The 141,188-nt window shown below is 31.9% G+C and overlaps 18 protein-coding genes across 27 annotated transcripts; 10 read left to right on the top strand and 8 right to left on the bottom strand.

The window, feature by feature from the left end:
- Nucleotide 1: 1 nt before the first annotated feature.
- On the top strand, nt 2-790 carry LOC111241384 (sulfated surface glycoprotein 185-like). Its single transcript, XM_022778985.1, has one exon. The coding sequence runs from the start codon at nt 175-177 to the stop codon at nt 649-651; it is 477 nt and encodes a 158-aa protein (XP_022634706.1). The 5' UTR covers nt 2-174; the 3' UTR covers nt 652-790.
- Nucleotides 791-8,380: 7,590 nt separating this feature from the next.
- Nucleotides 8,381-9,605, top strand: LOC106757472. The gene is made up of 2 exons (XM_014640145.2): nt 8,381-8,907; nt 9,254-9,605. The coding sequence occupies exons 1-2, from the start codon at nt 8,485-8,487 to the stop codon at nt 9,323-9,325; spliced, it is 495 nt and encodes a 164-aa protein (XP_014495631.1). The 5' UTR covers nt 8,381-8,484; the 3' UTR covers nt 9,326-9,605.
- Nucleotides 9,606-11,928: 2,323 nt separating this feature from the next.
- On the top strand, nt 11,929-13,613 carry LOC106756803 (probable galacturonosyltransferase-like 7). Its single transcript, XM_014639393.2, has one exon. It carries the CDS (start codon nt 12,247-12,249, stop codon nt 13,282-13,284), a length of 1,038 nt encoding a protein of 345 aa, XP_014494879.1. The 5' UTR covers nt 11,929-12,246; the 3' UTR covers nt 13,285-13,613.
- A 5,148-nt stretch (nt 13,614-18,761) lies between these two features.
- LOC106757692 (cellulose synthase-like protein D5) lies at nt 18,762-23,437 on the bottom strand. The gene is made up of 3 exons (XM_014640441.2): nt 22,282-23,437; nt 21,085-21,889; nt 18,762-20,808 (listed from the first exon to the last, which is right to left on the bottom strand). The coding sequence occupies exons 1-3, from the start codon at nt 23,151-23,153 to the stop codon at nt 19,033-19,035; spliced, it is 3,453 nt and encodes a 1,150-aa protein (XP_014495927.1). The 5' UTR covers nt 23,154-23,437; the 3' UTR covers nt 18,762-19,032.
- Nucleotides 23,438-24,831: 1,394 nt separating this feature from the next.
- Nucleotides 24,832-29,420, bottom strand: LOC106757075 (syntaxin-43). Its single transcript, XM_014639660.2, has 9 exons — nt 29,369-29,420; nt 29,033-29,263; nt 28,589-28,865; nt 27,452-27,541; nt 27,082-27,159; nt 25,834-25,911; nt 25,689-25,754; nt 25,536-25,616; nt 24,832-25,391 (listed from the first exon to the last, which is right to left on the bottom strand). Exons 2-9 carry the CDS (start codon nt 29,218-29,220, stop codon nt 25,284-25,286), a joined length of 966 nt encoding a protein of 321 aa, XP_014495146.1. The 5' UTR covers nt 29,221-29,263; nt 29,369-29,420; the 3' UTR covers nt 24,832-25,283.
- Nucleotides 29,421-32,713: 3,293 nt separating this feature from the next.
- Nucleotides 32,714-36,266, top strand: LOC106757876 (protein DEHYDRATION-INDUCED 19 homolog 3). Its single transcript, XM_014640712.2, has 5 exons — nt 32,714-33,076; nt 33,205-33,347; nt 34,677-34,754; nt 34,889-35,133; nt 35,876-36,266. The coding sequence occupies exons 1-5, from the start codon at nt 33,001-33,003 to the stop codon at nt 35,979-35,981; spliced, it is 648 nt and encodes a 215-aa protein (XP_014496198.1). The 5' UTR covers nt 32,714-33,000; the 3' UTR covers nt 35,982-36,266.
- A 928-nt stretch (nt 36,267-37,194) lies between these two features.
- On the bottom strand, nt 37,195-40,611 carry LOC106757306. 2 transcript variants are annotated; one of them, XM_014639945.2, is made up of 5 exons: nt 40,509-40,611; nt 39,804-40,111; nt 39,606-39,699; nt 39,013-39,512; nt 37,195-37,924 (listed from the first exon to the last, which is right to left on the bottom strand). In XM_014639945.2, the coding sequence occupies exons 2-5, from the start codon at nt 40,107-40,109 to the stop codon at nt 37,376-37,378; spliced, it is 1,449 nt and encodes a 482-aa protein (XP_014495431.1). In that variant the 5' UTR covers nt 40,110-40,111; nt 40,509-40,611; the 3' UTR covers nt 37,195-37,375. The 2 variants fall into 2 exon arrangements, with proteins under 2 accessions (XP_014495431.1, XP_022635059.1); XM_022779338.1 differs by lacking the exon at nt 40,509-40,611 and adding an exon at nt 40,348-40,490.
- Nucleotides 40,612-41,755: 1,144 nt separating this feature from the next.
- Nucleotides 41,756-46,152, top strand: LOC106757935 (nicotinamide adenine dinucleotide transporter 1, chloroplastic). 2 transcript variants are annotated; one of them, XM_014640793.2, is made up of 10 exons: nt 41,756-42,127; nt 42,233-42,328; nt 42,565-42,671; nt 43,632-43,680; nt 43,861-43,970; nt 44,511-44,605; nt 44,700-44,788; nt 44,867-44,961; nt 45,320-45,571; nt 45,650-46,152. In XM_014640793.2, the coding sequence occupies exons 1-9, from the start codon at nt 42,037-42,039 to the stop codon at nt 45,554-45,556; spliced, it is 969 nt and encodes a 322-aa protein (XP_014496279.1). In that variant the 5' UTR covers nt 41,756-42,036; the 3' UTR covers nt 45,557-45,571; nt 45,650-46,152. The 2 variants fall into 2 exon arrangements, with proteins under 2 accessions (XP_014496279.1, XP_014496278.1); XM_014640792.2 differs by having other exon boundaries at nt 41,757-42,127; nt 45,320-46,152.
- Nucleotides 46,153-55,333: 9,181 nt separating this feature from the next.
- Nucleotides 55,334-61,325, top strand: LOC106757813 (kinesin-like protein KIN-14I). Its single transcript, XM_014640623.2, has 20 exons — nt 55,334-55,487; nt 55,684-55,920; nt 56,169-56,335; nt 56,411-56,554; nt 56,660-56,896; nt 56,991-57,062; nt 57,320-57,388; nt 57,533-57,595; nt 57,683-57,862; nt 57,951-58,032; nt 58,158-58,253; nt 58,344-58,517; nt 58,599-58,705; nt 58,790-58,968; nt 59,188-59,349; nt 59,434-59,687; nt 59,789-59,952; nt 60,054-60,227; nt 60,370-60,863; nt 60,957-61,325. Exons 2-20 carry the CDS (start codon nt 55,803-55,805, stop codon nt 61,084-61,086), a joined length of 3,066 nt encoding a protein of 1,021 aa, XP_014496109.1. The 5' UTR covers nt 55,334-55,487; nt 55,684-55,802; the 3' UTR covers nt 61,087-61,325.
- A 539-nt stretch (nt 61,326-61,864) lies between these two features.
- On the top strand, nt 61,865-63,095 carry LOC106757492 (chaperone protein DnaJ). The gene is made up of 5 exons (XM_014640164.2): nt 61,865-62,245; nt 62,388-62,475; nt 62,568-62,641; nt 62,739-62,795; nt 62,911-63,095. The coding sequence occupies exons 1-5, from the start codon at nt 62,150-62,152 to the stop codon at nt 63,043-63,045; spliced, it is 450 nt and encodes a 149-aa protein (XP_014495650.1). The 5' UTR covers nt 61,865-62,149; the 3' UTR covers nt 63,046-63,095.
- A 364-nt stretch (nt 63,096-63,459) lies between these two features.
- On the bottom strand, nt 63,460-67,683 carry LOC106757410 (probable polygalacturonase). Of its 5 annotated transcripts, none has more exons than XM_014640080.2 (6): nt 67,374-67,683; nt 66,468-66,782; nt 66,069-66,177; nt 65,788-65,962; nt 65,626-65,696; nt 63,460-65,412 (listed from the first exon to the last, which is right to left on the bottom strand). In XM_014640080.2, the coding sequence occupies exons 1-6, from the start codon at nt 67,569-67,571 to the stop codon at nt 64,721-64,723; spliced, it is 1,560 nt and encodes a 519-aa protein (XP_014495566.2). In that variant the 5' UTR covers nt 67,572-67,683; the 3' UTR covers nt 63,460-64,720. The 5 variants fall into 5 exon arrangements, with proteins under 5 accessions (XP_014495566.2, XP_022635058.1, XP_022635055.1 ...); XM_022779337.1 differs by having other exon boundaries at nt 67,370-67,454; XM_022779334.1 differs by lacking the exon at nt 67,374-67,683 and adding an exon at nt 66,900-67,348.
- Nucleotides 67,684-76,319: 8,636 nt separating this feature from the next.
- Nucleotides 76,320-80,813, top strand: LOC106757732 (ethylene response sensor 1). Of its 3 annotated transcripts, none has more exon segments than NM_001317284.1 (6): nt 76,320-76,450; nt 76,812-77,740; nt 78,888-79,256; nt 79,371-79,637; nt 79,934-80,061; nt 80,204-80,813. In NM_001317284.1, coding segments are annotated over 5 exon segments (1,911 nt in total). In that variant the 5' UTR covers nt 76,320-76,450; nt 76,812-76,831; the 3' UTR covers nt 80,442-80,813.
- A 1,718-nt stretch (nt 80,814-82,531) lies between these two features.
- On the bottom strand, nt 82,532-84,583 carry LOC106756677 (60S ribosomal protein L19-1). Its single transcript, XM_014639192.2, has 5 exons — nt 84,424-84,583; nt 84,026-84,148; nt 82,960-83,273; nt 82,769-82,827; nt 82,532-82,686 (listed from the first exon to the last, which is right to left on the bottom strand). The coding sequence occupies exons 1-5, from the start codon at nt 84,533-84,535 to the stop codon at nt 82,662-82,664; spliced, it is 633 nt and encodes a 210-aa protein (XP_014494678.1). The 5' UTR covers nt 84,536-84,583; the 3' UTR covers nt 82,532-82,661.
- Nucleotides 84,584-90,325: 5,742 nt separating this feature from the next.
- On the top strand, nt 90,326-91,573 carry LOC111241393. Its single transcript, XM_022779024.1, has 3 exons — nt 90,326-90,678; nt 90,810-90,840; nt 90,917-91,573. Exons 1-3 carry the CDS (start codon nt 90,371-90,373, stop codon nt 91,571-91,573), a joined length of 996 nt encoding a protein of 331 aa, XP_022634745.1. The 5' UTR covers nt 90,326-90,370.
- Nucleotides 91,574-92,428: 855 nt separating this feature from the next.
- LOC106757769 (putative GTP diphosphokinase RSH1, chloroplastic) lies at nt 92,429-100,431 on the bottom strand. 2 transcript variants are annotated; one of them, XM_014640558.2, is made up of 24 exons: nt 100,165-100,431; nt 99,764-99,957; nt 99,378-99,557; nt 99,200-99,265; nt 98,989-99,081; nt 98,764-98,895; nt 98,534-98,635; nt 98,376-98,453; nt 97,278-97,349; nt 96,990-97,097; nt 96,736-96,833; nt 96,480-96,540; nt 96,319-96,381; nt 96,177-96,233; nt 95,969-96,070; nt 95,661-95,819; nt 95,342-95,473; nt 95,122-95,208; nt 94,956-95,027; nt 94,128-94,214; nt 93,604-94,057; nt 93,141-93,202; nt 92,953-93,021; nt 92,429-92,846 (listed from the first exon to the last, which is right to left on the bottom strand). In XM_014640558.2, exons 1-24 carry the CDS (start codon nt 100,187-100,189, stop codon nt 92,742-92,744), a joined length of 2,658 nt encoding a protein of 885 aa, XP_014496044.1. In that variant the 5' UTR covers nt 100,190-100,431; the 3' UTR covers nt 92,429-92,741. The 2 variants fall into 2 exon arrangements, with proteins under 2 accessions (XP_014496044.1, XP_022635054.1); XM_022779333.1 differs by lacking the exon at nt 100,165-100,431 and having other exon boundaries at nt 99,774-99,871.
- Nucleotides 100,432-119,302: 18,871 nt separating this feature from the next.
- Nucleotides 119,303-124,620, top strand: LOC106757631 (sucrose synthase 2). Its single transcript, XM_014640349.2, has 14 exons — nt 119,303-119,535; nt 119,663-119,795; nt 120,451-120,602; nt 120,696-120,888; nt 121,106-121,224; nt 121,335-121,551; nt 121,663-121,758; nt 121,860-122,033; nt 122,148-122,264; nt 122,375-122,541; nt 122,709-122,933; nt 123,236-123,557; nt 123,639-124,022; nt 124,271-124,620. The coding sequence occupies exons 1-14, from the start codon at nt 119,429-119,431 to the stop codon at nt 124,307-124,309; spliced, it is 2,445 nt and encodes an 814-aa protein (XP_014495835.1). The 5' UTR covers nt 119,303-119,428; the 3' UTR covers nt 124,310-124,620.
- Nucleotides 124,621-129,374: 4,754 nt separating this feature from the next.
- On the bottom strand, nt 129,375-131,750 carry LOC106757053 (endoglucanase 1). The gene is made up of 8 exons (XM_014639634.2): nt 131,438-131,750; nt 131,125-131,331; nt 130,794-130,994; nt 130,603-130,695; nt 130,359-130,520; nt 130,159-130,264; nt 129,917-130,080; nt 129,375-129,832 (listed from the first exon to the last, which is right to left on the bottom strand). Exons 1-8 carry the CDS (start codon nt 131,747-131,749, stop codon nt 129,500-129,502), a joined length of 1,578 nt encoding a protein of 525 aa, XP_014495120.2. The 5' UTR covers nt 131,750; the 3' UTR covers nt 129,375-129,499.
- Nucleotides 131,751-134,866: 3,116 nt separating this feature from the next.
- On the bottom strand, nt 134,867-138,430 carry LOC106757978 (pectinesterase). The gene is made up of 3 exons (XM_014640849.2): nt 137,462-138,430; nt 136,951-137,111; nt 134,867-135,920 (listed from the first exon to the last, which is right to left on the bottom strand). Exons 1-3 carry the CDS (start codon nt 138,319-138,321, stop codon nt 135,226-135,228), a joined length of 1,716 nt encoding a protein of 571 aa, XP_014496335.1. The 5' UTR covers nt 138,322-138,430; the 3' UTR covers nt 134,867-135,225.
- Between the last annotated feature and the right edge of the window lie 2,758 nt (nt 138,431-141,188).

Below are 141,188 nucleotides of genomic sequence, written 5' to 3'. Positions count from 1 at the left end.
TTTATATGCTTTTGTTGCTAGATTTGATGATGAGAGGATGGCGTAGAAGATAAAGCACCGACAACAAGTGCTGTCATATACAATATAAACATTTTCATCATATCATCACTTTCGACAAATCAAACCCACATTTTACTCTTTAGAGCTCTTCAACCTTTCCTATATCTCAAAATCATGTCTATTTCATTGCCTTTACTCATATACATTCTCTTTGCATCCACTGTTAATGTTCTAGCTCTCACCCAACAACCAAAAGACTTAGTCCCATGCACAATGTGCGCAGAGTGCGACAACCCCTGTCAACCCCTGCCACCTTCACCTCCACCTCCATCGCCACCGCCACCGGTGGTAGAGTGCCCTCCACCACCGTCACCGTCACCACCTCCACCGTCACCTCCGCTTCCACCGGCGATAGTTGAATGTCCACCACCACCAAAGATGGCATGTGGAGATAATTGTGAAATACCAGAAGGACCACCCGCAGGTTACTTTCCATCAGGAACACCGTATGAATACTATGTTCCAGGTAATGTGAAGAATAGCGGTGGAAAGATGAAGCCATATCAGGGGATACTCTTCTCCAATTATCTGACTTCTTACTCTCTCTATTTCACCAACTCCTTCATTTATGTTTACTTGTTTGATGTTTAGCTTAATCATCGTGGTAGGTAGCAGAAGAAAAGAATGAAAAATAAAACTCAGTGCTGGCTCGGTTCCGCTATTCATATATTCAGTCTCAATGGCTGCCACACTCTAATTTCTTTCAAATTATTTAATAGAGTTTAATTCATAAATCAATTGTAATTATAAATTTCTATTTAAATTAACTACTGTGATGATTGATTATTTTTACTTTTAAAATTGACTGTTATTTAAGATTTTTTTGTAATGATTATTATTTAAAATATTATATAAATATATTAATTTATTTGAATTTCAGCATATGTATGGTTAAAATTATGGAGTTAAAAGAGTATTGATTATAAAAGTGTACTTATAATAAATTTAAAAGAAAATCATTTGTTGAAATTTGCTGACGTTAATGTACAATATAGTTAAAATGAATTACAAAAATAAAAACGAGTATATAAGAGGTTAGAATCATTCAAATTTGTTATTAAAAAAGGAGTTAGTCCAGTATGTTTTTTAATTTAAAACTAGCTTTATATTTGGACCATCATGTTAAAGTTCGATTTGTCGTAGATTTTTTAACTTTTATTTTCATCTGTAAATATTAATTTTTAATTTTTTTTTTAATAAAAAAGTTAATTAAGCTCACAACCAGTTAAACCCACAATTTTTTATTCCTTTTTAAAATTTTATTATTATGCTAACTTTATAACGGTTCCTTTAACTTCTAAACTCTTTGTGACAAATTACTTAAGTAGAGTTATGTTTATTTATCATAATCGTTACCCTGACTTCAAGACTTTTCAAAACAAGTTACTTGAAAATGTGAGATAATTTCTTTATTAACAAAAGAAAACTATATAAATAGAACACTTTTGGTACGTATCCCAATCTTATAAAAAAAATATATTGTATAACCGATGCATATCATTGAACTAAAGATGTGATTTTTCTCAAGCTACACACTTATATTTTAAAAAAAAAATTGTAAACAACTTACATCACATCCACCCACGTACATTCCAATAGTTCTTGTTTTGTCTTATATATTTGTTAAGAAACTTTCAATTCATATTTTGAATCCGTAAACAAAATAAATCTGACACTCTGATTAGAATTTATTCATGATAAAGATTGATTTTATGTGTTTTTGTGTATATATTCTGTGAATAAATCAACTTTTTCATAGTTTTTATCTAGTTTTATACTCAAGTTTAATGTGTTTTCTAATTTTTTTGTGTTTTATTTAGTATATATTTGTTTTTATCTTTAATCTCTTTATTTGAGTATGTGAAATAAATGAATAGGAAGCAATTCAAGTGGAGAAAACAAGCAAGAACTCAAGAGAACATGTTTTGGAACAAGAAAAGATCAATTTGAACCAAATACTCATGTTGGACGCGTTTGGAGCAAGCAGATCTGCGGCAGAAAAAGCGAAAAAGATGAAGTGTAGAAAAATCAGGGTTGGGCCCCCAAAAGGGGGCTGGGCGTCCTTTGCTTCGCTGACTTTGTGCAACTCTCGTGCCCGGGCACCCTTTAAGGGGGACTGAGCGCGAACGGTGCTGATGTGTCAAAAAGGGTTATTTAAACATGGGTCTCGCGATTTTTTTGGGCATTCTTCCTCTCCTACACTTCGTTCTTCACCTATAGAGATTGGGAGAGGCCCTTGAAGGCTGTTTGGGGTGTTGGGAAACTCTCTCATTCCTTCTTGGGTGTTAAAGTTTCATCAATGGTGATTTTGTCTCTTTAGGGTTGAGGAAGAAGATGGGTCACAAATTGGAGATGAAATTGGGAAGGGGAGGCGCAAATGGAGCATGGAGCAGCTACCAAGAACCTTGGTAAAGGCTTTGCATCTTCAATTTTGTAGAACCCTTAATTCTCCACCATGGAGGGTTTTTCCTAATTGTTGAGATTAGTTGTAAAACATGAAATTCTTATGTATTTTGTGATGTTAATAATATATGCTTTTCTAATTCATGTTAGTATTCAATTTCTATGCTTAATGTTTGCTTTGGATTGATCATCCATGCATGAATTTTGGTTCTTGATGTATTGAGAAATATGATTGAACCTAAAATTGACATTGAATACCTATTGGATGGAATTGAGATGTTTGTGAATGCATGAGAATGAAAATGATGAATTCTAGTTTTGATAAATTGTAAATACACTATGTTAAATTTCATGCACACCAACTGTTTGATAAAATATCAAAAAGTGTTTCTTGTGTTTTTTGTGTATTTTTATGTCTAATTGATTTATAAAAGGAAGAATTGTCATATGTTGCACAGGTCTCTTAGGAGATTGAGAATGATATTTATCACTTGTTACGCTGCAATCAGTACACTTACCATTCGTTTTGCAGCCAACAATTGATAAAAAACTACAGTTGGAATTTTTTGTTGAAATTATATGAGATATGAGTTGCTTATATAAAAATTTAATATCACATTCAATATAACATTTTTAAGTTTTGATGTTTGTAAATCTTGATTTTCTTATATATTATTCAATTTTATCATTGTGAAACTTTAAAATCATATTGAAAATTTTCATGATAATGTATATTTTTTTATAGTTATGCAAAAGTCATTTAAATCAATAGTTTCTTAAGTATAAACTGAGATTTAAAATGTCCATTCTAGTTCTAATGTTTCAATTTACTGGTAGAAGAACTTGTTTTTCAAATAAAAAATCTTCCTGTATAAGCTCTAAGTTTTAGATGTCTTTATTTAAGAGAGATAATTCAAGAGAGCAATTGAATAAATTTAAAAAGATTTAAAAGTAAATTATGTATTTTTTTTTTCAAAAAATATTTGAAAGTGATTGAAAATAAATTTGAAAATAGAATTTATAAAAATTTATGTAAGATCTGATATATGTGATAAATAAAAAATATTATAATAAATAGAAAATAAAAATTAACTAATTCCTTTTGGTGATAATAGTAATATAAAATAATATTTATGAAAATAAAAGTATATTTATTGGTAAAAAATATTTTAAGTAATAGAAAAAAATAATATATCCCGCAATTAAGCGCATTTCATTCATTTCAAATCATTTGCAAACAAACATGGTTTGAATCTATAATTTGTTTACATCATTCTTCTAGTAAATTATGTTCAAGCGAACATATATTCTTAATTTATTGACTTTATGATTGACGTTACTATGTTTGATATGTACCTCGTTATTTCCAAAAATTTGTTTATATGTATATATATATACACATATATATTTCAATGTTATTAAATATTTTTAAATTGATATTTTAAAAATATTTTTCGATCACTATTAGATATAAAATTGAAACATGAGACTTAAACTTATTTAAAATGTATTTTTACTATTTATTATTATTATTATTTTAATTTCTTCTTTTCTTCTTTTAGTTTCTCCAGAATGTATTTCTAGGGAGTGATGTTAAACAAAATATTCGTATGTAAGACCAAATTTAACATAACCAAATAGTCTATGTTTCTGAGGGTAATTTTAAAATTACACACTAGGACTGGCTTTTCTATTTAGTTGAAGAATTTCCCAATTGCTAGTTTTATTGTAGATAAAATGTTTTAAGGGACAAGAGTTCAGGCATACTACCAAATTATAAATGATTTGGTAACTTTTTGTGACCAAATCATGTTGAAAGTATATCGTTGTCCTAAATCCTGTCCAAATTAAAAATATGTTTGAACCAATTTTTCACGTGTATTTAAAAAAGAAATCACTTTTTGTATAAGCTAAAGTCACCTTATACGCATAATAAAAAAGAAAAATCTAGAAGGATTTATAAGAAAGAATTTCTATAAATTAATTACCAGTAACTTCTGAAAAAAAGAAATTAATTGTAAAAAAATAACCTTAATTTCTTTTCAATTTTTATTTTAAAAATGATTATGAAAATACTCGTTCCTCTAACTAGAAAAATAAATTTATATAAGGAGGATTTTGACTTCATCTAACTGTCGGTATCATTTAGCTACGTTTGTTATAATAAAACTATAATTCTAAGAATTTATTTTTTTGGGAATAGAGTACATACTGACAAGAATATCTAACCATAATACTAGTATATAAAACATTTTAGTTAACTTTTAGTGGTGTTTTGCTATTAATTAGCACGACCACTTAAACACGAGTCAACGTCAATTTCAACTCATTTAATCACCGCAAGTGCTGGAAGTACATGTAATAAATACAACAGAAAACACGATACTTTCTTTAATCTTTAATAGAAAAATAGAATTTAAAAAAAAATATATAATCTTTATAGATAGTTTATAATTTTAGGAAACGTTCTTTTTTATTTTTATCTCTAGTAAATGTTGTAATATATGTATTTTGTTAATAAATAGCGACAGTATCATTTTAAAAATCATTTTAACAAATTTATGCATTTATAATATTTTAAAATATTAGGGAATCGAAATGAATTAATTATTTTATTAGTTTATATAATTATGCTATTTTTTTAATAAAGATAAAGTAAACTATTTTTGAAATTTTTGTCCTAAATAATAATCATAATTACAAATTAATGCTTAGTACTTTAGGAAGTACAACTAAATTACACTTTTTTTTTTCTAAAATATGCATACAACGACTTTTACATGTATTAATTTCTAAAACTAGTAAATCTTTTGACAAGTAATATACTAAAAGAAATTTGAAATTATTGATGGAATTTTATTGATGAAAATAAATTTAACAATAAATTTAAATTATTAACATAGATTACGCGATAGAGAGATCACTATTAGAAGAAGTTTCCACTGTCACCTCTAATGATTGGATTGACATGAACCCTTTTTAAAAAAAAAAATTATGACAGACGATAATCGGTAAATTTAACGTTTTTCTTTTAACTTTTTTAGTGCATTTCATTCCAATTGTGTAAAATTTTCTACTACGCATTCTAATTAAGATCCCCCAATCCAATTTTTATCTTTCTTGTGTATTTTCTTTTCGGATGAAAGTTGAGTTCTGGTTAAGATTCGATTAGAATGAAGAGGGATTGAATTTTTTATTTTTAATGTGTTGATTTTTCTAGATTAGAAAAACTAAGAGAAAAAAACGAGAGAAAAGAAGATAAAATAAATGGGAATAGTTATTAACAAAATTTACCAACAGATTTTTTTTTTTTAATAAATATCATTGATTGTATTTTTATTGGCGAATTTCGATCTATTTGTCGGAAAAAATTATTATCCACAAATTTTTAAAATTATTGACAAATTTTGATCATTAATAATACTTGTTTTCTTGTAATGATAGTTATAATTATTGAAATAAATAATAAATGGAAATACATTTTGTTGATTAAAAAATGACAAAGTTTATATGTCCATTAACAACTAATATGGAAGGTGTATTTTTTACATTGCATCCAGAATTTTTTTACATTTTGTTGATTATAAATTGACAAAGGTTATTTTATCCTTCATTTCCAATCATTTCTTCTTGCAACTCCAATTTTCAAATATAATATAAAAAGTTGCATTTTTCTTCATAAAATTTCAAAATTCTATGAAATACAAAAAATGGAATATGGGATTTTTTAAATTGTTGAAGATAGTTTTGAAATTTAAAAAAATAAAATTGGAAATACAAAATGAAATGATTTGAGTTACAGGATAAAAGAACCATACCAAAATTTATCATTCTTAGTTAATATTGTATTCCTTCTTACAAGAACAATTTTTTTTTCTGAAATTTAAATGTTTAAATTATAAAAAAGAAAATTAATTAAAATTATTAGAATGATAAAAAAAATTTAACCTAGTGAAGAAGAGTAGTATGCAAAGTAACAGTGGTGTGATGAGAGAGGAGGATTGATAAGGTTGTTGGAAAAGCCTTCATAAGGTGGTGGTGGTGGGATAACCCAACGGGAATAGCTTTTTGCTGTCACAAAACCAGTTTCCAGGAAAGAAAGCATTAAGAAGAACATGGAAGAAGAAAACAAAGTTTTCACAAAGAAGAATGAAATGTATATGTGACAAATTGTTGGAAGTTCCATATCGATTAAAGATAAGACCAAATTATAATATATAAATGAGATACAAATCTTATTTTACAAGCCAATTTTACGAAATTAAGTTAAGTATAAAATTCACTTCTAAATGTAAATGCTGTGTTGATGTTTACTCACAAACAGTACTGCTGCTAGTAAAAAGAAAAATTTGGAGAAAAGCATTTATTGGAAACTGGTTAATCTGGTTTGCAGATACGATGTAATTAATAAAGGCAAAGTAACTAGTTACCCCATACGAAACGCAACTCGCTGCAAATTAATTGATACTTCCACATGCATGCCGACCGCATTTATACACTTATACCTACATTATACGCCTAACATTAATTCATTTTGAGCTGCCTTCTCACTTTTCTTCTCAACCTCTATTTAATTACAATAATCAACGTATTTTTAATAAACAATCAAGGATTTTTAAAACAATGTTGCAATATATTTTAAATTCTTTATTCCAAATGCAAATTCTCACTAAAAAAATGGGAGAAAATATGGGAATGCCGTCTCCTCAACCACCAGCCGAAAGACGTAGAAGCATATTAAGGAAGATCACCCTTCAAAAGTCAACTTTAAGCTACCCCACACTCTATCTCATTTTTACTCTTTCTCAAAAATCAATGCATCGATATCTTCATCCAAGAATCTGCAAAACCAACGCGTTTTACAACATTAAATAAGAAATACATATCATGTCATCAATATGCAATATTATTTACTATTTCTAATAATTATTATGGTGCATTCTCTAATTAAATGCTGATTATATACTGTCCATCGTCACATTAAGAATTATACATTCTTGATATAATAAAAAAAAAATAAAGAAAAAGATAAATGGGCAGTTAAGTTACACTAAAACTTCTAGGTCTAATTATACTTATTTTCAAAACTTATGCATAATTCGATATAAAAGTTTGTAGGGGCTTTAGATTAATTATGATCAAAATTTATAATTTAAAAATTATTTACAATGTCATGATTATATTATTTTTCTCTTTAATATTAGCTAGTCACTTTATTCAATCAATTACCTTCTTCAACTTTCCAAAAGAAAGAAAGAAAAGAACATGGGATGCATACTGAAATTATATCTTCCCTAGGCAGACAACTGCAAGTAGGTATACTTGATTTAATATTCACTACGCAAAAAGAACCACTCTTTCTCTATACTTATTATTTATAATCCTCCTTATTCATGGAATGTGTTGTGACATTGATACACAGTCTTTTTAGAACACTAAGAAATTCTTCTAAGTTGAAACCATCATAAGTATGCATTAACTTCCAGTATATGGCTAGGAACTATATATAATAATAATAATAATAATAGCACAATCATCATTATTATTAAATGTTACGTGACGTAAACATTATACTAAATAGCTTTTGTCACGAAACTACTGATATTAGTAGAATGAAGGCATGCATTGTGTGAAGATCATATGATCCTAGTATTGAGAAAAGAAACATACCAATCTAATACGAATACGTAAAAAAATTGGAACATCTTATGGACTTTTTTCTTTCTGATAGTACTGTTTTAAGGCGAACAGCCACAAAAAATAAAAAGCAGAATCATTTTTGGGTTTTAAAAAGTGCTAAATAATGAAAGGGTAAATGTTGGTTTACTTATCCATGTTACATGATTTATTTCTTATTCAAGTACAGTGTATTTATTTATAATTTTTCTTCGCTCCTTTCATTCTATATTTGTAGCGAATATATAAAGAGCATCAACGTGTGGCGAACTTCATTGCATCCCCTTCTTACTTAACTGGTAGCTCTTTCCCTTCAGGTTTTGGTTGGGTTGATTTCGTATAACAATGGAAGGTATCTCAGGGGGGTTGAAGAAGTATTGGAGTAGAAGCATAAGGGGATACCAAAGGCTGCATGGGTGGGAAGGGCGTAAGAGAGAAACGGTTCAGCTTGGAGAGAACCGAAGAAGAAGGAGATGGCGCATAAAGATCAGTCCCAAGATGAAAATCCGCAAAATCTCTTCCCCGAAGAAGTTGGTGCTGTGGGTCAGAGACGCCTACATGAGGATGATGCTGGGTCTCGCTAGCTCCACCGCTGCCTCTGCCGTCGGCTACGGCGCCGACTCCACCTCCACCAACGGTGGCTTCGGGAGGGGCCCACCGCCGAAGGAGTACGACCAGAAGATGATCGTTCATATGTACAAGTCCTTGATTATGGCACAGGGACAGTTGCTGCCCCGAGATCCAACATCCAACCCTGTCACCACAATGGTTACCACTATCTTATGATTTCTTTTTTATTACAAGAACATGTTTTTATCTCTATTTGATTCTTAAGGATTTGTATGGAAATAGTATAAATGAAAAAAAAACCCTACTTTTACAGAAATAGTATATTTTTATAATTTAGATAAAAATTTATCAAAATTAAAAAAGAAAAATCTCTTAAAAGCTAAGCTGGCCTTGTTTTCAGATTCCAATCCTTGTTTTGTTTTTGTTGGGTTTTAGGTTGTAATATTTTAATAAAGTTGCATGAATTACCTATGTTGTTCCATTAGATCTGGCTTGGTTGCTTTCTCCAAAACATAATTAAAAATTCCGGAAATTTTTTTTTCAGAAACCAATCATCCCCTTCTTTTACGGAAAACATTTTCCGGAATGTTTTGCTGGGATGGGAGTTGAAACATGATGATGGTGCATGAAGATTTACTTAACATTTGGTGTCTTGGCCCAAACGAGGATCTACGGGGGAATGTGCGGCCTAGGCCCAGGCCCAGGCCCAATAAACAGTAATGAGAAATGATAAATCATTTGAAAAGAAAAACAAAATGGCGACTTAGAAGTCATCAGATGCAGATTGATACCCATGTCCGTCCATGAAAAATGACAATATAATTTTAAACAAGTTATTTATTATTTTATGTGAATTTCCTTATTTTAATGTCTTATTACATTTTTTTTTTATCATAACTAAAGTTTCTTTCACTGTATTATTTACGCTAAAAGTATGCTTCGAAAAAAGTTATTTTATTTTGAAATTAAAAAAAAAAGTAAATAAAGAGGAAAAAAATTATTAAAAAACTCACCAATAAAAGAGGAGGAAGTAATATATATTAACCTGTTGATACGTCTTAAATATATAGTGAAGAGTTTGACTGTCTGCACATAAGAAAACGTATACTTAGAGCTGGTTCTCAATGCTGCACGACATCGGTATCTTTATTTATATATATATATAGACTGTATGAAATTAATTACATATTTTATCCTTCAGTTATCGTTATTTTAAAAGCACAATTACTACTTCATTCTTTTCTTGTAGATTTTACATCATTTCTTTTAAGATAATGATATTTAGACAATATTTTTTTGACAATATTTGAATATTGATTACGTGTCAATATGTGATTGGTCAAAAATTATTCCACAATCAATAATAATAATCATAAACATTATTGTGGAATAATTTTTGACCAATCACAAATTGACACGTAATCAATGTTCGAATATTGTCAAAAAAAATGTTTCTAAATATCATTATCCTTATTTTTAATATTCTCAAGTGTTATTATGACCATTTTTTATATAATAAAATGTTTAGTATTCTTGAAGTATAACGTTAGTATATCATATTTTTTTTTATAAAGCAAACAATTTGTTATTATTATGTACAGTGGCTAAAACACAATGAAAAATGTTTGAAAAACAAGGTAAAAATATATAAAGATTAAAGTTTAATGTCAAAATGTGCGTAAATGTCGATTGAAAGAAAAAGTGTTAATGAATAAAAGTGTTGGGTGGCAAAATCTATAACTAAACAAATAAGTTAAGAAAGAAACTAATTTGTGTCAAAAGTGTGATGTGAAAAGTAAATAAATAAAATAGGAGATTCATAGAAATACAATATGAATTTATTTACAACAATAAAAAATTACATTATTATTGAGATTCATGATTAGTTTATATTGTAGTTATGTAATAAATCTTTTACCCCTAAGTCAAACTAAAGGATTTATTACATCTTTTTCCTTTTTCATTTCCCTCCCTCCATTCTTTCTTCTATGAACCACCATCTTTACCTTTTCGTATAATGCTCTATTTTCTCCCTCTTCCACCTTCACATATTCTACCATTTTCTAAAAACAGTTATAAAAAAACAAAACAAGAAGATAAAAAGTCTAAGTTGTAACACCTTTTTCTGGGAAAATTTTTCAAAAGTTCACCCATCTTTAAATTATTCAATGCTTAACCATGAAGTTCTTACATGTTAAGCTACCAAAAAGCAAATACATTTGTCTAAATTATTCAACGCTTAACCATGGAGTTCTTACGGGTTAAGCTACCAAAAAGCAAATGCATTTGTTGATATGAGTAATTCCTTTAAGCTATCATTCAACTGTATAGTCTCATACCTATACAGTCTCTAAATCTCTCTCATTCCGATGTATGTTTGATCTGTCCATGTGTCCCTTCCACTAAAAGTCTACCAGGAACTGCTCACAGTCTGTGCCTCTTGCACTCCATGCCTTTTACACCAGCGATCACTCCCCACACTATCGAGTGTCACATAAGTCATAAGTCATGTGTATAAAAAATCTTTTGGTAAGAGATACATTATGGAACACTTAATTCGGAAGATTATTTTTATATTTCAAAAGTTCTGAAAGGTATTTTTATATTTCATAAGGTGTTTTTGGATTTAAAAATATATTTCAAACTCTTGAATATGTAAAATAACTTTCAAAATAAATGTTTTGAAAATTATTTTGAATTCGAAAATACATTTCAAAATATGTTTTAAAATTTTTTTTATTATTCCTACTTGAGTGTTTCGAAATGTATTTTGGGACCAGGAATACCTTATAGAATTTGAATAAGCAAAGAATTTTGGACCAGTTGTTTCAAAATATATTTCGAAATTCTAGGTCCACACTAAAATTCTACAACCCGTGAGGATTACAAAGTAAACCCAAATCCAATGTTGAGAAATTGAACATATGAAAACAGTATATTCCAAAAATAAGTCTGTTTTTGGATCCAATAAAAAAATGTTTGAATGAGAAAAAAAAAAGATAAAAGAAAATTTAAGAAATCGACTTTGATAGTCTCGTGTAATTTCTGTAAATGTTTTATTTTAAAATTTTAGAAAAGGGTTGAGATTAAATTATATGTATTTTACTAATTTACTTAAGTGAAGATGATTTTTGAGCATAAATAAATAATTTGTATTTAGTAGTGTGTTTGAATTTTGGCATAAGAGAGGAAAAGAGGGATTTGAAAAAAGTGTAGGCGGGGAGAATATAAAAAGAGTGTTGTTTGTGGAAAGGGTGGAGTAGCGAAGTGCAGTGCATTTGAGTGGTGGAAAGTGGAAAGTGGAAAGTGGAAACCGCAATCGCCAAGCTGGAAAAAAAACACACTTTTTCCCTCTCCCTCTCTTATCGTCTCCTTTCCCTTCCATTACCACTCACATATGGCCAAAACAACAACAGAACCACACCGATATTAGAAAGCGCCACCGTGCGCACGTTACCACTGTTTCACATGGATTATTCATCTACACTCTAAACGCAACCTCAACCCTAGCGGAGGAGGGACCAAAAAAAAAAAAACATGTTTGGGATTACGAGACTCTCGGGGTTTTTCTCCGCCGCAATGTTCGTCATTGTTCTTATCATTCTCTCCCCCTCTTTCCAATCCGAAGCAATTCGATCCTCCCACCGATTTTCCTTCCGGAAGGCTCTCCCCTTCCGTAATGCACACGAATGCGCCTGGGTTTCCGCCCAAACCAAAGTGTGCGACCCTTCTTTAGTCCACGTCGCCATAACTCTCGACGTCGAATATCTCCGCGGTTCGATCGCCGCCGTGCACTCCATCCTCCGCCACGCCCTCTGTCCGGAGAACGTCTTCTTCCATTTTCTCGTCTCCGACACTAATCTTCAAGCCCTGGTGGAGTCCACCTTCCCCCACTTGAAGTTCAACGTCTATTACTTCGATCCTAACACCGTCTCCCACTTGATCTCCTCCTCCGTGCGCCAAGCGCTGGAGCAGCCGCTCAATTACGCCAGGAACTACCTCGCGGACCTTCTCGAGAGTTGCGTGGAGCGAGTTATCTACCTGGACTCCGATCTGGTGGTGGTGGACGACGTGGCCAAGCTTTGGAGCGCGAGTCTGGGCTCACGCGCCATCGGCGCGCCGGAGTACTGCCACGCTAACTTCACGAAGTACTTCACGGCGGGGTTCTGGTCGGAGCCGAGTTTGGCGGGGACGTTCGCGCAGCGGAGGGCGTGTTACTTCAACACGGGGGTGATGGTGATGGATCTGGTGAAGTGGAGGAAGGAGGGGTACACGAGAAAAATCGAGAGATGGATGGAGATTCAGAAGAGTGATCGGATCTACGAGCTGGGTTCGTTGCCGCCGTTTTTGCTGGTGTTCGCTGGACATGTGGCGCCCATCGAGCACCGATGGAACCAGCACGGTTTGGGCGGGGATAACGTGAAGGGTAGTTGTCGTGGGTTGCACCCTGGTCCGGTTAGCTTGTTGCATTGGTCCGGTAGTGGAAAACCCTGGCTCCGTTTACATTCCAAACGTCCTTGCCCTCTCGACTCTCTGTGGGCTCCCTTTGACTTGTACGCACACTCTCCATTTTAACTAAATTGTTACTGCCTGGTACATACATATTACACTCAATTTCTTGCTCCTCTGCCATCATTTGCCTAGTTAGATGTTATTATTATTCCTGTATTTCTTCTGTAGATGCATTTTATGTCATTTGTATTCTATTATTTTTCTGCCATTCCTCACTTGAAAATAAAAAGTAAATGAAAGAAAGAAAAGGTAGATCTTTCGATTTCTTCTTGTATATAAAGTGGTGTATTGTTAATTTATTAGTAATTGGTGACAATTAGGTCCCAAGTGTGAACTGAAAATTGTTGTGAGGATTATTTATTCTTGAATCTATACCAATGGAGTTGAGTTCATAGAGCTGGTAGCCATAAGAATTTTTATTCTGTATTGTATTCAGTATTTGACTGTCAGAATTTGAACAAGATGGTCTCGCAAAGAAAATGCATTCAAGAGTAAAAACAAGAAAAACTTCGAATCCATTAATAGTTATGATATATGAGCTTGAGTTAGTCTTAGTAGGCTACACATACTTAATAGGTTTTATCGTAGTATATCATTTTTAAGATCTTCTTCCAATATTTTTATAATTTTTTATTCAACTTTAGTATAAATATAACCCTTTTAAGAAAAATATTTTTGTATTCTTATTATTTAACATCTTATTCAAGATGCACCTTCATAAACCTAAGATCTTTTCATATTATATCATCATATTCTACGACTCTACGTTAGATACGTTTAATATTGGTGTAAGATATAAGTAGATTATCGAATTAAAGAAGTATAAAACTAAAATTAAGGTATATCTTAAATAAAAATATCAACACTTCAATGTAAAAAAATAATATGAAGTTGTGTAAAATAGTATCTATTATGAAGTTAACTGTTCTTATTTTAAATAGATGATTGTTAGAAGAAAAAAATGAATTCTAAAGAGCACTATGTTTATAAGTGTAAGTTTATAAAAGCTGAAGTCTAATTTGTAAATGTTATTAGTACACTACTGTTCTGGCTGGGGGTCGCCCAGGATGTTGAATGGGTAGTTGGTTGTGGACATTCAATTTATTGTGGGTCTGAATGACCTTTCCTGGATTCGCGAATCTAAGGATAGAGTGGTTTGCATTTTATTCGGTTAACTTTTATATGTGATGGGGGAGAGGGAGAGGGAGAGTTTGCTGCTGCTGGTGCTTAATGGCTAAAATAGAAGTTGATGGCCAAATGTGGCATCCAATATGGCCGGCAGCGGTGCTAAATTAGGCAGTAGAACAATCCAAGGAGAGGCTCTGCCTTTGGATTGTGTTGGCAGCTAGTCTAAGGGAACCATGCTTCGGTGGCAGTGGCGGAACATTTTTAGCTATCTTTCAACCTTTGCGTTCTTTTCTCATTGCGTGTCACTCTCGCTTTGTCCTTTGCACCGTATGCATAGCTGGCAATTCTCTGTCTTCTGTGTTCTTTTCCATCATTGGATTTATGCTTCCCACATTTTTCTATCCTACAACTAATGAAACAAAAACTGGGTCCTACTCCTATTCCTCAATCCAGACATTGTTCGATGCTTTCATTTATTAATAAAAAAATATATAAAAGATTGTATTATGATAGCTAGGAATGGAACAAATTAAGTTCTATTGTTACATATGCTACTATTGGATGAGGGGTCCAGGTATCATTGTTGCTGTTAAGTGTTTCCTCACTGTCACTGAGATGTTTGGGGTCCAATCCCATTAATCTTAATGTCTGTGCCCCTTTATTTTTACAGTTTTTGTTGTGAAAACTGGAAAGTAAGGGGCCATTTGCCAGAGTACCTGCAGTCGCCAAGAATTGATTGCCTTTTTTTCCCCCTTGGACGAGAATAAAGTTTTTAAGAATTTAGCATTTAGAAATTCTCTGTTGCAAATTTTTCTTGCCGTAAGAATTTAAGCTTTAAAAGTTAAAACTTTTGAAGGTTTTTATTGGTCCGTTTTATGATAAATTAAAAAAAAAATGTGAGCTACGTGGTTGGCTTTCAGCACTGCTAGCTGTTGCTATATATAATTGGGTATTAAACTACAGTGGGGAATAAAGTCTTTAGTTCTGCGTTGAGGTTGGGATAATGTACATTGTAATAAAGGGTTAGGACATGTCTACTGATGGAGCTAAAGCTACAGGCGAAAGGTGAAAGATCAGTTTTCTTTTTAATTGACATTATTATATTTACAAATTGCAAACACGACTTTTTGGTTTCATATCTACGTTTTTTGGCGGATATGAGATTGTGGAGATAAACATAGGATGAGGCCAAACACAGGTTACTTAATAGCACTGACCAGTCTGGTTGTAATAGTTTATTCTCTCGACTCGACAGACCATCTACCGAATATGGATTTCTTATGACTTTTTCTGATTTTCGATTTCATTCACGCTTCTTGACTCTTGGCACTTTGGAATGGTTTTACATTTTCTTAACAAATTTTCAGAGGGTAAAGCTACTTCCATTCAGATGAATTTTATCAATGCAGATATTTTTATTGATATTAAATGGAAAAGGGTTGGTGCTGGGGAAACTGGAAGAGGTAGGTATAAATTTTATCTTATAAATTTTGTAGGGTTGAATGGTTTTGTTTTGTAGTCATATCTTAGTGCGATATTCGTGTGGCAAAATGACAAGGAAGTTTGTCACTGAAGATGAACATTGTGGTTTTGGCCAATGAAGTAGGTCTTTTGTCCTAATTAGGTGTCAAAAAGACTACATCAATCATTGCTCACTAAGCACGAAATGAAATTGTTTACTTATACAAATTCTCATATGGTAAGCTGTCGGTGTAACATCTTTCTTATAGGAGCTAGCTTTCTTGGGTAAATTTCCTAACTCGTTGAATTTGTTTTAAAATTTATCAAAATGAATAATTTTTAAAAAATTAATAATGTGACACGACCTTGTGTTAAAATAACAAAAAATTCAGTATGATTGAAAAAGTCGTGTAACTTACACATAATTTAATTTATTTTTATTTTACTTTTTTATTTACAATGAAATCATGATACGATTTTAGTTCTTCGCTTCGACACGGTTTTCTTACAAGTGAAATCATGGAAACACATAATCACTTCATAAAACATTGATACATGGAAGAGTTGGAATCCGACTACATTAACAACACCAAATAATACAAATTTTGTAATGTATGTATAAAGATTGTTATATGTATAAACAAACTTTAATTATTAATTATGGTTTTTATTGCAGTAACATTTTTAAACTTAAAAGTTGGATAATTTTGGAAAAGAACATACTTAAAACACATTCTTGAAAATGCCTTATTAAAAATGCGTTATTTCAAAATTAATATTAATAAAATATGTTGCTGAAATCAATAAGTAATATTTAAGCATTATATAATACATATAAAAATTTAAAATTTTACAAAAATAATTATATAAACAAATGTGTTAGATTGATTTTGAGGAATTCAATTTCTTTTTATATGTTGCTTTTATTATATTTCTTTCTTTTATATTTGTTTTTTTAATTATTTTTTCTTTATTTTGCTTTAAATTGTAAAAGAAAAAAAAATAAAAATTAAACGATTAAATGTTTGAAGAAAACAAATTAAGGTTGTAAATAGAGTCAATTCCAGAACTACACTACACAGTTTCATATATTCAAATAATTAAATACATATTTACTCATCAGATTTCAAAAAATTTAAATTAAATGGGAAAATGATATAACCTGAAATAGGATGAGAAATTTGCTTCCTGAATGAGATGAAGTTGAAACCTATGATTTCTAAATTCACAAACTGAACTTCACTATATATTAATAAATAAATGAAATAAAAATGTATTACAGTAATCAAAGTCGTCGTCTTCATCATACGACCTTTTCAGTTATATTGCAGGTCTAGTACAATTTCACTTCTGCAGTTAGAGTTCTAGATTTATTTACAGGCTCATGCAGATAAAGTAGGTAAAACATTTGTTTTAAGTTTAAAAAAAATAATATTAATATTTTTTTATTAAATCAATTATAAAATTATGTTTAAGAAAAAAAAAACTTAAAATTTTATTTAGTATTTATATATCTCTGTTAAATTAATTATAATTTTATGTTTGAAAATAAAGTTAAGTTATTATCTATGTTAATTAATTTTTATCGGTATTAAAAATGATATTTAATAAGTTAATATTTTTCAATAAATTGTAATTTTATTTGGGTAAAAAATAATAATTAGTTACTTTTACTCTTTTTATAATCGATTTAGATTTTTTTTTTATTTATTTTTATGTAACTTTTTAAATTTACTGATTTCGTTTTCTGTCTCTCGTTTTTTTTTTATTCTAGGGTTATTTTTTTTAGTGTTTTTGCATATTTTATTTTTTATCTTATGTGTGTGTATAATCTTTTTATCTCTAATTATTATTTTTTTATTTGTAATCATGTTGTTTTTATTTTATTTGTTGAATTTTTATTAGGATTAAAAATTTGTCTTTTTTGGTGAATTTTGTTTTTTTTTTCAGCTTTTCGAGTTTAAAGAATTTTACTATATAATATATTTTGATGAGAAAATGGAATTTTTGTTTGGAAGAATTGTAGAATTATTAACTAAGTTAAGATTTAGCTTTTTTTAGTGAGTAATGAAAAGAAACTCTAATGAATAAGTGATGAAAATTCTTGTATTAGCTATGATGAGTTCTTGAAAACTAAAAATGATAAAAACTTATTTAAAATCAGCTGTGTCACAATAAAATTAAATCAATTAGTCTTATTATATATTAAAAAATGTTAAATAAAATTAATTATAATAATTTAATAAATAAATTTGGATAAAAAAACCTCAAAAAGTAAATTTTAAATAAATAAAAAAAACCTCATTCATTACTTTAAAGCCTTTTAGACCCTTGAGTCGTCCTAAAATTTCTTCATCTTTGAAATGGTATAATAAAAGTATGATTTTTTTACATTTATAATTTTTCAATAATTATTCATTTTGATAAATTTCAAAATAAATTACACTAGTTTAGCAAATTGACAGAAAAAAAATTTGACAAAAATTTTAAAACCATATATCTTCTCCCTCAAATTTCTTGATTAAAATTTTCACTTTAAAGGGTTTATCTTCTTTAAAGACAGATTGCACCTTAAACGATAAATGTGGTTAATTTTTAAATTTTATTATATTTATTTATATTTTATCACAATCTTAATTGTCAATCTTAGAATTTGATAGTGTTAGTACTAATATTCAGTGGTATTAAAAAGTATTAAAATAACTTATCTTTAAAAGATATAATTAATTACAAATAAATTATACATATAAACAAATCCCGAAAATTTAAAAAGTTTAATTATGAGATTTTATAACTTAAGTTTCGATAATTAAATAAATTTTAAACTGCCATCTGTTTTGCAAGTTAGAAGATATTCTATCTTTGACACTGTTTAATTCTTAAAAACATGATGTACAGAAGTGATTGCATTAATTATATATGCAGTAGGAAATTGTAGTTATCTCGATTAGTTGACACGCAACAACAAAATCAAATTTATAAGTACAGTTATTGAAATAATGAGAAGTACATTTAGATGAGGAGGGGAGAGACCATCTCAATCATTTGAGATGTTTAACAGTAAAATTTAAGGCTACAACATATGAAGTTAGTAACTTCATTTCTCATCTGACCTACAGAATATTGAGACACACATAATCAGAAGAAACTAAAACTCAAATGAATTTAATCTACTACATACATCATCTACCTCTCAAGTAAACTTCGTCGTCTGCTAAAAACTCAAGGAAATTTGAAGTTCATATAATCTTCTGTTATCCCTGAAGGAGGGTTTATGTATACCCAGAGCAAAGAAATAATAATGGAGAGTAATCCAGACCAAACATAAATGATGGTAGGAATCTTTCCTCTTCTTCCCATGAGACCCTTTGCAAAAGGATAAAGATGGCACAAGACCCATAAACTGAAAAACACCCCTCCTACTAGCCTGCTCCATTGTGGAAAGGGACTGTACATGGTCCTAGCCACCCCTACTGCAATAGCAATAGCGTTCACCATCATAATAGTAATGGGAGGGATCATTAGAAAGCTCCACTTCACCTCATAGAGGTCAGCAAACTCATCATCTTCATTTTCTGGAGTGGCTGATTTTGAAGTTAAAGTGAATGATATTTCCACTCCAGCTATTACCTTCAATAACCCTTGTAAAACAGCAGCAGCGTGTGCACTTGTTCCACCAATTAGCCAGAATTGCTCATTTCTCCACCAATCATGTAGAGTGATTCCTGACCATTTGATTTCCAGCAGTGCAAGCAAACACAGTGTGATTGTGATACCCAGCAAGAATACTAGAAAAGTTACACTGAGAGATTGGACTATAAATTGACCCGAAAATAGAGACATTGCGGGTAGAAAGCAATACACTATCAAAAACATTGAGGTGAAAGGGTACATTCCTACATTTAAATATGCCACCCTCTGCAGGAACTTCATTCTTGGACTTGCTAATAATGCATTGTTAGCTGAAAAGAAGATTTCAACGGAACCTGTAGCCCATCGAAGCACTTGATGAAGCCTGTCTGTTAAATTGATTGGAGCCGATCCTCTAAAAGCATCTCTTTTGGTTACACAGTACACTGATCTCCACCCTCTATTGTGCATTCTGTAACCAGTTACCACATCTTCTGTAACTGAACCATATATCCACCCCACTCGTTTGCCCCATTCAGTTTTATCTTCATAGAAACAAGATATCACAGTTATTGCCTCAGCAACAGTGGCCGCATCCAATGGCTCACGAGGCACAGCTAGAGAACCTACTGGCCTTCCATGTGTTCCCTTTCCTTGCAAATCTTGAAGCAGCCTTCCCTGGTATTCTGCCACAGGAATGGATGCAGCAAGAGAAGTAGAATTACCAAATCTTTTGGGAAGAAGCAAGGACTCTATATCTGCATCATCATCATTGTGATCACTATTTATTGGCACAGAAACTTCATCCTCTTCCTTTTTTGAGACCTTTGGCCTTCTCAGAAATAGCTTAATTTTCCTCTTGCCAAACCACCCACGATGTTCTGTGGCTCTAGGAGGACTAAATCCATACAGAGCTGTTCTTCTGAATATGCAGCCTGTTCCCACGTACATGGGGCCTTGTAAGCCATCAAGAGCTCTCATGCTCACATCAAAGAACACAGTGTTGTGATTTGCATATCTGTCACTGGGGTCAATGCCCTCAAACCTTTGAGGAAACTGAACGTAACATATCCTATCACCTCCCCTGTCAAGCATAAAGCACATACCTTCTCTTAGAGCCAACGAGTTGTAGATGTAATGATCACAATCAAGATTCAGAATGAATGGACCATTGGACATGATGGCGCTGGTGCGAACAAGGGCATTCATTGCCCCTGCTTTCTTGTTGTGGTCATATGCTGGCCTCTTTTCACGAGACACGTAAACAAGCATGGGCAACCTAATATCAACATCTGTTGTATCAATCAAGTTATCTCCATCAGTTCCTGCACCAAATTCCGGTTCTGCGTTTGGTGGAGCTAACATTGCCTACACAAATACCACGAAAGATTCAGTGTTAGGATACAAGGTTAATTATGATTTTGCACACAAAAATGTCAAAATTACAAGTTCTCGATTAAAAACTTTAAAAGGATCTAAAATCCTGATACAGGGTAAATTAAGTTCTGGTGCATAAGAATGTTAAAAGGTTTTACTATAAATATCTAAGAAATTTTATTCATTTGGTTATGTGTAACTAAAAACTTGAATAATGATTTTAATAAACACATGAGCTAAAAAAATGTCGTATTTTAGTCTAAAAACCTGAATTATGCCAGCATGGTCCCCCCTTGAATGGTCTTGTTCCGCTGATGCCCAAGTTCCCGGCCAATGAGAACCATCGGACATCCACGTAGCTTTAGGAACCTTGACGGGTTCGGAGACACTGGCATCTGTTTCCATCTGTTTCTTCTTGACTCGTAGCTCCTCATGAGCATTGTAAGCGTTGGATCTTCTCCTAATGGACTCTGGCAAGGAGTTTATCCTCACTTTGAATTCATCATACTCCCTCTTCACCCTTTTCCTCTCTCTCACAAAGTCCAACCGGACCTTATTCTTGAGAAAATCACGTTTCTGCCCAAAATAAGCTTCAGGATTTCGGGGTTCTATATTGTGCTTCCGACAGAAAGGAACCCAAATTCTTGCAAAACTAGCAGTCTCAGCAAGAGCTTCAAATGTCAACAATGCTCCACCATCATCAGACAAGTAACAGGCAACCTTCTCCACCGGATAATCAACTGCAAGGATGGAGAGAATGGTGTTGGCAGTAACAAGAGGAGGCTCCTTTTCAGGGTCTGCCGTGGAAACAAACACATCAATTCCTGGTAGATCAGATCTTCCCTTTGGATTCCTCAGGTTTGGAGACTCAAACTGTTCTTTCAGAACAGATAGATCAGTGACTCTATTCACAGGACAGAGCTTAGGAAGCTGATCAAGAATCCAAGAAAATGCAAACCATAGCTCACAAGTTATAGACATTGCCCACAGCCACATCGCTTCATGGTTTGGGTGTCTTATCCTCCATGTAAGAAATAAACCCAAAGCAACAAGACGCAGAAGAATAAGCATCCTGAAGTCATTAGAAACTAATTTACTCATCAACCAGAATAGGCAAGTACAAAAATCGTTACAAGTTGGTATAATTTAAAAACTGATGCAATCACAAGTGTCCTATGCGAGTTAATGTTTTAACATAAGATAGTAGATATACAAAACAATGACTTTTCCCTTTTATTGTTAATACAGAAAAGAACAACCAAAACACGGAAACATGGTATGCTATGGTCATCATATAAATAAACTATGTCTCTTGAACATGTTTTCAGAATCTGATTCCTGAGCCCACGTGTATGTGAAAAATCAAGATTTAAAAGAAAAAAGGTACAACCACTAAGTAGCATGTTGTGAAGAAAGAATGCAGAAAAGAACTGTGAAAAAAGGTTTAGAATTGAAGTGACTGACCTATAAGGACTGAGAATAGCAGCTGAAACTCCAACCTTGCGGGTCAAGGGTCTTTTCGATTTCTTTCCAAAATCCGGAGGGGGTTCAAACCCGTTAGCACCGTAACCATCTTTAGGCCACACAGCGTTTCCATAGCCATATGTCCCCTTCGTCTCAAACAGCCATCGCGTGTGGTCAAATTCCGGAGGATGATTCTGCGCTTTGAAAGACTTCACAAGAGAAAACCTCTTGTCCAACTTGACCTCCGCCATGGAAGGCAGAGGCAGAGGCTGATCCTCACCCTCAGACCCCTCTCCCTCTTCATCATCTTCATCATCACTCGCATACTTATAAGGCAATTTGCACCCAGGACACTTTCCTCCAACATTGTTCCCTCCACACTCTAAGTAACACTCCCTGCAGAGCTTGAACCCGCACTCGCATGGATCACACAAGCCTCCTTTCATTGGTTCCTCGTTGCAGCCCTTCATTCCGCAAACCGACGCGGATTTCGGCAGCGCTTCAATTTCCACGGAGGAATGGCCGCGCGTCACGGAGTTGTAGCCTCCGGTGAAGATCGTTCCGGAGATGAAACTCGTGCTTCCTTTTCCGTCTTGCGAGACTGTAAGGGGCTTGCGATCCGGCGTCGGGGGAATGTGAACGGTGTATGTCACGTACTCGGAGTTCATTTCTTCGATGCCACCGCTTTGGGAAGTGCCGGTGCCGGAGAGTCTCCTACCTCCGCCGGAAGCTCGAAGAGGAGAAGTGGGGTTGTTGGTGGAGACTGAGGCGCGAGGAACGGGACTGGTTAGTCCCATGCTTCTGCGCCTACCTCCTGACGACACCGTTATGGTGACCGGAGAGGAAGAAGGAGACGACGCCGTTTTGACCATGTTGCTAAAATGAGAAGGCGTGAAGGATTAAAGAAAGAATAGTGAGAGAACGGAAATCCTCAATGGCCTCAACATAAGCGTGTTAAGAGTGTGGAATTTGAAGTTGGAGGAAAAAGCAGGAGTAGAAGTAGCGAACAAAGGTGCAACGGTCGATTTGGGACACTTAAATGCAACGGTCGATAGATCGTGACCGCTGAATTACTTCATGCTGGAGTAGATAGATCTGGACCACTAATTTACTAAAGTTTTAAGTTGCTTCCGTTTTATAGTTTCTTACAGAGATCTGGTCCGTTTGAGGTGTTACACGGAGCCAAAAAAATTTAAATTTTTAATACAACGTTTTTATCAAATAAATAAAAGAATATCATTGTAATTAAAAGACTGGAAACGCGTTACATGTATACTTTAGTGATTAAATATTACAACGATTAAAATAAAATATTTTTCCCGATGCAATTTTTTTTTGTATTTTTTAATTCTACATATGGCTTTTTAAACAATCTCAAATTCTACTTAACTTTGTATTCTCATTTCTATTGCATCTTTTCTTTCATTTTCTTACATCTATGTTTCATTACGGTTAAACATAACCAATTTGTAATTCGTAATATGAATATTTAAAACAATACAACACACACAAAACTATTTAAAATATAATAAATAGAATTGTTTGTTTTAAGAAATTTGAAGATAAAAGTAAAAAAAATTAAAAATAACAAAAATTTAAAAGGTAAAGTAATAATAAGATTACATATTTATTCTTATGGTTAAAATTAATAGAAAACGAAATACAATTAATTAAAATTAATTTAAAATAAAACATAGGTGATTTATTTTATAAAAATTAATAGGTGTAATTAATTTTAACTAAAATGTCAATGATTGAAAATGATTTTAATTAAATATTGAATTATAAAAAAATAATAATATTATTAATCAATTATTTTATTATTATAACTATTATTAATATCTTATTTAGATGTTGCATTACTTTTTGCATTAATATTATTTTTAAATATTTTATATTTCATTATTATTATTAAAACTATTATTATTATTATTATTAGTTATTATAAATAAAGGACTGTAAATTTCAGAAAAAAATCAAAAGTCATCTTGATAATTATATTTTTCATCCTAGATAGAGAGAAGTTCACCTCCCTCAAATGTTCTCGTTTATCCAAAGATCCCTCGAAGGAGAGAGACATGTCATTCTCACTCATTCTTTTACAAACAAAAAACCTATTAAAAGGAATACAACCGAAATGTCATTTGAATGTTATGTTACTTAGTATTTGAGGTGTTGATCTATACTTTTTTTAGTTATTTTTAGAGAACGAATTAACAAAATATAGTAGAAATATTTACGTTCTAAATAATAAAAAGCTCAATAATACAGTAATAATAATATTCTAATTAAACACACTTGAATGAATTACATTTAAGTTCTAAATATTTTAATAAAGATGATTTTACTAAAGAAAACTATTTTCCACAGTAATAAATGTAAAGCATAAAAGAAAATTAATATTAGCATAAACCCAAAGTTACTATCTCCCCCATTGTCATTTGATTTCTAGTTGAAATATTTGAATTTCACTGACAAAAATGATTTGAATTTAGCTAACATTTCATAAAATCTGAGTGTCGACTTTTAACCCATAAAATATTCAACTCCTGTGAATAAAAATAATAATATTTACTCATAAGGCCGAGTCACTATACAATTTTGAATTTATCTCCCTCGCGGAGTATAGACAGTGGCAGAAAGCTTGTAAAGAGATGAACAGAAAAAGAAAAAGAAAAGTTGACTAATATATATGATGACTTCTGGATGTATACAAGTTGGATTGTGTCTATCTAGCAGTACTTTCTTTTTATTTCTAAAGGAAAATTGGCCACTGGGAGATGAACTACTATCTTGTTTACACGATGTACTGCGATGCGATGTTAATTATGCTCTACAATGTCATACCAGCTTTGCCTCTAAATAAGGAACCGAAATTGTAAGCTCAACAAATTCTCATACCTGAAGCGCATTTCCGTAGTTATCTTTAAACAATGCAATTTGATTCACATCGAAGTGAAGAATTAACATGCTGCTGGCTGCTAAAGTGATCTGTTATATGACTAGAAGAGGATCTCTTTGAGTATCAAGAGAACTAGCATGATAAAGCACATTATAACAAGTGATGTTGCACACATAATCATCCCTCCTTTTTTCTGTGTTCTCTCTGCCTGCAATACACAAGTATATGTTTGAAATGACGATAACAGACTAAACAACAGCAGAAGATTCCGAAAGAAAGGCACTCCAATTTGCAATAAAAAAGACTGAGTAAAGTCTACTCAAGTAACCAATAGCATGAGAGAAAACAGAACCTTTTGCAACTGCTTGAGGCCCTCTTCAACGGACGTAGAAACACTCTGAATGTTATAGTCAATTCTATCCACAATTGTTCCCTGCACGAATACCAGCTTCATGAGTCACATTTTATTCTATAAATCCATTTTATACAATGGTGGAGCATTCACCTGGTCTATCACTAGGACAGAGAGATCCTTCATGATTTGAGCAAGTTCATGGACTGATTTAACAACCTACAGTAAATTTTGCTTAGTAAGACAAGGTACGCATAGTGATTAATCTTCAAGCAACAACCGAATGCATTCAAATTACTTGTTCAATCTCTCTCTCCCTTTCCACTGAGAACTGCTCACTTTTCTTTAGCTTTGTCATCTGCTCTTCACTAAAACCCTGAAATTAATCAGATAACAAATATCATTGTCTTACTTTGGATATAACTTCATCCAGGATGAAGAATGTAAGTAAACATTTCATAACTTCATTGCAAGGACAGAAAGTTGTCCGGAGAGACAAACTTCATCATGAGTAAAATGAGCCTAATGGATCACGCTATTCCTTTCAAGTGAAGCATCATTTCACATTCAAATAAATGGTAAATATATCCTCATATCATATGTTCATAAATTCAAGAAATGATGAAGTTCTTCTCCACACACCTACACCCCTTTTCAAAACTGACATTTGAAAGCTAAAAGGCATAGAACAAAATACTAGCCAGTAAATCATGTGTTGTACACATCCATAGACACTGCATAAACACATTGAATATTATTGTTTTCATCTTTACAGGTTTTAATTCTATTTTTAAAATCCTTTTTTTTTTTGCCAATACAAATTAGACAATTCAATAATTGGATAGATTTAGCTTATTATTATGCATACAATGAATGATGCTCCTTTTTAAAACATGAGATCTCTCGCGATCAAGGAGATTCAATATGTGTTAATTTTATATTAAACTTTATACCTTATATTATAGCCATGTCGTGTCTTACGAATTTTAAAATTTGAGGTATATCCATGTCAATTGCATATAGTATTCATGTTACTTGTCCTGTTCAGAATTCATGCTTTCTAAATTGAAAGAGGAGAAGAGGTCACTGCATATTGACAGAAATCTTGCAGTTTCATAATTATAATTTTGCCATCAATAATTTCTAGAAAAGAAAATAAATCACCAACAATCACTTGGTAAGTAAAAATAAATGCATCCTACAGTGTTAGAATATATGAAATATATCAATAATACCTTTCTTTAATATTAAGAGTAAGTATCTGACAGTTAATTTGATATTTGCTTATCATCTTAATGATTGGTTTTATATCTCTTTTACTATCTCATATTTTCTTTTTTTATTAACTAGGGTTCAGGATTTGGTACAAATACAAGTGGTTCATCCTTCGTAACATAACCATTACATTAATACACACTGCAAATAGTTTTTATTTTCTCCTCCTCCATAAGTACCTCCATCTCCTATAATTGTTTACTCACAGCATAAGGTATCTTAAAAATATGGCCCTGTAAGAGAAATTAGTTGCCAAAAGGAACACACATACCACATCACTGAATTCATCATCACGTGATCCAAATTTACTCCCGTTAAAGTTCATCTCCAAGTCAACCCCGTCAAAACCCTGCATGATTACACACAAATATAGACATCAGTGAAGCAACAGAAACACTAATACAAAAAATAACACCGCAGTCCCACTGATGCAGACACAGCAGAATCAAGATAGTGTGACCATAAGTTCAAGCATTTGAATGTCGATAGAACTAACAATAGATGGAAAATAAAAAAAAATAAAAAAAACAAGAAGTCTAGAAAAGTAGATTGGTGAGTTATCAAATAGAGAATTAGACCAACCAAAATGGCGGCATATAAAGATTTTGGGAGAAAATAAGCTACACGTAAAAATTTGCAACCTCTTTTTGCTGTTGCAGACGTTTCAAGTATGCTGACTGCTTTCGCCGAAGATCCATTGATAGGTTCTGAAGGTCTATAGCAAGGGAACGCTGCCAAAAGTAGATACAAAAATGCCAGTCATACAAATCTCAAGATCAAAACAAAACTGGCATATTATAAATTCCTAAAATTTTTGTAGCAACCAAGATCGAAGTAAATTTTCGCCCATTTACAAACCACTTCTCACCAAAGAACCATTTTCAAAATAAACAGTGTAAAATTATTGTGATGAAACTAATAGTATATTTGGATGAGGGATTATAAGAGGAAAAGAGAAGGAAGGGAAACGCTTGATTAGCCATTCTCTTGCGGGGATAACCTACAAGGAGGGAGGGAAATGAAGATTTTTCACAAACCCTTCCTTACTTTTCTGAGGTGAAAAAATATATTAAGTCAAAGGAAAATTTTACATGGACACTCTTAAGTTTTCCTACACCTATGAAAGACCTAGTAAGAAAAAATATTTTTAATTTTGTAGTTGATGCTTCACAAATTCTCTTATATTTAAAATAAAAGCATTATATCATATCATTGGTATTGTATGGATGTTCACTAAAAGATGGGGTGTTTGTCTATCATCACCCCAATACTTGTATTTTAAGTATCACCCTGTTTCCTTTACCTGGTGAATTGATGACATTAAAACATGAATAGGGTTTCACCCTACATTTTCCCTTCTTTTAACTCTCTTACACACCCAACAACAACATTCAAATGAGGATAGGCCATAACTTCATATACAGTACTACGTCAAAAGCAAGGAGAAACGAGAAAAATATCCGAGTAGACTTTCAAATGGGAGGAGACTAAGGCAAAATAAGGCCTCGTAATCATAGTCAAATAGAAGACAAACTCTACGCAATAGCTTATATATCTTTGGGAAAGTCACCAGAGTCCTGAACTGACTGAGACCAAGCAGAGCTTAGGTTATCTACTTATCCACTAACTAACTTTATTTATTCCAACCACAACAAATAATTGCAAGAACCTATATCGACCTTAAGAACAGTAAGTCAAAACGGTCAACCTCCAGTGAAGAAAAAGCTAAAGTCTGAACAAATTAGTTTGCAAGGCATATTAAACCAAAATTACCCTACCTGTACATTTTTTCTAACACTAGAATCCTCAGAAGATCCACTAGCAGCAGAAAGTCTTTTCAGCCTCACTTCCGACTTTCTAAGAAGAGATGTAATTTCCTGGGTGAGAGTCTCAATAAGACGCTGATCCTCTTTGCCATCCCCAAAGGAAGGCAACAAAGCCTTCGAATGAGCTTTAGTTAACTCAGAAATTTTAACCCGAGCACGTTGTATAGCCGCAGCTATTTCTTCAGAATCATCCACCCAAGACGGCGGCAACCCCACAGTAACCGCATCCCTAACATTTTAAAGGTGTTATTAACTACAAAGTCCAACAACATTCAACACCTACTTTAAGGCACTTACCCATAGGGTATCGCTATTATGCATGTGAATATATGAATTAAAGAGCGGAAAGACTCTTGCAGAAACGAAATGGAGTGTGAATTGGTGAAAAAGTCAAACCTAGAGGTGGATGGGTCCTCGGTGCTTAAAGGAGCATAGGATGATCGATTGGAAGGAAGAAGCGAAACCATTTCAACGACGGGACCGGTGGAAGAAGCAGATGCAGCGGAGGAAGAGAGAGGAGCACGCACGCTCTTCACGGCGTCTCTGTGCTTCCTAAACTCCACCGTTCGATTTCTCGTCGCCATTGAATCAAATTTCAAGTAACCACTCTCTCTCTCCCGGCTTTCCCTGGAAAACACAACCAGCAACAAAAATCGTACCAGTTTTTTTTTTTTTTTTATTAGGAATCAAAAACAAGGGTCATATTTGTAAATTACTCAAGTCCGTACATACCTTACTCCAAAAGAAATGAGCTTCCAAGCTCTAATACTCGACCATGTTTGATGTCGGAAGAACGCTGGTTAGGATTTTTAATAATTTTTTTTTTACATTGTTTGTTTTTATTTTAAATTATAGTTTTTTCCTAATAAAACTCTAAATTTTAATTGGTCTAAATACGTTTGAGAAGATTAACTCTTTCTCTATCCCTTAAAATGTTTTGTTTTTCCTTTGTATATTCAAACATTTCAAATAATTAATTTTGAAATGTGCTTTTACCTTTCTTCTTCTTTTAAACCAAAAAATCTTTACAACCATTGATAATAGTTACGTTGTCTATGAATAAAACCTGTAAAATGATTTTTCTTATAAAAATCAGAATCATAAGAAGTCAGAATAAAATAGTCGTATTCAAATCATTTTAATCTTCAGCTAGATTTTTGTGGTGATTTATTACCACCCAAAAAGATTCTAACAATTTTTTATCTTTACTTATTTTCCTTCTAATGTTAATAATAGAAATCAAAGCTTAACTTTTCTTGTATAGAGAATACAAATTAAATTGAGAAAAGCCTAGAGGATATAATTTAGGATAATGATACATAGACAATATTTTTTTGACAATATTTGAACATCATCATATTTGTCATTGTGTAATTGGTCCAAATGACACAATGACACCACTATAGACCAATAACAATAACAGTATGATGATGTTCAAACGTTGTCAAGAAAATATTATCTAAGTATCTTTATCCTATAATTTAACCTACCTCCAAAACACAGAGAGGCTATAAATTTAAATTTATGTTACAAGAATAAATTACTATTGGAATTTAGTATACTTTTATGTCTAAAAACTTATTTTAAGGATGAATAGTCGTATTTATTATTAATTACATTAAGTGTGTAAATTTATAATGATGTGTGTATTTATTTAATACTTTTTATTGAATTCAATTTTTAATAAATCTTTTACTTTTTAAAATATTTTTATATAAAAATAAAAATATATTTATTCATTATTTAAATTTAAGGAAGTAAGATTGAAATACGGTTAATGTTTATTATTTTATTAGTAAATTACAGAATTATCTGTATAACACATTTTTTATATATTTAAACCTTCAAAATCCGAACTGGTTTTCAGTGGATGAGTATTTTTAAGAATTTTTATTAAAATATCTATATATTTTAATAAGTTATTTATAAGTTGAAATTAGTCTATGTCATTCACACAAAAAATTATAATTTTTTTTTTCACAAAAATCCTTATAAATAAAATCGTACAAATATATCTATTTTACACACAGTAATATTTTTTTGTCAGTTTCAAAAGTTGAAAACTCCTTTTTTTTTGTCACGTGTATTTGAGAATAACATTAATATTTATACCTAAAGAATTTTTATTTTTTCGTATCCACGTTTATTTTTTTAATTTATTCTTTAAATTATTTCTTTTAAGATAAAAATAATTATTACATTAGAAAATTTAAGGGTTAAATATGCTTTTAATCCCTGAAGTTTCACTGAATTTTGGTTTTAGTCCCCGTATGAAACTTTGATAGCATTTCATCCTCCAAGTTTGGTAATTCTTACTTTTAGTCCCTACAAACAAACTCCGTTAGTGTGAACAGTGATGTGGCTAACGGCTGAACCACGTAGTCTTCCACTAACTCACCATTGCTTGCCACGTTGACATTGGGATTTAAAAAATTATCTTTGCACGTGAATCTGAGATGCATTAGGGAAAAATTAGGGTTAATTTAGGGGAAAATTGATTTTACGAATTGGGGAAAAGTTAGTTCTTTGAAAGAGTATTCGAACTCCACACACGATCTCGAAGTAGGTTCTCAGATTCCTTCGACAACGTTGCTTGCTGATGGCGTGGGAGAAGCCGCGCAAATCTATTGTGAACTGGTTCGGTTAGGGGCGAACATGCGGGTCATCGATATTGGAGGTGGACTGGGCATTGATTACGACGGTTCCAAGTCGTGTGACTCTGATATTTCAGTCGGGTACAGTCTGGATGAGTATACTGTCGCGGTTGTTCGCGCGGTTCAGTGTGTGTGCGATCGAAGGTCCGTCAAGAACCCTGTTATCTGCAGCGAGAGTGGAAGGGCCATCGTGTCTCATCAGTCGGTCTTGGTTTTTGAGGCTGTTGGCACTAGCAGCACCGTGGGCGGAGCCTCCTCCTTGGCTTTTTCCTCACCATATTTGGCGGGGGATCTGTCGGAGGACTACCGTTTTCTGTCGGAGGCGGCTTTTGGAGGGGATTATGAACGTTGTTTGGTGTAAATTAACCTGCCCTAAATTAACCCTAAATTAACCTGTCTTAAATTAACCCTAATTTTTCCCTAATGCATCTCAGATTCACGTGCAAAGATAATTTTTTAAATCCCAATGTCAACGTGGCAATCAATGGTGAGTTAGTGGAAGACTACGTGGTTCAGCCGTTAGCCACATCACTGTTCACACTAACGGAGTTTGTTTGTAGGGACTAAAAGTAAGAATTACCAAACTTGGAGGATGAAATGCTATCAAAGTTTCATGCGGGGACTAAAACCAAAATTCAGTAAAATTTCAAGGACTAAAAGCATATTTAACCCAAAATTTAATTGTTTTTTTCAATTTAACCATTTTTTAAAATTTAATAATCTTTCTATTATAAAAATATATATATAATACATAAAAATTTTCCTATCAGAAATATTCCTACAAATGTGATGTGATATGTGAAAATGCAAAAAAAACATTCTTCCTCATCCCATTGATGCCTCTTATGGGGTACTCGTAATAAATTTGAGGTTTAATAGGTTTGAAGGTTCCTATATTTGGAGGTTTGTTTCAATTGGGTCCTCCAATTTTTGAAGTGATCAATTAGGTCCCTAATTTTGTCAATTTGAATCAATAAAAGCCTTTCTGTTAAATGCAGTTAACGCCGTGAAGTTTTTGAATATGTGGCACGCTGACGCTTCCAGGTAACATGTTTCAAGTACATGGGTGGATTATAAAATGGTGAAATCCCTAAATTAAAAGGGTGTATTTAAAGGTGAAATCCCTAAATTAAAAGGGATTTCACCCTTTTATAATCCACCTATGCACTTGAAACGGTGCCACTTGGAAGCGTTAGTGTGCCACATGTTTAAAAACTTCACGGCGTTAACTGCATTTGATGGAAAGACTTTTATTGATTCAAATTGACAAAATTAGAAACCTAATCGATCACTTTCAAAATTGGAGGATTCAATTGAAACAAACCCCGACCTCCAAACCTATTAAACCTAAATTTGAATGGGTTTTTGGCCTATAAGGGAGGCTGCATTAAGATGTGGAGGTGGTGCAGAGGGCCATGGAGGGCGTTTGGGTAAATTTGAAATAACCAGAATTCGTGTGGGCTAAGGATCCCAACGCAACAACCACGCACAATCCTAAACCGAAAGTCCCTAGTATTTTCCTCGTCCCATTTCCCTTGACAGTAACATCATATATATATATATATATATAAACATACTACACACCACTCCCATCCTACACCGGCACCCACAAGAAAATACAACAACGATTCCTCAGACAACTTTACCGTGTAGCGGAAATACCCTTTTATTTTTTCCTCCGTGCCTGTACTTACTACTTAGCGCAAGTCAATGGAAGACGAGAATTTCAGTTTTGGCCGCTCTACTGCCTCCAGAAGCTACCAATCCAGGCTCAAGTCACACTTCGGTAATTTCTTATTTCAAACCTCGTTTTGTTCAATCCAGTCTTGTGGATACTGTTTTTGTTGGTTTTGGTTTTGTGGGGCGTCTTGTTCTGGCTAAATGTTTAACCTTTTTGTTTGGTCGTTGAAACAGAGCTTTTCATCGATTTTGATGAGGTCAATGGGGATGAGGATTTTAGGACGGCTTATCCATGCCCTTTTTGCGCAGATGATTTTGATCTTCTTGAGCTATGTTGCCATATTGACTTGGACCATCCAGCAGAAGCCAAGTCTGCGGTATTTTATTTATCTTTCACCTTAATTTATTCCCCTTTTTTTAGCTTTGCATAGGAACTTTTTCCATTCCCTTTACGCTGTTGTTGATCCTTCTTTATTGCTGCTTGGCTATGGTTCGTTTATCGTAGTTGGTATGTTTTTATAGAGATATATCGCAGTTCATTGTTAGCCTTATAGTTTTGAAACAATCTCATTCAGACTGGGTGCTTTGCAAGAAACTTCCTTCGTAGTTATTAACTCTGTAATTGATTTATTGAACAACAAATTCACAAAGTACTAAAGAAGCTAGTGCTGGTAGTTTCATTTGAAATATGCTAATTGTATCGGACAAATTGCATGTATTTTTATTAAAAAAATTACCTTGTGATTATCATCGGCCATGTTTATGATGCTTGTAATTTAAGTCAATAGCTTCCTTGTCATCATTGCGGACAACGGACCTGAAATTTTTCTTTGACAAATCGATACAGCTTTTCAAATTGACCTTTGCATTTCTGCATTCTATTGCCTCTGAAAATATCCATTATTACTTCTAGTTCACGATTAATAGCATGTTTTGGAGCTATCCATTGATGTGATTTTGCAAAGTGAAACCTTTTTATGATGTTCTTATTGGCTTTTTATATATCTTGCATCTATGCAGAAGCCCATAAAGATGTGGTTCCTGACAAGATCATAGCTTGTAGAACCTGAAGTGGTTACTGCACATGATTTCGATTTAGATCTTTGCCACATCTAGAATGAGCTCCCATGTAAAGTTGATGATGTTACTTTATTGTCGGTTGATTTAAGAATGACTAGGCAAACACACACACCCCAGATGGACTTTAGGGAGATTGCAAGTAACCACTGTGAACTTTTAAATCCATCAATTGTGCAACTCCTCTTCACCCTCAAACTATGATAAATAAACAAGATCTGTCAAACAATTCCTAGTAATCATTAGATCGCTAATGTGCTTTTCATTGAATGATAGTTTCTATAATATAAAAACGTTTAATTTATTTATAATGTTTTTATTTCAAGTGGCTATGAGGGATGCTACAAGTATGTTAGACGGACCATGCATGATTGTCACATAATTTACAAATCTTGTAAGAAAGGGATATAAAATTATCTGTTGCAGTATTCATCCTAATTTTAGGTTCAGTTGGCGGATTTAGAAGTTTATACTGGCTACTTGCAATAGGCTTAAAATTCAGATGTGTGTATATACTATTTTCTTAGACAATTGATTTATTTCTCAATTTGCTTGCAATTTTCATTACTATCTATGTTAGTGCTTGTTGAATTGCACTCAGCTATCTCTATCTCTGTTTGCTCATGCAGATTTGTCCCGTGTGTACCGTGTGGATTGGGTCAAATGTCGTTGATCATATAGCAGCACAACATGGAAACTTGTTTAAGATATCCTTTCTGATCTGATTGATAGGAATGGTTTTATTTATTGATAAATAGTATTAGTTTCTTGCCCTTTTTTCTCATTGTTACCAAAGTCTTTGTCCTTTATTCAACTATGTACTTCCTTTACTGGAGATTACAGTCAGCTGAAATCAAAATGGTACAAAGATGAATCCTACCCAGATCTTTCCTTTTCAAGAAAGGGTAAACCGGATTTTTCTGCTGGGTTATCTCCCGGGATGTCTACCTCCAACACATCAAGTGATGCATGGCTGTCATTTTTGTATGGTGCATCTGCTGTTGATGAATGTGAAAATGTGCTGCCAGATTCTTCAAGTGAAATAAGCGTTGAAGAAGTGCAATCAAATGATAAAGTGTTAGAAAGGTATGAAGTATCACTCTATCTACTATTTGTCATTTCGCATTTTTCATGCACTGTCAAACATCAACTATGAAATCACAAATTTATTTTTGATCCATCATTATAGAGTTTGTGAATGAAAAAAGTCAAGTTTTGAGACCAAAAAAAGGTAAAGTCCTATTTTTAGATGGTCAACAGTACCAAAAAGCTTGATTTTCCAAGACCATGTTTCATCCGTTGATGCAATAATCTTTCGCAGACCACCTTTCACTTTGTGAAGAATCTATAAATATTGAAAACTGGCAGACCACCTGAAATCATTGGAAGCATCCCCTAACACAGTTGGATATGATTGTTCTTTTCAAGTAACTTTTAGATTAATGCAATTAAAGCTGTAGCTCCGCGGTAGTGGTGATAATACACCAATCAGGGGGCCATTTAAGTGTTCTTTGTTCGGATCACATCCTTCTACATCTAGTATAGGTAGGTACATTGAGGCAAATGATGGTTGGAACCGAAAACTTAGCTGCATATGCAAGTTCCCAAAAAAACGCTAGTCTTTTTTTAGTTTCTTTCTACACTTTGTTGAGGTTAGGGCCTCAGGGAAAATGGTTACTTTTGTTACTTGTACCTTTTAATAAGACATTAATTATATTCTTGTTGACTTGCTCTTGTTTGACGTTGTACCTATTAATGAGATGTTTAATTTTGCTTAACTACTTTCATCTTTCGCTTAAATATGTACCTAATATTTGAATTATTGCAGGGATGTTCAGCCATATTTATCTGACAAAGACCAAATAGAGAAAGCACAGCGCAGTAAATTTGTACAGGGACTTTTGGTGTCTACTATCCTTGATTCTGACTTCTGATTGAGACAGTTAAGGACATCAATTGCTAGTTTCAATTCAATGGGTAAAAAAAGGAAATATATAGTATTGTCCATCTTGAAAATTGTTCTTAGCCATAGGACCAATGTTTTTTTCTGCTGTATGACACTGAGATAGACCTAGTATAGAGAAGCAAGCTATATGTAGGAATTAAATGTCATGTATATTCGAGACAATGCCATTATTGGTTTATAACAATTGTGTACGAACACGTAGTTTCTCAGAATTTTGTGTTTCGTAATACCTTACTCTTACTATTTGCTATAACTACTATTTGCTATAACTAAATTATGTGATAAAAGTGTGCCAATAATGATGAGTTGTTCTGGTACCTATCTGACCAACTGATGTTTTCAAATATGCAATTTGCTTAATCTGTTGACAAGGCCTTTCGAGTTAAATAGCAATAGCGGCTATTATACTCCAATAATGCTGAACGCTAGTTGGATTTTTTTAGTGGAAAATGAGAAAGATAGAAAATAATATTATACCGTCTTCCCGTATTTTTCTAGTTTGTAAAACAGGGGTAAATTTATTAGAGTACTCTTTTCCAATTCCACCACACACAAAAGGAATTATATACAACAAATATGTAAAAAAAAACATTTCCAAAGATATAAAATGACGGGTGCATGTCTGTAGTATGGGGTAGCGAGTAACGTTATAAGGACCAGTGTTCAAAGGGGCATCAATCTAAAATGAGACCTTAGTCAAAACTAGAACTGTCATTATGCTACCCCTGATAAACTAGAATAACATTTGTGACGATAAACTTTCACGGAAGGGATTATGTTAGGGATCATATGCCAGAATGTGGGAAATGTCAGTAAAGGGCATAGGAGAGATTTGGGTTGATAAACCTTGTTTATGTAGCAAGGAGGGTAGAAACTAGGAAGGAAAAGAAAAGAGTGAGCAAGGCAAAGAAAAACAGAAGAGAAAGGTAGCGACGAGGGGGATAACCATTGAATGAGTTAAACAGCAGTAGGTGCAGACCTCAAAGCTCTGCATTTGTCCACCCTTCTTATCCTACTTTCCTTGTTTTGTGAGTTGTTGCCGTCGGGTTTTATCCTATCTCACTACACTAAATATCTAGTTCCTATCAGGTTATCAATCAATTGCAGGATGCATGTTTTTGAAACACTTTCCTTTCACATAACCTGAGTATGGGTAGATATAAATGCATTTTGTGCAGTCATTAACTATACATGATGAATATACAAATTAATTTGCGTTCCAAAATACTATTCCATCATCAAAATTATTAGTAGCACTAATTTGCTTAGAATCCTCCCAAAAAAAATATAATCAGCTATAACTTAAAGAATATGGACCAAAATCAATAACAAACGAAATATGAAGGGGGGCGTAGGATACACCTATGTGCGAAGTTTCCTAATCAACCATTTCTTTCTAAGCTTGGCATCCAATGCAAGAAATGTTTTAGCTTTTCTTTCATCCTCCAAGAAATCACAAGCATCCAAAACCAGGTCATCATCCATATCAGGCAATGCTTGCACTGCTTCTATGACGTTCTCTATTGATATTGAGGTATCATTCTTTTTTGCAGACACCGTTGAAACTACAGCTGCCATCTCATGGAGTGCAGCAGCCATGCCTTGTTCATCATTCCTTAATCTTTTAGGACTTGTAGAATTAGAAAATTTCTCTAATTGGTGCTTCTGTTTCTGACCTATATGATGTAACTCAATGACACCACTAAATTGGTCCTCATTAGAATTGGGTGTAATTGGAGGCTGAACAGTGTTAGACGTTGAAGGGCACTCAATCTTAACATCAATTGCATTTTGATGCCTATCTGGAGGCAAAGGATATTCTTTTTCATCAAAACTTGGATCATATATGACACGCAAATCTTTATAGTATGGCAAAGGTCGAGTCATATATTGTCGAGCATCCGGATGAACCTGCATAGACACGTCAAAAGTTTTAAAACCTTGTAAAATTAGATGATTAATATATCACAAGTATTGAAATTTCCTAAGGCATGCTAGGTAAGAATGAGAATGGGAAGGCTGATATATATGAAATACAACCATTGCATGGCTTTAAGTACATGGAATAAAGGAAAACGAAGTGAGTAGCATTTGTTTTTACTTTGAATCTAGAAAAATAAAATGAACCTAGGAGTCCTCAGTTCAGAAAAGAGATTCTACCCTTCTTGATAGCTCATCTCAAGACAGTCCACATTCTAGAATGAACAAATTTATTTAGCTTGTATTAGCTCATAAGTTTTGCCAATGAGGATAGTATATTATTGTAAAACCTTTTATGATTTAAAAAATCTCTTGTAAGTTTGCAAGAAAGAAATAAACATCTATTAAAAAATGTGGGACCAAAAACAGTTTGATCCCCTACATGGTATATTCTGTCTATTCTTTTTTTTATAAAATAGGTTTTAAGTTTAATTTAACCTCACGAACGGATAAACACGAACGATAAGTGTCAGGTTTGCATCAAGTTATATAACTTGATCATAGTCGAAGTAGGATCTTTAATATATACTTTCACATAATTTAAGGGTTAAAAATGCACCTTAATTGCAATCATCTTAGCCTGCTTTAACTCTAACCTGTCAAGTTTCTGACCCATAGTTCAAAAAGGACTACCTACAAAGGGGCAGACCAAAATGGCTGAGTAAAGCATCACAAAGTGCAGTCAACAAGGCGTTGGTCTCAATGAATTGAAATCTCACATTAATTAATGATAATGACCAATTTAGTCCTTGTAAAACTTAGACACCTCTTTCCTTACATGTTGGTTTTATGGAATTGAATTCGATACCTAAACCAAATGTTAGGAGTAATCAAGAGATGATCAAACTTAGACTTCACTCAAAACCATTTTCCAGAAGCATTCACCCCAAACTCCTTAAATCATCGTAAAAGGGAACTCGGGTGAAGACAGGCAACTCTCATTGGCAATATAACAAATTATACTTCTAAGTGTATGTCCAAAGAGGTTCGATTTTCCAGCAGATTCAATTAATACGCACCTTAATATAATCTTGCCAGACACAATCATCCGCAATAACCATCTGGCGCGTTTCATCCCAGGCAAAGCCATCCAACTGAAGGAGGCTTTTAATTAAATTATATTGCCTTCTAAGAGTTTTGTACCTATTCTTAAGAATCTCCAAACTATACTCAAAACCAAATTTTTCATTGAATGATGAAATTATCTCCATCCATGCTTGTTTGCTGAAAACCCCATGATTCCCTTTTTGCACATGAGCAAGCATCAAGTTAATGAAGTAACGATCCATGGGTGGCTGCCAATAAGTCCGGGTCCGGGTACCAGAAGAGGTTGTTGTTTCCTTCGACACTCTTTGTTCACAATCATCAGTTACTTTATCCAAGGTAAAGATTCCACAGTCTTCATCAGCCTTGACATCACGAAGAAGTTTATCAGCATCCTCACAGATATCCTTTGATACATAAGGAACAAATGCTCCCTTTTTGCCTGAATTAGATAACTCTTCGGATGCTGCATCACCTGGAAATTCACATTCATTAGATGTTAAAACATAAACTGGACCTCCTAAGCATCAATCATGACATATACAAATTAGTGTTTAACAAGCGCTACCTTTCGTTTCCACCACATGTCCATAAATAGTGCACAAGTCTTTGAAATTGGGTATACTTTTATTTACTCTACATGTTAGCGCATTCACATCTACCTACATTATTATTATGCAGAAAATAAACCAATGAACTGCTTTAGTAGAGTTGAAAAGATTTAAAATAATTTCAAATTTTGATACTCTGAGAAATTCATCCAAACCTGATCATCAACGATGACCATATTTCGCTTTTCGTCCCAGCTAAACCCCGGTTGGCCAAGAAGGTTCTTCGTACTCCTGTACAGATTCCTTAACGTTTTGTGGCGGTTCTTAAGAACATCTTTTTCGAACTGAAAATTGAACTTAGCATTGAACTTTGAAGACATATGCTTCCACGCCTTTTTGCTGAACAAATGATCCTCAACTTGGCCTTGACTAACTTGCTCTAACATAAGATCGATGAAATAACGATCCATCTCGGATGACCAAGTTGTTCTTAGGCGTTCAGTGTAGTTTCCCATAGCCATTTCTACAATGTAACACAAGATGACTTGTATCACTAACAAGGTTGATGAGTATTTCAGACAGAATCATAACCAGTGCACATACATGGTTCAAGGCGTGCATGATTGTAATCTTCCGGAGATATAAGCAAGGTTGATAAACAAGTAATGATAATAATAATAATTTTTTTGTTGTTGTTTGAAAACAGAAGACTGATAGAAGTTAAAAAGTAGAAACCAAAATTTGTTAGTGACAAGAGACCTCATAATCTGGTAAAAAAAATGCTATGATGAATTTGAAGAAGAACGAGAGAACAGTATCTAACACAATTCTTCCAACACAAGAACACAAATCGTGCCAAATTTTGTATCTACGAAGAGTGTTGAGATTAACAATTAACTATGGGATGATAAAAGGAACACCTTCTGAGGAGTTTGAAGTTTGCTTTGGTAGGGATAGTGATTTCCGGGGCAAGGCTGAACCTGCTCTGTTGGGGGATACGATTGTACCCTCACCTTATTAGGGTTATCATCATATAATCTAACATATAATATTCCTAAAAATATAGAATATTTTTTATTTTTATTTATGATCGTATATCTTATGATAAGGAAAACGGATTGAAATAATAAAAAAATATTAAGTTATAAACAATGGTTAAATATTATTTTGATTACTTAATTTTTAATAAAAATTAAAATTAGTTTTTTTTTTTAATTTTAGTCTAATTTACTTTCTCAATTTTATAAATATGTAAATTTAGTTTTTTTAATCAAATTTTACTATATTTATTTAATATTTTAAATGTATTTTATAATAGTATTTGAATTGTTTATATTAATTGAAAAATATATTTGAAACTTTAAATAAACTTAATAAAATTTACTTAAATGAATTAAATTAATACAGTTTTAAAGATAAATAATTAAATTAATCTAAAATTTCAAATTCAATTTTAATTTTTACTAAAAATAAAAAATGAAGAATATATTTAACTCAAAAGAAAATATTCTGAAAATATCATTATGAATACTTAAATTATTGTGAGATTCCTACAGCAGTGAAAATTAAGAAGGACATGCAAAAACAACTTTTAAATAAAAATAAGCGTTTTTTAATATTTGTCATTTTTCGTTTTTAAGAGATAGAGGCTGAATCTGTTATTTTCTAACGCCTCCATTATTATTATTATTTTATTTCAGTAAAAGTATGATGCTTTGTAGTATTTAATATTGTTTCTAATCTTAGAATATGCGCCATGGTGTTCATGGATCAAGCAAAAAGATTATAAAGCAGTGGGGAGAAAGTCGAAGAAGAAAAAATAATAAAGCAGATCTACTGTCAAAGAAAAGTTAAAACACGAATAATAATAATAGTATTGAAAATTTAAATTACACTTTTATAATTTTTAAATTTAATTTTATGTTCTAAATTCAAATACTTAATTTCAATAATAAACGCTAACCTTATTTAATGATAATAATTGATGTCATTTAAATATTAAGAAATAAATGGAGGATAATATTACTGTAAATCGTAAATTGTTTTTTAATTTATGTATAAATGAATAAATATTCTCGTGCAAACTGGTTAAACTCTCGTTAGAATTAATAAGGATGATATTAACTATAACCATAATAAATAAAGTTTGGAATACTTACAACTAAAGCTAACATGAGTGTGAAAGAGAGAGAGATGTATTTGTTGTTTGGGATTGGTGTTGTGGTAGAGGAAGAATGACACGCACCATATAGAAGGAGCCGTTTTTGACTCGTGCTCTTGGATCTGATCCAAACCCTAATCTAATCCCAAAACTTTAGTATCGATTAATCGCGAGAGACTGTGTCTTTCCCCTGTGCCCTAACTCTCAGGCCATGCGACTACCCTGTTCCTCCGCCACTGCCCTCTCCAGAGAGGATTCCTTTTTCATTTTCGCCACTTTCTCCCTCGATGTCGCCGCCAATGTCTGCCGACGCCCACGCCGCTAATCATATCAATCCCAAGGGCCTCCTCTGCAATGCCGCCGCCGGTGCTTCGGCCGGTATCCCTCAATTATATTCTTCTTATCGCCGTTTCTTTTTTCAATTTTCCATTTTGCTGAATTCGATTTGTAATTGTTTGTTTTCATGTACGTAATTTGGTGCAGGGGTTATTGCTGCTACATTTGTGTGTCCTTTAGATGTCATCAAAACTAGGTTTCAGGTTCATGGTGTCCCGCAAATCACCAATGGAAGTGTTAGAGGTATAACCGCAAGCCTTTCTCTTGCCCCTTTTTTTATCTGTTCGAGATAGCGAGGGAGGCTTGTCTGTCCTGTATGTAGCTTGTCATTCAAAAAGAATTGTTGCTATCATTTTTAGATTTCAGTTTGTTAATAGTATTATATGAAGGATGAATCAACTGTGGGAAAATTTTCCCATTGGTTTAACTACTGAAACTGAATATTGCGACTTTAGCTTATGACTGTTGCTTGTCCGCAGGCAGCATAATAGTTGCTAGCTTGGAGCAAATTTTTCGGAAGGAAGGGTTACGTGGAATGTATCGAGGGCTTGCGCCCACTGTGCTGGCTTTACTTCCAAATTGGGCGGTGAGTCGTTTCTCCATGTCTGTGTTCTTTTTGAATGTATTATTATTTATTTATGGAGTAAACAACAAATAGAATCTTGACAGATTCATTACCTTTCATGTCCAAGATTTGTAAATGCTCTTTTAAATTATAGCCATCGATTTGGTAACCGAATGTACTATAGTAATTAATGCCTACCTTGCTCCTGTGGAAGGTTGACATAAACGAAGAATCATGTTTTATCTCTGACAAGCAGGGGTATGAAGTCATTCGTGAGAAACGTTAATACTTACTGAATTGAGTTTAAATTCTGCATTTCATGGTTGGTTGTCAGATTTGCTTTTGATTGACTTAATTTTTTTTTACACTGGAGTGCAAGATCATTGTGCCATTGACCTCATATCAACCAACCTCCATTTTTATGGCTTGTTCAAGGTGTTGACTTGCAGGACTGCACACTGCTATGCAAATGAGAATTAGGGTGTCAAAATTATAATTTTATTGGAAAAGGAATTGAATATACAATCATAGAAGACAAAAGAAAACTTATAATGAGGAACAACAAAGTGAAGGTGAACAGAGCATATCAAAACAATAAAACATCTTCTGCTTTCATTCAAAGAAACTCCTCCGAATGCTTCGTGATCATAATACCATGTGGACTCAAGTATTCATATTGCATTGTTTTTAAAATAAAGTGCACAAACCCATTCAAATAAATTATACCCCTATATGTAGAGCACAGAGATGGGGACTGAATAGTGAACTTTAATTCTCAACTAAAAGTGAAACTAATTGACCAGGTACCTAGTGATTCTTGACAGCTGACACAAAATGGCCTGAGAATTACTCTCAAAGCAAAGTTAGTTAATTTTTTAATGATTCATTTTAGTGTTCTGGTAGAAATTTTTAGTATGTTCACAACTTTTTAGTTGCAGGAAACTGATGGTGTTCTGATTGTATCAATTTATGAACCTGCAGGTTTATTTTAGTACATATGAGCATCTTAAGAGCCTTCTCCATGCTGATGGTTAGTCCATTAGTTATTATTTTCTGTCTATCTAAATAAGGGATTGTTGGAAGCATTATTCTTTTTTTGTGATAATTAATCCACTTATTAACCTCTATTTTTATGTTGTCAACTTTCTGAGTCACCCGCTTCCCTCATTATTTAGATTCTGAATTATAATAGCCATGCTAATGTATGCAGATGAAAGCCATCATCTTTCAATTGGGTCTAATATGATAGCTGCTTCTGGTGCTGGAGCTGCAACTACAATGTTCACAAATCCCCTCTGGGTTGTCAAGACTAGACTCCAAGTGTGTTTCTTCATTTCAACCTTAATTTAGGCTGATATATTTGATTGTGCTAGCTACATCTCACATAAAATTGGTGTAATGCAGAGTGATACATGTAATTAGAAATTTGTTGGAGAGTATAAAACTCATTTGATTGTCTAATTTGTCGTTATCATGGAATTTGATATTTCAGTTTTTTGTTTCCATTATTTGGGAATTTTGTGGTAACTGGCAGAGAGGGAAATAAATTAGGCATTGTTTTCCTTTCTGGATGTCCTATGTGCAAGGTGAGATCATGGTTCATGACACAACCCCTACTTCATGGATTGGGAGCATATTGAACTCGGAAAACAGCTACTTACAATGTTTTTGCTATGGGCAAATAGTGCTATCCTTTTAGGACAAAGGGTTTATGAATATTACTAAAAGCATTGCATTGCCGTTCCTCGTATTAGTATGATGAACATCGTATTGCAAAAAAACCATAGAGACAATAGAACTACTTATTATCATTTCATTTTTTGTATTCTGCACTATAAGTTTGCGGTCCTTTTTATGCAGACCCAAGGAATGAGATCTGGTGTTGTGCCATATAGGGGCACACTATCCGCATTAAGGAGAATTGCACATGAGGAGGGCATTCGGGGCCTGTACAGGTTGGTGTTGTTTAACAAAAATGCAACATGATGGTCAACGCATTTGGAAAAATGAATGATGTAACGACTTTTAATTTTTTTTTTCCTTAAACAGTGGACTTGTACCTGCTCTGGCTGGTATCAGTCATGTTGCCATTCAATTTCCTACATACGAGACGATAAAATTTTATCTCGCAAATCAAGGTAATTTCATGTCCACAGCTTTCTGTGAACTCTTGAAAGTTTTGGCAGTTAATTAATGTTCTAACTGCTTTGTATCAGATGACGCAGCAATGGATAAACTTGGTGCACGTGATGTTGCAATTGCATCATCCGTTTCCAAAATTTTTGCATCAACGTTAACTTATCCTCATGAGGTATGTTGGTGAATGATTGAAGGTAGTTTAGTTCAGGTTATTTGTCCCCACAGGGTACTCGTACCGTACCTTTGGTCTTGTGAATGAGTCAGTTCGCCCACCGCCTGGTGGAAAAATGATTTAGAATCTATTATCAGTGTTTAATAAATCTTCCAAAAATAATATTATGTTGGACTATTTCTTGCATAGTTTGAGCTCACACTTCGTTCTTTTGTTGCCAAATTTGGAACTGCGAGCACTTGTAGAATTGGGGTGGAATTTTAGGAATATATATATACATATTATTTTTTATTTTATTTTTTTGCATTTCTGTTCTTTGGGGAGATGAACATTAGAAAATTTTGTATTTTGTTTGCAGGTCGTACGTTCCAGACTTCAAGAACAAGGGCATCATTCAGAGAAACGGTACTCTGGTGTGATTGACTGTATTAGAAAGGTTTTTCAACAAGAAGGTCTATCGGGTTTTTACCGAGGTTGTGCCACGAACCTTCTGAGGACAACGCCAGCTGCTGTAATCACATTCACCAGCTTTGAAATGATACACCGATTTCTTGTTTCTCTTTTTCCCTCTGATCCACAACCTCATATTTTGTGACAATTGATCTAGGAGGTAATCTGTCTTCTGTAGCGGTTAGATTACAAAGCATAAGCTTAGTCCAGCTGAGTAACCTATCTCTTGGCAATGCAGATATCATTCTTTGTGACTTAGAGGTTTATGTATGATAGAGCCCCCATATTTTCCAATCACAATTTAGCCCGGTTTCCCTGGTCAAACTTGTGCAAAGTCTTTGTAGGGAGACTGATGAAGAATTATAATTTTGAGTGATGACGACGATAAAGAAGATAAAGTGGAACTTATTTGATTTTGAAACAGCTGAATAATATCCTATAGTATCTAGCACGATCTGTTGCCTCATATCCGGCGAATCAAAATTGCTGGATGGAAGACATGAGAAATACATTTAAGAGAGCCATTGGGTATTTATTTAGCAATTTCGTTTCCTTTATTGGGGCTAGAATTTATGGTTTGCGTTGTGTATAACTACCAAAAAAGACGCATAACTTTGAACCATTCCTGAATAATTCTTCATGTAACGTACATTGTTACATAATGAGGGAACAAAACAATGTTTGTGGCGCTGTATTGACTTTGAAATTAATATATTCCTGTATCTCACCGTGTTCTAAATTCTTTTCATTTTTCAAAATTTGGCTGTCATTTATTTCTTTTGATATTTATGTAGTATTTACAATTTTATTCTAATATTTCCTTAACAAATATTCAGATTAATATATTTTTTTTATTATTAGTGATAAACCATCTAGGTGATAGCGAAGTAATAGTCACAATTGCATAATTATAGGCCAATTTATGGGAGAAACAACTTAATATCTTAATTATTTATGCAAAAAAGTGTAAGGACATTTTAATAAAAAGAAACATATTCACTTGCTTAGATTTTTCAATGTGTAATAAAATCTTAAATGAATGATAAAATTAAATGGATGGATACTAAGTTGTTCTTCTACCTAATGCAGTGATCATTATTGAGCAATATTCTCACCCACTGGTTTGCTTTATTACTGATAAGAAAATAATTTAGATTAAAAGTAACATTTGTTTAAGATATTAGAATATAATTGTAATTATTGGATTAAAAAAAACTAAATTTCTATCAATTTGAAAAATCATTGAAGACATTTAAGCTACAGTGAATGATAAGGGAAGCAGTACATTTGTGCTACATTTGTACTAATACCTAATTAAAGTTTATGATCGCAATATTTTGATAATAAAAAAAAGCTATATAATAATTAATATATTAATATTTTATTAATATCTTTTAACTTAAATTTCATATATATATCTATATATATATAAAGCGATTTTTTTTTTTAAGAAATTAAAGCATCACTATTTTGCAAAGTTCAGTGTTTTCTTTATTTCACATTTATAGACAAAAGTTTACATCTATTAAGTGTAAATCTTGAAGTTAATAACAATATTAACTTCTACGTGAAAGATGAAATGAATTGTCTGATTTATAATTAAATTGATACAGGAAGAACGCTAGTTAATTTGGTCAGTCTCGTGTTATATGTTTTGATGGACTATCTTAAAAATTTGTGTTGGTCAGTTTAATTTTTATTTTAAACAAGTTAAACAAAAATTGTCTGACAGACCTTATATTTTATTTTTTACCCGCTTTAGAGATAGTAAATATATAATAATTTTAAATGAAGGATTGAGGTATTCTTATTTTTCAATGAAACTAATTTTAATTTTAAATATAGTATAACTTAATATATAAATTACAATTTATGTACATGTTTTAATAAATATTTTTTAATACTCTTACTGTAATATGGCCTAATTTCATTGAAGTTACAAATGTTTTAATGTGATCTGACTAATTTGATGGACTTTTGATATCTTTATATCCAGCTAAGTCTATTTTGCATACCCAAACATGCAATAAATGCTTAAGCTTGGGTTGAATACAGATTGCCGTATTAATTAATAACACCGTGTGAATATATAAATGAAATATTAGTTAAGTTAATTCACAATTAAATATTAGTAGCAAGTGAAAATCATAAGTTAATGAATGGCTAATACCTTAGCTGATTAAAATAATATTTGGTAAAACTGACTATCTTTAAGTGTAAAATGTAAAACAGAAAAAAAAGTTGATAAAAAATTATAAGAAAAAAAAATGGAATATTAAGTTGTTGCATGAAAGAGAAAGTTGTATGAGGAATAGGAAAAAACAAAACTTTTTAAAATATATATATATATATATATATATATATATATATATATATATATATATATAAATTAGTTAGATTTTATAATATGCATTATGTCACTCAAGAAATTTTGTGATTAATTGATTAAATTCAATGTATATAATGAGCTATTGAAGTTCAACAATTGATGAAGTAGAAAATTAACAGTTTAATTATGTATTCATTTAGTCAGATATCAGAATTATAAGTTAAATAAATTTTACACTTCATGAACATAAAATCCTTTGACACGTTATAACAACATTTAATATAAAATGAATAAGGAATAAGCAATTGAAGTGCATTCTTCAAATGAAAATATTCATATCCAATGCTTACAATGTTATTATACCAAATTCAAAAGGAGATATATAACTAAAACGACCCAACTTAAGTACTTTTAGCAACCATTAACACATTTCCTATGTATGCAAGAAGTAAATATCTTTTCTAAGATAAATAATATTATTATTTCTTGTTGAAAAGAATATATATATTTGACATCATTGAGAATTTAAGAGGAGTTAAAAGTTTTATATTAAGTAAAAGTTAATAAAATAATTATTATATAAGTAGAAAAAATTATCAATTTATTGTCTTACATTTTTTGATAAAAAGTAGGTTGCTGATTTTCTATATAACCTTTATTTATGAGGTCGAATATTGGTGTATTTCTTCTTGAGAAGTTAAAAAGAAAAGGAATAGCCGTGAAATAGAGGTTTGAGTTTATAATGATAGGTTTAAACTTTTTTTTGTCCCTAAGTTATAAGCGGATGTTCAGTTTAGTCTCTGTTTTTTAAAATGTAAAGTTTTATTCCTAAGTTATAAAAAATGTATCAAATGAGTCCTTTTTGAACTTGAAATACTGTTTTTGGTTGTTTCTTAACAACTGTTACATCTTTAGATTGCTCTGATTTGTTTCTTAATAATAACAACACTTTAGAAACAACCAAAAAACAGTATTTCAAGTTCAACATTTGATACATTTTTTATAACTTAGAACCAAAGATTTACATTTTTAAAAATAGGAACTAAACTGAAAATCTACTTATACTTACGGACCAAAAAGAGGTTTAAACCATAATAATATTAAAGAAAGAATACGCAGATTGATTGTGAGAGGTTTTTAGGCAAAGCTAAGTTGTCAAAATCAAAGGACCAAACAAAAGGGAGGTTTATCTCTAGCAAGAGAACACGTCTCCATCAGATTCCTAATTCCTTGCGAAGCATGCTATCTTTTCCACTGTTTAAAGGCCAACAAAATACCTTTTCCGATTTATCATAATAATCTCAATTAACTTATGCAAATTCAGGTAATCATCACCCATAATTAGACAACTCACTGCCCAATATACTATAACTTATCATCAAGATTCAAGATTAACCATGCATTAGCCTTAATGTTTCAGATGGGATTCTCTACTACTTTTTATCGTATTAGTTAAATCTTAGGGAGTTAACAATACGAGAAACAATGTAAGATGAGAAGTACAAAAAGTAGTACATTCGAGAAAGCTGATGAAGTTGGGTCAATGGTACAAGATAGTAATTTGTGAAAAATAATATTCTTTTTTTACTTCTTTTTTTTTTTAAGTCTTGGTATAAATTTGTATGTGTTATTTTAAGTCACATCAAAACTGCCGAATGCTCACGTAAATGTAGAAAAGTCACCGGAGTTATTAAAATTAAATGTCTTTAAATTGGTGACGGAAGATGTGTCAACCATTTAAAAATACAGTAAATGAAATTCTACTCTTCTTCTGAATAAAATAACTAATATTATTTATAATTTTTTTTTATCCTTAACAATTAAATCCTAAATCTTGACATAATTGATTTGAATATTGAGCATTATTAATCCATTAATTAAATTAAATGTGCAACGAACCCTTTTCATTCCCTTCATAGAGATTTTAACTCACCTACTCTACCGGCACATTTTGGTAACGCATCACTACCAAAACAAAGAATAATGAAAGTAATGGTTAGGCTTAACTTTCGTATATATAAAATATCATTATTCACTTTTTTTTTTCTCTTTATACTATTTCCAGTTATCATCACTTTCATCAATGTCTTAACTTCAAAAGGAAAAAATGGCTATCTTTATCTCTTTTTATTTTTTTTTTACCTTGTGAGATCTTTTTCACCAAACCCAAAGTTACCCTCCAAAAAGCTCCTGCCATGATCAAAGTAATAAGTGACAATCTTCTTATATTTTGGAATCACATAGATAAAGACCAAAGTTAAGTTACATCAACATTTCATAAGAAAATAAAGAATAATAACAACATAATTTGAATTTGAATTTGAATCGATAAAAAAAATTATAATTTTATCGAATTCTCTTTGGAATTAATATTTTGTCATGACATAGTTTTCTTTCATTTTGAAAATTTAAAAAACAAAATTACAAAACGCCAACCGGATTGTAATAATGTTGACACATTTGTCCTCTTTCGATTATTCAAATGTTTAAAAAAAATATCCCAGTCACTGTCATCATCAATTAGCAACTATTTTTGTTTTCATTTTAAGGTAAACGAATTTGAATTTTCACTGATTTCTGAAAGGAAAAGATTAATTAAGATATGCATAGATTAATGACGTAAAGAATATTGAGTTGTGAGAAAATATTAATTAGTAATTGTTTCCAGAAATGAAGATGCATGTGGCTGGCCATCTTCTTAGAGGTGACAGCGTGAATCTTCTTCACAAAGAGAATTCTCTCACACATAATAATATGATACAGTGGGCTCACTTAACATGTGAAACTCATAAAGAGAAAAGGCAATAACATGCAAACTTTACCCTTTCAATAATAACCGCATTTAACAACTTTTCTTAGATTTATTAGTCTTTTAAATTATAATACAAAACTAAACACATTTTATTAAGAAACAAGACTCATCATTATTCAACCTTTCTGCAGCTCCCATATGTGTATCTTATTCTTTAATTATGTGTTTCCAATTCTCAAAAAGTGACACACATTATAAAAATAAAAAATAAATTATTATAATTTTTAAAAATATAAAAAGGTAATATATGTATCAAAATATTATTTTTCATTTCTAACAAAATAAAATAAAATTGCATGACGATAAAACATAGCACAACATAATCTTTGGATAATACAAATTCCAATGATATTAAACAGAAAAAGAACAGAGATAATTTGTATCAAAAAATTAATATTTCTGATTATAGTCATAAATTAAAAATTAACACACATATCGCTTCAAATGGATTTGTATTGAAGGAGTGATAGATGATGGTGTTAACATTAAGCTAGCATTTAATGTTTGTAATTCGTTTCTTTGGGTTAGAGATTTTAAAAGTGTGTTTAAGAAGGAGATTTTTGCACTGCTGGAATGCAGATGGTAAAGAGAAATTTGGCTCTAGTTTTATCAGAAATTTAAAGATTAAATAAAAAACAGCCATAATAATAATTCCTATGATGTTATTTTTTTATTAATAATATTCCTTTCACATAAATAAATACTCGATGAAAATGAATGAAAGTTAAAAATATATATTTTCTTGAAAATATAAAATAATTTAATACTTCTGTAAACGAATAAAGGAAATTAACATAATTTTTGAATTTTTATTTACTTTATAATTTTATTTTTTTTAAAAACATCATCTAAAGATGAAAAAATCGTGTAATTTAACTAAATTATTTATTATTAGTCTACAGGCGCTTATAATGTCAACGGAATGACAAAGTAGCATGTTGCCAATTGTAGTTTGCCACGTGGAGAAATACTATGGCTTACTTGAGTTAATTTGCCGTCCGATCATTTTTGTTGAACGACCTGCGACTGTAGGTAAAGTGGGTCCCTTTTAAGACGCGCTCGTGGACCTTCCCAAACCTGATGGCTATGGTTCCGAACCAGGGATTTGAATTTTTCGAACGTTAAGTATGTTTTTCGCTTTCTTTTCCTAAAGTCACAACTATGCCCTTCTCTTTATCTTATTTATTGGGTAGTCATCTCAAATATTTTGCTTTCGGTGATAATATTATGGATAATGATATTTAGACAACATTTTTTTGACAACATTTGAACATTGATTACGTGTTAATCTGTGATTGGTCAAAAATTATTCCATAATTAATAATAATAATCATAAACATTATTGTGGAGTAATTTTTGACCAATCACATATTGACACGTAATCAATGTTTAAATATTGTCAAAAAAATGTTATCTAAATATCATTATTCTAATATTATTTAAGTTTGTATACTTTCCATTTCGTCGTGCTGTGTTTTTAAAAAAAGTTATAAATCTTTTATCCTTGATGAATGGTTAGATGCTTACTAATATTTATTTGATTTCAATTAGTTCATTCCTCCAATTTTCTTTAATTTATCTATCATATAAAAACTTTATACCTATGTAGTTTTTACTTATACTTTTATTTCATTTTAATTTGAAGACTGGGGAGATAACTGTTCCCCAACAACCATTGCATTAAAGGAAAGAGAAATTCTACCAAATTCTATTCATTTTAAAGTTACTAATATATTATTATGTCAACCTTATCGATGCTTGTTTTCAAGCCTTTTTACTTTTAAACTTAACTGCACCAAACACACTTCAGTCAGTTACTATTGCAAACTTTTTGCATACCTTCTTCTTCTCATCTATATTTGTACAATTACTTCTACAAAAACAAAACAAAAAAATAAATTAAATAAACTTAAATATAAAAAAAAAACACTTTCTCTTTTCTAAATATTTATAGAAAAAATTATTTAAAAAATATTTTAATCTTCATTATTGTTCTGATTTCAAATTTATTACAGTTTTATTCTGTAAAAACATAAAGGAAAAATGAGAATTCATATTTACTTTGAAAATTGAAATTCCATTTTGATTTTATTCTTAAAAATTATTTCAAAGAATAAAAAGTGAACATGATAAAAACAACGTTTATAATTTAACATTTCATTGCAGGAATTTACTGATGGACAACATACATTGTGAAATGAAAAATTCTTAATAATAAAGATTTTGAAATAACTTTTAAACTATATTTGTTTGAATTTGCATTTTTATGGATTAATATTAGTTGCCAATATGTTGATTTTTTTTTTTTGTGAAAAAATTCCGAATCTACTATTTTCTTTTTCTCTTCTACTTTAGTGCAAAACTGACTAACTTTATATCTCTTGATTGAGTTTATTTAGCTTTTGGTCAATAAACCAAATGAATCAACCTAATGTATAACCACGTTTATGATATTTTATGTGTTTAATAATTCTTAAAAAAACATACGAAAATAATTAGATATCCTACTATTTATTGGTTGGAAACACGATACTAATTTAAATAAAAAATGTATTATCAGAAGTATAAATAAGAAAAAATATTATTAATTTATGAAAAATCATTCCTATTTTTAGATTTGTAATTTTTCCAACGCAGTACTTACTATTGAAAAAAAAGGAGTTTTGACTTATTTTTTATATTAATGAAAACATTTTTTTTTCTCAATTATTTATCTTAATTCTTTAATTTATATTTTACAAGCTTTATATTAAGAAATGAGTTTTAAATTTAATTTAACTTCATAAAATATATTTTTAAGGTATATTTATATACGAAACTTTCAACATATTGAATTCCTTGTGCAACCATAGTAAGATTGTCAAGAAAAAGCGGACATTGATATATTTTATTTACTGTATAATTGAAGTTAAACAAATTATTCATGATTATGGATATTTTTATTGCAAAAAAATATATTTAAAGCATAAGAAATTATATAATTTTATTTTTAAGAAAGCACCAAAGAGAATTATTTTAATCAATTCTAATAGGAATTACTATCAAGAACAATCTATACATAAAAAAATTATATGTATGATTTAGATTTATTATACAGTGTAATAATTAGTAAATATTTTTTAATTGAAAAGATGAAGAGCTTTCGGCTAATAGTTTTAATTTTGAACTAAAAATAAGTTTTTGAATGTTTTAAGATTTAGAAAAACACATCCTTGACCCAACAAACAAAGGCAACCACTCCGTTAAGTTAGGCAATAGATGGGATTTCACTTTTCTTTTCTCCATTATTCTATTTCTGCTTTACTTTATTACTCATTCATACATTATGTAGAAACATAGAATAAGGAAAAGATTATTGAAGTGATTTTGAGTCATAATTCCCTAACTCTTAAATTATACACCTCGATTTGTTTAAGAATAAAAAGGTTACATCTGACAACCAATACAACAAGACTGGTCATTGTTTATGCCTGCAACAACGTTTATGTCTTTCCTTTTGTACGTAAACTTTTAATCAAAGAGAACAAAATAATTAAGGATGGCAAGTATTCATGAGACCAAGTCGGTTTTGATAAAGTTGGTGGTGAGAATGAGGACAAGTTCATGAGTCTCAATGGAACAGGAAAAAGAAAACATAGCTTATGATAATTATGACCCTAAATCAAACTATCATTATTAACAGCAAATGGTTGGTCTGCCCACTTGATAATGTTACCAAAATTAAACCATCATGTAAATCATTGACATTTTTCATGTAACCAAAGTTAAGTATTACTTTAATTGGTTAAACAACATCACCTAGATTGCATTGGGTTTACTCTTGAGAAATTATCATTGCTATTTGTTTCTTCACTGCAACAGTACAAAGGAATCAGCAAATAAATGAGTGATTAATCTGGAAGTTGAAGCAAGTGTGTGCAGAGAAGATCTAGCTACCACCTTCTTTTTTCGTTGGATCCTAAAATCCAACCATAATATCCCTTTTAGGCACACTAGTATCCAACATAAATCACCACCAATCTACACTCAACACATCTTTTCAAGATAAAGAAAAACTAAACCATTCACTTTTTCTCTTTTTCTTTATAAATATTTTTGGTTTTATAGTATGCTTGTTTGGTCAGATAAATAGTAAACTTAACCTCAATCCCTTAAACAAAAACAGATATAATTTTTTTTTATACGGAAAACTTACAATTGTAAGATCCAAGCTTTGTTAAAGTTAATTTTTGGGTACTTTCCAGTAGTGTAAAATAGTTACAATATTCTTTTTGACCATTACGAAATACTTAATAAGTCTACCAATTAACTAAACGATTGTCTATTCTCGGTGTACACATTAAGGCTTAACTAATGTAAGGTTATTTTCACTTATTAAGTGGTATTAAATTCGAATCATGGATATATAACTGTCTTTAATTATTTGAAGACATTTTGTTTCTAATGAAGACTACAACTAAAAGCAGGAATTAAAATCGGAAACCATAATCACTAACTATAAATGCACCGTTAAACAAGATTCTTGTAAAACCCAAAATAAATATTAGAATTGGAACTATAATCACTAAATGTCAACGAGCTGTTAAAAAAAAAAAAAAGCTTTAAATTAGCCTCTTTAATAATTTCTTAAGTTTAAAATTTTCATTTTGATATTTTAATCCGTTATATTAAGTCTTGGGGAGAAGTTCACGCGCGCTTAGAAGAGAAGTGAGGGTTGGGAAAAACAGAAATGTTAATTTTAGTGATATAAAGTTTGAAAGAGTGAGGCATGGGAGTAGGTTCGGAGTTGAGGTGGGGGAGAATGAGAAAGGGAAGAGGAGAGAGAGTAGAGAGTATAAAGATGATTTGAATACAGAAATGATGTTGCTATACCGATACCTTTCACTTTGTATCTGCGAGAGGGAGAAGAAAAAGAAAAGAGAAGAAAAGCTAAAGGTAATATAATGGAACTAACATGGAAACATATGTCAACAACACTCAATGAAATAGCATCATCAAGAAGCAGTGTATCAGAGACAAAACGATCACACGCTTTTAAATCCTTGTTCTTTTCTTTCATTCCTTCTTCCTTCTTCTCTGTTCCTCACATCACTTTCTTTTTCTTTTCTTTCTATCTTCAATTCCAATCCAGCTTTCTCCTCCTCCTCCTCCTCCACCCGATGGAGCAGATTGTGCAATGTGGATGACCTTCTTGGTCTGTGGCCGGGGACATCAACATCACTGTTAACAACACTCTCTCGTGTTCATGTTATGGCGGCAGAGGCGGCGTTGTTCTTTTCTGTGGCATCAGTGGTGGAGGACGTGCTTCAGCAGCACGGTCCTCGCCTCAAAGATCTTGATTTGGAATCCAGGAAAGCAGAAGAAGCTGGTATTTTCCCGTTATTTTTTCTGGGCTTCCTTCAAAATTCAGTTTTGGATTTGCTTATAACTCTGATACTACTAATAACGAGTGAAAATTAATCTTTTAATGTGTAAGTGTTTTTTTTTTTTTTGTATGATGATTTCTCTGACTCGAACTTGCCGAGTTTCAATTTGTTTCATAGAAAAAGTATCTGAATTTTGTTTCAAATTATCAATCATCAAATACCCTGAAACGGAAAGTTCTTTACCGTGCAGCATCAAGAAGATATGAGGCAGCGGGGTGGTTGAGAAAAATGGTTGGAGTAGTTGCGGCTAAAGATTTACCAGCAGAGCCCTCTGAGGAAGAGTTTAGGCTTGGTTTGAGAAGTGGGATTATTCTCTGTAATGTTATTAATAAAGTTCAATCCGGCGCTGTTCCCAAGGTGGGTTAGATCATTGTTTAGTTTTATTTCTAATGTTTCGGCAAGTGTTTGCTTACACTGTGTTCTTCTTTTAAGGTTGTGGAGAGTCCTGTTGATTCTGCATCGATCCCTGATGGGGCACCATTAACGGCATATCAGTATTTTGAAAACGTGAGGAATTTCCTTGTGGCTGTCCAAGAAATTGGACTTCCTACCTTTGAGGCATCTGATCTGGAACAAGTATGTGAATAAAGCATTGAACAAGTAATCAATTCGTATCATGGTTAATTCAATTGTTAATGACACAAGTTTTTTTGTTTTGTATTGAATTATTTGTTATCTTAGGGAGGAAAATCATCCAGGATTGTCAATTGCGTGTTGGCCCTTAAGTCCTATTGTGAATGGAAAACGAGCGGGGCAAATGGCGTGTGGAAATTTGGTGGAAATCTCAAACCCACTGTGTCTGCCAAATCTTTTGTTAGAAAAAACTCGGACCCATTTACTAATTCCTTGTCAAGGACTTCATCGATCAATGATAAACATCTCACAGTTCTTAGTTCTGACGTAGAGTCTGATAAAATGGTAGGTACACTTGGTTTTCGGTACATGCTCTGGATTTATCTAGTTGAACCGAAAGAATAACCAACGGATTTTTTTTATGTTTCTATAATTGCAGTCCGGTTCCCATTCTTTGAGTTCGCTTGTTCGTGCGATTCTATTGGATAAGAAGCCAGAAGAAGTTCCAATGGTAAGATAACAAGTAGCTCTATGTTTCACAGCTAAATTTCATCACAACTTTACTGATTAAGTTGTGTCTTATCGAAAATAAATCTATATTATGATAAAATGCTTTAGAAAACTATAACTTTCTTGAGAAACAATATCACATTCACAATACTGTTACTACACGTCTGCTGCTTCAGTTTGTTTTAGTCATTCATAATACTAAGAGCAAGAGTGCCTTTAAAGCTAGTTTTTAATATTTTTTTCTTGTGCGCGGAACAGTTGGTTGAGTCTGTTTTGTGCAAGGTTGTAGAGGAGTTTGAACAACGAATAGCAAGCCAAGGTGAAAAGGTATGACAATTTTATCTACTCATAATTTCCTTAGTTTTTGGATAATATGAGTTTAGTCCTTTCCTAGAGTGTACTGGTTGTTACTTAAGGTGACTTTGTTGACAAGCTGTTCTTGATTTTCTTCACTATCTTGTAACTTCCCAGGCAAAAGTAACTTCGATTGATCCTGTTTCTCAAAGCAATGGGTCTGTTGTGGCAGATAAAAAGGTAACATGGCTAGTGTTTAACATATTCCAGGACATTCATGATATTTGAAAATGCTATAATTCTTATAACCACCTATTTTTTGATCAGGGGGAGAAGAAGATTCATGTGGTAACGAAAAAAGAAGATGGCATTCATAAAAGTCAAGTTAATGCTATGGTATCAAGAAAAGAGGATCGCATTCATAAAAATCTAGTTGCTGATGAGGAATCGCAAAGGAAATTTCTGAAGCAGAAAATGCTCTTTGATCAGCAGCAAAGAGAAATTCAAGTAGGGAATCAGGGATGATACTTATCACGTTTAATCTTTGCAATTTCTTAATATAATAGTTAATATCTCATTTATTGTGTTATTGTAGGAGCTAAGACATACCCTTCACACAACAAAATCTGGTATGCAGTTCATGCAAATGAAATTTCGTGAGGAGTTCTCCAATCTTGGTATGGATAGTGATTAATTAATTCATTTTAAGCTTTCTACTATTTTTCTCCTGCTTCCTTTGTTTGCCTTGTGATTGGTGGATAAAACACGACATCTTATTTAACTTATTTGTTTTCCTTTCTAGGAATGCACGTTCATGGCTTAGCTCACGCTGCTTCTGGATATCACAGAGTTCTTGAAGAAAATCGCAAGCTATACAATCAAGTCCAGGATCTTAAGGGTAATAAAGATCACTGTTTTCTTGTTGCTTTTGGTCCGCGTCTTTATGCCTTTGTGTTTTGACTTAATATGGGTAAATCTGATTCATCAGGGAGTATTAGGGTATACTGTCGAGTAAGACCATTCTTTCCTGGACAACCAAACCATTTGAGCGCAGTGGAAAATATTGATGATGGAACTATCACAGTTAATATTCCTTCAAAAAATGGGAAGGGACGAAGGTCCTTCAACTTCAACAAAATCTTTGGACCATCTGCAACCCAAGGTTGGTTTTTTCTTTTGCTTTCAATTATCTACAGGACTTCTATTGTTTACTATGATCATAAATTTTTCTCTTTTGTTTCAGCTGAAGTCTTCTTAGACATGCAGCCACTCGTTAGATCTGTTCTTGATGGCTATAATGTTTGCATATTTGCATATGGCCAAACAGGATCAGGAAAAACTTACACTATGGTAGGATCCACATCCATTTGGAATTTACTCTAGAAAGAAAAATAAAATAATGATCTTTTGCTGATTTATACTTTTAACATGTAGACTGGACCAAAAGAAATCACAGAGAAAAGCCAAGGTGTAAATTACAGGGCTCTAAGCGATTTGTTTCTTATAGCGGATCAAAGAAAGGACACTTTCCAATATGACGTTTCTGTTCAAATGATTGAGATTTACAATGAACAAGTAAGGGATCTCTTGGTCACTGATGGAACAAACAAAAGATATCCTTTACCAGTATACTTGATTCTCTTTCGATTTGTACACAGTATGAAGTGCTATCAATTTTGGTTTTGTATAATATCAGAAATTATAGTACATTGCGTTGATTGCTGCTCTTAATAAATGAAAACAAGTTTTAAATATGATGCATTATCAACTATTGATACACATTCTAGAACATACATGCCATTGATTGCTTTGCTGCCCTTGACTATTAATACATTGGAGATTCGAAGTAGTTCTCAAAAAGGACTCAGCGTTCCAGATGCCAGCCTTGTCCCTGTATCATCAACTATTGATGTTATTGAACTAATGAACCTTGGTCAAAGGAACCGTGCAGTTGGAGCAACAGCTCTTAATGACCGCAGTAGCCGATCTCATAGGTATGGTGTATCCTATTCACCTCTTGTCATGGTATTTCTTGGACACAGCTGACGATTGATTCTTTCAAAATACCAATTTGGCAGTTGCTTGACTGTTCATGTTCAAGGAAGAGATTTGACATCTGGAGCTATCCTTCGTGGATGCATGCATTTGGTTGACTTGGCAGGAAGTGAGAGGGTGGATAAATCTGAGGCCACCGGAGATAGACTGAAAGAGGCACAGCATATTAACAAATCTCTTTCAGCTCTGGGAGATGTCATTGCTTCCCTTGCTCAGAAAAACTCGCATGTACCTTACAGAAACAGTAAACTCACACAACTACTCCAAGATTCACTTGGTAAGGTTTTAAGAAGTTTGTTTGCCAGCCAATTTTTTTTTCTATTCCTTAGAAACACAATTCGTTTGAATTCTCCGATAATGTTGGTTTGATTGTTTCAGGAGGACAGGCAAAGACACTAATGTTTGTTCACATAAGTCCAGAGAGTGATGCTATTGGAGAAACAATTAGTACCTTAAAATTTGCTGAAAGAGTTGCCACAGTTGAACTCGGTGCTGCTAGAGTAAACAAAGATAGTTCAGATGTCAAAGAGCTCAAAGAACAGGTTGATGGTCAAATCTAAATTTTGTAGTTCTCTTGGTAATAATCTTAGTAATTTCATTTTCAGTCCTATCAAATCTAACTAACTACTGAATTACGTTTCAGATTGCCAGCCTTAAGGCAGCACTGGCAAGAAAGGAAGGAGAATCAGAACATTCTTTATGCAGCAGCTCCGAAAAATACAGGACAAAGGGTATTGAGCTTTCACCTTACCAAATTCCTGACACAGGGGATCAGCTTGGATGCCGGCTACCAATGGTGGAGGTTGGCAATATAGAGGTATGGAATTGGAAAACTAACTAACATGACTTCATAGCATTGACTGTTAGGATTTTTACTCAAGAGAGCTAGATCATGCAAAATTTTACTGGTTACTGTTCCTTGTTAAACTGAGATGGAATTTGAACAATTCATCCTGCAGCTTCAAAGTAATACCACAGTGAGGCACAAAACTCAGAGCTTTGATTTTGATGAGATATCAGGAAATTCGCCACCATGGCCCCCGGTGAACAATAGTCTCGGACAAAACTATGTGGAGGATGACAAAGAATCTGGTTCTGGAGAATGGGTTGACAAGGTGATGGTCAACAACAAGCAAGACGTAAACAAAACCGAGAACCTCTTGGGGTGTTGGCAAACAAGCAATGGAAACTTATCTGAAGCCTTTTATCAGAAATATCTGAAAGATTCTCCCGAAATGTACTCAGAACAATCCTACAACATGTTCATAGGAGGCAACCAGTTTAACATTGCGGGTTCAGATGACACGGATGAGCCCGATGCTGCCACCAGTGATTCCTCAGAACCTGACTTGCTTTGGCAATTTAATCATTCCAAACTTAGTAGCATGACCAGTGGAATTGGATCAAAGACAACAAGATCCATCTCTAAGTCAGCGAAAAGCCCCGAGTTGAGGTAATGCAAAAGTGATATTTTAGTAACATAGCCTATTTCAGATTACTTTTATTTGTACTGTTTGATGATAATAGTATATTTTGAATTTTGCAGCAAGAATGCTGTTCATTCTTCTCCTTTGGGTCCTTCGCCTTCATTGAAACAGTCAAATGGCGTCTCACATCGAACAGGAAGGCATCCAGCTCCAGTTGACGTGAAACGTAGAAGTGGCGGTAGAAAATAAACAATGTGTTTTTCAGAAGGTATAAAGAGTGATTGTTCATATTTTTTATTTTTTAATATTTTTTCAATTTTTTAGATGGACAGAGAGAGCTATTTTTGTATTACTTTTTGGGTTTGTATTTTGTAATCATCAACCTCACACGGATAATGGAGCAATAATGCCAGTTGCTTTGTTTGTATCATGACATTCTTTTGTTTTCTTTTAAGGGAATGTAAAAGTTTAAACTCCTCACACTGCAATGAATTTTTATTTGTACAAATCAATTTTCTCATGTTTTTTTCTAAATCATTTTTGGAGCAAATAAATATAACTACTTTTTTTGGAGTTTATTAGGTTAGTTTTATAAGGTATATTTAACTTATAATACATACCTATAAATCTGTTTTTAAGTAAAATTATTAAATTATAAAAATAAAAATTTGTTAAAATCTTAAATATTCCCACAGACGAAAAGCATATTATGGATGTCAGCATTCTGGCCGAAATTAGTAAAAAGAAAAAAAAAATAAACAAAGAGTACTGTCATCTTTTTTTTGGGGTGCAGAGAGACAAATCTCCTATTGGTGCAACCCAAAACCATTGTCCAGCCCATAAAATTTGGTCTGAGGCCCAATGTGGAATTATGCTGGGTCTAAAATATGAAAAGTTACATGTCTTTTTACCTTGAAAATTTCATCAATATAAAGTGAAGTATTTTTCATAACCCTCTCAAATGTAGCCACAAAAATAAGTTACTTCCACTTTTCCTTTTTCTTTTTCTGTTTTATCATTTTTATGGGTGAAAGAATCTAGGAGAGAAAAATAAATAAAAAATTGAATTTATGTGGCTGGGCAAGAACAATTTGTACTTTGGTGCAACCTTGGAACATTAATTGATTATTGGTGGAGTAACTGGTGGACGAGGAAGACCCAAAGGAAATCTCTGGAACTTTCTAGGTGCAGAGCACGACGACATAGATCTTTCACTTACAAACCTTTCTTACAACATAAAAACTACGAGAACTTCCTCCACCTCCCGCATCGTTCAACATTCACATTTAGGTTTCAATTGTTCCAAGCAAAAATGTCAAACGATGCCGTTTGCTTCTATTCGGTGCTTGGGATTGGCAAACATTCCAGCGATGGTGAAATTCGATGCGCTTATCGTAGGATGGCTCTGGTATTGCCTTCTATATTACTCTCTCAACTTAAACGTTGTACCATGTTTATGTTATTATCAGTAACATTATTGTCATTTTTTTTTTTGGAATTTAACATGGTTCTGAATTGAATGCATTTGTGTTTAACTTTTTGGTTAAAAGAAGTGGCATCCTGATAGATGTAGCAAGGACCCAAAGTTTGCACTGGAGGCAAAAAAACAGTTTCAGCACGTTCAAGAGGCTTATTCAGGTGCTTTACTTCACGACAAGAAATCCAACGTATGTCACTTCTATTATGATAAAGCGGCAACTGAATGTGTCTGTTTTCCTTTGTGAATATAGTTTTGTCCAACACGGGGAAGAGAAGGATATATGATGCTGGTTTGTTTGGTCTAATTGGAGACGACGATGATGAGGTGGGTTTTATGTTATTAATTATTAATTAATCAATCAATCAATCAATTAATTACCATATGAGATTTCATGACTGAATTTCGTATGTGAAAATTACAGGGGTTTGTTGATTTCATGCAAGAAATGGTTTTGATGATGCAGAACGTAAGACCCAAGGTATGCAAACGGTGATGCAGAAGTTTATTGAAACTAATTTTAAATGATTAAAAACTTGCTTCAGTGTACTTAAATTAATTGTTCTAATTGATTTATGATCTTAATTGTTCTTCAGGATGAGAAAGGAACAATGGAGGATCTACAAGGACTGTTAAGGGATATGATGATGAAAGAAAATGAAGGAATAGGGAAGCCTGGGTTTAGCTGTAATTCATCTCCATGTCCAACAAAGAGGACACGTATTTCATGATTTCCTCTTTCAATTAATTATAACTTATTTTTATCACCACATTCTATCAATCTACCATTTACATAGTTGATAATTATTAACATTGTTAAATTTTCTGCTATCAATAATGCGGGCTTATTTTATTTTTTTCTCCAAATTAAGACACAATGTAAGCAAATATATACTAAAAATGGTAAATGGTGAAAGTTTGAGGGTTCATTATAGACATCGAATAAAACTGATCTTGATAAAATAAATTTTGAATTATTGAATATACACACACACACACTAAAAAACACGTATATGTATATGCATCTGAATTAATCAAACTAAAATTTATCATGTTCGTCTGAAAAAACAATTGGTTTTTGTAATTTTTTTTTTCATTTAAAGGTGAATGAAATTAATTTTAAGCTATTGAACATAATTAAAGTGTACATTTTAATTAACTTTAATCATACTTTTTTACGTAAAAGTGTGTGGTAAAGAAATTAATTTTACTAAAGCAATATAGTTAGTTACAGGGCATCAAGCATATTTGGGAGAACTTATCCACGCTTAATTAGACTTTCTTATGATTTGAATTGAGAGAGAGGATGAGTTCAATCTAACTCTGTAATCCCATGTTACGAAGTTCTTGATGGTGATGAAAAGGCAAAAGACATGGTACGAGGGCCCTCCATTTCAAATAAAAGAAAAGCAATCATCATTAAATAATTGTTCGAAGTAACGACTTTTTAATTATTCTTTGACTTAAAAGCGTACAATAATCTCTTTGTTTTAGAAAAGTTCTTGCAAAGAAAAACATGATAGTACTTAAATATCTGTGAATATAATGCAAATGAAGAAAGTAACATATCGCTTATAGATTTGATGACAATGGTGACCATGTTTTGCACGCGAATTCTTGGTTTAGGTTTAGTGGTGGCTCCATTAATTAGATGGTACGTAAGAAAGCTGAAGTGATGTAACCAACTGATTCAGGTTTCCCAGCTCCAGGGTGGAGTGGGACAATGCACAGCCATTGATGGAATTGGTGGCCACTGGCAGTCCATCAGATTTAGTCAAGCATAGCTGTCTACCAATGGAGAAAAGAAAAAGCAGAAGAATCAAGACCACTGACCTAACGTTGGATATAGGACACACAAACCTTTCAACCTTGTTCATAAAAATCTAGCTCCTAATATTCCTGTCCTCGTGTTATTTTAAGATTGGCTATGCTTGCCGTGACAAGAAAACACAGTGTCATGGAATTCAAGGTTAATGAATTCCATCACCATGCATGCTTCTGCCATACCAAGCAAAGTCAACAGAAGCAATCATATAATGTGAATTAAAGAGAATATACTGTCAGCTTTGCTTTATCAAAACCAATACACTGTGTACCACAGAGCAAATTCATGATAGACAAAGAATCAAGGTAGCACTCCTTTGTTTTAAATGATACGCTCAAAGCAAAAAGCGTCTTTGGCTGTACACCACCATCAAAAAATTTCTTACATGAATGAAGAAATTGAGGCTGTACATGAATGTACTATTTGGACTTGACACCAACAAAAGGAAGGTTGATTGAAATGTTGAAGAGAAGGAACATATTTGCATCAAGAATTTTGGTTTATTGGAAATTGGATGAAGTTGAAGAGGCTTTAGATGCATTGTGAAATTTGTTTCTTGTATAGAGTGAATGAACGGGTAATTATAGTACTTGATCTAAAGAGCCGAAGATATTACTAGGGTGTGGATATAGGGAAGCAAAGCAAGAAAAGAAGAACTTGGAATAGGAGCTCTGGAGATCGGGGCATGGCTCAGGAATCACCTCCTCGGAGAAACCAATTACATTAGAACAGAACCACGAAGGGGATAGCTCATAACTGAGAGAAAAAGTCACGTTTGAAAGACAGATTTTTGAGAATGGTGATTCAAATATTCCTGAAAAATTCCCAGCAACATCAATATTTGCACCCATCACATTCTTGAAAGTAATGCTACCAACAACTGGAAGTGCACTTGTGTCATACTTGTCGTCTGGATGGAAACCGGAGTATCCTGTCATGCTTATTCCCAAGTGAATATTTTCCAATTCTGCATCAGAAATGAAGATGCCTTTCATATAGCCTCCTCTGCCCCTAGTTGTTTTCAGTTCAATGCCTATAGACGAGTTAAGTATGTGAAGCTTTTCTGCAATAACATCTGATATTCCCCCAGACATCTCACTCCCCAAAGCCAAGCCAGCACCTGATGATGATTCTAGGTAAACATTGCGGATGTGGACACTCGAGGTTGGTTTTCCATAGGCAATTCCGTACTGATCCCAACCACTCTTCAACACAATTGCATCATGACCAGTGCTAATGTTACTGTTCTCGATGCAAACATACTTAGAAGAATCTGAAAGTTGCAAGAACTAATGAGCCATGACGCCCCCATAATAACTGGTTCACAAAATGAACTCCAAGAAAAAGCAATGCAAGATACTACCACTACGTGACTAAAGTGCATGTTGAAAATATCGAAATGATGACAGACACCTTTGAGAATTGAACAAACAAAACCAATTAACAGTAAACAATGCTAAGAGACAACTAAAAGTAATTAATATACCTGGAACTATGCCACTTGTGTAAGGGGATTCGGCAGGTGCACGAGAAGTGATGTTCTGAATTTGAACGTTACTGCGTTGTCGAAAGAAGAAAGATTAAAAATGGGGGAAAATAGTTTCCTTCTAGAAATTAGTCAGTAAACCCAAAAATGAGCTTGTGGTACCTGCAATATACAGGATGGATGCCCCAAGCTGGATAGTCCACAAAAGTCAAATTGGAAATTATGACATCAACCGAATCAACAAATTCTATAAGATTTGGTCGACTGTAGTTTAAGGAATGAGAACTGAACAGCTTCCACCAGATAGAACCTTGTCCGTCTATTGTTCCATTATCACCTGTTGCATTTGTTAAATATACCAATTCAAGTGAGGAAGAAAAACTTTGCATATACCATCAGAGAAATACTAGAAAGATAAAATAGTAATGAATGAAATTTCTTACCAGTAACTACCACATCACTTAAATTCTGTCCGTAGATTAAACTGCCATATCTCCCAGTTCCTCTACCATAAGAAGGGAGCGAATCCAATACATCCCAATGGGAACAATCCTGAAGTGATACAAGATAAAAAAAAAATATAAATAAAAAGTTTCAAGAGAGAGCAATATAATAATAACATGAATAATCACATCATCTACACTTTTTTGGAAATAGTAATTTTTTTTCCATTAAGCTCCAAGAGAAGCGAACAAGAATAATTGAGAAAGATAACAGGTAACAACCAAACTTGGTATGCAAGGTTTAGAAAAATGAAACCTAAGATTTTGGTTCCATTTGTTGTTTCATGGTACTTATGTTTGTTGTTGTTTGGTATTAAGGAAGAGAGAGATAAAAGGAACCTGAGATGCAATGATGGTAGCACCTCTCTCAAGGAACAGAGTGAGGTGACTGGTGAGGTTAAAACTCCCAGTAAGCCATGTACCAGATGGAACATATAGTTGGGCACCCCCTTTGTCAGCAAACGACTTGAGATAAAATATTGCGTTTTGGAACGCAACTGTGTTCAGTGTTATTCCATCTCCAACAGCCCCAAACTCCAAGATCGACACACTGTGAGGCCTAGCATTCAACGCATTTTGTTTACATGGTCCACCATTTTCTTCTCCGTTGCTTTCCACAGCCGCGCATATTGCAACAAGGAAAAGCATTGCCACCTAAAAACAAGATAGAAAAGGAGAAGAACTAAATGCAATTCCAACTTCACAATATAACAAACTGCTTCTCAAACGCTAACAATCCATTCGGTTTGATACAATGTTTTGAAACATAACCTGACACTCTAGAGCTATGCAAATGCTTCATCAGAAAGTAAACTGAAACATGTAAACCAATCAAGCAACCCGTTTAAGCATTTAAAATTCTATTTCCGAATCGGAAAATTTTATACCAAAATAATAATAGCTTACCATACCACTCAACTTCAAAGATCTCTACATTCATTTTCACAGACAAGAAAGCAATATCTCAACTAACCTACCTTAGCAGAGTCACCAATCTCTATTCTCTCAAACTGTCATAATTCTAAATTGGATCCTAAGTCCTGACAAGATATTGACGTAAATTTATGACTGCTATTTTAACTTGGAAGTGTACTGTAAAAGCCAAACACAGGAACAAAAATCAAGACAAGCTGCAATTGTTGAAGCGAGTGAAACAAACTATTTTAGAGGCTAGCTGAGATTGAAAAAAAAAAAAAAAAAACTTTGTTTAAAATATCTTATGGTCTTACAAGGCAACGTACTTACTAGCTCCTTCATGTCTGCTTGAGCAGCAGTAAGTTGAAACTTCAATGAGGCGACAAAGTTCTGAATCCAGTGCAAGAACAGTTGCATGGAGCAAGCAAAGGAGAGGGAGCGACTTAGATGAAGAACATAGAATACAGAACAATAGAAAGAGAGGACCAGCATTTCGTATATAATGCTAGAGAAGTACTTTGTACTCATACAAAAAAAAAAATTAAATAAATAAATAAAGAAAAGGGTGGTAAGAGAAAAAGACAGCTAAAAATGGATACCAGAATGACAGCTTGTACATTTCCATTACCTTGTACATTAACAAATTTATACGCATCCAACAAGAAACAAACTAATATGAAGTTAATAATATTTTAGACATTCTTAAATAAATCTCCACAATATTCATATTTTAATTTTAATATACAATAGAAATATATCAATTTGGTAAATTATGGTCTTCCCATGGTTTGTGCAGACACATGCCGAGATTGCATAGGGTCAATACGAATATGTCCTGGGAATTTTAAGTTTTGAGAGAAATAAGATTCTAGGTTATTTTTATTAATTAAATTAATTGATTACATAAATTTGCGCTTAAGTCACGTGTTCAGCAACTCACCTATCTCATCTGTGCAAACTTCTACCTACAAAATTATTATCTGTTTTAATTTAATATTAAAACAGACTAAATATTTGTTTTTACCCACATTAGTAACAAATTAATTCTTACCAAACAAATGTTGCTTTCATTAAAAATTTAATAAATGTGCATGTTAGGGGTTGTTTAGTATGAACACACGTATATTAAGAATGTACTGCGATTAGGTGTAACCTTTTTTTACTTACCAAAGTTAAACAAAATTACCTTTATGCAGAGAGATATAAATTAAACATTCACTGCGCGTGGAAGCCTTATCACAATATTATAATTAAACAAAATCTAAATAAAGTATATTTTAGTTTAATAAATTTATTGATTGTGATTTGACTTGATATAATGTTAAGGGTATTTAAATTGAATAGGTAAATACTAAAAAACTATTACACAAGTCGTATTAGATGTATTGATTGAACAAGTTATGTAATATATATTAAAAGAATACTTTTATATAATGAATATAGCAAATAAATTACACGAGTCTAATGATATATATTAGACAAGATTTTTTATATACTAATTCGATGAGTATAACAAAAAATATTATAAATATTATTTTATATATTGATTAGAAGAGTATAATAAAAAATATTAGATAAATTATTTCATACATTAATTAGATGAGTATAACAAAAATTATTACATAAGTCTAGATATACATGGATTAAATGAGTAAATAAAAACATTAGATTAATATGTTAATATATTGATTAGAAAAATATAGCAATATATATAAGATGAATCATTAATATATTGATTAGACGATTATAACAATATACATTAACAAGTCTTTTCACACACAAATTAGACAAGTTTGTTCATTAACTAATTAGATGAATATTACAATTCAGATTAGATGAATTTGTTTATACTTATTAGATAAGTGTAATAAAAAATATTATACGGATCTAACAATACACATTAGACGAGTTTATTCATATACTGATTCAATGAGTATAACAAAAATATTATACAAGTCTAAAAATACACAATAGTATGTCCATACACTGATTAGATGAGTCTTGCAATTCAAATTAGACGAATTAGTCCATACACTAATTAGACGAATCTAACAATATACGTTAAATGAGTCTATTTATACATATACTATACGAGTTTATTAATACACATTAAACAACTTTATTCATTTTCTGATTAAAGGAGTCTTGCAATATACATTGATAAGTTTGTCCATATATTAATTAGACGAATCTAACAATACACATTAGATAAGTGTGAGTTTGTCAATGCACTATCTAACAATACACATTAAATTAGTCTATTCATACATTGATATGTATTTTTTGTAAGCCTACTTTTACATGTTTTTGCAAACCCTTCATATTTTCAGATAGTCTATTGTATATCTTTGCATATGTTTTATCTTTTATATTTTTACAAAGTCTACTATTTATATTTTGATAGACATGTTGACTTTCCAAACCAACAAATCGTTTTTCTCAAAACTTAATTATAAACTTAAAAACAACTATTATTTATTTCCTCACCCCATAAATCTCTCTTTATAAAATAAACACACCAACAAATACCAACTTATGTATAGGCACATATTTAAAACTAGTTTATTTTTAAAATAACTTTTTTAGCTAAAATTGAATTAAAAAAATAACCTAATGTAGAATTCTTTCTCATTATTTTCAAATAAAAAATTATGAATTTAACTTTTAATTTATAGAAACAAAATATTTGTATGTTTATTATTATCATTGTTCAAATGCAAGATCGAGTTCTCACGTTTAACTGGTCGTTCTCCAATCCAGGTCTTATTCGTCAAATATTGGTCGAAAATGTTTGTCAAAGGTCTTTCGATGTCAAATTGAGTTCGGTTCATATTATAAGGACAATAAATACATAACTTACTTCCTTACCACAAACAATTATTTATAGATTTTTGTAATGGACTTTTGATTAAGGCGGGTTTAATTACAATCCAAACATGATTAATCATGATTTAGTCTTTAAATAAGATGATTTTGACGTTAAAATATTTTAACTTGATAGTATTTTGATCCTCTTGTCTAATTCTTTTAAAAAAGAATTAATTGTCTGACTAAAGATTCACCAATTAGGTATACTGTATTGTTATTATTATTTATTATCATGGTTAGTTGTTGTTAATCATGTATCATTATTATTTATTTGTTAATAAATTTGTTATTATTTAAAAAATAATAATTGTTAATATATCTATAAATTACAATTGTTTGTTGTTCTTAAAATAAAAAAATTGTAAACTTTTATCATCAATGTCAGAATTAAAGTTTATTATAATTGTTATTGCTATTTGTTGTTAGAATTAAAAAATTTTAAACTTGTATTATCAATGTTACAATTAAAAGTTTACTCCCATTGTTATTGTTTGTTGTTGTTAGAATTAATATTTTTTAAACTTTTACCATCAACGGCACAATTAAAAGTTTAATTGTTATTTTTATTGTCATTATTATATTATTAGTATTATCATTACTCTCAATATTGTTACTATTATCCACTAATGTTGTGTCAACAATTACTTTTTGATGTTGTTGCAGAATAAATATATCCTTAAACTAATTTTGAAAGGATAAAAACTTCGATGTGAGTTTTTTAGTTAAAAGTTAAAGGAAAAACAAAAAAAATATTTTTAAAAATAAAAAAGTTGATTTAATTTTTAAAATAATTAAATTTACAATTGAAAAAAAAAAACACTTGGTTAACTCCATTATATTTGTGCAATTTAAGTTGTAGTTATTTTTTCCCCTACTCAAATGCTTGTATGAATGTAAAGCAAAGGATTAGGTTGACGTGATAATTGAATCGAGAAAACTGGTTGAGGAGTGCGTAGTTGGAAGCAGATCACGAAATGTGCGGTGGCTATGTCGCAGCCTCGCAGGACTCAAAAGGGTAATTTTCAACTTGCAAGACATTTTATTAAATATGTTTTAAAACGGCTCTGATTTTTTTAGATGCATATCAACAATATATATGTTTTATGTTTTTATGAAAAAAAAAGTATATTTATTATTATGATTATCTCACTACTTTTTTTTTTTGTTATTTCAGTATTACCCTCTTCTTCGTCCAGATATTTCAGAGAAAAAAATATATTTCAGAAAAAAAATATAAAATGTTTTTAATTGAAATAATAAAAAGAAATGGTAAGAGAGCAAATAAGTTTTTATGATAGATTTATTGTTCTCTTTTGCTTAAAGTTATAAAACAAGTGCATGTTTAGCCTAACCAAGTCAGCCAACTACACTCCCACACGTACATGTGCGTCTTTATAAATCTGTCAGTACAATGCATGGCCTTCTACTAGGATATTTTCACATTGAAAAAAAAAACACTTAAAAAATAGCTTTATGAATTATATAAATTAACTGATAGAAAAAAAATTATTTTAACTTTTATTAAATAGATTTTAATTTATGCATAAAATAAATTTATTTCACTTTTAGATGAATTCAACCCAGAAATGGGCCATTGCCAATTTTGATGGACTTGCATCGAGAGAAAATCACATCATTATGTAGATCTCTACACAATTTCGGAAATCGTTTAGGTATCAGCATAGAAATTTCGGGATTATATAAAACATTATCCGATAATAACTATTTATAAGGTTAAAACTTTTTTTCTTAAAGTGGAGTTTGAACTAAATAAGGTTTAATTTAAACAAATTAATGATGAATTTGAGGGAGTGAAAATTATTCTTTATTTGAAATTTAAATTTAGAAAGCAAAAAATAAAACGGTAAAATTTTTCTTAAAGTGGATTGCCTGTTAATGTTGTATAATATATAATCATAATATTCAATCATAAATAATATCTAATGAAATAACTGTTGGTATATAATGAAACAATATCAACCAAATTTGCTGCAATCCCTTAATAAATAATTACTCACGTAACACACGTTTATATACATAAAAAAAATAATTATAAAATATTAACGCCCTTTCATTTTTGAATGACTAAATATTACAGTTCTAAAGGATAAAAATGAAACAAAGTTTAAAACATGGACTAAATAAAAAAATACTTGATAGTTGAAGAATTAAAAACATATTTAACCCTTTAAAATATTATACATAAGATAACATTTTTTTTAATGAAAATATTATACAATATATTATTTACATTGTAAATATTTGGATGTCACGTTATGTGTTTGGTGTAATCCTAATAAGGAATAAACCTTTGTCTAATGGGAAAGATACATCTCGAAACGAACATGTCGTGGACATTGCATAGTGAAAATGACAACTTGTGCGAAGGAATAGGAGTTCAGTTTCCTCGTCAACTTCAATTTCTATTTATAGATCTAATCAGTATAGAAAATCTTTTTCGTTTATTACAAATTTATCACCATATCATTTTCTATATCGGTCATAGATCTAATCAATATAGAAAATACTTTATATATTATTACATTATTTACTAATCAATTTTCTAATCGATATAAAAAATCTTGCATTATTTACAAAGTTGTAACTATATCAATTTTTATACCTGGTGGATTAGAATTGGTACAATATATTATTATAAAAAGTGTTCTTAAACTAATGCCTTGTCAATTACCTAAACTATTAACAAAGTTCAAACAAAATAATGAAATTGAAGTTTTTATACTAAAATTATTTTACTTTTTTTTCTTACTAAACTAAAAACAAATATCAACAGTTGTTGTATGATATGTCCTATCTGATTAATGAGTTGGCTAAACGGTTAACCTGTTAGTAAACTAAATGTGGTATTTTTACTCTATTAATTGAGGTTGAGATGACATCTTTACCAAAAAGAAAAATGAATGGTCAAGGTAGAATGACTTAAAGGAGAAAACTATTATGCATAAACTCCTAAACAAGATTAAGGGAGTTTAGGTTGTAGTTAAGCCATCAATAATAAAAAAAAATGTTTCATCTCGAGTATGAGACTATATAGGCTCTAACCATAGCTCTGATGCCATATTAGAAGTGAGTTTTAGGCCTAACTCAACCTCCACAAAACCGACTTGTAAGGTGAGGTCTGCACCCCACTTATATATATTATAAATTGGCCTTATCTCTAGTCGATGTGGAACTTCCAACAACTTTAACCTTCTACTTAATTAACTTTAACATCGGAGAACCTTTGATAGGTACTCACAAGATTGATATTGACAAACATGAAAGCTTGTAATAAGGAGCATTGGATAACTGACCTTTAAAAAGAATTTGATCAACCCTACTTACCAAAAGACTTGTTATACTTAATTGACTATTTATTCTTAGATGTATAAAGGATATGTTGGTCATATTAACATGTATACGTGTGTAAAATAAAGATTATATCGGCATGTTTCTTAAAAATTTTTTTTGTTAAACATGGTGTTTTGGGTGTGAGGTTGAAGTTAACGTTTGCGAGTATCTTGAAGATCTGAATAATTATCCTTGTTTCATTATTCGTCCTATCTGTCGATCAAATTTTGATGTTTCCTATCAAAGATTCTCCGATGTCAGAATCAGTAAATATTCGATCGTTTAATCAGTTAATGCATGTTTAATGTAATCATCTATCTCTTTACCTCTTTATAGATTCGAGAATAGGTCTTAGATTAATGAGAACCCAATTATTACTCAATTAATAATAATTATACTTTGTATTAAGTTAATCCGTGTTTGATATAATTATTCCATAGGATGATAGTGAATAAGATTTTGGAATAGTTTGGTTAACATAAGTAGAGCCGTCAAAATGGGTCACAACCCGCAAGTCAACCCGGCCCGTCACGGGTTCGGGCCGGGTTGGGTTTGAAAAATACAACCCACTTACATGCGGGTCAGATTTCAACCCGGCTCATTTAGACCCGGCTCATGCGGGTTGAACCCGTGGTGAGCCGGGTTGGCCCACCAACCCACTTACCTAATTTTATTTTTTTAATTTATTATTTTATTTATGAAGCCCTAATAAATAAAATACTTTCTTCACTCACTGTGTATACCAAAAAAGTAACCTCTGATCTCACAAATCACTCTCACGGTACTTGCTCTCATTTGACGATGCTCACTTCACTGAAATTTTTCAAGGAGCAGGTAAAACACCCTTTCTTTTTTCTTCTCTTTTCTCCACATTTTTGTTTTCTCACTTCTCTTTCTTTTTTTTTTTTCAAAAACCCTATAATGACAAAAATAGGGGTTTGCAAATTTGTTTTTTGTTCTGGGGGATTTGAAGACATGGAATGTTATATTGTGACATGCTTGTATCAGATTTTGTTCATTTTATTTAAACAATTTGAGTATATATTATTTGAACAAGCTCTTTTTGATATCTTTGAATTTGGGAAATTATGTTACCGATTAAACTATTAATTTTTTGTTGATGTTGTTGAGTACTAGTTCTTTTTTTTTTTACTAATATTTTTTTATTGATTGTCGGAATTGTTCCGATATTAGAAAAATCTTTATTAGTGAATTTGGAGACAACAAGAACAAGGGTCAAGGGTTACAACAAGAACAAAAAAATTATGAATATATAAGAAACTTATTTGTATGTTTCTGAAAATTGTTTAAATTTAAATTACAGAAAGTTTGTATTTTTTTTTATTTTAAAAAAATGTAATTAAATGGGCTAGTGAGCCAACCCGTTTACTCACCAACCCGTGGTGGGTTGAGCCGGGTTGAAGTTTTTCTGGCTCGCTAATAAATGAGCCGGATTGGATTGACTCACTAAGTAACCAACCCGTGGTGGGCCGGGCCGGGTTGAGCCGGGTTACCCGTTTTGACAGCTCTAAACATAAGTTATTGAAATTGAAATTGTATAATTATTTATGCAAAAATTTAGCTATTTAATATTACATCATTCAAGGAATCATGATTATATACATTACTCACTATCATTTAAACGTTGAAGATCGGCAGGAATATGTGCTTTTGAAATGTGCAAGACCATGTATATATGTGTCAATATTCCATCTTTGCATAAGTAGTCAGTTTAAAACTTCGAAACTTAACGTGTGTTCAGATGAAAATATTTAATTAATTATTATATAATCATACAAAATATTGTAGGATTATAATTTTCTTAATTTAGTCTTAATTGATAAATATTTTTATTTAATTCCTTATCTACAAGAGTAAAATGCTATAAAAACATATATGAGAAAGTGCTGTATAATTTTATCTTTACATGATAAATTTGAATTTTAATAATAATATGGAAAAATGTATTGAGAACTAAAGATAAACATACAAAAAATGGAATTTACTTTCAAGGATTTATTTATTAACATTCAAATATTAACTTAAAAATATACACTTTCAAATAAATTAAAAAAAAAAAAAACTATCATTCAACCCATATAAAAACAAAACTGATATAACTTTTTATGTTTTCGTGTTGATTACAAATGAAGTATTAGTTCATGAAGAAAGTTAAAACAGAATATATACGTTTAGGAAAAAAAAAAGTGAAACATGTTTTTAATTTATCTAAAATGAACAAATACTGATTTTAGTTTCAATATTAATTTTTTTTATTCCCATCAAATACGAAATTATAATTCTGAGTCTGTGGTAAACTTTTCATCCTCTTTTAAACTTTATTTTAAGATATATCTTAACCTATATGACAACACTAATGGACATAATCTGAAATAAATATAATTTGATTAAGAAGAAATACATATTATTGATTGTTTTATGGTTACATAGATATCTGAGTAAAAAGTTATAGGAGGAATTAGTGGTTTAGTGAAGCATTTATGATTAATTAAAAAATGATTTGGATGATGCGGGGGCAGCAGCCGTGGGTTTTCATAAAGAAAAGAATGGAAATGGGAATTTGGACCGGATGCGCTGGATTTCACAACAATTTGTCAACACTGGAAGCAAAAGTGGACCAAGTTCAAAGAAAGTTAAGGAAGTTGAATGTATTTTTGCGAATGGGTGAATCAAACTTCAATTTTAGACGTAGAGAGAAAAGCGAAAGGCTAGTGGGCCCAGCACCGTCCAATGAATTCTCACTTGCTTGCACAAAAAATCCTAACCTCTAAACAGAAAGTAAGTGGTATTAACTTTTTGCAAATATTACCACAAATGAGAAAGAAAAAAAGATACAATAAGGTGACAGCCAATCCGAAAATGATGTGGCACGTGTGTAAAGCGAAAAGTAAAATGAGAGAAGCATGGAAAAAAGGGCACGGCACGCCCGAGTCGGAGTAGGGAGAGTTTGCCATGCTTGTCCGTGAGAGGGGTTAAGGTTAATGAATTCAATCACTGCTTCATTTCATGTCAGGCTTTTTAACTTACTCACAAACTCACTCCTTCTGTCTTTCCTTTGTCTTCTTCGCTCTTCGCCAAACCGAATGGCCGCTTCCACTGCTTCCACCGCTTCCACCTCTTCCACCGCTTCCACCGCCTGATCCACTTGTCCGTTTCATCTTCCTTTGGTATAACAATCACTTCACTCTCTCTCGATCATTCGATCCATTCCTCCTTATTTCTCTATACGGTTTCCTCAACACTCTAAGCCTTCTTTAATTCACTCTTCAGATTTATTTTGACCGTTATCCTGTATGGATTAAATACTCCGTTATTTTTTTTTTTCCGCTAGATTTTATCTCTAATATATTTTGAAACATGTCCAAGTTCTTTTTTAGTATTTGGTTCGGTTTTCAGCTCGTGCTTTAGGGTTTATTCATCCGTGTAATTCATGCTCTTCACTTGTTGACGTTGATTTTGAAGTATGAATACTAGTTTGTGATATTTTAGAATACAATAGAATGATATTTTTTGATCCTGTTATTACAGATCCGTTCACTCGGGGATAGATGATGGAGTCCTGTGATTGTATAGATACGCAGTATCCGCCGGATGAACTTCTTGTCAAGTATCAGTATATCTCGGATGTTCTAATTGCTCTTGCGTATTTTTCGATTCCGGTGGAGCTTATCTACTTTGTGCAGAAGTCTGCTTTCTTTCCGTATAGATGGGTGCTTATGCAGTTTGGTGCTTTTATTGTCCTCTGTGGAGCAACCCATTTTATAAACCTGTGGACATTCTCGCCGCACTCCAAAGCTGTTGCTGTGGTTATGACGATTGCCAAAGTGTCTTGTGCTATCGTGTCTTGCGCGACGGCTCTGATGCTTGTGCACATCATTCCTGATCTGTTGAGTGTCAAGACGCGTGAATTGTTCCTCAAGAACAAGGCTGAAGAGCTTGACAGGGAGATGGGACTTATTCTTACTCAGGAAGAGACTGGAAGGCATGTTAGAATGTTGACTCATGAAATTAGGAGCACACTCGACAGGCATACAATTTTAAAGACTACTCTTGTGGAGCTGGGGAGGACTTTGGGCTTGGAGGAATGTGCATTATGGATGCCTTCAAGAAATGGTCTGAATCTGCAACTGTCCCATACTTTAACTTACCATGTTCAAGTTGGCTCTACAGTGCAAACCAACAATCCTATTGTCAATGAAGTTTTCAACAGCCCTCGAGCTATGCGGATACCGCCCACCTGTCCACTGGCCCGCATCAGACCTCTTGTGGGAAGATATGTGCCGCCTGAAGTTGTTGCTGTCCGGGTGCCTCTTCTAAATTTGTCCAATTTTCAAATTAATGATTGGCCCGATATATCAGCGAAAAACTATGCAATCATGGTTCTCATCCTCCCTACTGACAGTGTTAGAAAATGGCGAGACCATGAGTTGGAACTTGTTGATGTGGTTGCAGATCAGGTATTGAATTCATTTGAGATTTCCTTCATCACACTGGTTGTCATTTCTTGTTGTGTCGTTCTTGCTTTTGATTGTATGTTCCCCATACCTTACTCCCATTACTGTGTTTTCCTTTACTCCTTGTTTGTTTGCTTAGAAAGTCATATCCGTTGTCATTGGCACTTGGAAGTTCTCTTCATACTGTTATATGGAACTTGTTCTGGAGTGTGGAATATTCAAGAGAATGGGAAAATGGTTATTAACCATTGGTCATTTGGCCTTGCCTTAAAGAATGGTGATTTGAGGTTTTCTGGTTTTCCTCAACCACTTTGGAATGAAAAAAACAGTAAATGTTTGGTAAACTCAACCATACAAGTTAGCAAAGGTGGAAGCATGGTCGAAATGATGTAATTATAGCAATAAAAATATTTTTAATTGCTGCATATTTTTTTGCTTTTCACTTGGTGATTAAAACAGTTAGAACGTCTGTGATATTTGTATTTATTGCTTCTCTATTTAATTCAACCTCCACCATGTAGTCAATACACAAATCTCATCATGCCTCTGGTATTAGGAATAGGATAGACTTGATATTATATTCAAATTGAAAATGGACAGGGTCTAACTCAAGCAAAAGCTAACTCGGAGGGAGCATGATCCAAATCATCTTAAAGGTTTCTTTGGGTATATACCTAGTTGTTGCGGGATAGTAGCAAACCTCTCTTGGATATCCAGTAAAGGTGAAAGCGGACATTTGATCTATATATTGGCAGAAGAGATTGAGCTAATCTGATGTATTTCTTTCTAGCTTAAATATAATCGGTAGTTCATTGTGTGGGATATTCCTCATTCCCTACTACTATGTAAGCCTTCTAGTATGAATAACTCTATTAATTACAAGCGAAACAGTTCATCTAGTTGTATGCTTTCTTGAAATATTGTTTTCTTACCAAATTAAATGACTATGTTTGTATGATGTTTGAAATTTGTTTTTGTGGAAATTTCCATTTCAAAATATTGCTTGCACTTTCTTGTTTCATGGTGGAAATTTTTTTCTTTATATGCCTCCTGTCAAATGGAGCAACGTGGCTGTGTTAGGACTTTTCAAAATATTTACGGTCAGTGTCTATTCCTCTACTTGTTGAATTCATTTTTAGTTTCCAAACAGGTAGCAGTTGCCCTTTCTCATGCTGCTATTTTGGAGGAGTCTATGCGAGCCCGTGATCAACTCATGGAGCAGAATGTTGCTTTAGATTTGGCTCGTCGAGAGGCAGAAATGGCAATCCATGCTCGCAATGATTTTCTTGCTGTCATGAATCATGAAATGAGGACACCAATGCATGCGATCATAGCATTGTCGTCACTTCTCTTGGAAACTGAACTGACTCCGGAGCAGAGGGTTATGATAGAGACAGTGTTGAAGAGTAGTAATGTTTTAGCAACACTCATTAATGATGTTCTAGATCTTTCTCGACTTGAGGATGGTAGCCTCGAATTGGAAATGGGAAAATTCAACCTTCATGGTGTTTTGGGAGAGGTAGTTGCTATAAGTTTTTATGCTTCATTGTTCTGAAATAGCAATAACATAATTCTCTTGTCTTTTACCGTGTACTGAATTTTTGTATTGTCTTGTTTTTTATCTTAAATGCAGATTGTTGAACTAATAAAGCCAATAGCATCTGTGAAAAAATTACCTATTACTTTAATTTTGGCTCCTGATCTGCCTACGCATGCCATTGGAGATGAAAAGCGGCTAACACAAACACTTCTGAATGTGGTGGGTAATGCTGTCAAATTCACTAAGGAGGGTTATGTTTCTATAAGAGCATCTGTAGCAAAACCAGAATCTTTACAAGATTGGCGACCTCCAGAGTTTTATCCAACATCAAGTGATGGTCATTTCTATATTCGAGTCCAGGTTATGATTGTGCCATTCAAGATCTCAGCCTTAATTTTCTTCAATTTTTAGATATAACTTTTAGTAAAATCCCACGTGCTTTACATTCATATAGTGATGTGATTGTATTCTGAGGTTATCTAAATGATTGAGACGTCCAGATCATTCATACGGATATACCGAGATACAAAGCCTTGGAATTAATCCAAAGATATTTTTGTTGTCATTGTGTCAATTTAGCAACTGTTAGAAGTTAATTTAAATTTGCTTTTTCTATGTTGTTATTATTATTAACACAAGCATCATCATTTGTTTAGGTTAAGGACTCTGGATGTGGGATTCCCCCACAAGATATTCCTCATCTCTTTACCAAGTTTGCTCAGTCTCGGAGTGGACCTGCCCGACCCAGCAGTGGTGCAGGTCTTGGGCTTGCAATTTGTAAAAGGTAGGGGGAAACATCGAATAATATTTTGAATTTGCTGCAGTCTCTCAATTTCCAATATGCTAAATGGATTTTATTACTGTAAAGCGTAAATAATAGTTGTCTTTCGTCTATTAAGTCTGACTCCTCCACAAAATTGATTCAGATTTGTAAACCTCATGGGAGGTCACATATGGATTGAGAGCGAGGGCCCCGGAAAAGGAAGCACAGCTACATTTATTGTCAAACTTGGGATTTGTGGCAATCCAGATCCGTCAGATCATCAAGCTACAACCAGAAGCCAAGCATATAGTGGAAGTGGTGGCCTCGCCAGATTTAAACCCTTCATCAAAGATGAAGACGACAGTGGTTTTTCTACTCGGCGCAATCAAAGAAGTTTCTAATATCCAAGACGGCAAAATTGCATACCTTCCATTTGCGGTCGACAAGATGGAGGAAACCTACTTTCATTTTGCATGTAGATTAGGTTACTATGTCTAACAAACAGTTTTCATCCGAACTCCTGCCGTATTAATTAGAATACAATGCAGTGGAACAAAGTTCAGATATTGCGTTAGTGGCCTGTCTTCATAATATCAGTTCTCCATCTCTCACCATGTTACTTGGTTCGTTAGATTTTCTGTCCATAGTTTGTGTTGAACTTTAATTGGATTATGAAAAAAGCATTATATAAGTGGACATACCAAGAAGCTTTGGTATAGAATTTGTAGGTTGGAGCTTAATATTTGAAAGGAAAATGGTCAGTTCCACTTTTACTATGGCAAGTTTTTCTTATTTGTATATCAAAGCGTAAGCACCGTTCAGGTAATAAAGATTCTCACTGCAGAAACGCGTTAAGTTGGCTTTATAGATGGATGAAAGCTAAAACGACGAATAATATCTTTAAGCATAGAGAATCAATTTTATGCACAATTACATTTAATAATATTCATTTTTACCGAAATCACAATAATCAAACCTTAATTAAGACCAAGTATTTCAGATTTCTTTATTCATTTATTTCAATGTCATGTGAATTAATGAATATTTTCAACATAACACAAATTTATAGGTGGAAACAAAGACTCTTTAGCTTCTTTTATGTATTTAATTAACTGATGGGGTTGAGTAATTAAAAAAAAGAGAATAAATTTAAAGTTATGAAATCCAATTCTTATTTTGACATTATTCAAATTTTTTTTCACCTGTTTTTTCTTTATATCTTTCATCAAAGACATTTGTTTCCTCTATTTATCTGCCATTCTCGTTTTTTTTTATTTGTATCCACATATTTCTTTTCTTTTCATTTTACCAAACGAAAATTAAGTGCATGTCTCGAATTAAAGTATTTCAATAATGCGATTTTACCATTGATACTTGATGTGCTTTCAGCACCATCCTAATATTATACCCTTTCTATATATTCATTGATACATATATAAGGAGTATTTCATATAAGTAAAACTTTACTATCTTTTTTATATATTATAATCTTTTAATGTTTTATGTTTTAAACTTTTATTCCAAATAATTGATACTTTGAAATTTCAAATATTTATTTAACATCTCCTATAGGTGATATATACATCAAAGGTCAGTATATTAAATACGCCATTTAGTTTAAATTAGATATACTAATATTTTAAATCTTACTAAACATTCCTTTTATTAATGTACGTTAATCTTAAAATAGAAAAGTATGCTGTTTTATATTAAATAAGTATATTTGAGAATAAAATTATTTAAATTATGAAATTTTAAAGCATATATATATATATATATATATATATATATGTGTATATATATATATATATATATATATATATATATATATATGTGTGTGTGTGTGTGTGTGTATGTATGAGAACGTTTGAAATGTCTAAAAAATTAGAAACAGATAATACTGAAACATTTCACATTCTTTTCACAAAAACTCCTTGTAATACAGGTTTCTTTACAGTTAATAAACAAAATACTATACAGGAAATTGCTTTATTATTCATACATGATTTTTCCAAAATTATAAAATATCTTACTTTTTTTCTATCCTCGCATTTTACATAGCACTAATCTCACCAATCAATTCCTCATTTACGATTACCATAAACATTACAAATAATATACATCAACATAATTCGGTAAAATCTAAAATAATTTCCTAGATACTAAAGTTCTTGAAAATTGCAAGAGTTTACCTATATCATGGGCATATACATATCAGCTAGAAACATTAAGATACGTTAGGACTATACGGAGCAGAGGCAATACGAATGTTTCCCTAGTTTAAAACAACTAATTTCTCTAGCTTTGGTTTTTGTAGCTGAATTGTTTTTTAAGCGGCAAAATAAAACAAATTTGATCGGGACTGGGCAATTCAAAGAACATTAAAGCCATGGCTATAGAAGAATTAACACAAGTATCCGAAACAGTAACCTTATCCATACAAAAATAGCCAAAACACAATCGAGAAAGAGCACAATGTTATAATTTCATATACTTAAATAAAAACTAAAGAAGGTCTAAACCAACACAGAAATTCATCAATACTTGTCAAAACTACTTTAGAACAATAACTGAGAACGGCAGCCCCAAAAATTCTGCGAGCCAATATCAGAATATGTGACTCACTTCTTGGATTTCTTTTGTGCTCTGCAAGGAAAGAAGTTCAATTAGAAAACACATAAAACCCAAAGGGTGAAAACATAGGACAAGCATAAATTAGAAGACTCACTGGGCAGGCTGTGATGCTGTAGCGGCAGGAGCACTGGGCGCAGCCTTTTCTCCTGGACCCTACATTTTACGTGAGTAAAGGCCAATGGTCAAATTCTATAATTCCAATTTCAGCAAAAATAATTTTGAATGCATTAAATCCAGAAGTGCATCAATCACTTCTGTCACTACTCAATACTGAATGAAACTCACTTGGGCCAATCGCTCCTCCCTCCGGGCAATTTTCCTTTCCCTGCTGGCTTTGTTCTTGGCACGTTTGGCCTCAAACTGATCAGACAAGGTCTTCTCTCTTGCCTTCTCAGCTTTGGATTTATGGATGCTCTCCATCAACACCCTCTTGTTCTTGAACACATTACCCTTGACTTTCATATACATGTCATGGTACATGTGCTTGTCAATCTTCTTGGATTCCCTGTACTTGCGAAGCAAGCGTCTGAGCACACGCATTCTCCTCATCCAAAGGATTTTAGTGGGAAGCCTTGCCTCCCTTGTACCCTTACGCTTACCTGGTATTATTTAGGAAACAATATAAGAAATCCCAATGTTTCCTCGCTGTCTCACCCATAAAAGTTTCATATAAACTTGATATTTACCAGAACAATTCACACTGATAAACCCAATTATCAAAAGTGTTATCAATAGAAAATGACAGACAGCCAAAATTATGTCATACAAACGTGCAACTGTGGCTTATGGTGCCACCATTGCGGGACAGCCTTCACATACGACGCATGGCAGTAAGAGAAAAAAACCCCACCACACTATTCTGCCACGCCACCATTTAACAACATATTTTGCCAACATGGAAAACAACTCAGTAAAATATTCACAATATCACAGCAATTTCATGATAAATACCAATGAAGTCTGGGGCGCTAAAAATTAAAAACAAGATTGCAATACACATAAAGTCCGATTGCATAAATAACTAAATTAAAGCCTTATCCAATAAGTAAATATTATGCGGGAAATCAGAACCTAATTATGCACACTGGCTTTTTAATCGAAAGAAAAGAAGATTGACCTATTTCTGTACAAGTTGCAATGTTTTTTTTACTAGTTTAAGTGAAGAGCTTATTGACATATCATAAGGTACTTATAAAACTCTAAACCATTTCTTCAAGGGGTTACTTCATGAGATTAATTTACAAACACTGTAAAGAATTAAACAATTGAGAAAAAAAAAACAAATTATCTAGCCACGATTAGATCCCGAATGGGTTTCACATAGGGCAATTAGAGCTGTGACTAAAAGTACCATATCCAGAGTGACGTCCTTTTCTCTTGGCCTCCTTCATCCGACGGGCGCGTGAGCGAGAGTGAATCTTGGTGGGTTTCCTGATAATAAACCCATCCTTAACCAACTTTCTTATGTTTTGGCCTGAAAATCAAAACTCCAGAGTGTTTAAAAAATACACAGAACATCGAATAAGGCATTTGGGTCCCCCAAAAGCTATGCAATGATTGAAAACAACAACAACATTCGACGATAACACTAGCGAAATAGGATTTGCAATCTACGCAAAAAATATCTCGAGTTAGCATCCCCATATATTCACGGAAAAGCTCAAAACACCGAACAGGTTCAGATCCTATAAAAACTAAAGCGAAAGTATTAACAGTGAAAGAGAAAAGCTGGAGAGAGGGAGTGCGTACGAGAATTGGCCATGGAGATTTCGTTGACTTCATTGGGGTCAAGCCAAACCTTTCCTCTGCCGCACTTGAGAACGCTTGCGGCGAGGCGCTTCTGCAGTTTCAGCGAAACCATCTTGTGAAGAGAAAGAACCTTTCAACCCTAGGGTTTGGATGAAGTGCCCATGCAATAATAATATACTTGTTAGGTTGGGTTTGTGCTCCATGGACTACTTTTCAAGGCCCGTTTAATTTTCTGAGTCTCAATGGCCCAATACCAAAAATTTATACTGGGTTGGTTTTTGGTTTGTTTAAAATTAAATTAAAATAAAAAAGTATAGTTTTAAGTTTAATTATAATAATAAAATGATTTAAATATGTTTTCAGTTGTTTGGAATCATCATTAAAAAAATATTTTTTAGTCTTCAAATCTTGTGAAATACTACTTTTAACTATAGAAAACATTAATAACATGATGTGATAAATGGTGATTTACTCAATATTTTTTTATATTCAGATTTAATTGAGTAATGTGATTTTTTTTTTAAACTTTATTGAAAGGCTTGAATATTAATCCTATACCGTTACTTTTTGTCTTTCAATTAAAAAAAAGTTATATTTAGTTCTATTATTTCTCGTAATATTGTTTTTAATTATTGGATTAGACTACACTAGTAACATTGATAATGTGGTAAACAACGGTGTTAGATAAATTTCCTGTACCTTTGACTGAAATTTTAAAATATAAGAGTGGGTTAAAAAAGGTTGATGTTGTGAGATATTTAAACAATGTGAATGAGATTTTAAATGTATAATAAAGGGAATATTACAAATGTTATTTAACTTCATATACTAAAACCAACATTTGGCAAAATCAAATTACTGAACAAATGAAAATATAAAATTAGAAGACCAAAAGAAAAAGTATTTTAACTATGGAGGACTAAAAGTATGTTTAAGCTTTCATAAACTGTTTAAAAAAGCATGTCACTTAATTACATTTATGTAACAAAGGTTGAATAAATCACTCTTCACATCTAATGTTTTAATTGTGGTCCAACTTGAAAAATATCATTTCACAAAATTCAAAGATTAAAAATAAAAATAATAATAATTTAAAGATGAAAATAAATAATGTTCTAGTTTAGAGTATCAAAAACATATTAATATCATAAAATTATTATTTAAATTAAATAAAGTAGAAATTATACCAGGAATCTTTTTAATGCACGATTATAGCAATTAATTGTTTTGAATTCGATTGTAACTAAACAATAGTGTTAAAATTCAAAATTTTATTTCGTTTGTAAATAAACCAAAATATAAAGAGTAAAAATTATTTAATATATTTATTAACATTAGATTTATTATAAATTTATTCATTTATTCTAAACTAAAAAAAATACAACTATAACGCCTTCATTATCAATTACTTATATAACTCAAACATTTCATGATAAGATATATTTACAATATACTAAACGTCATAGCTGAAATAGCCAACATTTATTGGCGTTACAAAATTGATATCAATGTTTATTTTATATATATATATATATATATATATATATATATATATATATATATATATATATATATATATATAATAATAATAATAATAAGATTTTTAAAATGTGATCAAAATAAAACATGTTTACATAGTTTTTCTATTAAGATCTAAAATACTACACATATGTTACTCTTCTCTTTCCTTCCAAAAAGCTTAAGAACAAAAAAAAAACATATATTAAAATTGTAAATAATATTAAGTATATACAATCTCAAAAACAATATTTTTTACCTCAACAAAAGTCACAAATTTTTAATAGCACACTTGATTATAGGTTTATTAAATTTTTCTTCTCAATCATAAAAAGCTTACATCATAGTTTTTATATCAAAAGGTCCACATTCATGTAACAATCAAATGATTACTTTTGAAATGCACATATTAAATACATTCATCTAAGTGTTACTTTTGATCTCTATTTATAATGTGATTAGTGAAATTCTAATTATCACAACCCATTACCCGTTAAGTATTTCTTATCAGTAATTTTGATTAGAAACGATATTTAGAAATAGTTATTGTCAAAAGTTGTCCGCTCGGTCTCCCATCCTCTATGATCGTGCGGTCGATTAACATCGTTTATTTATCTTGATTGAATGAAGCGTGGTGGTTCAAACTTGTCACCCATTCCGGGTGATCTTATCCGATCGGTCACTCTATGTGGTCGTATGATCATATAGACACTCACTAAATACATTATTGTATTTGATTTATATTATCAATAACTTCATTTTTGGAAAACTTCATAAATCAATACTTACATTATATAACACAGGGTAAGCTACTAATTTGGTAACATATCTCACAATATATATCAATATTCTACATCATTCAAATGTCAAACATTTTATTTATCCATATTGATTTTAACTCAAGACCACTAAAATAATTTAAAGATCACTAACAAAAATTACACAAACTCAAACTACATTAAAGGCCACTAAAATAATTTAAAGATCACTAACAAACATTACACAAACTCAAACTACATTAAAGACCACTAAAAAAAGTAAAACACACAAAATATTATAACTTAAAAGCATAATACACAATATTAATGAATCATAATATACATCCAACAACAATTCATTATGAACAAGTTTCTCCCATTCAAATAGTTTTAGTGAAAAAAAAAATAGATATTACAATTTAAATCATTATTCTATTGCACTCACAATGAATATGGTACACAACTTAACCGACTTTTCATTACGCAAAATAAGTCATTTAGTGATTAAAATAAGTAAGTTATAATCTGTAAACTGAAATAGCTACCAAATGACACATATGTCATAATTTAACTCCTGAAATAAAAATAAAAAAATTCTTAGCAACATTAATTTGATTAGGAAATGAAATAGCAACTAAAAGTTTTAGTACATAAATTTTTGTCACTAAATCGGTGGTTATATAAGTTAAAATAAAAGTGTTATTTTCAACTATCGAATTAACGATAAAAAAAATATTATCTTAACAATGAATTTGATTTCAGACATAAGATGAAAGCGTTGATTTCTACAACCGAATTGATAATTAAATTAAGTGTTTTTTTAATAATATAATATTTATGTCACTAAGTGTAATTAAATTTTTAATTTCTCACACCTCTCACTCACAAATTCTTTATACTTGAAAGTTCTCTAATTGAAAACCGCCTAAATCTCCCCTTTCGTCACTTACTAAAATCTCTCACTCTATTTTAAATAGCATGAAATCACTCTTTCTCTCTCATACATAATAATATAAAGGATAATGATATTTAGACAACATTTTTTTTTTTACAACATTTGAACATTGATTACGTGTCAATACGTGATTGGTCAAAAATTAATCCACAATAATGTTTATGATTATTATTATTGATTGTGGAGTAATTTTTGACCAATCACATATTGACACATAATCAATGTTCAAATGTTGTCAAAAAAATGTTGTCTAAATATCATTATCCTAATATAAAATCTCACACTTCCATTGCATAGTCCTTAAATGCCATTACAATTAACCATTTCAATATGTCATTGCTCGCAACATGTGGCCACCTTAACACTTATTCCTAAGACTCCACCAACTATAAGAAAATTGTACATTACCGATGGATATAATCCATTGGTAGAATGGTCGCGATAAATTTTATTGATGGGTTTCACGATCCGTTGATTATTATAATCTCAAATTCGTTGATAAGTATTTGTCAGTAATTAATGACAAATTTTGAGTATCGGTAAATGCCACAATTTGGACTTTTTCTTTCTTGTTCGTTCCTCTTATTCATAAATAATGGTGTGAATACAATAGAAAAATAACAAATTTGTTATGTAGGAAGTCTCATATCAACTATAGATAAGGTTAATTTAATATATAAGTGGGTAAAAACTTTATTCTATAAGTCGGTTTTGTGAGGTTGAGTTAAGCTTAAATTTTACTTCTTAGCATAATATCATAATCATTGTTAGAGTCTATTCTAGCAATATTTGTTGTTTTTTAACATATTGTTTCGTTGACTATTGGATCGCTATCGGAATATCCATTAAGGTTTAGTCTCACACACGAGATTTATCTACCTCGACACAAGGAGAGTATATTGAAAGTCTCACATTAACTAAAGATACACTAGTGCAAAAATGACCTTTAACGTAACTCATTAGATGTTAGATCACATAATATCCAACGTAAAAAATTGACCGGTAGTATTTTCGTAAATAAGTTGGCCCTGTAGACGTCGGTTAATGGGGGCCTGACGTATAGACGTCGGTTACAGGTGCATAATCGACGTTTATACTTTAAACCAGATCAGTTCGTACAATTAGACGCCAAAATGGGAGCGCCAGATCCCATTTAGACGTCGGATCCCGCCACCCCGACGTCTAAATGGCCTAACAGTGTAGGTGAAAAGTTGTTTTTGGACGTCGGCTCCCCTTACATCCAACGTTTAAATGGCCTGAAAGACTAGGTGAAAAGTTGTTTTGGACGTCGGCTCCCCTAACATTCGACATCTATATACACCACAAATTTAATTTTTAAATTGAATGGACGTCATATTAGTGAGGTCCCCGACGTCTAGTCGAGAATAGACGTCGGGCATTGAGGGCATCGACGTCTTGATTCCTGTTAAATCATAAATCGCGAACCCGCGGTTACACGCACTTCATCGTCTTCCTCCTCGCCTTTTCTCTCTGTGACATTGCATTTTCAGGTGCGTTTTATCTTTTTTGAACCGTTTCTATTTCGATTAAATTAGTCTTTGATGGATTATCTTCCATTTGAACCGATTAAAATGAGTTTTCGTTGTGTTTTGGTGTAGTTTTTCTCATGTCTTTGGGTAGCGCAGTAACACGTTCTTCCTTTCATAGTTTTCTCGTAAGAAAATTTTGCGTCTTTTGGATCTCTTATGGCATTTCAACCCAAAACCAACCCAGGTTTTTGCCTAGTTCTCATGTCACTGTATTCTTTTTCATTGGCGGTTGGAATGGAACTAGGCAAGGACTCAAGTTCGATTTTGGGTTGAAACGCCATAAGAGATCCAAAAGACGCAAGTTTTTCTTACGAGGAAACTAGCAAAGGAAGAAGGTGTTATTACACTACCCAAAGACACAAGCAAAACTGCATTAAAACACAACAAAAACTAAGTAAGCGTCGATTAATGCCCTTAGATGTCGTTTTGGTGTAATTTGACGTCTTTATAGACGTTGGACTCTATAGGTCTGACATCCCATTAACGTCACTCATAAAGACGTCGAATCGGGATACGACGTTAAAAGTTTAAAATAACAAACATCTAAAACTCTTTCTATACTAGTAATAAGAGTAATTTAGAGTATATAAATGAATGCAAATATTATCTTATAAACCAATTTTATAAAGTTTAGTCAATGAACTTTTTAATATTATTAAAGATACATTCTTTATAATAACTAACTAGAAAACGAACTACAAAATATCATCATGAATTTCTCATCTCCCTCCGACGTTTTAGTATATAAACATATTTTATAATAAGACAGAGTCTTAATTATTATGCTACACAATGTTTTAATAATAATATTTTTTTCAATTAAAATAACGGATGCTGGGTAGAAAAAGTAGGGTAAGAGAGGCATGAGTTATTCAGGGATCTGTGTAGTGCACATTAGGCATGATTAAGTAGTTTTATTTGAATAGTGGACAAGTTCTAGTGGATGAAGCTATAACTGCGGAGTGTTAATAATCATGGTCGATATGCAAACACGTGCAACGCTGGGTTGAATTCACGGATATCTTCACCTGAGAAAATGCCAAGTAACATGTTTCTCTCGCTCTCAATCTCCTTTATTTATAACACACAACTCCATCCTTTGGCCTAGTGTCGCACTTTCAACAACCAAAAAGGAAATATTAAGAAACAAAGATACACAGATATCCATGGAGGGCAAAAGGCAAGGAAGGAACAAAGTCCTTCCAACCAATGCCTTATGCATTGGCGGCGAAGGAGGGATTGCGGGTCTTTTTGTATTCGGTGGAGCTTTGGCCATTGCAGGTTTCATGGCAGTTGCATCTTTCGCCAGCAACAAGCAAAAGGCAAAGGCCACCCATGATCAACAGACAAAACCGAAGCCCCAACAATTGCTGTTGGATGAACATGAATGTAAGAGTGAAGACGATCATGACACCACCCAAAGTCTCACGTCTCTCGTTAAGAACTCATCAATCGGAAATCGAGATGCCACATGGTATGCTACGTCAACATATACCATTTATTTATTAGGAGCACGCACTTCCTTGCTTATATATGTTTCTGTCTTTTTTTTGTTGTCTGATTCCGACGCTTCTTTAACTAGTGTTTGTATGTTACTGCTTGCAGCTATTGGACATCCAATACGAACCTCGACCAAGTAATTAATCCTTAATTTCTTTAAGTATGTAAATGCTTGAGTTTCAATTGTCAGAAAAACTTGGATATATTTTCAGGAGGAGAAAAGTGAGCTTAAACCCAGAAGTGGTGATCAGGAGAGCCCAACCTGCTTTCAACATCAGGAAATTGTGTTTTCTGACTCTTCGCCCCCACAAAGTGCGGCTTCGTCGAACGTAAGTGGGGTTGCGGAAGAATGCATGGTGTCATTGTTTAACAGACCCATTGGCCAAGAACAAGAGCTGGATCAAAAGGATGAAATACCTCAAGACGATCTAGCATCCTCAGAAACAGAAACTGGAACCGAGGATGATGAGGAGGAGGAGGAGGATGAGCTGATGTCGGATGAAGTTTCAGAGTCTGGCTCAGAGGATACCTCAAAAGAAACAGGGACCACCTCCCTGGAATACAAGGAGGAGCAAGTTTGGCCGTCAGAGCTGGTACAACATGCAAAGGAAAAATTCAAGGGAGACAGCCATGCCTGCTCTCTCTCTGATGTGGATAGCTCCGACTACGAGGAGGAGGTGACAATGGCACACCAAGCAGATTTGAACCAAAATCTGAACTTAATGGTTCCGAATAATCAAGCATTAACCTGGGTTTTTCCCTTGCTGTTGCTAGCGCTGCTGATGCTCTTGGTTCTACTCACCTATCGTCCACAGGAGTCATTTTATGTACTAGATGATGAGGGTCATTCGGTAGTGAGGCAAATTTAGAGGATCAAAATGTTAGACATTTTCCCATTATATCATCTTAAAATATAATTTTTAATGAGTACCACCAGTATACGTTTCCGAAAATTTAACAATTTTTCTTATAAAAACAAAAGGTAACCATATATACTATCTTCTTAATGAGTTTGGAAAACTACATTGTTATGAGTTAAGATATGTGGAGAAAAGATTGCTATAACATGATTTTTAATACAACTTTTATTGTTTACTTAATTAGAATTTTTTTACATTCATTAATCATAAATCGTTCTTGCGATAAATGTTTAAAAAATTGCAATATAATTAATTATCTGTGCAAAAGTATACACCATTAATATGCCGAAATTAATCTCTATTAAAAATTTGTGATAATTAATATGGCTCACTTAAATTTACTTATCTTTAATCATAATTTCATATATCCTGATGAATTTCTACTAACGACAGTGTACCAAAAAAGGTTACTAACATTTTAGTGGAAATATATCTAAGCCAAAATTTACATTAATAATATATTAAAATTAATATCTATCTAAAATTTATGAAACTTTGTAACTCCATTTTAAGTTTACTTAGCTTAAATCGTAATATTATGAATTCTTACTTATTCCAACAGACGACAAAGTGCACTAAAAAAGGTTATTAACAATTTTAGTGGAATAAATCTATTTGGAGAACCCATATACCAATCAATTAAAACACTAAAAAGTCAAATTATTTACCTAAATTACAAAGGTGGTTTTTTTTAAAAAAAAATATAATGCGTTTACTGATCTTGTTTATCACGAATACCGATTATTAGCCAGTTTTTCCCCAAATTAAGTAGAATTGGAAGTCTTCCGGCCAGGAGAAGTGACATTTTGTAACGACAGACACCCTAGCAATCTCCTTGGGTAAATGCTTAGTTTCTGCACAAGTAATTTACATGGTATACTCCTTTATCCTATCACTCTTTTCTATATACAGTGCCTTGAGTTTCGAGTTTTTGACTCAATAGGCTGCTGCCGGATTATTGGGTTAGTAAGTTCGAATAAATATATGGGAACTATAGACAAAATTTAGCTACATAAATGCCTACGTTGCTGTGGACAAAACTTAATTCCCTGGTCTGGGTCTCTGTAATCGTTGAACAAACTGTAGTAGACGCCAAGAGGCAATGCAGTCGAATCAACTAGCATTCGAGAACGCCACGGTCTTCCACTAAGCTCGGCCAGCTGCAACCAGTAGACCATCCCAAAACACCCAATATCAGATCTACTTTAGAGCAAGCACTGACCTGAAAAACAATTTATTTGTGTAAGATGACAGTACACATTTGATGAACAAAGATCATCTAGATTAAGTATCAATCACAACGAGTGTTTTCAGACATTATACTGTACCAAATTTTCTAAATTCCCTTCAACGTGAAATACCATAACAGCCATTCCCCTTCCTCCATCAATCTCAGCCTGCTCATTTGATAAGTAAAGTGTTAAAGACATGTCAAAAGTTGAACCATACTAATATAATGTCGAGACGTCTTATTTGAGTATTGCATAATTGCTTGGATTTTGGTTTAACCACTCACCACACAAGAACATATGGCTATGCCTGCAGTGGACAATACTGTAGTGACCTCAGCCATCATGCCTGAAATAAATGTTCAACAGGTTACAATCGAGATGGAAAAATAACGCTTGTTTAATGTGTCAGAGATATGAGTCATCAACCACAGCATTTAATGGAACACTACTAAATATTCACTTCTACATCGTACCATCCCCCATCTCTAAGCCAAATTCGGACCTAATGCGTTTCACCTAGATCCGAAAAATGCAGTCACCACAATGTTCATAGGCCACAAGGTCTAAAGCATCAATTTTACCGGCACGGATAATCAGTAAAAAGTATCTATTAACATTTTATTTTGACAGTGTATTATTATGATTACCCCAATTTTTGCATAACATATCCTTATCAACAGTACTAATCTGCATTTTGCACATCTAAGCAAGAGAAGATTTAATTATTATTCAAAAGAGCAAGCTTACCTCTTCGGTCTATACATACTACAGATAACCACTGGATGGAATGCCCTTCCATATTGTGCCAGGAAGCAATTTTCTGTGCTTGCCAACTTTCTAAACCTGGCAGGACCTCCTTATATCTTGGAATGTTAACTTGAATCATCTTTGCAACAAGGTTTCCCTGCAGTAACGTCTCCCCTTTTCCGTTGAAACTTTCACGCTGCACATGCTTATTATGTTTCCCGTTGACCTTGGGGATCCAAACACTTCCATTTTTACTTTGGAGGACAGTCTCATTTCTTGTTGACGTTGATATTTCCTCTCCATTCACAAACGTTTTACCCCACGGATATTTGGAACCACTGGAACCTTTTGATAGTTCTTCAGATTCGCTGTCCCCCTCAGAGTCAGTAACGAAGTCATTGACTGCTTCAGTAGTGATATCAGAAGCGGAGCGTGCAGCTTGTTCCCTTAGAAACTACACAAAAATATAAAATGTTTATTTAAAACACAAATTGGAAAGGTTAAGCCTTCATACGAAATCTTACCTTCATTATTTTGTGTCTCGCACTCCGTGTTTTAGCATGTTGCAACCACTGTTTATGCCTCTGAAAGGCAGATTTGCTTGAAAGTGCCTGCGAGCACAGTTAATATTTTGAGCTCTAATGAAGGGAGAAACAAATATATACGATAATTGTGACTAACCATTTATGTATGTATTAACAAAACATTTTCCTTAAATAACAGTGTAAAAAGTGTGTAAACAATTTGTCTTTGTCATGGAAGAAATATACAAATTAAATTGAAGGCGAAACATAATGCAACAATATATTATGATATGCCAAGATATTTGCTTCCTCAATGATTTGAGAATCATAAGGAAACATAATATTTTTAACAACTTCTGAGAATAATTGTTTCATAATAGATTCTATAGATGGTCTAAAAGATATAACAAATATATTATGATATGCCAAGATATTCTATATACTAGCAAGGTATTCTAACAACTTTTGAGAATAATTGTTTCATAATAGATTCTATAGATAGTCTAAGATATTACAAATTTATTATGATATGCCAAGATATTCTATATACTAGCAAGGTATTCTAACAAATAAAATTAGTGAAAACATGTACTATTCGATGCAAAAACTAACAGATAGCACACACCTAGAGCATAGAGAGTGAATCATATAATTCAATTAAAATAACAGCATATCTTCCTAATTCTAACATTGCAAAGTAAATTTATATTTGCACATATACTTAAAACAAAATTAGTTTCCAATTACATCAAATGTATCAAACATAAAAAAAAAAAAATTAAAAAAAAAATTAAAAAAAACACTTAGGATGAGTTGAGCAATACTGACATTATATGTGATTATCTCCACAACTTCTGCATTTGCAAGTACATGTGTGGGAGAAACAAGATTTCCATTGACCTGCATTTACACCAAATGCACCTCTAATATTTCAACAACACACATCTCTACTATGACTAACATGATTTAAGAATGCAAATGTGGAGAGTTATACCTTCGCAGCTACCATCTTGTTTCCTATTTCAGTGTGTATCATATAAGCATAATCAATGACACTAGCACCCTGAGGAAGATTCTTAATCTGCAAATAGTGTGACAAAATATAGTTAAAAAACCGCAGCTAGTTTTCAGATACAAGTTTCTAATTGTCTAATTGACTTTTGGGGTGGGTGAGGGGAATTAGTCATATAATACATGACATAGTCCATCCTTACCTCTCCCCTTGGTGTGAACACAAAGACACGACTACCCAGCAGATCTCTTGTAATAGTGTCCACAAATTCCCTAGAACTCATGTTGCCAACAAACTCTTCTTGCCACTCTCTAATTGCATTCAGCCAGCCAATCTGTAGGAACGGAAATACTTCATTCGTGAGATCAGCATCAAGATTTTATTTTTGTTGCTATTACAAAGCCAAAGTTTACCATTAGGCTAACAACCTAATGGAACCAAAATTGGGTAAAGGCTACACCAAAATCTCTCTTTAAAATTTAAAAGATTATTTCTATCATACTCAGGGCCAGATAACATACTCTGAGTGCAATGTTGGCGTTGTTAAGACAAACCGTCTTCCCTCTTGAGCTTTTACCACTTGGTGTAGCACTTCCAACCAAGCCAGTGACAAATTCTCTCCCACTGTAATGGGCAGCAATGCCTCTCTCAGCTATCAAATCCATTTCTTCTGTTCTAATCTGTAAGAAGTAAGACACTAATAAGAAACTTTTATTGTGAACTTCTAACCTATCCAGACGAAGTTCTAATCTGAACACCTATTTATAAAAATTAGTTAGTGAAAATGGATCATGCGAAAGTAAAATTTAGAAGATGCAGAAAACAAAACCTGGACTTCTAGCCTAAACATGCTTTCGTACAAAAATGGAATCACAGTGGTATGGAGACTTTGGTAGCCATTTGGTTTGGGGGTTGCAATATAATCCTTCACCTAGAACAAATCAAATATTTTTCACCAGTCACAAAGCAATGAAAATATATTTCTCTAAAATCTAACACTTTCTATTCTCAAATCAAATAAAAAGTATCATACGTACAGATCTAGGAATAGGAGTCCAGATTCCATGGATCAACCCCAGAACATGATAGCAAATCTGCAGAAAAATGAGAGAAAAGGCTTTTCATATACCAAAAAATGGAAGTGTAGCAGTCGTATTTGAGACCATGATAAGTAGTTACCTGTTGTGGATTGCACAAAGGCCCAACCCCAATGCATGGCTTTGGTTTAATAACAATACGAAGCTGGTTACAACAAAAAAGTTGGTTTTCAACAAACAAACTTGAAAGTTTATCCAAATCTTTATAACAGTAAGTAATCCAGGGCATAAAAGAAAGCAAACCTGTGCGATTTGGTTAATCTCACTGATTGAACTTTTTGATTTGAGAACTGCCTTATAGATACTGCAAACAAAAAACAATATTTCTAAATGAATAGCCAGATACCTTAAATTATAAACAAAAAGATGCATAATGATTATAGAAGAACAGAATAGAAAAACTAAATATTTAAAATGTACATGATGTCAGATACATCAACCAACATAAACAGTTGAATAAACAAAACGGAAGCATTGAAATTGAGATTTGTGGCTTAACCTGTAAGGCTCTTTACAGACAGCACGGACTTCTGTTTTAACAGTTAGAAGGTCTAATAATTGATCATCTTGGATTTTCTTCATAAATATTTTGTTTGCCTATAACAGAAAGAACAAATACGCTTAATCAATGGACTATAGTGACACAATCACCTGGAAGAAAAGGTTCAATAAATGGAAATACAGAAAGATGGAAAGCAGTTATAGTTTTTCAACTTGTCTCTTCAAAACAAATTTAAGATAGAGTAGCATTACCTCCAGAAGTTCTTTCTCATGTTCTTTGTATAGCTCTGCTACTCTTCTCTTCACCTTAGCATAGTCTTCCGCATTTGTGTACATAAATGACAGGTTTTCTAGTTCTGACTGTATCATCAAACAAGAATATAATATATCAGAATTTCCCTCATGGGAAGATATATTGGTTTATTATAATTAACTTAAGAATTTTGATCCTCAGTTCTACTCTAAACATGCAGACTTGAGGCATTACAGGAAAAAAAAACATGAATGTTAGTTCTTAGAGATTAGGCAATCATAGGATACCTTAATTTGATACATCCCAAGCAACTTCGCTAAAGGAGCAAATACCTGCAATGTCTCCATTGCAATGCTAGCCTGTGCACAATGTATTCAAGTTAGAAAAAATTTAGAATCTAGGATTTGTACGCATGTAACAAGATTAAATAAACAACAGAATTACTATAAACCTGTTGAAATGTAATGTTATTTTATTATTATTTCTTTTGTATGTACCCCGCTTTAAGGTTAGGGTTCAAGGTAAGTGCCCTGCGTCTTTTTGTAACCATACATGTATACATCAATAAAAGGTAAAACAGTGTAAGTTGAATACACTGAACTTTCTTAGGTAGAATTGGATCCAGGTAAAGGTCTACCATGCAACTACTGACTTGTGGGGAGGACTTGACATAACCACCACCCTCAAGCCCGAGCGTGAGTATTATTATAACATCCTATTAGTATTATTATAATATCCTATGATGAGAACCAGTCAAAACCAAACAATGGTGATATTGCTATAACATGTAAGCTTTGGCCATTTTTAGTACCATTTACATTATGTCATGTTTTTAGGAAAATCAATGACAATAATGGAATGAAGTAAAGGCAACCCAAAAAAGATAATTATTCATAACAATGAGATTCATCTTTAGTTTCAAGACAATAATGGAATGCAGTAAAGGCCACTCGAAAAAGATAATTCTTCATAACAATGAAATTCATCTTTGGTTTCAAGACAATGATAATTAACAAATATTTGACAAGATGGATATATGAATCTCAGCTTCATAGTCAAGTTCATGTTGCTAATACACAATATTTCTATCCACGTCCCTAAATTTACTGTTGCAAAGTCCTATTGGTGGGAATGTATCTTTACAAGTTAGATTTTTAAATGACAAGGAAATTGAAAATTGTGTGCATCTCTTTATAGCCAGTCTCAAATTTTGATAGGGACCCACCTATTCAATGTTATGTAGAGGCGAGATCGACAAAATTACGTGAGAACATCCATTCCCTTTTCATGTTATATATTATTGTTTAAGAGTAAAAAACACTGCATGTTCATAACAGTTTCCTCCCAACAGAGCACAAAAAGTCTTTCAAATCAGTGGCCCTAACCTGTTTATGTGGAGGCATATGCGATAGTGTACGCATGTTATGCAACCTATCTGCTAATTTGACAATTATAACACGAACCTGAAATGACACACATATTAGTTGCCAAACCACTTTCAATATACAATACATTTGGAACAGACAAGAATATATTAGGTCACCTCCTCTGTCATAGCTAGAAACATTTGCCGAAGATCTTCTGCTTTCACATCTTGAACAGAATCATTTTCATTCTTATACTTCAACTTTCCAAGTTTCGATACCTAGTTAGAATTTAGAATGTTATGTGCATTTAATTTACTTGGTAAATTTATGACTGTGGCACTACAGCTATTGGAGACTTTAGATTTCCATCAACGTTTTACAATCAAGATTCAAGAATAATAAGTACCTTGGTCTCTCCTTCCACAATGTGGCGCACAGTAGCACCAAACTCCTCCTCTATCCTCTCAAAAGTAACGACATTTGTATCCTCAACTGTGTCATGAAGTAATCCGGCAGCAATTGACTCCCAATCAAGTTCCTGGAAAAATGGTTGGATCCATAAATAAAATTGTTTTGTTACACACTTTTAGTATGTAAATTTTGCAAGAGTAAACATTTCTTCATAACTCACAAGTTCCCCAAGAATACGCGCAACCTCAACTGGGTGAATGATGAAGGGTTCACCGCTGCGTCTTTTCTGACCATCGTGAGCTTTAAACGCCAACTGTGACAATCAGGAACAAAAAGAAACAAAACAAAATAAATAAATTAAGTAAATCCAACTGTGTTGAAGAAATTATTAAAGAGCATGTCAGGCTAGCTTCTCCAGCTAATCAACTTACCATAAAAGCATTGTGGACTAACTCCAGTTCTTTTGAAGACAGGTATGAAATAGCAGGTTTAAGATCCTGAGGCAATCATGTGATCGATAATATGACTCAGCCACTACCAAAGAGGATATCCTCATTCACAGAACTATAATCAACAACAGAAATGATTATGTAAAATTCAGGACTGTACCTCCCACAAACTTTTTGGGGAAAAATCAGTGGCGATGTTGGAAGGGAAGGCTGAAGAACAACATAATTGCCCTCTTCTGGGAGCAACTTGAGACATGTTTGACCTAGACAATCCTTCAAAAAGTACAATATCAAGTGGTTCATCGGAACAAGAACCACTTACACTAAAAGCTTCACATCCCTGCCAATTTTGCAAGATTAACAGATAACTAGTTAGTAATTTAAACATCTCTTCTAACCATACTGACTCACAGGATGCAACAGAGGTCAAAAAAGAAGGAAAATTATCAATCAATCATTCTCATACCAAGAACCAGCATCTCTAATTCAATTAAAAAATTGAAAGCACTCAAACTTGGAAAGGCCAAGGGAAACATAAAAACTTACAAAATTATACCGGTTCCTTCGTCCATTACGTCCGTTGTACAAGTCCGAACACTGGTGAGGAGGATGAGCAGTGCTCGCAAGAAAGCCAGTGAGAAACCTTGGAGCTTTCCATGCGCAGGAAAGAAGACTACAGTCGAATTTTCCGCTTCCGTCCCCTCTCCAGAGCTTGCAGGCATTCACGCATTCTAAAGAAACTGCAGCACCAAACCTTCACTCAGAAAACGACACTTGCAAAACACTTCCACTCAAAAGAAACAAGAGCTTATGAACCAAGCGGTAATAGGCACATTCAGTAGAATTAAAGAATCTAAAACCCGCAAATTGGCACAGGGAATAAACGCATCAACAGAGTGGAAAGAATTTAAGAGGAGAAGGTTTAAACCCAGGTTCAGTAGACTTACCTGACATGGAGGATGCAGAGGCCATGTTTTATTGAAAGAGAACAATCTCATTGAATCTTGAATCCCGAAAGTGTGCGGAATCGGAAGCAAGTAGCGAAAGAAGGGGTCATTGAGGTTTGGATTGAGAGGGAATAGGAATTGGAGAGTGAGAGTGGTTCTGTTGTGAAAATAAGAAATGAAAGAATGGAAGAGATGAAACAAGTGCGAGCGATAACAAACACAGCTTCCAGGGGATATCGAGTTTAGCACAGGCCACACAATACGGTTTCGTAAAGATATTTTTCTGTCTCTTTTTTACATTTAATATTCTATTGTATTAAAAGGGAATAAATCAATAATTACTTAAGTTCATTGGGTTAACAAGAAAAAGAAAAAACTTAAAACAAACTAACAAAATACATACAGCTATTATCATCCAAAAAACATTAATAAGTATTTAATGACATTAATGGTAATATTAAATGCACATAACTTCATGATTTAATATTTGTATGAGTTACATTATGCCTATGTTAATGGGATTTTATTAAACTTTTATTCAACCTACCCACACATGGTTGATTGTTGAAGTACAAAATATTGTCTCTGTATAGTAATTGATGGTCCTAAGATTTGTCGGAGTCAGTTTCGAATCCTATAAAAAGCTGATTTATGCTTCCAAAAATAAAATTATGAGTTAAATATGTTTTTAATTTTTTAATTTTAAATAAAAATTGAAATTCGTTTTTATTTAAAACTTTGGTCTAATTTTAAAAATATATGTATTTGATTTTTTTAATCAAAATTTATTAACTTTATTTAATGTTTCAAATGCATTTTTCAGTTAAAATTAAAACAAAAATGTGTCAAATAATGTAAACAACTAAAATATTATCATAAAACGTACGTAAAACATCAAATAAACTAGATAAAATTTAGTTAAAAGGACTAAATTTATATATTTCTATAATTAGGAAATTAAATTAGGCAAAAGTTACAAGGATGAACTAATTCCAATTTTCACTAAAAGTTAAAAAATCAAAAACATATTTAACTCTAAAATTATTTATACCAAAGTAAATACACCTCGAGGAATAAAATTATTTATAGCGAAATAAATACGTAACACTAATATAATATAATTAACTCTAGTAGGCCTCAATATCTTTACAAAGAAAACTCATGATATAACGTTATTCACAAATTTTTTATACATATAGTTGTTTTTTCTTATTTCTTTACTTATTTAATTTTATTAATCACCAATGAAAACACACATCCGTTCATTTGTTTTATATGATAATAGAAAATAATAAAATTCTTGTATTATTATTATACTTATAAAATTATCTATAAATTATTTTTATAGTTTTAATTATTTTTTTTATTTTTTATGCAAATTTTTAATTAAAAATAGTTAAGTTTAAAAAAGCAATTAAAGTTTAAAGAAACAGTTAGTTAAATAGTGAAAATAATAAAATATCTAATTTAATTTTAAAAAATAAATTGAAAAATAAATATGAACATTAAAAGAACTTGGTTATATATATGGGCAATAGATGTAGAAATGTAGCACAAACATCCAAACACTCTCAGGTTAGAAATATCACATGTAAGACCATAAAGTTTTTGAAAAGGTGTGTTATTATTGAGAAACGGTGTTGGGATAATATTTATCAAATAAGTGGCATACAAAAGTGCATAAGTCCAAAAATATGCAGGTAAATTTGAATGAAAAAGAAGAGCACGAGTGACATTGAGTAAATGTTGATGTTTGCGCTCGACAATTCCATTTTGCTGAGGAGTTTCTACACATGATGTTTGATGTATTATACCTTTAGATTTGAAAAATTCATGCATAGAGAACTCAACACCATTATCGGTGCGAATGATTTGAACATGAGAATTAAATTGGTTTTCAACAAAAGCAATGAAATTAACAATCAGTTGGCGAGTCTCGGCTTTATTGGTCATGAGAAAAATCCATGTAAATCGTGTATGATCATCCACAATTGTGAGAAAAAATTTATGACCATGCATGGAAGGGGTAGAGTAAGGGCCCCAAATATCCATATGCAAAAGAGAAAAAGGTTTTTGAGCATGTGAATGACTTATAGGAAATGGAAGTTTGCGTTGCTTTGCATAATGACAAGAGTTGCAAATTAAATTTTCATTTATGGTAAAACAAGGATATATTTTCTGCATAATATGTAAGCGAGTGTTGGATAAATGCCCAAGGCGTAGCCAAAGATCAATAGGCAGAAGATTACAATCAGGATGAACAACAGTAGAATGTATTTGAGGGAAATTAAAAATCTGAGGATCAAGCTGGTATAGACCATTCTTCACATCAACTGAACCAATCTTCATCTTGGTGTTTGTATCCTGTATGAGACAAGAGTTAGCTGAAAAAAGAATTTGATAAGGTGTATTCAAAACCAATTTTGACAGAGAAATCAAATTGAATGTGAATGAAGGAACATATAAAACATCAACAAGAAAAAATGTGGAAGTGAGGTGAATAGTGCAAACATGAGTGGCTATAACACGATGGCCATTAGGAATGCTAATAGGAATAGGAGCAATGGTGTGATATGATGTAAAAAATTGTAAGGAATTAGAAACATGGTTTGTGGCTCCTGAATCAAGGATCCAGGGGGCTGTGTGGAGTGTTTGTGTTGTGCAAACTATGGATGAAATACTACCTGAGGGATGTGAAGTGTGTGTAGAAGAAGAAATTGAACCAATGTGATTAGCATGTGCAGAATTGGATGCTGAAGCAGTATGAGATGGTTGCTGAATCAAGGCCAACAAAGCTTGGTATTGTTGAGGAGTAAACCGAATTTCTGATTTCTCTGAACTGGTATGTTGTTCCTTTTTCAGCAACTGGAACTTCAATAAGGGATACACTGTTAGTAGAGGAGAATTTGCCATTGAAGAAGCGGTGTCCAGGAGGATATCCATGCTTCTTATAGCAGACTTTAATGGTGTGACCGGTCTTTCCACAATGAGAACAAATCTTTCCACGAGTGGGCACATTCTTACTGATATTAGAATCAAATTGATTTGGGAAGCCGTGTTTGTGATAACATGTACTCTCAGTATGACCAGAACGTCCACAAAATGCACAAGCAGAAGTAGTAGTGGTAGGAGCATTAACAACATTTATAGAAGTTTGTTTTGTCTCGGCATGAAAAATATCAGGAATAGAATATTGTCTTTCCTGCTGGGCTACATACGAGAAGATTTTGTTGATTGGAGGTAGAGGATCCATCAACAAAACATGAGAGCGCACATTAGCATACTGATCATTTGGACCACGAAGAAATTGCATAGCCTGATCTTCCAATTTACGTTGAGCAAGGGTTGAAGATAATTTACAAGTACATTGTGCCCCACAAATGCAGACCGGATCTGGCCGAAAATTTTCCAGTTCATCCCAAATAACCCTCAGCTGAGTAAAATAATCGGTGACAGTGAGATCACCTTGTTTTAGAGAAGAGGCTTCAAGCTGTAAAGCGGAAATGCGAAGATCACCCTGTGAGTATCGAGATTTGAGATCGCGCCAAATTTCCTCTGCACAGTCCATCCAAAGGATGTTTTGCCTGATGGATGAAGAAACCGAATGAACAAGCCAGGAGACCACCATGTTATTGCAGCGTTTCCAAGCTCCAGAGAGTCGATCAGAAGCTAATGACCGTGGAGTGCTTCCATCAATGAGCTCCAATCTGTTCTTAGCACTAAGAGTCGTGAGCATAGATCTGCTCCAAGAATGGTAATTGGTGGAATCGAGTAAAGGAGAGACTAAGGGTAGGGCAGAATTTTCATTGGGATGGAGATATAAGAAATGGTGAACATTAAAAGAGGGATCAGTTTCATCACCCATGGCAACAGAAGCAAAGAAGGGTGATGAAGAAGGAGAAGATGACTGTTAGGCTCTGGATACCATGATAAATATCAGAGAAATCTCAACAGAATTGACACGTATCAGAGACATGCAACACACTGTGTGTTGTGTGTCATTTATTGAATTAGCAATGTGTATATTTATACATCAGATAAAGGGAGAGAAAAGTAAAAAACAGAGAAGCACTAGAAGCTTCTGTAACAGCGGCGCAAAAAAATAAACCAAACAACTAATCCCAATATTAATTATGATTAAGATGTATGTTTATAATTAATTGCAAATTGAAGAAACTTAGTAAAGATTATTTTTACAATGAAAATGTTAGTCATAAAAATTTTTGTATTGAATATTTTATATGTATAATTGATTAATTTATCTCTCATGTCGATTCAAGTGATTTTATGACATATAAACATTTTTTTAAATTAAAACGTGTTCAACTTTTAAAGGGATGAACTAAAAAGTTGTTGTATGAATCTTTAATTTTTTTTTTGAGAAATGATATTAATGGTGTTGATTTTTTAAATAAATTTCTAAAAAAGTGTTAAAAGAATAAATTAACAATGCATTCAATATATTAAATTATATGGAAGAATCATTTTCTTTTTTACTTGTAAAATATTATTAGTAATGTCCATTACACTTTATTATCTAAAGGTGTTTTTCAAAAGTAAAATTTCTTAAGTTTTGAATAAGATAAACATTAAAATTGGAAGTAAAGTATTCATAAATGTTTAAAAGATTAATATAAACTAGAAATTTAAAACTTTTTAGGTCCAAAACATTCTACCCATGATAGGAAGTCGTGGCATACTATTGAGTAACTGAAGTTTATATATATATATATATATATATATATATATATATATATATATATATATATATATATATATATATATATATATATGGGTTTGCTAATTTGTGTACGCGTGTTTTTTTTCAGTTGGTACATTTTAGCAATGTGTACCGGGTTTCAGTAGACAAAAATATCCTTATATCATGAATTCTAAGTTTTAAGGGTAAGGATATTTTAATAATTTTCATTCTCAAAATTAAAAAAATAAAAAAGAAACCCCAAAACCCTTACTTACCTCTCTCATTCCTCTTAACACTTCCTCTTTCATCTCTTTCACTCTAACTTTTTTTCTCTGTCATCCCTACTCTAGCCCCAATTCAAAAAAAAAAAAACAGAAACACTTGCCTTATTTTAATAATTTTCATTCTCAAAACTAAAAAAAAAACTCAAACTTTTACTCACCTCTTTCATTCCTCTCAACCCTTTCTCCTTTATCTCTTTCACTCAAACATTTTTCTCTGTCATCTCTGCACTAGCCCCAACTAAAAAAACACTCATTATTAAATTAAATGGTTAGAGAAAAAAAATACTTACATAAATAAAAAAATTAAAGCACCTCATTTTTTCTTTATATAATTTTAGATAAAATTTCAAGATTTAGAATTTTTATTGTTTGATTTTATTGTTGAGAATTTTATTGTATTTTGATTTATTTTTTCTTTAGTAAAGGAAAACAAGTTAATGAATTTCTACCAAAAAAAAATTAAATGGCCACGGAGCAATGTTACGTAGTAGTCTCAAAATGTAAAAGAAGGATGTTCATAAGTCTTGGTGAAAGTTGTGCCCGTCGGCGGTAATATATATAGTGAAGATAATGAAATTAAAGAGATTTTGAATGAACTTTTTTCAGAAGGTGAATATGTCAATGACTCAACTCTTTACAAAAGTAAATTGTTTAATAATGAGTGTTTTTTAGTTGGGGTTAGTGTAATGATGACAGAGAAAATGTTTGAGTGAGAGAGATGAAGGAGAAATGGTTGAAAGGAATGAAGGAGGTGAGTAAGGGTTTGAGGTTTCTATTTTAGTTTTGAGAATGAAAGTTATTAAAATAAGACAAGTGTTTCTGATTTTTTTCAATTGGGGCTAGAGTAGACATGAGAGAGAAAATGAAAGAGATGAAAGAGAAAGGGTTGAGAGGAATAAGAGAGGTGGGTAAGGGTTTTGGGGGTTTCTTTTTTTATTTTTTTAATTTTGAAAATGAAAATTATTAAAATACCCTTAATCTTTAAACTTAGAATTCATAATATAAGGATATTTTTGTCTACTGAAACCCGGTACACATTGCTAAAATATACCAACTGAAAAAACAAACGTACGCAAGTTAACAAACCCATATATATATATATATATATGTTGTACAAATTATAAGAAAAAAAAAAAAGAAAAATTACTGGCATGGAGTTGGAAAACAAATATCATACAAGTCAAATTATATAAGGCTGAAATTTCTCTTTTTTTTCTGAGTTTTATCTCATTTTTTATTTAAAATAATTATAAATATTTGATAAAAATGAACCATTTTTTTATCCATAAAATTTAATTAATTATCATATAATATATATAGCGTAATAATATGAGAAAATAGACATGTATACTTTTTTTAGTACTTTCAAAGTTAATAGAGATTAATAGAGAGTGAAACCTGATCTATAGAAGAAGATTCAATGTACATGATAATATATTAATAACAATATTGTAGTTTTCGAGTATTTATAATTACGTATAATATTTATCTAGTTTTTCAAACTATAATGAGCCTATACCACTAATATTTCGTATTAACTAAATTTATCTTAAAGTAGATAATAATAGATCCCATTTCTATAGATTTGGCTACATTTATTTATTTCATTTATTTGTATTTGAATATGCAACATCATTTACCCACGTTAAAATAATTATTTTTACAAAATTTTATATCATAATTTAAACTTTATAATTGAACATTTAATTTTCATCACATCAAATAATTATATATTAATACATTCATAGGCACAAAATTAAATACATTAATAGACTCAATATCCAAATTTATACAATTATTTGAACATTAGAAATTATAAATCCGTAATAATTTTCTATCAAATTTTTTATATTTAGTATAATAATAATCTATCAGTGACCCAAAATTTATCAATGTAATAACTTATTCACCAGATTAATTCATTGTAACTTAATTGAAAAGGAATTTATTATTCCTATATCAACTATAAGAATCTCTTGTATTTTTCACCATTTAAACCTCATATTCTCTATGAGTTTAAGAGTATAATAGAGTCTAAGGACAATTTCAATGAGCGTTTCTAACAATTTCATCACACTAATCTATATCAAATTACACTCTTCCTCCTTAGGAAAAATACACCAAATAATTTATGCATTTATGGCAGTTGTTCTTACAAAGTCGAACGTATCCAATAAAGTCTTCTTTCTACTTCACAAACTCCTACTTTTCGGTATTATTCCTCTAAGCCTCATTCACCGTTTACCTAGTGGTAGATGTATGTAAAAGATTATTCATTACTCAAGTTAGTGCTTTGGTAAAAAATTATATTTAAAGTTTATTAATGCAAAGAAGTGAAGTCAAAATATGATTAAAATAATATTTATAGAGGTGTTCTATTAACCATGGGCCTCACTTGAATAGGCATGGACCATTGACCCATAGGCCCAATGGTCATCTTACCTATTGTGAGAAGAGGGTTTCATCCTCCACCTCCAAGTACTTCATCCTGCACCTCCAAATATTTTTAGAATGTCAACATTACCCCTGTTTAAAAGAGTATTAATGTTTAAATTAATTAAATGATCAAAGATCCTCTACACTTTTTATTCTTCAGCAGTTATTATTCTTCCTTGTTTTCAAATCTCACATTCTCACTTTCACTCCTCATCTTCGAAAATACCCTCTCTTTCTCATCTCAACATCTCTGTTTTGCATCTCATTTCACTCCAGAGACACTTTCTCATCTCAACATCTCTGTTTCGCATCTCATTTCACTCCAGAGACACACACAGCACATGTCCTCTTCTTCGTGTTCTTCCAGTGCTTCCACGCACACTCTGGACACACACAGACACCACAACAACTGCTTCCACTAGTTTCAGAGGTTCGTCTTCTTCCACGATTTCCAGGGTACACAGACAGTACAACACCATAACTCTCCCTTCTTCTCGCTGGTGCCAAAGATTGGTGGATTCCTATGCCGTATTTATTTTATACTGTGTTGTAGATATAGTAGTGTAAGGATTAGAAGATGTAGTATTTTCATGGCTAATTTGCGCTTGCTCGGATACGCAAACACGAAAAGGGTTGAATCGGATTTGGATATCCGATTCAGCGTAAATCGGATGACCATATCCGATGTAGGTTGCGTTTGGGACCTTTATGCAATTCACAGAAAATTGTTGTTAATTTTTCTGTTGCAAGATAAAAAAATTTGAAAAGGAGTAATAAAAATTTTATTTATATTATAATAATTAAACATTTAAAATACATTGCTTATATTATCAAAGTTTAATAATTATAAAAAATAAATTAACTGGTTAAACAATATTAATAAAGAAACATGAAAAAAAACATGCAGGAAACATTAATAAAACAAACGCATATTTAAATGAAAAAAGCAGGAAAAAAGAAGCATAAAAAATAAATGAATCGGATATTCATATCCGATGGTTATTCTTTCGGATATTGATATCCGACGAGACCTTTGTCCACTTTTATATCCGATGCAATTCTTCACAACTTTAATTCTTTTTAAATATTTATAATAAATCTTCAGAAAGATAACAACTAATATAAGCTGGAAAAGGAAAACTTCAATCAAAATATTTATCGTGGAATGAGGAGAAAAAATAATAATAAGAAAAGATTATTAGAAGTGTTAATACAAATGAAGGGGGTGTAGGAGTGGAGAGATGCATGAAGAGGGAGAAAATAGAGGTGTAGTTAATGCTGGAGAGAGAAACAGTCAATAAACATAAAATTAATAAATAATCACCTAATTAATTAGGGGTATTTTAGAAACTTGGAGGTGTAGGATGAAACATTTGGAGGTGCAGGATGAAACACTAGGAGGTGCAGGATGAAACACCCTTGTGAGAATGTCTTCGACAGGCTGGAGTGGGTACTGACAAACAACATCTTGCCTTAGTGAGGAGGGTGCTTATCAGAGGATGGATGTAGCCTTTGGTTTGGAAACATAGTATTTGACATTCAATCATCGGTATCTGCTAAGCAACATTGGACTTACTCCCTTAGAGGTGCAGTCCTCGATATCCAATAGATAGTTCATCCATTTTAGAGTATTTGATTATCGTCCTATTAGTTGTACTAAATATAAGGTATATATATTTGGTACTAGGTATCCAATAAACGGTATCTTGTTGGTGTCTTATGTGATCATTTCAAGATTGTAGTTAATAAGACCGAAGGATCTTTGACGACACATAGTACACCAATGCAATCCTTTCTTAAAAGTTGGTCATTCATTTCCATTGTTCATAACATAACCCTTCAATATTTCTATCACATTTCTCGCATAGCTAAACTCATCACCCACAACATAAAATTACATTGTTCCATGATCCTCGACACAAATAACATGTTTTTTTTTTCTAATAGTTCAAGTCACGCCTTTAATCACATGATACATCGAAAATTATACAAATTTTGGTCATCAACTTTTTGTAGACAATCATATAAAATTCATATATACATTAGAATACCAATGATAACGAAACACATATCATCATTCTTAGAAGTAACCAATATTCATTATAATATTTAATACTACTATAAAATGAATATAATTAATCAAAATTTTAGTTTACATAATTCACGAATTAAAATATGTATGTAATGGTTAAACTTAGATTTAGTATTAAATTGATAAGTATAATTTACTTTGCATGATGTACGGCTAATAAGTTTTATATTTAAGTTTTCAGAATTGTGATTCTATTTCTGAGTTATTGCAATTGTATTGTGACAACTTTATTACAATAGTTGATAACAACAAAGAATAACAAGACTAAAAATAAAAGAGAACATTTCGGTATTAAATATTTAAGCAGTAGGGAATATATTAAAAAAAATAAAAGTAACATTAATATTGAGTTGATGATTTTTCATCCTTTAATTAAAAGGTATGCTGCGATATAATTTTAGTGACCATGTTTAATAAATGAGATTTGGTTTCACGATATGGTATTCATTATACATACACTTGTTATTCGAAAAAAACTGTTATTAAATGTTATATTTTTTTATTTATTTATCCTTCTAGACATATTTTGTTTATTTTTTAAAAATGTCATATAGTTTTTTTTAGCTAGAATAGACATACATGTTATTAATTAAGTTTTAAAATATAGAATAGAAAAACTTGATATATTATAATATACGAGTGTTGTTTTGAAATAAAATACTTAATTTTTCATTAAAATTTGAAATATAAAACACACTTTAGGTTAATTATTTGAAAACACGTATTGTATTTAATTTTAAATATTTTTTCGTATAAATTAAATTTGAAGATTTGAGGATTGAAAATATAAAATAGAAATTGAAAACATAACTATTTGGAAAAACAAAAATAGAAAAAAAAGAAATGTTAGTTCACTCTCAAGATTGATACAATTTCTTTTATCATAGGTTTCTAAATATTCATATACACATTTGAACTATTAAAAGATTCAATTGATTAATTGAAACAATAATATGAATCAAATCAAAATATCATTAATCTAATATGTTTCTAATTATCAAAATAAAATTCTATTAATCTTATTTTGATTTCTAAAAGAAAAATGCAAATTAATATGATAAAGTGCAAATCCAAAATTAAAAAGAAAAACAACAAATTCAGTTCTTACTATTTTATCTTGATTAATGAATTAATCACAAAAAAAAAATAGTTATCCATAGATGAGGAACAAAAAAATTGCAAATGAAAGAAGAAGAGGGAAAAGGAATTTGGAAAATTTGTGAAACTAAAAAAATTAATCAAATGAGCTCTAATTAGGATAATAAGCACAATTACAAAAATCTAAACCAAACCAAAGTTAGTTGAATCAGCGTAGGTTTGCCTACAAATTTAACAAATATGCCTCAGCTTACGAAAACTAGCAGAAGAATAAAAACAAAAAAAAAAAACAAAAATACCGTGTATTCATTTATAGGCACAAAAACTTAGAATCAATTTAACTAAAATCAACAAAAAAATGTATAACAAAAATTATGGCCAAAACAGCAAAAGAGTGTTATATTATCTTAAAATATAAAATGAATAAAAAAGATATATGCTTTGAATCCAATCTATTGTCACTAAAATAAAATGATTTAAAAGCTAAAAATAGATCATATTGTAGGTATTTTAAATGTATAATAAAATTATAAATATTTGTACAAAATATATGTCATGAACGAGAGATAACACTTAGTATAGGAGGATTTGTCACCAAGATTTATTTCTTTGATATCTTGTTAATAGAAAAGTGTATCAAATGAGAGATGTTATTTTTTCTCAAACTTTCAATAGTATTTTTTTTTTTTGTATTTTGAGTTACACATGTTTTGTATTTCGAGTTATTAAATTTACTCTCTTCTTCAATATACAAAATTATTGCATAATGTTCAAGAACGTAAAGTACAAATCAAAATACTCGCAATGACAAAGACTATGACCCAAGATTTGTTGACTATAAATCTTACTTTTATATACAACTTATTAATATTTTATTCCTATTAAAGTAAGTACAATTAACTCTCGAGTAGAAATATCTAACACTAACTTCTTCCCTAGATGATGTATATTAAATTAGATTGCAATTCGAGTGAATTAAAGTAAATTAAATTGTTTTGAATTGCTTAAAATCTTTAAATTATTTGAATTATTAGCAATAAAACGTATTATCTTAAAATATACTTTTCAATCTTATAGGGTACAATCCAATTTAGTTTAATCAAATTAAAGTATAAACAATTTAGTTTTTAGATATTAACCTAGTATAATAATTTAATCAATGAAGAAAACCTTAAACACACTAGAAATGAACAAGGCTTAAGGCAGTTTGTTCTTCCTGTACCCCCATACATTTTAACCTACACCCCCACAAAATTGTGAAATAATCCATTTGTCCTTATCTTTTTTCCTTCGTCTTCTCACTCAGTCCTTCTTCTTCATCCACCGCCATTCCTTTCTCTCATTCTTCACCTTTTTCTTTCCATTAAAAATACACATAGTACTGTATAATATGGAATATATTTTTTATTTTATATTTTAGAATGTATAATCTCGAATAAAAATTTATATTTTGAATTATCCATTCGAGAATATTTCTGAATTTTACATTATGAAACTTATTGAAAACCTTAAACTAAAGATTAAAATTGAAATTTTCAAATGTACGAAATGCTAATTAAATTATGGAGGTGCAGGAAGTGTCAAGAGTAAAGATAAAGAACCACATGACCTTTTGAAACTGGAAGCAGCCCATTTAGGCCCAATGTTCGTCATACATATGAGTTTATTTTAGAAAAAAAAAATAGTACTTTTAAGAAGATTGTTGAAATAATTATTTATTAAATATTGAATTCTATTTACATTTTACAAAACTGGAGTTTAATCTTAATCTGCAAACTAAGTTGAGAATAATATAGTTTTTTATTCAAAAAAATATTGTGGAAGAACCTTAACTTGTGATACTTGAATTATGGATACAGTGTTTATAATTCAATTTCTGAAACCTAGTGAAACTTCAACCATAATTTTCTTACAAATCAAATTCACTTTATGTTTTACTTATGATTGTAGTTTGAGTGTATGAAAACATGTAAGGAAAAGTGTAATAGCAATATATTTGATAGACCTCTGATTAAGGAGATTGAAATGGAAAGTATATAACAAGATGAATTTGACAAGAATTAGTTTATATGAATAACTTTACTATTTGATCATGTGAAAGGTTGCATTTTCAATCATTAAATTAATATATATTGTTATTTAATAATACTAATAAAATAATGTATACATTTTTCTTTATACTTTTGTTGAGCTAATAAAAAATGAAAAAGTAAAAAATAAAAATAAATAAAGAGGTTGCATTAATAAGTAAAACTGAATAAATAGATAAATGTCTTTTCTATTATTAATATATTATTTTTATTTGATTATTTTTAAATTATTTTAAAAAATATTTAGATAATTATTAAAACACTATATAAATAAATATTAATAATTATATTGAAAACATAATTAGTCACACCATAAAATATTTACTATATAATTGACTATTTGAAATCATAGTTAATTATTATAATTTTCACATAAAGGTCTTTAATGAAAAATTTAATGGCGTGCTAGTTTCTTATTTTATAATTATTTTATATTAATTCTTTTTACTTTTCCCTGTTTCCTCGTATTTAATTTTTTTATATATTAATACAAACAAAATATTAATATGAACAACTTTACTTTACATTTTTTACTATGTATTTATTGTTTTTCTTAATTTAAATAAATTGAATTCTAAATATAACTAGTTTAGATACTTTGCACTACAATTTTAAAATGATAAGATTTAAACTATTGATTTAGAATAAAAATATTTAATTTCATTTCTTGTTATAGGACTATTTAGAATCCAGTCTGTTCATAAGAATAAGTGAAATTAATCTAAAAACGTGTAATTAAAATTCAAGACTAGAGGATTGATTTGGATTTATTTCAAAAAATATTTGATTTAGTTTATGATTTGAAATTTCAAAATTAATAAAATAAAAATTAATTATCTAAATATCATTGTATTTTTATTGTATCACCTATGATGAGAGGTGTGTGTGAGCATATAATTTAACCAATCTAGCTTTATTCATGTTTATTATAAATATGTAATCGTAAATTCATTAAAATCAAATTTAGTGAAAAAATAGTTATTTAAATATTATTTACTATTTCATTTATATAGATATATGTATGTCAAAAAAAATAAAAATGTGTATTTTAAACTTGGTTTATGCATTTAAACTCGTAGTAGAGAAACAATACCACATTTTTTACATATAAATGACGTGGTGAAATGAGACTTATTCCATTTGTTGGAAAATTACGTTATATTATTGTTTTTAAGAGAGAAATTTATTAAAATAAAATATTCTTGATAATAAAGAATACAAAAATGATTAATTGATGTTAATGTTCATGTTTTAAATTTATTGCAATATTGTATATTTATAGCAAAGAGTTATATAGTATTTATATCATAATATATAAATGTAATAAAATATTTTTTAACACTCGAGTTTAATAGGATTCAATTTATTAATTTAAAGTAGTATTACATAATTATAAAATAAAAATAACTCAACATAAGTATATAAATCCATTTACAAATTCGAGAAAAACAAAAAAAATTTCAAAAGATAAATAATATTTTATTAATTAAGAGATCCAAACAATACAAAAATTATATATACTGCTTATTTACTATTCCATTTGCACTATAACATATATGATCCAGACAAACAATAACACAAGTAAGCTAAAGTACTTTAAAACTTGTAAGTTTTAAATAAAACGAGAATATACTAAAAACATACAATTAACATTCAAACGTAAAGACTCTAATAACTTATTCATACAACTTCTATAGAATTGGTGGCACCTTAAGACCTTTTACCTGTCACTATTCAATCATTCATGTCTTTCAAAGGGTTATAATTATAACGTATACGAGTCGCTTCCTAATATATAGAGCATGATAGGATAAGTTTTATTTCTCATAAGTTCAACCATTGTTGATCCTCTTAACATAATTTTCCTCAACTTTCACAACTAGTTAATTTCATCAATATGAGTCCAATTACTATAGTAGAGTAAGGAAATCTCATTTCAGTCTATATAGTCAATGCATCCCCACACAAAACTAACTCACTGTAATATTCTCATCCTATGAATAACTACCTCATCATTTCATTGATATTCATCTTAATTCACAGTAAACATTACTAAATTGGTAAACATAATAACAAGAAAATAGTCAAAGAAGAACATATCACACATAGCTCATTCATCACATTCTCATATGACTGTAAATCATCACACCATGTCATACATATGTATTTTACCTTAATCCAAACTCATATCATAACATCAATCACCTATTATTTATTTTAATTTACATGTTAATAATTCACCATTTATTCGTATAACATTCAATTACAATATTTCTCGTAAGTATATCATAAGAGAAAAATATTTCTCTAATAATAGACCTCTAATTAACAATTCTAACGACAAAACAAAGAATCATATTTTAATAACCACATGTCAAAATTGCAATTCTAATCAATGGTTAACGAAGGAAGAATTGAAAATTTATTAAGACAATCCAGGAGAAAAAACCCAAGTGGCGCCCAACACCAAATCCACTGGTGTTCATTGCCAAGTGAATATCTAACACAACCAAGAGGTCGCCTAATGCCCTGGACCTTTGGAGCTTATTGTCAAGTGAATGCCCAATGATTTTCTGGTACCGCCAGATGTTGTATTAGAGTTTTAACTTTCAAATTAATTTGAATAGATGATCCAACATGACTATTCGATGCAACTTCAATTTTTTTTAGTTTGAAATATCCTATCTTAAACAAAATAGCCATAAGAAAAATCAAATTAGACAATCTAGCCAAATTAAATCAACTCCACAATCAACAATACTAAAACAACATAAAACCATAATCCAATCAATAAAATCACAATTCAATTCCATCATTATACTCAAACAAATATAATTCAACATACTAAATTCTAAGTTTTTCACAATTCATAGTTCACAAACCAACATTATTAAATCAACACATAAAAGCAGTTCATTTTTACTATACCAATCACAATTTTATGATCAATTTATCATATCAAACTATAATTTTATAAAATTATTTAAATTTAATCTAGCTTCTCTTACATGAATAGATTTTCTTAGACTCCCAAATAGTGTTCAACACATATTTAACTTACACGAGCTCCATAAACTTTACCCACATGTTGCTATGACTTGTTGCAATAAAGTCGTAGTATATATCGATCAATATAATATTTCTTTAGTTAATTCTTATATATATTTTGATATTATAAGGTTTGTAATAATGTTAATTGTTTGTTTGTAATTATTTATTATGTGATATTGTTTTCAGTAATGATATACTAATACACTTAAAAAAAAACAAGTTGCAATTTATGACGAAGTCCAGTTAAATAAATAGCCGAAACGTCATTATTGTTTTCTGAAATAAAATTTAGTCCATATTTAGTTAGCTGGTGATACTATTAAGAATATGAACAAGAAAAAATGGGTTTAGTTTGTCCGTGTATGCATTACTTTAATTAGATATTCTTAGGCTATTTTCTAAACTGAATTTGGTGACTTTCGCTACACTCTTACAATGAGAAGACTAAACCTAGTGTGACACTTCACTTTGGTATCCATCATTTGCTACTGTCTACTCAATTAACTCACATACCACCTTCATATGAAAATTACACATGTTCATCTGCTACTAAAACAATACACCACGTTAATTTTAACCATAAAAGGCTTATGAAACTTTCATACATTCAATTTTCGTGATCATGTGCAGGGTTGTCGTTTTTGGTTTAAGGTTCGGTGTCACGCCTTATCTTTTTGTTTTAGGCATATAGGAGGTCACGAGTCAGATTTACGCATATGTTTTTCTAGAACATCGACTTTTTGAACATTTCTTCAGAAACTACAATTTTAGGAAAAATAAAATAAAGAAAGGTCTAATCAAAGGCCACTTGTTCAAAAGATATATTATAACGAAATATTGAAGGTGACCCAAATTAATTAGACGTAGATCATTTTCTTTCTTTTATATTTTATCTCATCATGATAAGAAAGAAAGCACAGAGAGAGAGAGAGAGAGGGAGAAGATAATTAGATTAAAAAAAATTATTTAGATACAATGAATTCGGGTGAAAAAAAAAACAAAGTATAAATATAAATGGATTTTTTATATTTGCTAGGAAAAAGAAAGAACAAATTATTATAAAATAATATTTTACTCTAATTATGATAATATTTAATTTTAAAATTTATCCTTATATTTTAAATATTAATTTCGTTACTTCGTTGAAATATAATGGTACGTATATATATTCGGTGATGTGATATTTTTTTTTATAACCCTTTATTAATACAATTAAAGATCTTTAGATAACATCATTTAACCTTCAAGGCTCTATATAATCTATTATAATTTACACTTTATCAATTATAGAACTACAATAAAATTAATGTGTTTTAAAGGCACACGTAATAAAAAAACAGTAATAAATCCGAATCAGTGGTAACACTACAGATTCAATTCAATGCATATTTATATGCTTCTTCAATATTATTATCACTATATAATAATTGTAACAAGTTTGTCTTTTAGATGAAGTTTTCTCGTAATAGTTCATAACTAAACAAGAGCTAGCAGACATTTTGAAGTTTTTTGTTATTTGGAAAATATATTTACAAATAATTTCACTCATTTTTATGCATTTTTTAAAACAATAAATTCAATAAAAAGTCACATTGTGTAATAAAATATTTGATTTAAAAAATTAAATCTCACCTAAATATCATTGTTATCTAATGCTAAAACAGAAAAAAATACTTTAATATTAAAAATACATATTTATTTATTTAAAATAAAAAAAAATGGTTCAGCCCTCGAGTCTGCAGGCATGTTAAGTAGTGCAAAACATCCATTTTATAAGGTGATAGAATGCAATCTAATTACTTCAAATAATAATATAGTAACTAAAATAATTTATATCATTCTCTTAACTAAATTAAAATTTCACCAAAAAAAGTTATGACCATTAAAGGTTGAAATAATTTTTTCAAAGCGATTCATCATTTTATTTTACATAAGATATCATAAAATACACAATCCAAAATTTTCCTCGGCCACGTATTGATTTAAAGTGTTTCTCAGAAATAAAACAGTGTAAGTTCTAAGTTCCTTTACGAAAAAAGGTGTAATTTAAAATAAAAAAAATGTCGGGTAGTCAAATCCCAGAGCATAAGTGTGTTGTTTATCTGAAAAAAACTGTAGTAGGTGGTTGAATTATGGCACACAGAATGATCTGATAGAAGATAACCATGTGCATATACTGAATGGATAAGATCATGGTGCATATACCAGAAAGAAGCACAAGATCATAGTGCATATACCAGAAAGAAGCACAAGATCATCAAAGTAAATAGTAACAGTGCTGAGTTCACTATAATAATTGCATAAAGAAGACCGAAACAAGTGATTTTTTTGGTGGGAACCACTTACCAAATCAGTGATTCCTTAGACAATTATTAGTCAGTGCATTAGAGGCACAAGCACAAGGTTTTATTATTGTATAAAAGTTTAGGATAAGATGTGGTGCGTTTTATTTTTTATTTTTTAATTTTTAAATGGTTTATTCGATTATTCATGATGCTAACACAAAACATAAGGTTAAAGAACTTATAAATGTTATTACATCACTTGTTTAAGAAAAATTAAGGAATTAATTTTTGTTGAAAAAAGTGAAAATATATTTTTAAAATTATTAAAATAGCTTAAAACAAGACACACAGTCAAACGTCTCTAAAACATCTATGCAGATGTTCTAGTTCTTTTCTTAAAAAATCTGTACATTTCAAAGTGTAAAATAATTTCTCTTCTAATTCTAAATTTATAGTAATTTTTAATTTAAAAAGAAGTAAGATGATTTATGTGACACCCGAGCACTAACGAGGGAGGGGAGTGATCGCCGGTGCAAAAGGCATGGTGCAGGGGACACGGACAAGGAGCGGCTCCTGGCAGGCTTCTAGTGGAAGGGGTACATGGACGAATCGAACATACACCGTAATGAGAGGGATCTAGAGACTGTATAGGTATGGGACTATACGGTTGAAGGATAGCTTAAAGGAATGGATTTGGCTACTCATATCAACAAATGCATTTGCTTTTCGGTAGCCTAACTCATAAGAACTCCATGGTTAAGTGTGCTTAGCCTAGAGTAATTATGGGATGGGCGGGAAGTTTTCTCGGGAAGTGTATGAGTGAGGACAAAGCACGCTAGAAAGCCTCGTGTTGATGTGTGGGGACAGTCAACAGTCCCTGTAAGTTACCGGAGCGTACGGGTAATTAAGTTAAGCTTGACCTAACATCTCTCTAGAAGAAAGGTGAGAAGAAGAAGTATAAGAAACAGTGGTTACTAATCTAACCATACAAAATACTAAAATTATTACAAAAACTATAAATACATTTAGCTTAGAGGAAAATAATGAATGATGGACACGTATACCTTTCTTGTTGCTTTTCTCTTCACTATATAAACGAACTCAGCTCTGATCATCCACAACACAATCTCACAACTTTCTTCTTTAACTCTGCTGTTTTTTCTAACTGCAATTGGAAACTCCAAATCCGCTTTAACTGACATCTATACATAACAAGACTGCTCGGCATGTCTACTCAGCCAAAACCAAAGCTTGGTAGGCTTCCCAGTATCAGAGATCGTGTTGAAGACACTCTCTCTGCTCATCGTAACGAACTCATTTCTCTTCTCTCCAGGTTCTTAGTTTATCAACCCTACTTTTTTTTTTTTTTAATAAATAATTAACATGTTTCTATGTGTTTGATGCACCTGAGTATATGTCTCATTTCTATGAATGCTTGTCTTTGCATGTTGTTTTTTAAGGTATGTGGCTCAGGGGAAAGGGATTTTGCAACCTCATAACTTAATTGATGAACTTGACAACATCCCTGGGGACGATCAAGCAAAGTTGGATCTTAAAAATGGCCCCTTCGGTGAAATTATCAGGGCAGCACAGGTAATTTACTTTATCTTAACTTTGATTTGAATGAAACATTTTTTAATAAATTTTATGATTTTTTTTTTTAGTTGTTGAGGTTTCATAAAATTTCGTCCGAAACCCCACCAAAGGAAGTTTCTCGAGTTTAACCAGTGAGATACACGTGGTCTGATGATAGACACTTTTCTTAGAAAATAATTGAATGATTTATTACGTGTGAGATGAATAATTTATTTAAAAACTTACGTGATAATCTCTCTTTAACACTTTTTTTTTTTTTTGGAATTTCTTCCCAGTTTCTGAAAAGATGGATTGTTATTTTAAATAAATTCAAATAAAGGACCTTGATTTATATCCCAATCGATAACGACTTAATACTGCACCATATATATATATATATATATATATATATATATATATATATATTATATTCAAAACAAAGAATTAAATTGGAATTTAATTTGATGGAATTTCAAGTGTGCATGCAACTGAGGTTCGTGGTTGACCATTGTTAGGAAAATGAGTACCAGTTTATTGTCATTATCAGTGTCACCCAGTACTGTTGTTGGTACTGTCAACGATTGAAACTGTCACATTCGGAAAAGTTAATTCGCAATCACGTTGGAAGATTTAAGATATGGAATTAAAATGGGTAGCATAATTTTTGTGACAGGAAGCCATAGTTTTGCCTCCTTTTGTGGCAATAGGAGTTCGTCCAAGACCTGGTGTTTGGGAATATGTCCGTGTTAATGTCTCTGAACTGAGCGTGGAGCAATTAAGCGTTGCTGAATATCTGAGCTTTAAGGAGGAACTTGTGGATGGAAAGTAAGAAATACTGCTTAGTTTTCATTGAAGAAATAAACTCTGACCCTGGACTGTTTCTGAAATTGGTGACTGTTTCTGTTTATTGTGCTTTAGGAATAATGACAGTTTTGTACTGGAACTTGATTTTGAGCCATTCAATGCCTCATTCCCTCGTCCATCCCGTTCATCATCCATTGGCAATGGTGTCCAATTTCTCAATCGCCACCTTTCATCAATTATGTTCCGCAACAAAGATTCCTTGGACCCCTTGCTTGATTTCCTCCGAGCTCACAAGTATAAGGGCCATGTAAGCATGCTGTGTTATGTTATGAACTTCAATAATGTGATTATGTTACGTGACAGCAGCTATAGTTTCAACAATGAAACTTATGCACTTCTCTCTGAATGATATATATCCTCTTAAACTGACTTATGAGTACTCAATGTCTTATTTATATTCTTTGTTCTAGTATGAGGAATCAGTAATTGTGAAAATTTTCTCTCCCTTGTTGTCCATGTCACAGGCTCTGATGTTAAATGACAGAATACAGAACATTTCCAAACTCCAGACTGCTCTGGCCAAGACTGAGGATTATCTTAATAAGATTCCACGTGATACACCTTATTCAGAGTTTGAATACGAGTAAGCTTACCGGGTTTACGTGTTTTAATTTTGCAACAGAGTGCTGGGAGAATTTTGTGGGACTTTTTTAGTTTAATTGTTTTTTTTCCTTTGATTCGTTCTGAATGTAGGTTACAAGGAATGGGCTTTGAGAGAGGATGGGGTGATACTGCTGAAAGGGTATTGGAAACGATGCATCTGCTACTGGATATTCTTCAGGCTCCTGATCCTTCTACCCTAGAGACTTTTCTTGGCAGAGTGCCAATGGTATTCAATGTTGTTATATTGTCTCCTCATGGCTTCTTCGGACAAGCCAATGTCTTGGGTTTGCCTGACACTGGTGGGCAGGTATCTATCTCATTTGTCATATACTAAAGAATAGTTGTTTCAATGCGTCCTCTTTTTGTTTCCCTTAGTTGTTTCCATCCTTTTATCTTACATTGAAGGTTTTGTATGCAGGTTGTTTATATACTAGATCAAGTGCGTGCCCTTGAGAATGAGATGCTCCTTCGGATTAAGAAACAAGGATTAGATTTCACTCCTAGAATTCTGATTGTAAGTGTAACTCTTTGGGTCTGGCTTTTCATATCGATAAAGCTTTTGTATTTGATTGTTTTTTGAGTTCAAATCAAGTTAAATTCTCTGCTGTTCTGCAGGTTACCAGGCTAATACCCGATGCAAAGGGGACAACTTGCAACCAACGACTAGAAAGAGTCAGTGGTACCGAGCACACTCATATTTTGCGAGTTCCATTCAGATCAGAGTCAGGAACTCTCCGTAAATGGATTTCAAGGTTTGATGTGTGGCCTTATCTAGAGACTTATTCAGAGGTAATTGAATTGTTCACTTGCCCATGAATCATTACTAGAATTTAAGCAATTTCTTAGCTTAATTTAGATTTGTTATCATTTCCATTTAATATTGATGGCTGAGTATGTCAACAGGACGTTGCCAGTGAAATTGCTGCTGAGTTACAAGGCTATCCTGACTTCATCATTGGAAACTACAGTGATGGGAATCTTGTTGCATCTTTATTGGCTTATAAAATGGGAGTTACACAGGTTATTGTCCCTCTTCTTTCTTATCTTACTTTGCCTTTCGAAATGTAACATCTGATGTTATCTACTGCCGACAGTCCACCTTAAATTGATTTGGATGTTACCATGTGTAGTGCACCATCGCTCATGCACTTGAGAAGACAAAATATCCAGATTCAGATATATACTGGAAGAAATTTGATGACAAATATCACTTTTCATGCCAGTTCACTGCTGATTTAATAGCCATGAATAACGCTGATTTTATCATCACCAGTACCTACCAAGAGATTGCAGGAACGTAAGTATAATATACTCTGAGAGGCATGTGGGATAGCTACTATTTTGCTTATGCATCTCTCTAGGCATCTCAGATATTTGAAGTTTTTTCGTTGTAATATTTATATATGTTTTTGTTTTCGGTATGCTGATGCCATTCATTTAATTTTGTTTAACTTATACTTACAGGAAAAATACAGTTGGACAGTATGAGAGCCACACTGGTTTTACTCTTCCTGGGCTGTACAGGGTTGTCCATGGCATTGATGTTTTTGATCCCAAGTTCAATATTGTTTCTCCTGGAGCAGATATGTCAATATATTTCCCCTACTCTGAAAAGCAGAACAGGCTTACATCCCTGCACGGTTCCATTGAACAGCTACTGTATGATCCAACACAGACTGATGACTACATGTGAGTCTATTTCAGTTGCAAAACTTTTACATCATTCAGTATCTCCATGTGTAGTTGATCTTATGATTAATTTAATAGTTCTGCCTTTACCATCCATGAAGGATCAATATAAATAAAAATTGACCTAGTTGTCTGTTATGCATCGTGCAAAAACTCAAGAATTCTTCAGTATTGATCCCTTGTTTCCACTCACTTATTCCTGATAAGGGATATAATACTTACAGCTGTCTGTAATTACTGTTAAGATGTATTTTGACGTTATGTGCACAGCTAATGTGTTTATCTTTGTCTCTATGTGACAGTGGAACACTGAAAGACAAGTCAAAGCCCATAATTTTCTCCATGGCAAGGCTAGACAGAGTGAAGAACATGACAGGATTGGTTGAATTATTTGGTAAGAGCAGCAAATTGAGGGAGCTGGTCAACCTTGTTGTAGTAGCTGGTTACATTGATGTAAAGAAGTCCAGCGACAGAGAAGAAATTGCAGAAATTGAGAAGATGCACGCTCTCATCAAAGAGTACAACTTAAACGGTGATTTTCGTTGGATTGCTGCTCAAACAAATAGGGCACGTAACGGGGAGCTGTATCGCTACATAGCAGACACACAAGGTGCTTTCGTTCAGGTATTATAATTATACTGATATCTCTTTCCCATTTGATTTAATCGCTCAGGATTTCTTGTAACTACTACAACATTGCTTCAGCCTGCATTCTATGAAGCTTTTGGGCTTACAGTTGTGGAAGCCATGACCTGTGGACTCCCCACATTTGCTACTAGCAATGGTGGTCCAGCTGAGATCATCGAACATGGTATATCAGGATTTCACATTGATCCTTATCACCCTGATCAAGCTTCAGAGCTATTGGTTGAATTCTTCCAAACCTGCAAGACTGACCCAAGCCATTGGAAGAAAATATCTGATGGTGGTCTTAAAAGAATTTATGAAAGCTACACTTGGAAGATTTATTCCGAAAGGCTCTTGACCTTGGCGGGAGTTTACAGTTTCTGGAAATACGTTTCCAAATTGGAGAGGCGTGAAACTCGACGATATCTTGAGATGTTCTATATCCTCAAGTTCCGTGATTTGGTGAGTCACATGACATTGTTCATGCACGATGACAAACTTCATCATTGCATGGTTATGACAAATATCCGAACCATCTTTTCAGGACTAAATCGAAATTTCCAAATTACAACTGAGTTATTAACATGTAGTTACATTTCATGTAGAGATTGATCAGATCATAGTGATCTTACATGCATTCTTAGTTGTTATAAAGAGGTTTGTCCTGTGGCTTCTTATTTGTAGCTTTACATTTCTTTCTTTTTTTGCAGGCAAAATCTGTGCCCCTAGCAAAAGATGATGCAAGTTAATTGGATACTTTTACCGAGGCTTGACAGAAGACACAATAATAATAATCTAAAGGAAATAAAAGTTTGGTTCTGGTGCTCTCAAATGTCGTGATGTGATGCGACCTAGAGAAGTTTCGTGGAAGACTTGTCTATGTTAAGTTAGATTATGTGAGAGGTGGTGAGTACTGGTTGTTGAATTTGAATGTTTCTTGATTGTGATCTCACTGATAAGTAAAAATAAAGCATTGTTTTTCTTAGAATTAGTGATGAGATTACATGTTAAATGGCCTTCAATTTTGAAGTTTGAAAATGACACTTCTTTTTACCATGAACTATTGTTTGATTTCTTTACAAAAGGAAATACTATAACATTATCTCACAACCACAGTATCTATAATAGGGAACTCAGTGCACACATGTCATTTTTTTATTTTACCTTTAGTAAGTAATATTATTTTTTTTAAACTTAAATAATTATCTTACTAATTTTCATCATTTTTTTTTAAATTTAACCATTTTTTATTTGATCGTTTTTTAACTTAATAATTTTTTAAAATTAAAATGACTATTTACAATAAAAAATATCTTAAAAATAAATAAGAAATATTTTTTATTATAATAATTATTTATGTTTAGTTTTATAATTATAATTTCGTTATCATAAACGCATTCTGTTTGATATTTTTAAGTTAAAATCTTAAAAAGTTATAATTAAATATACTAAAAGTTGTAGACAGAAAGAGATAGGAGATATATTTTTTTAAAATAATTTGACTGGAGAAAAAGATTTTAAGAATACTCTTTTTAAGAATGACAATTCAAAATACTTTCATGCAATATAGTTATAATTGTTTTAACAACTTCAGTATAAGTACTTTTAAAATAGTAAAGAAGAAGAAAAATTTTAGTTAAATTTTTATGTAAGTTTTTAAACATAAACGGTACAAAAAAATTAATGTAAAATTGAAGTAATTTTTAAAGTAAATTTTACATAAAATTATTTTCCAAAGAATATAAAAGCTCTAAATGATATGAATTATTTGAAATTTTGCAAATATCTTGACTAATTTTTTTAATTAAGCAACCGAAAAAGTATTTTTTTTAATTGAGTCTCGAGTTTCTGAAATCATCATACATATTTTCGTTGCTGTAGAAACTAATGGTGATCTATCCGATCACAACTTGACCTGACTGCTTCTATTTGGTCACAAGTCCGTTTGTTTGACTGTTTACTCAGTCATAGACCGACTTGTATGACCATCATTACCCAATCATAAGTCGATATGTTCAATCATCTTTCGAATTAACAGAACTAATAACTATTACTTTAATTTAACAAAATTTAGATTAATAGTAGTTTATAAGATAAATGGGTCATTGGATCCACTCAAGTCTATATAGGTGAAGATTTATCATAATTATTTTATAAACAATACAACTATTGAAATAAATAATTTAAGTTTATTATTATAGTATTAAATATTATTTGACATACTCCACTAGCTTAAACGTAAGATAGTACAATTCAAGCATAGATGGAATTAGAAAATATGTTATGTTCGTTTTCTTGGAAGGATTGAAGAGCAAATGATTTGAGGGATCATGAAAATTTCAATCTTCTCATTTTGTGCAGATTTGAAACGATTTGCAATGAAATTTCTATTTTACCCTTATACAATAATTATAAAGAAGGGATAACTGAATACATTGCCTTCCATGCATAAAAGTGTATTCGCTTCCAAGTATAAAATCTAAAAAAGTTGTTATAGATAAAAGAGTTTTCCTTTTTAAAATCTTAATTTAGTTAACCATTTAAATATTTATCTATGCGCAAATTTTTTTCTTATAAAATGTCTTAGTTTATTTTTTTTTTCTGTCATAATTCTTGTTGTATTATTTTAAATGTTTTTGAATTTGAAGCTTTATTAGACAATGTAGTAAATTTTATAAAATTAACATGATTAAATAGTACAGACGTATATATTATATGATGGTGGTTTATGTGGGTGAAGTGTTTTTGTAATTATTTTTTGTCTTGGTGAGGTTTTAAAAAAAAATAATTTCACTTTACTTAATTTTTTTATTAATTTTTTTTGTTTTTAATATTTATAATTAATTTTATCAATAAATATATTATTAATAAATATAATTATAGGGGTTTGCTAACTTGCTTACGTCTGTTTTTCAGTTGGTACATTTTAGCAATGTGTACCGGATTTCAGTAGACAAAAATACCCTTATATCATGAATTCTAAGTTTTAAGGTTAAGGGTATTTTAATAATTTTGATTCTCAAAATTAAAAAAATAAAAAAAGAAACCCCCAATCCCTTATCACCTCTCATTCCTCTCAACCTTTCTCTTTCATCTCTTTCACTCCAACATTTTCTCTGTCATCCCTACTCTAGTCCTAATTTTGAAAAAAATCAAAAACAACACTTGTCTTATTTTAATAATTTTCATTCTCAAAATTAAAAAAAAAAAAAGAAACCCCAAACCTTTATTCACCCCCTTCATTCCCCTCAACCCTTTCTCCTTCATCTCTCACTCAACACATTTCCTCTATCATCTGTGCACTAACTCTAACTAAAAAAACACTCATTATTAAATAAAATGGTTAGAGAAAAAAAATACTTACATAAATAAAAAAATTAAAGCACTTAATTTTTTCTTTATATAATTATAAATAAAATTTCAAGATTTAGAATTTTTATTGTTTAATTTTATAATTGAGAATTTTATTGTATTTTGATTTGTTTTTTTCTTTAGTAAAGAAAAACAAGTTAATGAATTTCTACTAACAAAATTAAATAGCCATGGAGCAATATTACGTAGTAGTCTCAGAATGTGAAGGAATGTAAAGGAAGGATGCTCATAAGTCTTGGTGCAAGTTGTGCCCGTCGGCTGTAATATATATAGTGAAGATAATGAAATTAAAGAGATTTTGAATGAACTTTTTTCGAAAGGTGAATATGACTCAATTCTTTACAAAAGTAAATCGTTTAATAATGAATCTTTTTTTAGTTGGGGCTAGTGCAGAGATGACAGAGAAAATGTTTGAGTGAGAGAGATGAAGGATAAAGGGTTGAGAGGAATGAAGGAGGTGAATAAAGGTTTGGAGTTTTCTGTTTTTAGTTTTGAGAATGAAAATTATTAAAATAAGGCAAGTGTTTCTGATTTTTTTCAATTGGAGCGTAAAGTAGGGATGACAGAGAAAGAGAAAAGGTTGGAGTGAAAGAGATGAGAGAGAAATGGTTGAGAGGAATGAGAGAGATGGGTAAGGGTTTGGGTATCTTTTTTTATTTTTTTTTTAATTTTGAGAATGAAAATTATTAAAATACCCTTAATCTTAAAACTTAGAACTCATGATATATAGGAGTATTTTTGTCTACTGAAACCCGGTACACATTGCTAAAATGTACCAACTGAAAAACAGGCGTACGCAAGTTAGCAAACCCCATAATTATATATTATTTTTAAGGTTAAATATGCTTTTAGTTCCTATACTTTTGGGTGATTTTGGTTTTACTATCTCTTTAACAATTTAGTCTTTCAACTTTAGAAAACTCTGATTTTAGTCCTTTTTACCAAATTTTTTTAACTTTATTTGCAGTTTCAAACGCGTTTCTCAATTAACATTGAAGTAAAAATGTGTCAAACAGTGTAAACAATCCAAATGTTATAATGAAACGTGTTTGAAACAACAAATAAAGTTAAAAAAAATTGGTAAAAATGACTAAAATCAGAGTTTTCTAAAGTTGAAGGACTAAATTGTACCTTAGTTTAAAAGAGGGACTAAAACCAAAATCGTCTCAAAGTATAAGGACTAAAAACATATTTAATCCTTATTTTTATTACTAAGGGTATTTTGATAATCTTCAATTTTTACTAATTAAATAATTTTTTTATTTGTCACATCGGTCAAATTCTACACTATTTTTCACATACTTTACTTTTACATAATTTCACATGGATCAAATTCACTCTCACTCGTCTCCAAATCTATTCAAATAAACAACAAAAAATTTACTCTCAAATTTTATCAAATCCATTCTCCCACTCTCTCCCAACTTATATATCAAAAGTAAACACATCCTTAATCTTAAAGAGACATTTTTACTAGAAGAAGTTTGAAAAGTCCAGACATTATGTACTCGACCTCGTAAGAACGTATTTTAAACAATGAGAGTAATGAAATTGGAAGAGATACATCAACCACAAATATAGAATTTAAAGGAAGAAAGAAAGATGATATTTTGTTGGAAGCCGGAAAGGAGAAAGGTGATGTTTCTGACTTCACAGGAAGATATGTTTTGACTTTCTAAATGCATGTCTCCTACATGTTATACTAAAGGATAAAGATTTTTAGACAACATTTTTTTTATAACATTTGAACATCATCATACGTATCATTGTGTGATTGGTCCATAATGGTGTCATTTAGACCAATCATATAATGACACGTATAATAATATTCAAATGTTGTAAAAAAATATTGTCTATGTATCATTACCCTACACTAAAACCACGCATATGCTTAGCATGCTTCTTATTTCAATATCTATTATTATATAGACTTTTAAAACAAGGAGTCACTTAAATTTAAATTTAAGCAGAAACTTTTATATAAACAACTTGTTCTTCTAATAAAATAATATATTACTGTAGATGTTCTTATTCTTATAATTTACAGAGGAAGAAATAATGTATTTGTTGAACATTTATGTGACCACTCTTTACTTGTTAGTTCTTACACTTCACATGTCCATCTTTACCAGCTTTTTCAGACCCTTTCATCCACATTTCTCTATATATCGCTTTCAACGGTCAAAGCTCGTTATGTGCAACCCAGTAGAATATTCAAATCAAAATTATTACTATCTCATCTTTTATATAATGTGCATTACTCAAGCATTTCCCATTCCTTATTATATTTATTTATATCCTCTGCCACTCTTTCACTCTTTATTAATAATTCATTACTTCCAACTTTCAAGGATTAATCATCGTTATTATACATTCTCACACATTCCCACCCCTAAATTACTTCATACTTTTTTCAGTTATTCAATCTTCACCAAGTACATATATAACCATAAACCTTCTTCCATTAAAATCAACACTTATAACAAAGTGGATTTAACACTTAAACTGGTTAGCACTAATATTTAATTAAAACAAAAGGTGCAAACACAAATTGCAGACACTGTTCCCTAGAGTTGGCCAGAAGAGTGTGCGAGATAAGCAAGTGATCCCACAAGAGGTGCGTTGATATAAGTAGCAGGTTCTGATTGCTCGTAATCTGACCGTTCATCAGGGAACCGATCATTCAGATCTGGTCCTCCAACAACGGCACCCACTAGAGTGTTGGGATTGGGTGATTCTGAATTCATCACACTGAACCCTGCCGAGCATTGGATCTTGCCAGGGTGAACACCAATGGACGGCAGCGATGAGCCCCTGTGGTGTATCCTTCGCGGAAACCGTGGACCATACCCCACCATGTAGGACATCTTCAAGGGGTTCTCTCCTAACAGATAATCCACCTTGAAAATAACAGTAATAAATGAAGATCAATATTTTCATAGAACAATAATCAATATTCCGATGGGTCTGTCTAGTCTCTGTACCTGTTTTTTGGCTATAGCACGTAGTCTTTTTGGGGTCACTGTGGTTCCACCGCAGTTCACAACCACATGGGCTTTGGTTAAATACTTAGCATAAGCTAAGAGTATGAAGGAGGTGGAAGTCACGTACTGCATATTGCTATCACCCATCTTGAACAGAAGTCCACCTGTGTTAACAATGGTCATACAATAGTTGAGTAAAAGAAAGAAAAGAAAAAAGAAAAAGGAAAAGAAAAGAACTTTGCCTGGGGTGAATCGAGAAGAGGAGGAACCGGGGATAACAGAACAGATAAAATTGTCTGCATGCCCCTTGTAGTCATGCAGGGATTGCACCTTCCGAACAAGAAATTCCTAAAACCAAGAACACAAACACAAACATGAGTTGGAAACCATTATTGTTTTTACCACCCTTTCAAAAGAAGAGGGATTGATTTTGATTTTGGACCTTGGAAAGCAGTATCCTTGCTCCAACATGCTTGTTATCCCATCCAAAGGTATTGTCAGAATCTGCAGCCCCAAGGGTCTGTCCATTTGCTTTAATGTAGTTTAGGTACATTGGGTTCTTAGTAGCCTTGTGAAGCCAAGCAGCTCCCCACAACAGCTCATCCTAACGTATTTCCATGGCATCATTCAGGAACTGTTCTTACTTTACACAGAAATGCAATAGAAATTTGTTTTCAAGGCATCACCTGATAACCAGAGTAGGAGCAATAAAAGGGGCACACAACGGACTTCAAGCCATTGCTGTAGGATCCCCTGTATTTATCAGCAAACTGGAAAACCTATATTCATGAACAAGCACAACATCACATTTTCAGCATTACTTTAGAGAACTACGGTACAATCAAAGTGTGCTTTTCGTGTCAAATGAATCACATACACGAATAGCCCTCCTAACCAAAGTTTTGGAATAGGCTGGGTCAGTTTTCTTGAAAGCCAGAGAAGCAGCTGCAAGAGCCGCAGCAGTTTCTGCAGCCACATCCGAACCAGGGTTGTTTTTATCTACTTTAAAAACACTTCTTGGGGTGTCCATGTCCTCGGGTCTCTCCCAACAAGCGTGGTCCTTCTCAGCATCTCCCACCTGCAAAAAAACCACACCCAATAACCGTACTTTCCTTGCTTTCTCCGTAGTCATAAGCATTTTGGCGCAACATGACAAAAGTTGACAAATAAAAGGAAAAATGATGAAGAGAAGAGAAGAGAAGACTAACCTGGACATAAATGGTGTCTGGATGTGCAGTAGCTTTAAGAAGATAATCTGTGCCCCAACGAATGGCCTCTCTGGCATTCTGCAACTCACCTTTCATCACCCCACCAAACTCAATAACACTCCAAGAAAGCATGGTGGTGGTGAAGGCCATGGGAAAACCAAACTTGACATTGTCCCCAGCATCGTAATACCCTCCAACCAAATCAACCTGCATTGCACATTTAACCCGAAATAAGCAAAGTGCACAAGCCAAAGAACAAAAAGAAATTGGAACTGAGATAAAGGGTAAAACTCTGGTGTTGATAGTATGATACATTCATGGCGGAGCCATCAGATAGAGCAGAGTCCCTCCTCCAAGACATCCTCTGGTTAGAAGGGAGCTTCCCTGACCTCTGACCCTCAAAAAAAAGGATGGATTTTGTGAGAGCATCTCTGTAGTTGTGTGTGACAGAGTGAGGGTGGTGGTGGGAATGGGGAGTGAGGGAGTGAGAAAGGGTGGAAAAGACAGAAAGAAGGAAAAGGAGACAAGAAAAGAGAGAAAAAGTCATATTGAACTGCCCAAAGTAAAATGAGCAGACCCAACCCAACCAACAACAAACTGCAAGTATCTCTTGCTCCTCTTGCATCTATTTATAAAAGCCAAAAGCTTCCTCAGCAACGTCCCTGTTTGCTTGGTTACAATACAACAATAATTAGGTCCACATCCTAAACTGAAAACCTAAGCTAGCTAACTAGCACTACCACTACAGCAAACCCAATATACAAGTTTATTATCAAAAGAGTTATCAAAGGCCTATTTTAGGAAACTGATGTTAAATGAAAATAGAAACTAGTGGGAACATTCATCAGGCAATGGTTATTTCATAAAAAATAATCATATATCTTCAATTTTCTCCTCAACTAGTGGCTATTTTTCTTTAGAACTTGTTAGTATGAATCTATCAAATTGTAGGCATAAACTGCTGTTTGGTGTTATTGAACAAACAGGAAACATCACTAATAAGCAGGTTTCTGATACAAATTATTAGCTGGGCTAGTTAGATTTGAATTCATATTAATGGAGTTTGGTGTGTACTTGTAAATATTCTTTTCCATGAAAAACTAATGTCTTCACATCAATGAATACTTATGCTTTTTGTATAAATAGTATACCATTATCTTAAAGATCCCTCTTCCTGGGTATAGATTGTCATGGACATTATTTACTACAGATTACTTTTCTAGTGATAATCAGATAATCAAGTCATTCATACACATCAATGGTGCTAAAACATAGTGACAGTCTTTGGTTCCATCTCTTAACCACTTGATTCCTGTCCATGCAGACTTACAGAAACTAACCTTTAATACTATTTTAACCTTTTACGTTTTATATATTAAGAAAATACTTTTCGTAATTATTCATTTTTAACAGAGTTTTTAAAAATAAAAAAGATTATGTTTTAAGAAAATAAAATGAATAAAATTGTGCAGTTTATTGATTTGGATAATAATATTTGGACAATATTTAAAAGCCATCTTAAACCAATAACATAATAACACATAAATAATATTAAAATGTTGTTAAAAAAATATTCTCTAAATATCTTTGTTGTTACGTTGGTTTAACACTTTTTTGTTTTTCTAGTCCATTGTTCTTAACAGGAAAACAAAGGTATTAACTTTTGTTTAAATTTGTATTTTTTTGAGTGAGGAAATGCAATAAAAACAAGGACACGGTGCTCGAACATGAAAAACTGTCGGAGAAAGGTGATGAACAGAGCATGGAGAAGAAGTATCCCTTGAAGTTCTCCAAGAACCATTTTCGCAAAGGCCCATACATAACAGATATGGAACTTATATATAGGGATAAGTATGATCCCTCACACATATATAATTCCAATTCTTACCATCCTCATTCTGCGTTATATGTTTTGTATCGTTGATACAATTTCAGTCATGCATGCATGAACTGCTACAAGTTATGCAACTCCTGCCGCTATTACTGTCTAAAAAATGAGTTTCTTTTTACATGGAACAATTTCTCCAAATATTACAAATGGACAAGTTAAAAAATATGATTGATCATAGACTAAGTTGTATGGATTCATGATAATTCTAAAAACAAAATTGTGAGTATGAAAAAGTGAAGTTATCATTACTTCTACAGACTTCACTTTTTCAAAAGAAGTTGTGTGAAGTTCTTATAACGTTGTTTTTAAAGTAATTATGAATTCACATAACTTAACCCACGATTAATAATATTTTTCTGATTTGTTATCTGAACAAATTTGTCTCATATATTAAAAAAAACAAAAAATCATACATTGCATCTCCTATGTAATAGGATTTTGAATAATATTTGAAGTGTTTGGTTTACATGTCAACTCAACATACTTATACTTCATAAGATAAATTTAATTTAAGATAAAAATACTTAATAAATGCACGGTTAACTTTACATTCAACACTTAAATTATGTTACATAACAATCAAGGCAGAAAAAAGAGCATACAAAAACCAGCATGACAGAAAAGCAAACACTATATATAGAAGGTGTGTCTCTATCTTGATGAATAACATTTTAAATGCCTTCAAATAGTGATGTATGTAATTATGTAGACCACGAGCAAAAGTGTGAGAGTGATAAATGTAGGAAACAAACAGTTTCTTATGTTACGAGAAAGAATGAACCAATCTCATATTCAGAACAATGGTTGTTTTGTTTTTTCATCCCTACAAAAATTCCTTTAAGCCTATGTCACATAAATATTTCATGAATACCATATGTGAAACTAACACAATTTCGTGGCATTCCACGTGCTTCAAGCAAAGGGTATTAAACTACTACCATTTGCTAATAACTCTGCACCATATGTATCCCGTGATCTCTAATTAGTTGGTCGACAATATTAAATGAACCACTTATTCTATGGTCAAAATTTCTGGAAGAGGTGTAGAAAGAAATTTGATGGGATGCATGAAGAAACACCCTTATTCTATTCATTTGGACTTTAAAGTGTGGGCTGATAGAGGCTTTTAACACAATTTTTTCTTTTTCTTCACTTCGATTCTTGACCTTTGTTACGTTAAATGTTTCAATCACATCAACTTCATTATTCCACAATATTGAATCACTTTTTTTTCACCAGTGATATGTACAAACTCAAACTCAAACTCATTGACAACGACTATCTTTTTCTCATCACCTTATTATTAACAACTTATTAATAAAGAGAAAAATAAAAATACAACATAAATTTAACTTAATTTGACATATTAAAACATTTCATCTCCATAAATTTACCTAACAAAGATATTATTATTATTTAATATAGATATATTTTAGTAAAAATTATTGAGCTTCATGTAATTTTCTCTAACAAAAAGTTACAAATCTTGTCAATATAGTTTTTTTTTTTGACAAAAATTTCTTATTCAATTTTATGACAAAATTGTAAATAATATAATGACACATAAGTACCTAATCCCGTTCTCATTCAATTTTTATATTCTTTCTTTTTATTGTTCGTTCTCAAATTTTGATATATAATGATTTTAAGAACTAACATAAAAAAAAAGTACATAATGTATGATATGTAATATAATAATAACATAAAGAGTTTGCTAATAAAGATCTAACTGCATTGTAACGACAACTAAAAATCTCCTAAAAACATTTAGTTATGCATCAATTTGGTCTCCTAGAGATTAATGACAAAAGTTGTCAATACTTGAAATATAGCCAAATTAAAACCTTTAAATTGATTAATCCAAAATATAATTTGAATTATTATTTAAACAAACTAATTACTTCAAAACTTCACTAAATTAACACGTCAGTCCTTCCTTCTCTATTTAAACCATGATCCAATTCATCACCTTCCCATTTTTTCTTGAAACATGAGTATGTATTCAAATATAATATGAATAACACTTATTGAACAAGAGCTTCCTTTGCTCTATCCTTATCATATCATAGGTCCTCCAAATCTTCAAGTGAGGTCCCCAATTAGAATATTTATTTCCTTTTACTTTATTGCTAAGTGGCACCAGAAATAACAAAGACCAAAAAAGTGATGCTTTATCGAATAAGAGCATGCCTAAAAGCATATGCACGCATTCAAGTCAAGTCAGAGAAGAATGGAATGCCATAAGAGTTCAACCATTCGTTGCCTTGAATGAAATTTTGAACCGTGAACTGGCTTGCCTCAGTGGAGTTGGTGATGACCCTATAACCAGGCCACGTAACTCTGCCACTTGTATTTGCACCAGGACCTCTATTGTTGTACTCTCCATAATACAAAGTATCCAATGCAAACGTTCCATTCCATTCCAACCATCCTGCAGGCTCTATCAGATCCTCCATCAAAGAATTCAGAAAAACAGTCCTCGAATACATCTTCCAGGGACGACCCAAGTAATTCCTGAACTCAGATTTCACAGGGATCAAATCAGCAGCTGCTGCAACCTTGCAGTTTATGATGGAAATGCCGGTGCTTTGATTAGGGTCTTCTCTACCTTGTGCAGTGAACAGGTTCCTCTGGTTTTTATTAGGCTTTCTTGCGTACAAGTTGCAGTTCTGGAGCACCGCCGCTGCATTACCAAAGATGAAGTCCACGGTTCCATAAACGTCGCATTCGCGGTAGAATTGACGCAGAGAATGGACATAGAGCGTGTCTTGGTAGGCAACAAAGCTGCACTGGTAGAAAGCTGAGAAATCAGCACCGTTTCTTAGAGCCACAGCTTGGTGTTTGCTGGGCCCAGCTGAGTTCTCAAAGGTTACACCTTTTGCTATGAATCCGTCTCCAACCACAGCTGAACGCCACAAACATCAATTCCATACATAAGTGTTTATAGTTAAAGTTGTCGGCAGCTGTCATAAAATATAAACGAAATATATGTAGGCCAAGGTGTCTTGTCATGAAGGGCACATTATTTTTGGTTTTACAATATATATATATATATATATAAGACAAAGTTCTTATGCAATATATCTCTAACTCTTTTTGTGCTGTCCATCCTGTAAATCCATCCATTTTCAATTTTAAAGAAATATATACCAAATTATTCACATGTTAATTCTTCTTCCTGAACTTAGATCTTAAGTCAATTATCAAGAAAAAAAATGACATTACTGATATAATAATTTATATGTACTTAACAGCCAACAAAATAACTGTTACTCAATTACTAGTGTTGCAAAAGATATTTTCCTTGCTATTTATACCTTTCAATTTTGTTTGTAATAAAATAAGCTTGATAGATATTAGTTAGTTAATCGCAGGAAAAAGAAAAGGCAATTGATACGTTAATCCCATAGCTTTAATATATGAATTTAATTGGTAGGCTTGAAACAAGTAGTTTAATTCTAGTTGTCTTGTTCAAATCTAATTTGTTTCCCAGAAATGAAAAAAAATATAGAAAATGACAAAGCGCAGGTTCCGATAGTAGTAATTCTTATCAGTATGCTTGTCAGAGAACCGACACCGGCCCGTGATTTTGATATTCGAATATAGGTTACTATATAGAGCATCTGAAAATGCTGATAAAGGTCTAAGTGCTTCCCGCTTTATTGTGTAATGTGATTGTGATATTCGAATGTTTGTTTTACCTTTACTATATACTAGTAATAATTCAAATAATGGAAGGAGTGACATTTTTGTCTCTATTTTTTCTTCTGCTATATTATTGCCTTCAAATTGAATGAACATTAATTCAGACAAATTAGTTGTTGGACTTTTTGTTTTCATGTTTGTTTTATGTTACCCTTAAACAATGAATACCAAACAACTTTCTATGAGGAACACCAGTATAAGGAAATTAGAAAGGTTTTAGTAAAACGCACCGACAGTGGCAGATTGGAAAGTAGTCCAGCCATCAACGACGTTCCTGCTTGCCTTCACAACAGTCTTTCCAATTCCATCTCCGACCCACATCAGATTCGTCTTCCTTCTTATTACCTCCACGTTCTCGAAGTATGCCCCAGCTTTTATGTGTATCACAAATCTACACATTTCAAAAATTTACCACTTCATAAAATGTCAAACAATTTAAAACCACATATATAATGGCTATGCTTTTCGATCATATCATACCAGTTTAATATTAATATTTTACTTTTATTCTGAAAATGCATTCAATGCATCATTTAATATCCTATCGCTATTACCAGATCATCTCTATCATACATTACAAGATTTGGTGAATCTTACTTCTAGTTTAATTTTTCTTGTGATTCTATATAAAAATATTAAAGAGTTTGTTTAACAAGTTCCAATTAAAAAAAGAAAAGAAAAGAAAAGAAAAACATAGTACTGAAGGTGATAACGTGATGGATAAGGTGGTAGTATACTTGCCTGGTCGCGCTGGAGTTTGGAGCTGCCGCCACTGCTTCACCTATAGTGGTGAAGTTGCCACTGCCATCTTTGGCCACAACAAGGTCGAACTTCGTTTCATTCACCTGAGCTTGAAGCAACTTCCGGTCTTTAGGGGTAACCCAGGACGGGAACCCGTCTTTCATCTTTCCATATTCGGGAAAAATCTCGTTCTTTAACTGTTTCTTCTTTTCGGGCACTTTCTTCAGCATGGCCAACGAGTTGCTTACGAGATGCGAAATCTCCATCAGCCCCTCTTCAATCTTCTCCCTCACGTGCCCTTTGCTGTACGCAAAGCCATCCAGACACGTGTACAGGTTGGTCATGGCGCCGCTTAAGAGAGTCTGAGAGTCGTGGTAACGCTTCGGCCCTATTGTGCTTTGGCAGAGATCCGCCACGGTGGTTTTGAGCTCCTCCACGGTTTCGTCGAAGAGGTCGAGGCAGTCGTCAAGAGCTCGCTGTTCGAGTTTGTTGAGACTCGGGAGCTTCTTTCGGAGACTGCTGCAGTTGGAGGAGGACAATGTGACCTCGTATATGGTGTGGTTGACGACAGAACATATCATTTGTGGTAGGTTTTTTGAGGTGAGATCTGGGAAAGAGGTAAGGGTTGAGACGCAGAGGTCCGGGTAGAGTGTTCCCTCGCATGTGGAGTTTGCTACATGGAAATGGAGCTGGGTTTGTTCCAGGGCTCTCGTTGCTTCTGCGGTGATGCTGAATTGGGTTGCTGAAAAAAGGAGTATAACATGAAGCGCAGAGAGAATGCAGGGTATGTGAGGTAGCATTTTTCTACTGATAAAGAAGAAGAAGAAGAAAGAAAAGTGATAGCAATGGATCTCTAGCATGTGTGAAGTGGGGGTGGTAGAAATTCTGTGGATAAATAGGGTGGGTGAAAGCTGGCATTAATGAATTAGTGGGGGCTTCTCTTTACTGTTTGTAATTTAATTTGTCTTACACAACCACGTTCAAATTACTATCTCTTTTTGAAATTTATTTTTGTTGATTTTTTTAACAAAATGATGCACTTTTATACACTATCCCACGACTTCAACTTTTATTTTATAGAAATCGGACAAATTTACAAAACTAAGCCTATATAACGTAAAATATGCAATTTTTTAAAATTTTACAAAGAAATACATATGATTTTAATTCAATCAAATAGTCAACATAAAAGTCATGGGACTTTGGGCGACTTTGAAGTTGAAGTAACGAATGGTGTTAACGATTTTCAATTTTAATTGAAAGTCGTATAGGATAAAACGAATTCTAATTTTCATAATAATGGTAATTAATTACAATATGAATGTAATCAATTATTACGATTATTTTATTATTGTAATTGATTACAATTAGGATGTTATTTATTAGCAAAGTGTTTTAGTTATTGTATATACTTTTGTAATCAATTATCAAAGTGGAACACGTATGGATTAAGATTTTATAATTGAAGAAAATCGTAATATATTAAATGATTATATTATATATTTTATAATAATTAAGCTATTTAAGTGTTATAATTAAGTATTAAGTGTTTATAGATTATTAGTCTGAATCATATTACTTAGGTGATAAATAACATTTAGTTTGTATATTATTGATTATTGATAAATAACATCATTACTTCTCACATTTTGTGAACATAAAAAAAAATAAAACATAAGAACAAAATGTTTACAAACTGTGAAAGTAATTTATAGATGAATAATAGTTAACACAGTCCAAATAAGCGAATATAGAAAGTAAATTTTATAAGTCCAAATAAGCATGTATTAAAAGTAAATTTATAAGAGGATAAAAAATGAGGAGGAGGTAACCTGTACTTTCTTCAAGTTGAACAATCCGAACATCAAGAATGTTAAATTAGGTCAATGAAAACCCATTAACCATTAATGGTTTTAAGAAAATCAAAGGATATTACAACTTCAATACCTATTGTAGAAGACCTTTTAACTTTTACAAAAGGTTCATAATTTAGAGGAATTTCAAAGCATAAAAAAAAGTGATAATGAGGTGGGGATATGATAGAGGTGCATTGTCTCATGTAGCCTTTTTTGAGAGACATCTAATTAGATGAGTCTAGTTCATCTCTCTTCCAATTAAGAGTGTTCACGTCAAAATCAAGTCTTCTTCAGTTGTTTGCGCATGATTAATGACACGAGGAAGTAAAGTATACCAAATAATATAGTGCATCATTTAATTATCAACCTTCATAGACCCAACAAGTAATCTACTATTGTTGATATTCTCATTACAAATCATATTCCAAGCATCATGACTAGAATAGCCATTTTTCCAATAACCTACCATATTTCCCTCAAAAATATATGTTGGTCGGTAATTTTGTAAGAGAAAAAAATATAATGAATTGATTTTAATTAGTACTTTGGTAAATAATTCCATCATTAATATGCATGTTGTCATAGAAGACTCACACTAATTTAAAAAAATAAGGTTCTTTTAGAGTCATGAAATCTAATAGACTAGTATTTACGAAAACATTATAGTAGTCAAAATTTTCTTCATCAAAGAATTTATATTCAAGGTACTTAGGTTAAAAATATCACAATTGAAGAATTTTGAATAATACCTTGAGTATTGGTGAAAACAAGAAACCGTGTCACAGGGATGGATGGATTTAGTGGTAGTGGTGGTTTGACTACGACGATGAACATTTATTGCATCAATAATGATTTTTGAAGTTTGAATAAGTAGGTTTTGTGAAGATTTGATGGAGTGAAGTTTTCCATTGTATTGGAAGTGATTTGGTCGAGAAATGATGAAGACACTAATGCGAAAATGCTTAATAACAATATTTAATAATAAAAAACCTGATGACCATATTGTAATTAAGTATAATGTTATAATAACGTATTAAGAATGACCATAATTATAATTATTAAATTGGAAAACAACTACGATTTAAAGAGGAAATGTCCGTATATATTTGAAAAAAGACAACAGTATTTTGTAAAATTGTGGTTATATAATTGACACCAGTTAAGCTAAATTAAATACTGTTGTTATTTATCTTTTCAAGATTAAAAATATTAATCTTTTCACTTGTCCATAAATGCATAATGTGTTTTTTCTTATTTTCTCCATTGACACCATGCTTTCTAATCATTAACTGTATTTGAAGGGTATTATGTGTCTAACTCCTGACTTTAGTAATAAATGCGTACTTCTTATACATAACTTTTTATTTTTGACATTGAAATTCAAAATCATCGTTGCCGACAAATTGGCATCGCCACTATGGCTTTCTCCGTCGCCTATGTTTTGAATTTTTTAAAAATCAACCCAAAAACATAATTCTAAAAGCAAATTAACTTAGATTGGTGAAACAACCTACAAAATGTGTTCCTAAGTTATGTTTATGCTTCAACCTATTTGGTACAACTAATTACCAACCTTGCAGGGCACAGCGACATGACCATAGCTGTGCATAATTATCCTCTCATTAAAAATTATAGTCAATCACCTTTTTTATTTAATTATTTATTTTCATATTATATAGTTTTTAATAAATCTAAAATAATTTAGAAATATGTTTTGTAAAATATATAACACTTAATTAATAAAATAAGATTACTTGATTCCCTTCATTGGTTGGACAGTAAATTTTCAGTATTGGTTATTTTATGATAAGATATGCTAAATATTCTATTAAAGAATATTAGGCAATTAAATATTATGTTAGTTATGATTT

This window comes from Vigna radiata, chromosome 3 (genome assembly GCF_000741045.1).
Source record: "Vigna radiata var. radiata cultivar VC1973A chromosome 3, Vradiata_ver6, whole genome shotgun sequence".
NCBI classification, from domain to species: domain Eukaryota; kingdom Viridiplantae; phylum Streptophyta; class Magnoliopsida; order Fabales; family Fabaceae; genus Vigna; species Vigna radiata.
The sequence above is the reverse complement of the archived record's forward strand: the minus strand, read 5'-3'. Positions and strand labels throughout refer to the sequence as shown.

Excerpts from the sequence above, each read along its gene's own strand:
- LOC106757692 (XM_014640441.2), bottom strand. The coding sequence starts at position 23,153 with ATGGTCAAAACGGCGTCGTCTCCTTCTTCCTCTCCGGTCACCATAACG. Across the intron at positions 21,890-22,281 it reads GCTATTCTCAGTCCTTATAG|GATGCTTATTCTTCTGCGTC; the intron begins GTCAGTCACTTC and ends TAATGACTTCAG. Across the intron at positions 20,809-21,084 it reads ACCATGCTGGCATAATTCAG|GCAATGTTAGCTCCACCAAA; the intron begins GTTTTTAGACTA and ends GTATTTGTGTAG.
- LOC111241384 (XM_022778985.1), top strand. The coding sequence starts at position 175 with ATGTCTATTTCATTGCCTTTACTCATATACATTCTCTTTGCATCCACT.
- LOC106757472 (XM_014640145.2), top strand. The coding sequence starts at position 8,485 with ATGGAAGGTATCTCAGGGGGGTTGAAGAAGTATTGGAGTAGAAGCATA. Across the intron at positions 8,908-9,253 it reads CCAACCCTGTCACCACAATG|AAACCAATCATCCCCTTCTT; the intron begins GTTACCACTATC and ends TTTTTTTTTCAG.
- LOC106757306 (XM_014639945.2), bottom strand. The coding sequence starts at position 40,109 with ATGGCTATGGGAAACTACACTGAACGCCTAAGAACAACTTGGTCATCC. Across the intron at positions 39,700-39,803 it reads TGGTCATCGTTGATGATCAG|GTAGATGTGAATGCGCTAAC; the intron begins GTTTGGATGAAT and ends ATAATAATGTAG. Across the intron at positions 37,925-39,012 it reads TCTGGCAAGATTATATTAAG|GTTCATCCGGATGCTCGACA; the intron begins GTGCGTATTAAT and ends GTGTCTATGCAG.
- LOC106757075 (XM_014639660.2), bottom strand. The coding sequence starts at position 29,220 with ATGGCGACGAGAAATCGAACGGTGGAGTTTAGGAAGCACAGAGACGCC. Across the intron at positions 25,755-25,833 it reads GGGAGAGAGAGATTGAACAA|GTTGTTAAATCAGTCCATGA; the intron begins GTAATTTGAATG and ends AATTTACTGTAG. Across the intron at positions 25,392-25,535 it reads GCCTCAAGCAGTTGCAAAAG|GCAGAGAGAACACAGAAAAA; the intron begins GTTCTGTTTTCT and ends TGTGTATTGCAG.
- LOC106757410 (XM_014640080.2), bottom strand. The coding sequence starts at position 67,571 with ATGAGTACAAAGTACTTCTCTAGCATTATATACGAAATGCTGGTCCTC. Across the intron at positions 66,783-67,373 it reads AAGCAGACATGAAGGAGCTA|GTGGCAATGCTTTTCCTTGT; the intron begins GTAAGTACGTTG and ends TCTTGTTTTTAG. Across the intron at positions 65,963-66,068 it reads AAGTGATGTGGTAGTTACTG|GTGATAATGGAACAATAGAC; the intron begins GTAAGAAATTTC and ends CAAATGCAACAG.
- LOC106757732 (XM_022778940.1), top strand. The coding sequence starts at position 76,832 with ATGATGGAGTCCTGTGATTGTATAGATACGCAGTATCCGCCGGATGAA. Across the intron at positions 77,741-78,887 it reads TTGATGTGGTTGCAGATCAG|GTAGCAGTTGCCCTTTCTCA; the intron begins GTATTGAATTCA and ends GTTTCCAAACAG. Across the intron at positions 79,257-79,370 it reads TTCATGGTGTTTTGGGAGAG|ATTGTTGAACTAATAAAGCC; the intron begins GTAGTTGCTATA and ends TCTTAAATGCAG.
- LOC106757978 (XM_014640849.2), bottom strand. The coding sequence starts at position 138,321 with ATGCTAGAGATCCATTGCTATCACTTTTCTTTCTTCTTCTTCTTCTTT. Across the intron at positions 137,112-137,461 it reads CCAAACTCCAGCGCGACCAG|ATTTGTGATACACATAAAAG; the intron begins GCAAGTATACTA and ends TGAAATGTGTAG. Across the intron at positions 135,921-136,950 it reads TTTCCAATCTGCCACTGTCG|CTGTGGTTGGAGACGGATTC; the intron begins GTGCGTTTTACT and ends TGTGGCGTTCAG.
- LOC106756803 (XM_014639393.2), top strand. The coding sequence starts at position 12,247 with ATGTTTGGGATTACGAGACTCTCGGGGTTTTTCTCCGCCGCAATGTTC.
- LOC106757492 (XM_014640164.2), top strand. The coding sequence starts at position 62,150 with ATGTCAAACGATGCCGTTTGCTTCTATTCGGTGCTTGGGATTGGCAAA. Across the intron at positions 62,246-62,387 it reads CTTATCGTAGGATGGCTCTG|AAGTGGCATCCTGATAGATG; the intron begins GTATTGCCTTCT and ends TTTGGTTAAAAG. Across the intron at positions 62,796-62,910 it reads TGCAGAACGTAAGACCCAAG|GATGAGAAAGGAACAATGGA; the intron begins GTATGCAAACGG and ends ATTGTTCTTCAG.
- LOC111241393 (XM_022779024.1), top strand. The coding sequence starts at position 90,371 with ATGGAGGGCAAAAGGCAAGGAAGGAACAAAGTCCTTCCAACCAATGCC. Across the intron at positions 90,679-90,809 it reads GGAAATCGAGATGCCACATG|CTATTGGACATCCAATACGA; the intron begins GTATGCTACGTC and ends TACTGCTTGCAG. Across the intron at positions 90,841-90,916 it reads CCAATACGAACCTCGACCAA|GAGGAGAAAAGTGAGCTTAA; the intron begins GTAATTAATCCT and ends ATATATTTTCAG.
- LOC106757769 (XM_014640558.2), bottom strand. The coding sequence starts at position 100,189 with ATGGCCTCTGCATCCTCCATGTCAG. Across the intron at positions 99,558-99,763 it reads GAAGGAACCGGTATAATTTT|GGATGTGAAGCTTTTAGTGT; the intron begins GTAAGTTTTTAT and ends CAAAATTGGCAG. Across the intron at positions 93,203-93,603 it reads AGTATGTATAGACCGAAGAG|GCATGATGGCTGAGGTCACT; the intron begins GTAAGCTTGCTC and ends CATTTATTTCAG.
- LOC106757813 (XM_014640623.2), top strand. The coding sequence starts at position 55,803 with ATGGCGGCAGAGGCGGCGTTGTTCTTTTCTGTGGCATCAGTGGTGGAG. Across the intron at positions 57,596-57,682 it reads CTGTTGTGGCAGATAAAAAG|GGGGAGAAGAAGATTCATGT; the intron begins GTAACATGGCTA and ends TTTTTTGATCAG. Across the intron at positions 58,254-58,343 it reads TCAAGTCCAGGATCTTAAGG|GGAGTATTAGGGTATACTGT; the intron begins GTAATAAAGATC and ends CTGATTCATCAG.
- LOC106756677 (XM_014639192.2), bottom strand. The coding sequence starts at position 84,535 with ATGGTTTCGCTGAAACTGCAGAAGCGCCTCGCCGCAAGCGTTCTCAAG. Across the intron at positions 82,828-82,959 it reads GGGAGGAGCGATTGGCCCAA|GGTCCAGGAGAAAAGGCTGC; the intron begins GTGAGTTTCATT and ends CGTAAAATGTAG. Across the intron at positions 82,687-82,768 it reads ACAGCATCACAGCCTGCCCA|AGCACAAAAGAAATCCAAGA; the intron begins GTGAGTCTTCTA and ends CTTTCCTTGCAG.
- LOC106757876 (XM_014640712.2), top strand. The coding sequence starts at position 33,001 with ATGGAAGACGAGAATTTCAGTTTTGGCCGCTCTACTGCCTCCAGAAGC. Across the intron at positions 34,755-34,888 it reads AACATGGAAACTTGTTTAAG|AGTCAGCTGAAATCAAAATG; the intron begins ATATCCTTTCTG and ends ACTGGAGATTAC. Across the intron at positions 35,134-35,875 it reads AATGATAAAGTGTTAGAAAG|GGATGTTCAGCCATATTTAT; the intron begins GTATGAAGTATC and ends GAATTATTGCAG.
- LOC106757631 (XM_014640349.2), top strand. The coding sequence starts at position 119,429 with ATGTCTACTCAGCCAAAACCAAAGCTTGGTAGGCTTCCCAGTATCAGA. Across the intron at positions 122,034-122,147 it reads ATCTAGAGACTTATTCAGAG|GACGTTGCCAGTGAAATTGC; the intron begins GTAATTGAATTG and ends GTATGTCAACAG. Across the intron at positions 122,934-123,235 it reads ACACAGACTGATGACTACAT|TGGAACACTGAAAGACAAGT; the intron begins GTGAGTCTATTT and ends TCTATGTGACAG.
- LOC106757053 (XM_014639634.2), bottom strand. The coding sequence starts at position 131,749 with ATGCAAGAGGAGCAAGAGATACTTGCAGTTTGTTGTTGGTTGGGTTGG. Across the intron at positions 130,521-130,602 it reads GCTCCTACTCTGGTTATCAG|GATGAGCTGTTGTGGGGAGC; the intron begins GTGATGCCTTGA and ends GAAATACGTTAG. Across the intron at positions 130,081-130,158 it reads CTCTTCTCGATTCACCCCAG|GTGGACTTCTGTTCAAGATG; the intron begins GCAAAGTTCTTT and ends TTGTTAACACAG.
- LOC106757935 (XM_014640793.2), top strand. The coding sequence starts at position 42,037 with ATGTCGCCGCCAATGTCTGCCGACGCCCACGCCGCTAATCATATCAAT. Across the intron at positions 44,789-44,866 it reads ATTTTATCTCGCAAATCAAG|ATGACGCAGCAATGGATAAA; the intron begins GTAATTTCATGT and ends GCTTTGTATCAG. Across the intron at positions 44,962-45,319 it reads CGTTAACTTATCCTCATGAG|GTCGTACGTTCCAGACTTCA; the intron begins GTATGTTGGTGA and ends TTTTGTTTGCAG.